Genomic DNA, 144179 nt, shown 5'->3' with positions numbered 1-144179 from the left:
TTCTAGGGGTTTTAGAAGTGAGAAATGCACCTCTTTCTCTTTTTTTTTTTTTCTTTTTCAAGGGGCTTTTTGTTGTTGTGTTGTTGTTGTTGCATCTGCTTATGCATGTGATTAACACAAATTTTCAGAATCTTTTTTTTACAGAAGACATCATTTAGCAGTTAGGCTAAAACTCTGTCAGGACCAGGACATATGTGGTGATGTAGAACTGGGCTTTTTGATTTGTTTTCTCCTTATTGCAGGCCAAATTGTAATCATGAACCTGAGACTTCCCAATGCCTAGAAAACTGTTCTGAGGGTTGAGGTCACTGTCAGAGAAAGCTCTTTGTAACCAACAGCCAAATTCATCCCTGCTGTAACTTGGATAGAGTCACTCAGTCATGGCTTATTGTTTATATGAAGCAGATAATGTAGCTGAATGAGATTTAGGGGTATAGAGAACAGTTGGAGAAGGTTAACATGAGAAGCTCTTTTTTTTATTTTTTCCTGGATGCTAGTTTCTCCTGCTCAAAAATACTATTATAACAGTATATATTTGAGATGATGCTGTCAAGTATTTTACTTCATTTCAACACAAAATTAAATCTATTGGCTAAAAGGGAAGAATTACAGAGCAAACAGATTCTGTGTCTAATGTTGCCTGTAGCCTGCTTGCTTATCATCCCTCTATCTATCTTTTTAGAGTTGTTTATGTTCATGATCATCAGAAGAACATTATGAAAAGTAGTAGATGAATGGTTTTCCAGGATAATAACAAAACTGGCCTATTAGAAGTTATTATTTTCTATTCTGGAAAAAAAAAAAAAAGCCAAACCAGTATTTCTTTAGTCTTCAGAGGATCTAATTGATGTCTTCACAAATGGTACTTCAACCACTGTACATTGCAGAGGGAAATTCTGGCCTCACTGGGTAAACTCCAAAGAAGTCTGTGGGGTCATGAATTCATGTGTGGTGGCTATCCTAAGGCTCTCTGCAATATACAAAGCTAGTAGAGTAAGGCTGCCTGACTTGGAACTTCTTGTTACAAACAAATCCATACAAACCCAGTCATGTTATTGTAGAAACTACCTTGTCTCTTTGCTGTGGAAGGATGCTCTTTGCTTATTCACTGACATGTCCAAGTGTGAACAGGAGCTAAATTCAGATGATCTGTGCGTGAAGCCAGCCAATGTAGAAAGAAGCTAATAATCTATCTGCCTATCTATCTATCTATCTATCTATCTATCTATCTATCTATCTATCTATCTATCTATTATCAGTGGTAGCAAATGTTTAATGATTATAGCTTTTTATAATGTGCCATGGAATATAGCATATATTACTCAATTGCAGTGCAGTACTATGTAGCTGCTGCTCCTCAACAACATTCTGCTTTGAAAAATCAGTCCTTTGATTAGGAAGAGGTCTCAAGAAGAGGTGAAATTGCAGGCAGAGGAAAATAATTTATGCTGGTATGAAGCAGTATTTCATTTTGCCATGGCAAGTATTGTGCAGTTCATGCTAACAGGAAGTATGTTAAGAGAGAGACCAACAATAAAAATGCTTCTAATGCATTTATTATAGTAAACATACATGCATTATATTCAAACACTCAGCATAACTTACTTAATGCCACAGGCCAATTAGATCATCTCAAATCACATGTGGAAAGAGCTCAAGCTAATCTAATTTGCCCAAGAATGCTCCATTTATTTCTGTGTCTCTAACGTTTTTATACCATTACAAAATGATCACTAAACATGCCCTCCAGTATGGAGCCTCTGTGCAATCAGAAATGTAAGTTCAGAGGGCCATTCTTCCAGCAAAACAGTGATAACTGACTGTACTTCTAAATTATGTTGCTTAATGGTCAATGGACCAATGGACGCCAAAATAAGGAACACTTGGTTCTAGCACCTGAAAAGACTGCTAATAGCCAATTGCAAGTGCAGTCAATTGCTTAGTTTATCAGAGGAAGAAAAAAAGAGCAAAACATTGAAAAACTAGTACAGCCTCTAATTTTCTTAGTTCTGTGGCTTTTGCCCTGTGGCAGTGCTGATTGGATGTAGTGGATTGGATGATTCAGGAATTTTAGTTCTCAGGATCCTTTGTTTCTAAATTATTTTTTTCCTGAATTCAATGTCCTAACTTTATGAAACATAATCTGAGGCTATAATATTGTAAAACTGTGCCAAAAACCAGCAACAACAATAACGAAAACTCAACAGCAACCAAAAAAACTCCCAAAACCAAACACCCTCTCTCCATTAAAAAAATCCCAACCAAACAAGAAAATTCTGCATGAAGAAAAGTCTGAAGTGATATTTGGTATTTTTGCATATTTTGTTACAATGTCTCCACATTAAATAGGACAATGGAGAAGACACTGGTGCCATTTTGCTATACTGTCCTTGAATGAATGGAAATTTTACAGTTGAGAATTCTGTTATGCTTTATGTAAAATCTGAAGAGTGATCATTGTTTGACAGACACATCTAATTTATAGGCAAGGGGTACACATCACTGCATAACAAGTTGAAGGCTGAGGTCGTATGACAGGAAACATTTTGTTTCTCCATGTTTCACATGGGTTACATTATCACATTATTTCTATCTACTGGCATCAAGGTTTATCATATGGATCAAGTTAGCCCTAATAATCTGTTTTACCCTCCTTGTCATCTTCACTCAGAGCATTCAATCTGTACACTCACACAGTCTGAACCACTAACTCAAACTTTTGTCCTTTCCATTTCATTTCTCATAACTTTAATGCATGTAATACATTGTATTTCACTGACATTGGGGAGTGTCATAAACATCCAAGAGACTCCTACCCAAATTTCTCTAAATATTTTCTTGGTAAAACCAAGACGGGGACTGTATCCATCAAAACCCAGAAATATTCACTGCCATGTGAGGCTCATTCAAGTGTTCTGCAGCTGTAGTTGTAACTGCATTAAATGTCTTCAATAAAACTATACTTTTCCCTGGAGTGATTGAAGTAAAACATAATATTTTAGTTATATACTGTATCGCACATGAAATGTAATGATCTGAACTTACAGTATGTTGAAACCCTTCGTCACAGCACAAATTGAAGAGTAGGCAAGGTCTAGTGTATGTTACAGGACATTAAAATGAGCATTCAACCAAAAGAAAATCATAAGCTGACTCTGCCATAAATCTTGTGCACCCCTGGTGGCTATTAAAATACCACCAAAATTCACATGCTAACGATGTGATTCCAATCAATCCAATTTATCAACCTTGCGGGCTGATTAAAGCTATCACACGATTATGATTAACTCATTGCTGCTGCAAGCAGGATTTTGCAAAATGCAAAACAAAGTGGAAGGTTTGGCTTCCTCAACACTGAGAAGTTAATAGGAAACTGTAAACCCTAAGAAAAATGTTATGCCAGTTCATAAAAATATCTGTGTTCAGGAAGGACTGACCACTTTTCCCTCTACATTTTCAAGCACTCTGTTGCTCAAGCAGCCAAATCATTTATACTGTAACCATTTTCAAACACCATTAATTTATACCCTTAAAAGCCGGGAGTTTCTTCTTCATCCCACTCCCACTGCTGGTATGGGCTTCAATCTCCTCTTTAACAAATCAGGGAGGTGTCCATTTACAGACGGGAGGAAATAACTCCATTAATCACAGAAAAGGATTCTTTATGTAGAAATAAAAGCATGCACCACACTTTTTCCACATAAAGACATGATATTCATGTGGAAAGGGCCTGAATTAGTTTTTATGAATAGGGCCCTTGGTGAGTAATTCTTTTCTGGGGAGGGTAACAGGCAAATGTTATCCAGATGCATTCCTCTGGAATTATTCCCAGTTTCTGGAAGTGAAAACTACTGTACCTGTAGTACAATACAGGGTAGTCAGTGAAACTTGATATCAGCATCAATAGTGCAATAGTTCTCCCTTCGCTTCTCGTCATTGCTATAAAAATCGGATCTGTTGTAAACACCTATCAAATCACCTTCCAGTTATTCAGTAATGCCTGTGCCTATTCACACACTGATCTGTCTATGTGAGGGGAAAGTAACTCTGTGAGGTTGTAATCCACCTCAACAGCTTACTCAAACAGCTTTGAAAACTTTCGAACTCTGGCCAACAAATGGAAATCTATTTAAAATGATTTTTGGAATTGAAATGCTACACCCATCCTCTTTAGACAATGTTAGTGTGGGGATTTAGGAGTCCAATGCTAGAAATAATCACAATGATGCTAACAAAAATACTCCTGCAACATTCTTTTTACAGTTTACTCATGGTGTACTACCTTTCAGACATAAAGATCAAAACATTTGAAAGAAATAGCAACTGCTGCTACACTCAAGGCATGGACATGGGGCAAGCGGATGTGAAGGGACTTGCACAAGCCATTCAACAAACATCTCCAGTGGCAGCGTCAAGGATTACAAAAGTATAAGAAAGTCCTTAAACAAAGAGTTCTAAGTAAAGAACAGACTTTCAGTTATCCTTCAGTGTGGTGATAAGTGGCTTCTTGAAAGTGCTGGAACAGTTTGAAAATACTCCTTCAGAACTGAGAACAAACAGTGTTGTCGTAACGCACTGTCCAGCTATTTGCCAAACTAAATAAGAAAAATCTCACTTTCTTGATATTAAAACCCCCCATTTTTAACCCTACAAGGTTAATTTACTCATGCATTTTAATATTTCTTTGTAACTATAAAGCAAGAGGAGTCAAGTGTATGTATTCTACACCTTGTCAGTGCCCCTACTTTTTTTTAACAGGTTGTAATTACTTCTAGTAATTTATGAGATATTATACTGAAATTTTAAATATTTTAAAATATATCAGTTGCTCTCTTGATTTCGGGTAGTGAAAACTCTTGTCTACCTCCACAATTAGTAGACAGATATAGGGATTTCCGGGGGCTGTTTCACCAAATTTAAGACAGGCATCTAAGATAAATATTCTTTTTGAGCTATGGTTTTTCCCACTTCCCATAAAAAGAATGTTGACAACAATCTGGTAATGAAGGCTTATCTTTTAGATTGCTGAAGTAGGGGAAACTCACCACTAGGGTACACCTTGTCCTCTCTGAGACTTCTTGGTGAGTCATACAGAAGACTAGATACCTTCAGCTGACTCACCATCAGGAAAAAAGGCATTCATAAGTATTTTAAGACTTCTATTTACAATTGGTTAATTCCAGAGGAAGTTCTGTTGTTATTTTCTCAATAGGAAATATATAAGAAGTGCCATATTTGCGGTAGCATGAGTGGGTACAGAGTTTATTGTCACTCTGAGAAAAGCTAGGTCACCCTGTCTCCTTATTACACCAGACCAGCACTCAACAGCACATGGCCATCAGACCTTTGTAGCAGAAAACCATTCTCAGAGCATTGAATGTTCCAAAGTTTAACTGCGAAGGTTTTGATTCTGATTTGCAAAAATGCTCTACCCTTTCCACACACAGGTATCTGCTCTATGTAGTTCAGATAAAAATGTACATATTTGTGATATAAAAAATAAATCAAAGCCAACCACCTCTTCTCCTTCTCTGCCAGGTAATCCTTGACTGGAAATTACCTTCATGATTTCAATGTTCTTTTCTAATACAAGGATAGCTGTTTCTTGAACAAAGGGCAATCCAGGGTAATGGTCAGAGCTCCTGCAATATTATCTGAGATGATGATTTAAAAGCTTCATGTTGTAATATTTTCTCTAGAAACTAATTTATCTAATTATTTTAACCACAAAGCAACTTATTAGGCAGGCTCCAAAAGCTTCTTTTTTTAGCAAGGCAAAGAGTTGATCCTCTGTTACTACTCAAACTGAAGATATTTCATAGCCTATGCAAGAAACAAGTCTTGTATTCAGACACTGTTAAATGGCCCTTTTGTTTAGTGCAATATAAAAGGTGGAGATTGATCTGTATATCATTATTTTTTTCACTAAAACTAATAGATATTTTGCAGGGATAGCAAATATAAATAATAATGTATGTATGTTGAAAATAATGTATGGTGAAATGCATGTGAAAATAGTTTTTGTACAAAGATGGTTAATCCTGAAAAACCCTAAGAGGTGTGTGTTTACTAATGAAATCACTGTTCATCGAGTGCTTAAGTATTTGCAAAAGCTAGATCTTAAGATAGCAAAGGTTGGACTTCTGGTATTAAGAAATGTGTAGCTCAGTTCCCACAAATACTGTTTGCTACCACTAGAACAGAACACTAAGGCAGGAGATTTTTCCTAATGTTCTTATTTGCTGGAATACTGAACAAAATCCCAATGCTAAAGGCCACACTAGCTATCTTGAAAGAATGTCACAACTTTTTAATAGCAACAGAAATAAAAACATAACATATTCTGCTGACTAGAGGAAAATCTGCTGATGTTTTCTTCAGTTCTCTTTCCTTTTTGCCTTGTTCATTTGTTTTATTCTGTTTCTAGGAATAAGAAAGCTATAGACTAATTTCCCTGAGAAGATGATACTCCAGCAGCCGTAGTCATTTGGGCTGGAGAAAATCAGCTGTCATACATGCTGTGAAATGAAGCAAGGGTTTAAAAAGGCCTTATAAATAGATCCACTCCTCACTAGCATTGAAATGGATTCCTCCCCTTCTCTGACTTAATATAACCTGAATTTGACCTGCAGGGCATATTGCAAGGCTCATCTTTTTTCACTCTGTTTGAAAATGGGGGTATACAATGGCCATTGTAAAAGCAGAGCATTGATCGAGCAGGGAGGGAGGATCAGTATGGGAAGAGATGCTTCTTAAATTGCTCTATCAGGAGGTATTTTCAGATTACATCAATGGCATTTAGGCCATATGGAGAATCTAAACATTTGCAGGAATCTAAATAAATAAATAATCCTGTTGCAATGAGCTATGAGCTGTGAGTATTAATTTTTCAGGCTGCCTGTTACTAGCCTCTACAGTCCTCCTCCTTCAGCTGAGATTTTTGGGGTCAGGCAGTCATCCTGACAGGGTGGGTAAAGTGCTCAGTTTGCCAAGGAATATAAATAGGACTAATTTACCAGTATACCATCCTTGCTTACAACTAAATCTCTTTCTCTTTTTTCTTTCTGAGCTGTCAGAGAGCATATCCATCTACAACAGCACGCTTCTCTTCAGTGTGTGATGCAGACCTCTCATGACTGCTATTTGCAGGGCTCTGCCTGTTGAGTGGGTCAGGCAGAGCTCTCACACACCACTCTGGTACTGGCAGTGGCAGCCCAGTAGCATCCTAGTTATTCTAACTTGTAACACTGCCCCAGTACTTTATTCTTGCAAAACAATCACAATAAGCTGCTAATTAATGAGGGGTGACATTAATCCCATAGACAGCAGGAATCAGAGTTCCATGCACAAGGTTCAGTAATGCCTGGACTATAAGTCACTGTGAGGAAATCTGGCAGCTCTTTCCCCTCAAAAATCAGGATGCTCTATTAGCTGCATTGAACTGAGCTATGAATGCTCAGGTGCTGCGTGTGCCAACAACAGCACTAATCACTCTCATTTCAGAGATGGTCTTAAAGACTCTATTCATGCCCCAAGGAGTGCTGTGCAGCTGTTCAGTGCTTTCTTTTAGAACATGTGTGTGGGAGGTAGGTTGCATAATGAGACATAGCCCTATATTATGTCCTCATCTGTATGTGGGAGGGTTTGAGCAAGCAGAAGCATATCTCGGTTTAAAAAAGCCTTGAAGAAACACCTCTTTTGGCTTGTAGAACAGATCACATGATCATTTCAAGATGTTTCTGCAGCACCTCAAGAACAGCAAAACCCTTGATTTTCTTTCTTAGGGAAATGGAAGAAAGTTGCTTCCAGGAGACCTGTGCTGCCAAAGCAGAGGTCTTACTGGCCACACACACAGACACTGCTTAGAAATAGAGGCTTGCCATCTGGGCTTGTGCCGATAACTGGCCAATGATGTTGGTGAGATCAGTTCATCTAAGGGAAAAACAGCCTAGTTTCTGTAGGAGTGTTAGTGCTGAATACAAATCATAGGACTACTCTTTCTAGACCAAATATGTATCCTCCAATATCTCCTTAATATGTCAGAGTGAAGCAAAGCGAGGTATCAGTAGGTATCAGAATTGAGGTTTTGAACAGAAATAAATTCTTACAGTGAACAAAATGAACAAAACCTGCCTTTTGTTTGTCTGTGCCTTTTTGGGTGACTTGTTCTTAAAAATCTCTTGGGCAATACCTGTGCCTGAATCCCATGGTTTCAGTGCATTTTATTTCTCTATTTTATTTTTTTTTCCCTTGGATGACTCAGAAACCTAAGAGCTCTCTACTACACCTCTTTCAACTTCCCTCTAAGTACCAAGCATCATGCTTGAAGGAGCTCTTGCAGGGTGATCACCTCATAAATCAGGAATTACCACAGATCTATATTCACTATTTTTGCTCACCATCACTGGTATGCTGGCTCCTGTCTAGTTCTCAAAAACTGCCCCAAAAATTTCATAGTAATAGAAGAGAACTTTTTAAAGCATCTGAAGAAACTTATACTAACGTTTTAATACTTATTTTCTCAGTTTGCTGTCTTCGTGAGATATGCTCTTGATATGTATAGAGTGTTATAAGAGGATTTTTTTTGAAATGTAAAGAGCTAAGTTTCTTAACATCAAAATCACCAAATAGGCTAATTTAAAAAACCACAAACAACTAACATGAGAAGATGAAAAAGGCCCAAATCATTCCTGATTTTGATAAAGAGATTTCCAGTAAGTTCAATATGCAATCTTTTAACTACTTTGAGATAGGATTCATATCTTGACTTTTCTGAGAGCTTTTCTTAACAGTGTTGCAGAGGTCTGTGTATTGCAAAGGGATCTTTCAGAAAAATTGAAGTTTCTGAAGGCAAATATTTATTTCTCTTAAATTTACCATTTTAATCTTTGGAAAAAAACAAGCTTTTTCACATTAGAAATCTGATGAAATTTGTGACCAAAGAATAGAGAACTAAGTGATCAGGTTAAAAACATTCATACTCAATATTTTAATGACTTATCCCTTCTTCCCTTGGCCAAATATATTTAGGGATTCTAGAAAAAGGTGCTTCTCAGAATGAGGAAGAAAAGGAGGAACTAATGATGTTTAAGAGGTTTCAAAGCCTTCTTTATTCCTCTCAGAGCCATACTAAGCACAGGAGTTGGACACAAAAAACACACCACCTTCATGATTTTGGGAGATAATTTCTGGAACTTCCTTCACATTAGTTTCTCCCAGACTATCATTCTGTCTCAAGAAATACCTTTCCCTATGGACTGAACATCTCTCTCATGTTTCCTCATCCAAAATATTCTGCTATATGCCCATCACCTAGGCAATGGGCACAAAGCTATTTCTTCAAGGTTCTGTGATGAAGATTTTGATTCATGTCTACAAAATATGGCTTCCAGGGACAGGGCAGAGCCATGGGGGTATGAAGCTTTAGAGTTAATACATGGAAAGCATATGAAGAAATGTTCTCTGGATATGTAGCTCTATTATCTGTTTTTATAACCTATTGTGTCAATTTACAAAGTAGTAAAAATATCCTCATAATTAATGTATTTTTCATGCTGATATTTTACATATAGTTGTCATAGGATGACTAGAAAATTTTAGTTACTGCTATTGAATTTCTAACCAGGCTGTTGATCCAATATACATATGCCATTAGTATAAGCTTCTTTAGATAACATTGTCTTGTTCCACAGGCATTCATAAAATGATCTACATTGAACAGCACAACCTCTCAGCTGTCACCTTATCAATATATTGATTTATTTATGAATAATTTTCTATTTATCTCTTCTAGAAGTAATCAGAAAGGAGTCACTTTAAATAAACTTCTCTTCACAGATGATTGATTGATTATAGAAAATGTAATTTCCTATCCTTTCCAAAGATCTAGTTTCACATACAACAAAACATTTAACTATATTAGAAGCAAGTTGATTTTACTTTTCTCATGACAGAAGGGTTAAATCAATGACTTATAGCTGGACATTGAATCCCCTCTTAATTCAAGTATACCTCCCTTTGCAAGGAATAAGCAGAAAAGAAACCGTCTGAAAACGTGGATATTTCAGTCAAAAATATTTGAGTGGAAAATCGTGCAAGTGCATGTATGTGTCTCTATGTAAAAGGATTCATGATGCCATTTCTAGCCCAAAGTCCTGAAAAGTTGCATAACAATAAAATATACTTATATTGGATATGACATGCTTTCAGCTACCCTGGTGCAACCCACAGAAAACAGTGAGGCAGCATCTAAACAAATAAGCAAAAGATGTCCCATTACCACTTATTCCTCAAGAAGAAAACATATGGATATTCAGCAGTTTTCAATTTGTGAAATAAAGGGGGAAGTTGCAGAGGTCCCCCTGGGCTGAATGGGCTGACCAGCAGGTGAGGCTCCAGGGGTGAAGCCAGCAACTCTTCCTTGTCCCTGCTCCCTGAACCATCCTTAAAGTAGGACGTGTGGGCCCCAGGAAGCCAGAACAGGCAGCCTGCAGATGGTGGGCTGGACACCCACTGCAGCCACAGGGACAACACATCTTGTCCAGGCTCATCAGGCCTTGTTATGGTTTTCCAGCTGGGCAGCAGAGAGCTCACCCTGCATCCCTTTTACTGACCCATATGCAGTGTTCTCTTCTGGTCTTTTCTGAACGTTTCTTGGCTTGATGAGCATTCAAAACATTTTAAAAACTATTTAGCAATATTAATATCATGTCTTGATTGTTGTCAAGCGTGTTGAGGCATAATTTCATCTCAGCGCCTAAAATGTTTATGATTTCAGGTTCCTAACCACAGAAGTTTTCCTGCCAAAACAGAGTAGACTGTAGCTCGGGCCTTTAGAGAAGGGAGGGATAAGCCATGCCATGTGATGAAATAGCGTTTCTTTGTCAAACATTGTTGGTTTCAGTTATGACTCAATATGAAAAGACAGGTTCCTAAAGAAAGTTTCCACATTTCAGTGCCATTCATAAATATTTTAACTTGCTTTTACTTAATGTACAAATGAAAAAACCATAAAGAGGATTTGACCTTAAACCCTTAATTGACAAAGACTAGTTTAAATCCTCTGCAATAGCCGACTAATGCAGTACCATTATGAATCATAAGGAATCTTAGCATGATGCATTCCCATTGTCACTGAACTAGTTAAAGCCAGTGAAGCATGACTAAATTGTTGTGACATTTTCCCAGCCCTACTATTACCTGTCAGATGGGAAAAAATCAAGGCGTCAGGACAAGCTTCCATATTGATGTGCTTGCTGTTGATATTAATTGATGTAAATGGATAAGCTTGTCCATCAACAGTAACAAGCACATCTGCTCATTGTAAAAAGAAATCTTCTTAACCTTCTGTTCTTTTCAGACTCTTCTGATACGAAAAAATACTCACTTCTATACTCAGCAAATATGATGTCTATTGTGTTTGTTTTTATATATTTTTTCGTTCTAATTTGCTGACAAAATGAAATATGAACTATTCTGGTATTTCATGTTTTTGCTCACAATGGATTGAGTCATATAAAGTAGGACATGGACAAATTACAAAAGCCAGAACAAGCAGGGTACCTAATAGTCTTATATAACCGCAAACAGTCTGCATCTGCTTTAATCCATCATCTTCCTTAGTGCTCTTTGGAAAAAAAAAAAATCTTTCTTTCTCATTATTCATTTTAAGCACAAAGAAGTTCTCCATGGACTAAAATAGCAAGACTTTTCCTGAGAAGTACTACAGACATCTGTAGCAAAAAAATCTTTTGGGTTTTTTCCTTGATGAATTTACTAATTCCTGATGAATAGTACATGTTGTGATACAAACAGAATTCTCCTAAAGATCTTATTGGCAGAATAGCACTTGTGACAGTGAAGACAGCTCATAGAGAAAATATATTTTTTCAAGTGTCATCCTCTGTCCTATGATTTTTTTTTCTTCTGCCTGGTAAAAAAAAGTAATAATGATGAAGAGTACAATATAAATAATAATTCTGAATTCCATGTATTTTCATTCAGTTATGATTTGAGTTTAATTAGAAATGTGATGTCTCCTAGCAGAAATAAAGTATGCACTGAGCATCATGTTTGTTTTGAAATCATATTAATGAAGGCAGCCACTGCTGCAGACTATATTTAGCATTTCTGTTGATAGAAACACAGAATAATTCAGAAATATCTTCATGTTATGAAATATTTACTGGAAAATAAATCCAAATATTGAGAGAAAGGTAAATGTAAATGTAATCAAGTTAAACAGAAATATTTTCAATACAGTACATAAGCAAATGGATATGCCTTGAAGAGAAGCAAACTGTAGTGTTTTTAAAAACCTAAATATTGCCGTTGTCTAATAGAAACCTTTTATTTATTTTTTTAATGTTCTACCTAACATAGCTGTACTCTGAAGTTCAAGTAATCTGGAAGTAATGCTGAGATCTGAAAGAGACATGAAGGCTAAAAGAATGCCAAATTAAACCTCAACTCATTATCATCTTTGCTTTAAACTCTGTTGGCATATGTCTTTTTCCAGAAATGTCTTCCAGTCCTTCTGAAGCTGTGCTTAGAAATCCAGACTGTTTGCACTTCCTGGGAATAGTTTAAACAACGGGGACCAGTTAGGCTGTTGTTAAATTGTCCTAGGTTTTTTTTGCACCTTTGTATGAACAACACTCCCACACTAAGTCCCTAGGAAATGAAACCTTGTTCATAAGTCTGCAAGTTGCGGTTTGCCACTATTTATAACACTCACACTCAAGGGAAAGTGTAGAGATTTCAGTACTGTCCAGATTACAGCCTGGAAGCTTTTGTCTTCCCAGCACATCAGATACAGGCGAGTTACTGGGAGGCTCTTTTCGGTTGTTTAAGAGCAATTTGAAATAGCTAGGAAAATGTCAGCTAATGCAAAAACATCACAATGCTTGATGTGATACTTCTTTTGAATCATTCTTCCATTTCAGAACAGAAAAACAAAAAACATGGTGAAATTTCATTTCAGTGTGATATGCCTTTTGATCATTCATTTCAGCTGGATCCTATGGTGTATTTATTTGTGAGCCCCAAATTTTCTGCTGATGTAAACAAATGAAAGAACATTGAGGAGGAGCCTCACTTACTTGTAGCTATTTACCAGAGCAGAGATCATATCCCAAAGACTTCACAAGGTAGAAAGTTCATTTCCTACTATTAAACAGCTGTGTTTTCAGCAATTATGCTTGAAAAAAAAATTATCTTTATATCAGATGCAAAGAGACAGAAAATTCACTGCACAGGTATAATTCACATTGAATGCAAATAAATAATGAATTGTGGCTTCTATTTTCTCTTTCTAATGCTTTTAAAGAATGGAAAGATTTCCTTATAATTTAAAACTACATCAGTCAGTAACACTTCATAACATTTTATCTAAACCAATTTTGGTAACAATTCAAATAAATACCATTGATAGGCAATAATGGAAAAAGATGTATTAAATAAAGTGGATTAAAAAATAAATACTTTTTATAAACAAAAGAGGGTATAACATTTTTTAAGTCTTTGTATTTACATTTTGTACAGAGACAATGGAAGGTATTTTGTTCGGACGCATCTGTAGGATGTTAACTACCACTTGGCCAAATTTCAAGAATTAGCAGCAATTACATTAAGTCCTCCACAGATACTAAATAACAGCTATGATCTAATCAGAAATCATTCCTCTCAGGATTTGATTTTACTCAAATACAAATCAGATAAATTAAGAAATACAGGAGGAAATAACAGGCTCAATCTGAGTAATGATTTTTAATAATCACTGATCTCAATTGTATTTTAACTTAAAACCTAAAATTGAATGCTACCTCATTTCCCTAGCAGCCCAAACAACTCTTTGAAAACAGATATAATATTATGACAGTATTTAATTTCTATCATAGAAACTATATCATGTAATACCATACAGAGAGCATTGCAACAATCATTGCAGTAATTATTCTGATGTTGTTGAGCACTCAATAGCTCATGCCATGATTTATCACAGCTTTCTCAATAACTACAATTTCCAATAAGCACAATGATCTAAGTGTCTTATAGTTTGGATTCTGAAATAACTCCATCTAATTTAGAGTAATTATTCAGTTCTAAGCTATTGTAACTTAGAGCAGAAATTGTCCCTCTCTTTGGGTGTGTTCATGTGTATTAAAGTGTCTATGACTGTAAGTACTTCTTTTCAGTGAAGTCAGATATACTCCTACCACATCCACATGGTTCAAGTCTTTGAGATTTATGATCATTAAATATGTTAAATTTCAAACAAATTAAAATCCAAAAACTGGGAAAAAATACTTGATTTCTTAGGCCAGAGACATGATGTTAAAAAAACCCTAACACTATGAAGGGAGCTGTAACTTTCTTTTAACTAAAAAGCATATTTGAGATGATGAAACAATTCAAAAATTCATGTATAATTTATCATTTTTCAGCAAAAACATTTTAAGAAGTCAAAACACTTCACTCTGACATTTTCAAGTGAAATGTTTTGATTTTTTTCATTTCAAAACAACTTTTCATTTAGAAAAATTTAGCACCTTTTTAGATGTTCCCCTGAATATTTAATATTTTGGTCAATCTGAAAGTAAAGTCTCAGATCTCTTTACTTTGGGAATATTAAAAATGTAGAAATTATTTTCCCAGTTGATTATTTTTTATCCAACTGATCAAAAAATTCAGTTAGTCACACAGCTTTCCTCCAACACTCCTGTAAGCCTCAATACCCTTTCAGCTCCATTAGATACACATGAGAGACATGTCTAAGTTTCCAGCATTGGTGTTACTGCTCTGTAAATGTTAATGCAGATTTGGACCAGAAAATATGTCTTATCTGAGGAGGAATGATATATCAGCAATAGCAGTAGATGGAGGCAGCAGATTAGTCCTGATAAATCTCATGCTTCTGACATCCCTCCTTTTGCCAAAAGTTAAATAGCAGGGAAAAAAAAAAAGAAAATAAGTAACTATATAAGAGGAAAAAAATGGATATGGTCTATATGGATATACTGAATATGATCAATACAGTAAGGCACCGTGGGATTACACTGCTATCACAACATGACTGGCACCCACCAGTTTGTATTGCACGGGTCATGCTCTTCTCTCTTTGCTATCATGCAAACTTCTTGGCACAACATTCTCAGATAAAGTTGAAGAATGAATCAGAACATGAATTTTAAATATAGAGAAAGTGGATTTTGACTTATTCATTTCTGTTAATGAGGTCCTGACTGTTATCCTGTTTGTTTGGTTCCACATCCACCATAAGAGGTCAGTTTTGTACTCTAAGGATGATATGGAAGTGAAGCTGAATTTGCTCGGGGAGCAAGCATGCTGAAACTTCCATGAGGGTTCAGATGGACCTTGGCTTTAGAGCTTTTTTCAAGGGTGAATTTAGCCTCTCTGGGGTAGATAGGTAGCAGCACTGAAAATGTGGAAGTAGGCACTGAAAGACTGAATTTTTTGGTCTTACTTTTAGAGTACATACCTGAAGAAGTTGGCAAAGCAGGTCCCACACATTTCAGTTACCTGTAACTGCATGTCCCTAATATTGGTAACTCTGTTATAATTCTTCAAGGTGTTGAAAGACTTAACACCAAATAAAGCAAGAGTCTTCCTTTTGTTATGTTTGAGCCTGAAGCACCCTGTGTGTCATTGTAGGAACTGAGAGGATTCTCTGCTTTAGAAGAGCCCTGGGGAGAAGAGCCTTCCTCCTGAGCTTGGGGCTGCAGCCAAAAAGCTAAGAAGCAGCTTTGTGTGTACCAATATCCCTGCGTCTCAAACACTGTCCAGATTTTTACCCAATTTTCTTGTTTTTTTTTTTTAAATACTTATAAAGTAATAAAAGCATAAGGCAAAGACTTTTGCATAAGGGAGAGCTGCAAGAGACAATGGGTTAAATCTTGACCAAGTGAATCAAATGTACAGGGAAGCATCCACCTGCACAGGCTAGAAATAAGATCATTTCAAAGCTTATAACTGAACTTGATGCTGTCCTTTAATGTGCAACTAAACAATTCATAAAGTTCATGGTTGGACTTGACCCCTGTTATGTGCTCCTTCCAGGCAGTGTTTCTTGGAAAAAGCTATTGCACAGCTCAGTACAGGAGAACAGAGGTTTATTTGAAGCAAACCAAGGATTATCCTGATCAGATCCCTACAGACATGCTGACTGTGGACTAAAAAATATGTTAGGCATCAAACTGTACAGACCTGAGATATTTTAGACTGGGAGATCTTCAGACTTATTTTTCCCCTGTAATTAGATTTTTCACATGATTACTCCTTTAATTTCTTATATAAAGGTTTTTAAAATTACATTAAATAATACTCATAGCAATTGAAACAATGTGTTTGTATCCTAGTATTTTGAAACCAGGTATATTTTGTGTCAGGGAACATAATATCAAATACATGTGATAAAGGAGTTAGGAGTTACCAGATTTAGTGATCAATCTTTTTTGTGTTTTCTATGCAGGTCCAGCTTACTTATAATTTTTTCTTTATTTGATAACTGGTGGAGGTGGGGGAGGGGGCTTTCAGCTGTTGTGGAAAACATGTAAGACTTTCATGATGCACAGAATACTCCAAGCTACAACAGCTAGAAGAGCTTCTGAAGTTTTAGATGTCTAAAACATACTGAAAAACAAAAAGATCTGTCACCAGAATACTGTTACACTCATTGAAGTAGTCATGGTATGCAAATTAATGAACATCAGTCATTTTGGTGGCAATTTATGACCTTTATGGTTCAGATGATGCAGATGTTTGTCTTATGTACTTGGCCAGGGTAAGATCTGCCAACACAAAAACTGAAATCAGATTTGAAACCAAAGAAGTTGCATACATATATGTAGCAAAAACTTTGCTCTTAACCTGGTCCTTCAGTCTGGGAGAAATTGGCTAGTTGGAAGGGACAAAAAGCATGAACAATCTGACTCTGTCAAGGTTTGCTTTTCAGACTGCCTAGCTTTGAACTAATGTGAGTCTTTAAAATAAGCTAAATGTTTAGTGTGTCTCTAGTGCAGCTGAGAGAGGTGGTTTTCTATGAGATGTGGTTCATCTAAGAGGGTTGAGACACTAGAGTCATATAAAGTTACTGTGTATATACTCCAAAGGAAATGGACCAATGATACGGGGTACCCAGATCTTTAAAAAATACTTATTTAAAGTGGCAAATATCCTGTTCTCCCCTGTACTTTGAAACATGGACTCATATTCACATCCTTTCTTTTTAAGAGTTTTTATACTTTATAATGTAGAATTCTTTCACAATTATAAGAATCAAATAGTAAACAACTAGAGACATCACTGAGGTCAGCATCAGGACCAAGAAAAATAGTAAAATGCAAACTAGCAATTTATTAATGCGAAAAGCACATGGTATCTGAAACTTTTCTCATCACTTCTTTGTGAGGCAGAATTATCTGTTTTAAATTAACTTGACTCTGTAGCCATGAAAAGGCATTTCTTTTTTGTCATCTAGACACAATAATCTCTTCAGGACAGAAATAACTGAACTTACCAGAGGCCAATATCTACATATAAAGTTTATTTTTCAATATAGCCATATGTAGCAGTGCACTGTACCCATGGTGATTGGTAGTATTGTCTGATACAGTTCAGAGTGGAATGATATGCTGGAGGAAAAAATCAATCTAGAAGCTTTCCTAAGATGTATTTCAACTTGTCCATTTCACTTGAGGAAGAACAGAACCCACTGGGTATTAATAAGGACAGGTAAAGCTGCGTTTGTTGTGCCAGCAGCTCTGTTTGTGACCTGTCCTGCAGTGAGTGGCTGCTGCTGGGTTGCCGCATGGCAGGTGCCTGCTGGAGGTTATGGATCCCAGAGCTGGGTCTGGGCTGGGAGTGCTGCTGCAGCTACAGCCCTACCAGTCTCTCCTGGCACAGTCAGCATTGCTTCAGAGTCAGATCAGGAGGCAAAAAATGTCATAGTACAGCTAACAGGAACATTGCTATTTCTCTTCTTCCTGCTAGGTGACCTGATTTTTCCTTCTCATTTTCCTCTTTCTCTTGCCTTTATTCCGACAGAAGGAGTGGTGTAGCAGCAATATCAATGGTGATGCTGCTGCTGTGACAAAATGTGCTGCAAGCCTGTGCATTTTTAGACTGACTTAAAATATTTGATCTGTTCTTTTCTGGATATGAGGCAACTTCTGCTTCTGCAGAAACTTCTCCACTCAGTTTTAAGCACTACCTGAACTCAGCTGACAGCTCCCTGTATGGTCAAAGGGAAAAATAAGAACCTCCAAGATATCATTTAGATTTTAGGTGGCTGATTCTTTCTCTACGTGAGCTTCCCTCATCTCATTGAATACTGAAGAAGCCTAGGAGAGGTATTCTCTCAGTTTAGTTGCCTTGAGAAGATTGGATCAATTCAGGATTATGGGACAATATAATTACTTGTTTGAGAAGGGAGAAGCAAATTATCCAGTACATAAGCTCCACTGAATGCATGGCAATAATACAGGACAGAAAACTACTTGAGCAATGGAATATCCCTGTCAAATTTACTTTAGACATAATAATCTTTGCATATATTTGTTTAATTTTATATAAATAAAATTCACCGTCTTGTAGAGAAAAATACAAGTCATAGGTAACCACTAAAGGTCTGTACCCTAAACTACAAAGATATTGTATTAGGTGATGGTAGAGGTGAATGAATTTGAAATGAATTGTAATGAAAATAGTTAGAATGTGGTGATATACATCGTCTGTCCTCTGTCCTCTCACATCAAATGTATTTTCATGCTAGACATTTCAGCTGCTAACTGATCTTTTTTTGTTTTGCTTCAAATGGAGTTTCAGACTAGGTTAGTATTATCCAGCTAAAGTGTTTTCTGATGTCTGGACTAAAGAGAATTGCAACTCCAGCTGTCAGCTTCCAGCAGCCAATAACAGCCCTATTTACTTGGAAATTTTGCCAATTTTAATTAGCTGTTATGTCTACTAGAATAAGCAAGCACTGCACTTAACTAGCACTTTGTCTGTGTTCTTTACCTTAGAATACCGGTAAAGTCCTATGTTCTTATAGTAGAATAAAGAAAGTAAAGCTATTTGTGTATTCCTACCACCCCCCTAGTTTTTCAGTATATAAAGATTTGCTGGTTTGCTTGCTTTTTTACCAGGCATGCTTCTACTCTGGAAGATAGCTAATTAAGACTGAAAAAGCATTTTGCAGACTTACCTGCAATGTTAATAAACTATTTTTATTTTATGTGTGCATCTATGTGAGTATACATATGTACTCACACATATGGCTGAACATATGCTTAGGACAATTAAACGACAATATCAAGCAAAACCAAAAACCAAGACACCTCTCCTTTTTTATGCTTATTTTAACATGTACCTTTGATTTCAAAAGGGAATATTTTAGTAGCATTTTGCAGATAGGATAGATAAGTAACTTTCCAGTGAGGCAGTGGTCTCAGTCATGCCATTTTAATTACCCAAGTTGGTTCATTTCCAACATGATTAACACTTGAAAAACCATAAAGGTCATGGACTGCAAGTTTGTAAAACACTTGCAGTGTTTTACAAACACTTCTTTTAGAGTCAAAACTAACTCAGGTTATTTTTCCTATCCTGTCATTGCCTGTTATTTTTTTTTACATCTACAAACAACAAACTGGCAGTAAGAAACAACTTCCATAAGTATGTCTGACCCTGACCCATGTGAAACATATCAGAACAGTGGTGGGTATTTCTAACCACACTATAGAAAACAGCTCTGTGAAAGTGGCTGCCACAGCATGTCACTTTGTCATATTTACAGGCATGCAGGTATTTGAAGCACCCCAAGGTATCTGTAAGTAATTGGCATGATGATTCCAATCCATAGCTAGCTATGAATTAAATATCTAAACAGTTTTGGTTAACGAACTAATTATCCTAGTGGAAAATTGTATCTTGGCTTTATTCAGTGAGCTGGAAATAGAACAGGAGGTAGACATTGCTGTTCCCAGTGTAACTATGATTTTTGATGTGAAAGGAGAAGGCAAACAAGATATATCTTACTGATGTACATCGTAGACCGTTTAAGACCCCTCACCTAATCTGAGTCTGTCAAAAGAATCTCTGCATTCAATAAGCAGTTTGTAGCAAGAGGGGCGTAGTACTGAATAAAGAGGATAGTAAGAAGAGTCTGACACTTGAAAGGTCTTTGACAGCCTGTGGCTGACTGCTGATAGTGTTTAGAATAGACTTATTATCAGCCCTGGTGTATCTTATCAGTATGAACACGGTTGTTTGAAAATTAAACAGCGTGGAAAGAAAGGTCTCACAGTCAGTATTTTTAATACCTTTGCATTTAAATATGGATTTCCAAAAGCTTAAAAACCCCAACCATTCTTCTAGTGTATTTTTTATATAATTTTCTTTAAATAACAGGCACAGTTGGGCCACAGCCTTATTTAAATGCATTGTCATACTACTATTTAAGCTTATATTTATAAGACCAGAATGAAGAATTTTTATTTAAAATAAGGAGTTTTGTAAACGGAAAGAAAAATACAAACATCTCTTTTTTTAACCTCCTTTTGTTTGTTCCTTTGTTAATATCTTGCTCTGCTAGGTTTACAAATCCTAAATAAATAGAAATTAGTGCTCCTTACTTTGCAGTCCATTTGCTTTAGATGTTTGCCTTGAGGGACATTTGTGTATTCTACTAATGGCTGCAGCAGAGTGCTGTCTCATTTTCATTCTGGCAAAAAAAGGCCGTTTCCATGGTTACAGTTTCATTTGCTAGAGAGAAACTGATGGCTGTTAGTGATCCCATCATAAGCAACTTCTGTCAGATTTCTTATCAAGTAGACATATTTTGACAAAGTGAAAGATAACACCATAATAAGAGAACTAAGTTGCTACTCTATGTAATGAACCATTTAACATTAAATGAAATGTGAAACCACATTCTTAAGGCTGAAGGTGGAGAGAAAAAAAGTAATATTTATAATTTACGAAAATAAAAAATATTCAGTGCTGGAATAATGGCACTACTTGCTTTCTGTTGTCAAGGTAAATCTAGTAGCATAACATTGATTTATATTTTAGGGTCATATACAAACCTTCACCATCATCTCTGTCACAGAGAGACTGCATGGAGTTGTAATTACTTTTAGATTTTCTTGTGGTACTTTATTTGGCTAGGTATGGTCCAAGACTGACATAGAGGCTAAATGTGATGGCTGGTAGGCCACACCCCACACACACATCTCCCCCCGGACCCAGCTCAGACTAAGTCTAGCATTTTGCCCCACAAAATACATGCCATATCGATCCAGAAGGAATATTGTGGACTTAGAAACCTGGAAGAACATGCCCCTACCCTTTGTTTCTGAGAGCTGGGCAAGATGCCAGAAAACAGACAAGATTTGCCCCAAAATATTCTGTTGTGCAGAAAATGTTTATTGGAGCCCTACGTAACCTGAAAACTGAAGTTAAATATGGTTATTGAAGGGAAAAGAAGACAGTATATTGTTTAATTTTAGATGTTTATGTTTTAGATCTTTAAGTATCATATAAGGATAGCATCACCAGGTCCCCAGGCTTTCTTGGTTCACTGTCACAGGAAAGCCTAAAAAGCCCTCCAAAAGCTAACCACAGAGGAGGAGTAGAATACAGGGAAATAAAGGAAACACATCATTGACATATTAGGATAAGAACAAAATGCCATGAAAATATATATTACAGGAGGTTGTGGAAGAGGAGTGAAATAACAAAGAAAGTAATACTGATACACTTAAATACTAATATACTTTACCTGAGGTATATGGTCTGGGGTTAAGCAGAAGATTTGAAAAGTATATTTGTATTAATTCATATTAAGGTTTTTCTCCTTAGACTCCTCTATAAATCTCCACCTATATACAGATATTTGTTTAAAATTTAATCTCAGCTGAAGCAGAGTATCAGTTCATTATTACCCTTCACTTCTCTAGTCGTTCAGCTCTACAAGTGATGTGAAATGCTATCAGACTGAAATGATAGTGCCTGATTCTTATCTAAATTGATTTTTTTTTTAGATTTCTTCAGCACATTTAGAAATGGGATGTAACTGTTTAATCAGTTTTAAGTAATTTGTTATCACCCAGAAAGGTACTTTATAATAGCTAAGAGAGGCCAGTAAAATGGTGTAGACCTACTTTGCACTCAAAATGCACTCTGATATCAGGGCTACATGTGAATTTGAATTACTTCCAAAAAAGCTTACAATCTCCCAAAGGTTTTTCTGAGATACAAAAGCAGTTGATGTCCTGTAGATTCACATTTAATTTTTTGTTATTATAAATCCTGTGTAGTCCATGGAGGTTTGAAAGAGTTCACTTGCCTGCCCTGACTTTTGTTATGCTTGAGCAGAATCTTAGCTTTTAGGTACATATTGAGCACTTCTGGTTGCTTTTGACATTTTAAACATTACTTACAAGCACAGTGTGGGGTATCTTGAAGCGTGGGCATCAGAACTCAAAATGAATTGCACTGAGCTCATTCTTACAACATACAACCACAGAATCACAGAATCATAGGATGGTTTGAGTTGGAAGGGACATTAAAGGTCACCTGCCAGGGGCAGGATACCTTTTACTAGACCAGCTTTCTCAGAGCCTACCCCATCCTTCAGAACTGAATCCTGCAGTAAGACTGTCAAGGAGACAGCACATGTGTGTCTGGAAATTGAATTAAGAAGCCTATGTCAGCATCTATGAATGCATGGCTGAAACCAAAGGACTTCTGTGAAGTCCAGTTGATGAGGTCCTGTTCTTTACACAAGAGCCAGCCATGAGTTTCTTTCATACTCAGGATTCCATTGACTTGGATCTAGAATGAGTTCCTCTTTTATAGCTCTTTCAATAAGCTTAAAGGATTGGATCTTCTACAGAAACTGGCACTGACCTACTTCAGCTTCCACTGAAGTTAATGATAAAACTCTCTGATTTGAACTCGAGCAGAGTTAGGTCCATGGTAAAGTTCTTTGAAAAATCCCACTCCATATGGTTTCTAAAGAGTTAGTGATGAACAAAATGCACTGAAGTAATCTATACTTCTCAGATGGGATTTCTAACATATATATAATAACATCAGTGATACAGGAATTGAATGCATGGGACTCTATTAAATTCCATAAGCTATAATACCATATTTCTAAAGCTGTGGGAATGTTAATATCTGTGTTTGCTCAGCGACTGTGCCTCACCACAACCTCAGGAATCCATCATTTATGAATTAGAGGCAGGGTGAATGCCTCCATATCATGAATAGGAGCTGGATGAGAATAGATGCAGGGTCTGAACAGCTCAAGAGCTATCACTTCTCCTCAAAAGACATACAGCTTCCTCAATGACTCTAATAAATCTAAATCAGAGAGACAACAGATAGGTTTGCATAAGTACTCCAGAAAGGCCTCCTTAGAACATAAAATGTTGGATTGGAACACATTTCTTTACTTTTTTCCTTAAGCACAAACATAAGATAATCACGATTCTTCATTTTCTGGCGGTGTGAGGAGCACAGATGAATCCTTCCTTTTTATTTTCATTACATACCTGATGTTCACCACAATACCCCCAAGGATTGAAATAACTCTTTTTTATTCAGAAAGAGTGGCAAAGGTGACTTGACTGCATTGCCAATATTACCAGAAACGTAAATTTAAGATGAGCTTTTTTAGTATTATGATTAAAATATCTAAGTGTTTTAGAGTCAGAGTTGCCACTGCAGTTCAGTCCTTCTCTGAATTCCTAAATAAGAACACTAATTTTCAGCAATGCTTCACTTTTACAGTTTGTAATTTGAAAAACAGTTGTTATGCTGTCAAGTCTGGGAACAGTCAGTCCTAACATTAAAGTGCCTGAGAGTTTTATATGTTTGACTTTTAGTGTGATTTGAGAACTTAATTCCCATAGCTCTTCCTAAAAAATCACAGATGAGGAATTTGTAACCATTACTGATTTTTTTCAAGAAGAAAAATTCTTGTGTAGATGTATGTATTTGCTATTGCCTCAGTGAAAAATGCCATGTCACCTCCTGGTGCCAAGGTTCTGCTTGGGCAAACTGACAACTGTGAGCAACAACGAAAACTGACAACTTCATAACCTTGCCAAGCATTAGGAGAAAACGGCTGTTCATTCTGCCCATGGTCCATAAAGGGCTTTTCATGGCCCAATATCTAAGCTGCTGCTCTGTAGGAAGAGGAAAGGTCCTGACTCAAGCTGTTTCCTGTTCAAATAAGAAATAGTAAAAGCAAATCTAGTAGCATTAGCAATATACTAACACACCCTGGGTCTGACATGTGAGTCAAGAAAGAGAAGCAGACAAGCTCCTCCAAGATTGCATTGTAAATACCAAGGTGCAATTTGGTGGCAGGGTGTATCATTCAGGTATCTCTTAAGAGAGAGGCCTCATCCTACAGAAAAGAGGAGAACAAAATTTTTGAAATTTATTTTTAAGTCACTCTAGGTGTATTGATGTATTTTCAAAGCAATTTGCCGTTAAATTGATGTCATCAGTTTTCCCAGTACATATCTCAGCATTTCACGTGACAAATTGAAGGGAGAGCAAATGTAGCAGAATTTACCATTCCCAAAAGAGTTGAGCTCACATAGAAACTATGTAAGGTATTCTAACTATAAGATACTCTTGATTTAGGGATATCACATGAATTTACAAGGCATAAATTTCATTTTTCACTTTCCAGCTGATCTCAGAACTGATGCCTTGAGAAATGTTGAGAATGGAAAACATGAAAAAACAGACAAATAGACATATTCTGTGTTTTAACAATGTTAAAAGCCAAGACAACATGTATTTTATCTACAAGAATGCTCAGAAGATCTGTTCATGCTAAACGTACCAAAAGTGGGAAATGTTTCCCAGCAGCAGAAAGCAGATTGGGCCAAAGCATGAAAGATTTCAAAAGGTTCCTGCAAAGTTTGGCATGTAAGGTGTGTTTCCTTTTTATTTAGTAGAAAGAAACCAAACTTTTGGAGTGAAAAGACTTTCCAAAATCTTTCTTATTGAAAGCACCATATGTAACATTTTCCCATTGTACAAAGAAATCACCTTTTTTAATCTTTTCTATTCAGGATCTTCAGCAAGACAGACTTTTTCCTATAAGTAAACAATGAGCTTAGAATTTTCCAATAAGAAAATGAAATTTCCCAAGCAGATTTAATGGTTTTTGATTTTTTTTTCTAATATTTCAACCATTCCTGGAGTGGAAAGAAACCATTTAGCAATGTAAAGCAATACTACAAAATAGTTCAGTGACAGGAAGTGAAAAATAATGTATCTTGTGGGGAAATTACACAGTCATCTAATTAGACAGGATATTGTGACATGTAATTAGTTTATGTTTGCTGAGTACTTAAAAAAAATGCAAAGCTCTTTATAAATGCTAACGATTAATATTTAACCTAGGCATATATAATTAACAAAAGCCTGTTCTAGGTAAAGCATGAGGGCTAATTAACAACCCTATCTTCATATCATATTCTACATTTCCCTAAGGTGCTAGAACCTTCCTTCAAATAATGAAATACTGAATCTGTGGAGTGTTCTTAAATATCAAAACAGGAATTCAAATTTTGGTTTAGGTTTGGGGGTTTGGTTTTTCTTTTGATAAAAATGCATCCAACGTAATATCATATAGTTACTCTTTTCCAAAGTATTTGTGTGGTTGTTTTTGGAAGGATGCCACCTAACCAAGTCTTACTTGCCTTCTGAAAATTAATGAGATTAAATTACAGAAAGTTTGGCAGCTGCCTGAGCAGCTATCATTCCTATTTCACTATCATAGATAAAAGTTGGAAATAATTCCACAACATCAATGTACTCACAACAGCATGAGCCATGGCACATAAACATTGAACCAGGCCTATCATAGCCAAGGGAGAAGTCAAATTTGGGATCCAGATTAGGTAGTGTGATGGAAGCAAGTAATACTCTTTGCTGATTGTAACAAAAGTCCAGTTTTTGCATTCAAACAACCAAAGTTCAATTCAAAAGACAGGAAAAAAATCAATCTTGAGTATCAAAAATGAAGTGGCAGAGGTCTGATACATAGCAACCGTATATTTAAGCCAAAAAAAGTCTTTTCTGATATAAGATGTTTATACGAAGAATAATGGTTTCTGCTATTTCCATCCAGCTTCTCTGTGTAGGTTTGCACAACTGTAAATTTTGTTTGCTACATGCTTGAAGTTTAGAACCACATTTTAACAATAAATTGTTGCACACTGACATTTTTGTTTTGCTTTGGTTCTTCGAGCAAAGTTTAAAGTTCTTGTTTTTTTGTGAAGGAAATAGAATCTGATGTTCAAATAAAAAAAAAAGACCTAAACAACCAGCCATAGCCAAACTTTGATTTTGTGGTCTGTACAGTATGAATTTTCCTCAAATAGAAATTAGGAATTTCTATTTGAGGAAAATCTGCTGGTCAATATGTACCTTAATTCATGTAAGATGAGCAATACCCATATAATTATTAAATACTTAACTGATGAAAAATTGAGTTAGAAAAGTCTTCCTAATCAGTAGGATTAAAATAGAGACAGTCTCCAAGGATATATTTGCAGGCTGTTTTACTGAGAAATTGAACAGAACAAACTCTAAGTGGGACAGAAACAGAAGGAAAAACATGGGGTAAGTAGCAAAAAAAATCCAGTCATGACACATATTAGTGCAATGTGAGAAAATAAAAAAGCAATAAACAAAAATAGATATTGTATAAAATCAGTGCCTAGAAAGCTGAGGGAACAAAATGTGCCTAATGACTGTCCTGCAAACCTTTACTGCGGCAAATGTTCTGTGCTCTTGCAAACAGCTCTATTTTTGTTGGCTGGACTGTCCATGTAAGGATAAAATTCTTCAGCTGAGTTCCTTAAAGACTTGAGCATACTTATTTGCTTGTTCATGTCTTATTAATATAATGTAATCTGCTATCTCCAGTTACTTATGCTGGAGACTCAAATCTTAACATTAATTTCTAAGATACAAAATCAGCAAAATATATTTACTATATATACACTGAGACAGAATTCTCAGCTTATTTTGAATGAGTACTTATCTAGTTGTCTTTTTTCTTCCTCTGAAGCTAGTAATTGAGGACATGACCCTTTAAATTTCTCTCCATTGGGTCTAAGAATAAAAGCAATATTTTAAATTATTTCACAAAGAGAATCCTGCTAATATCAAAGAAACCCCGAATACATTCAAACTTCCAGTTTGATCTTTACAAGTTTTCCTCTCCAAGCCCTGAGGATTACATACCAATGTTATTTTTCAAATTACTGTTTCCTGGACTCATGGTAACTTTAGATAAATGCATACTTTCATTCCGGCTGATACATGATCTTCTTTTAGACTGTAGCTGAATTAATTTAAAATTACAGAAATACACAGAAAGTGGAGACACAAACCAAGTGGTCTTAACAGATGTGATCTCATCAGGGTTCCATTTGTTAAAGGAAATCATTGAATAATAACTAAAAGTTAATTAGATCTAATTGCCAATTAGAAAGGAAAAGTAATTTGAAACTATCCACTGCCGGTGTCTTATTATTTCCTTTGAGAAGCTTAAATCTTGAAGAGGGTATGTTACCTGTTATTGTAGAGTATGCTACCTGCCCACATACTGGTTCTAGTGTGCTAAGTCCATTGCTAAATTCTGGTTAATTACAGGTGATCTCACAGATCTTGAAAGATGCAAAGGGAAAGACAAACAACTTGTCTTGAAACACCAAACATCCTGAAAGACTCACTAACTTGGTCTGCTTAGAAAAAACATATGCTTTTCTTTTAGTTTTGTTTTCCAAATTTCTTAGCCTTGAGAAGTAGGTAAAGTGAAACCAGTCTGTGTAGGGCCACAGAGGTAATTCTGAAAGTGAAGGGATTTGTGTCTGTCCAAATGAAGTATCCTTGGGAAGGAGACAGCGGGCCAAGACACGTAAGTGCCACTCACACCCTTGGCACCCAGGACCATCAGCTGGTCAGTGAAGGTGACTTATACCTATTGCTACAGAAACAACTCTGTGTACTTTTTCTAGTAACTACACTTAGTAAAACACACCCCTGGAGAGACAAGAAGTCAGATTTTCCATGGGTCATACATTTCTTACAGATATTTAGAGAAATAAAAGTGTACTATGACATACACCATAGCTGAGAAAGCAGGGTTGATCAAGAGTGCAAGGCCATATGGGGTGTTGAGGTCAATCACCTCTTCTGCCTTGAGCTATTTTGATCCCTCTTTGAAAACTAATGTGGGCAGTGGTATGAGCAGGCTGGAGAAATACTCCGTTATATCTCCTCAACTTCTCTCCAAACTCAAGAAAGCTCAGGGTATGGTGGAATTGACCCAGCAAGTCACAGGGAAAATAATGCAAAATGTCAAATTTAGGATTTAGTTCAGGGACTTGTTGTTTATTATTTCCTTGGCCCTTAATTTTTCAAATAAAATATTATTTTTTTATGAGAAGTAGCTCTTTAGATAGCACAAGAAACTGCAACTTATCTTTGAACCCACCTCATAGGGCCTACTTAATAAATCAAATTATTGAAGTGCCAACATTATTGTTAATTAGTCAAGTTGCTGCATCTGGCTTCTAAAATTCCAAACAGAAGAGCGAGTCAGCATATCCAAACAATTCAAGCACTTAGAAGGACAATGTCACAGTAGTCTGAAATCTCTGTGTAGCCTTCTTCAAGCAAGGTTCTGCTCTACAAAAAATACCCATAAGAATTCTAGTCTTGCTGCTTAACAAAAAAACCCAAACACATTCATATTCTGAGCCTTTCCATTTGAGATTTTCAACTGCCTTACAAGTATTTCTAGGTGGGATTAGTACAATGGCTCTTGGACTTTCTTGATTTGAAGGAATTTGCTCTGAGGAGATATGACCTGGGCTTTTTTTTGCAATTAAAGTATATATGTCAGCTTCTACTTGTGAGCATACTACATGAGTAGTCACTCAGCAGAATCTACTGATACCTTTGACTGCAAAATCCACATGATGGACTGGATCTTCTTTTCCAGAACCTTTCCCCATGCAGCAAATTTTTCATCACTTCAGCAAAACATTGTTGTCCCAACCCACTGGGCTGATTTTGAAGATCTTTAGATAAGATAATATTACATTGTCTGAAGTAAGAATTGATGGATATCTCCAGGCACCTTTCACTAAGTTTATGTTCCGGATTCACATTACAGAGCACACTTTTATTAAAAGAATTATTAGACCCAGCCTTAAGGCTACTATGGGAAAGTTTTGAAAGAAGGAATAGAAATTCATATCTCAGGTCTCACTATGAAATGTAAGACCTACTGAGATAAAAGTGACATGTAAATTCTTTCCCATACTTCTACGCATTAATAGTATTTCTGCCTTAAGGATTTAAGGAAGTTTTTTTTTGCTGTTTTCTATCATGACAAAAAAGTTATTTAAATCTCTTCTTAAACAAAATATCTATAATCTGGACATTTTCCAGTTCCAATATGACCTTTTGTAGCATAATGTTTATTCTTAACAAACAATTGTCAGCAGCCTGTGCAACTCCTTAGTAACCACAAAGACATTCTATGGCAAAGTATCTAACCACTTCTATGTTTTATAGTTTCTGAGCATAAATACAAATAAAACAGCAAAAAGTCAGTAAAAATGAAAGCAACAGCTGAAATAATATTGACCAAAATTGCAGGAGGAAAGTAGGGGCAGCAAAAATTCATCTATCAATACATTGCAGGAGATTGCCCTACTGAATCTGTCTGGTTTCATAAATACCAGAAATACAGAAACATATTTGGTTTCTTCTTTTCTACTTTTGCTTCATGCTCTATGCCCTCATTCAGCACATATTTACTTATCTTATGTTGAGCAGTTACATTGCCCTGTTGATCAAAAATAACTGAGGATATTACAAAGCATATTCTGATAAAATGTTTTCATATTCTGAAAGTATCTTCCAATTTGTTTTTATTTTTTAAAATTTTGTTTATTTGCACATGGCACATTCATTCACTAGAAGGTGGGATGGAAAATGAGGAGCCAGGGTGCATCTGCTTTATAACAGCAATTTTCACTATGGAAGAAAACGTAACTCCTTGCCTTTTGTCTTCAGGAAAACAAGTGAAAAGTTTTATTGCTTAACAGAAGATGCTATTTAGAGCACAGAATGTATTCCTAGTACTTATAAGAGTAATCCCAACAGATAGCTAGCAAAGTCACCTACCAAATGACCTTATGTGAAACTCTGTAGCTTGTCTATACTATCAATATTACATTCTTGTTTGTATTGTGCACAGTAAACTTCACAGATATTTTCTAATCTCAAAAACCATGAGGAAATTCTTAACCACATGAAATTCCACAAACACTGTTTTGTTGCACTCGATGGGAAAGGCTGACCTTTTTGTTGTCACAGTACAAACCTCTCCCTTGTCAGCAAACAAAAATCCATTATCTCTTAGTAATATAGGGCCTATGGCACAGATGCAGGACTGGTATTAACCCTTCTGTCTTGGTCCTGCATCCAGCCCAGGTCAAGCTTAAAATGTGACAAGTTCTTCTGCACAGAGACCACATCTTTTGTGTAAACAGCCATGACAAGTTGTTTAGGGTAAATGATACATAACAGTAGGAGAAGCAAAAGAAAGCAGACATGAAGTATTAATTAGGTGATTAAATTATTTTATTCATTCTGATTAAATTTCTACTATCAGTAATTGCATGTTCACCTGGAACTTGCTGCATTATTTAGCATGGAAGTCAGATTTCCCACCCCATCGGTTGATCAGATAAAGTTGAACAAGGCTCAAGAAATGCCCCTCTGATCAGCTATTCTGTTTTTTCAGCCTAGTGTTAATTCATAACTTAAATTATCACATTTGCATTTCTTATGCCAGGATTTCCAGTCCTTGAGGCCAAAACTGATCTCAAGTCACAGGCAAGCAGTTCTTGATCTTGCAGACCACCCAGGTGGTGTGCAGAGCAGGAGACCTCAGCCAGGCTGTGGTGCGGGTAGGGAAGCTGAGTCACCAATGAAAGATGTGGCAGATTCACACTGGTGCTGTCAGTGGCACAGGGACTGAGCTAGGAAGCTGAAAGGCATCACAGGACACCAGGCAGAGTTGTTGGTGTTAAGGCTCAGGCAGCAGCACCCTGAGTGCACATCTAGTTAAAGAAAATTTAAAGAAAATTTAAAGTCGGGAGTTTGTGGCCTGGTGCAAAATCCATTAAAGTCAATGGAAAGATGTCTGTGTAGAAGTATTTGAAAACCCTATATGACAGCAAGAAGCAGGAAGGCTCTAGGGCTCCTAAGAGTAAAAGAGCAACATCTGTAATTTAATGGACCTTACCAGTGGCAATAAATTTGAAGAGGTTCCACTGAGAAAGTTGATGTAGAAATTAATGTGAGACAATTGACAGGATCTTATCCAAGTCTGAGATGGAAGTCTTAGGACAGTCAAGAGAAAAAAAAAAATAATTTCACCAGAAGATGATTATGCATCTTGCCCTCTTACTTTGTCCCTATGTCTCATAAGACAGCAAGTTCAATAGGGGCAGAAATTTGATACAGGGTGAATGCTGAGTGATATTTTAGCTCTTTGGGATCTGACCCATTTTTTTTGTTTTCACTAACTGAGTAGCCTGTGGCTTTTGTTCTTTAAAGCTTGATATTTGCATTTGGTAGACAATTTCAAATTGCTACAGTTATTTGTATAGTGGGAAAATTTCTCTTTTGTTTAGTGGCTAGTTTTCAATTGTTTTTTAAATTTGGTTTCTTTTCCCTATGGTAATGGGTCTTGACAGCGTGATTCCTCCTTGGGGAAATTGGACATAAAAGGCTTTTAATTTCTTCTGGAGAAAGGAGCAGCTAAATTAAAAGTAGCAGTATGTTTCTCACAAAAGGACAAATTTTCTACCCAGCTTTGAGTAATTTTGTGGGAGAAATCCTACTCCCTGCTGGGGAACAATTACAGGGGCTCAGCATATTCTCAGTAGGCATGTCACTTTATCACAGTTTCCCTAAAATTCCCTTAATTCCACCCATAACAGAGTAACCATGGAATTACAGGAGGATTCATCTAGGATAGAAGGTCTCAGTCATTCCAATGAGGACATTTTGGGTATGAGGATGTTTGGGTGAACAGTTCATGGTTTGGCCTTCAAACAAGAATGATCTTTTCGGTAAGATATTAATGAAACTAGGTTTGATTGCAGGGTATCTCATAGCCTCTTGTGATTAAGACTCCTTATTTCTCTGTGCCTTGGTTATGTACTAGCAATGATTCCTTCTCTTGCAGAAGTGTTCTGAAGAGTTCATTAATATTTGTGAGGTATTTAAATGAAGAACTTACTGAAGAAGAAATAATTCAGGGCTGCGCGCCTGGGTGCACACTATTATTCCCAGCACAAAAGAAAACAAAACAAATCCCTAATTGATTCAGAGTGTTGAGGAAGTGTTCTTCCATGTTCCCCAGATGGCAAAAAATCTCAATGTATACAAAATATCAATAGGACAAGCAATTGTGCTTGAAGCAGCAACTTTGAGGCTGTGCCTCAACTTAACTAGAACCATCTGCTTGTGCATGAGCAGTAGTAAAAGACTTGAAAAAAACACAAAGCAGAGTTTGTCCACAAAACCAGGTGATGAGTAAGTATCAGGTGATGAGTAAGTTGTTAGAGTGCAGTTCATTGGAAAGTGGCAAGAACAAATTTATCAGATGTACTCAAGAACAGGCAAACAGATCCAATTAAAAAAAAAAAAAAACCACAAACTCCTCAGAAGGTTTGACCCTGCAATGAATCACCAGAGTTTAGTGATGTAACAATTAACTGCAGCCTAAGTGATAGACCAGCAAAAGGCTTTCTGTGAGATGAGGGCATAATCTGGAAAGCAAAACTTATGAATTTGATCACTGGTTTCTGCAGCTGGTATTTCAGAAAATAATGTTTGTAGTGTGTTGCAGAACCAACATGGCTAGCTCAGTTATCGGGTTAGACAGAGGTTCCTTTGAAATTCTGGTTTACAGTCAGTTTGAAAAGATGCACAGTACATAACCAGAGGGGAAAGAAAGAGATGTGAATGTAAATATAGTGCTCAAAATTTTGATGTGTTTATTACTGTATTCCCTTAGATTGTCTTCAATGTTTTAAATCTCCAGCCTTGAATTTACAGAAAAAAGTATTTGTTAGAGTGGAGGTAAGGGAGCAGTCAACATGTATTACAAAATAAAAGTATTTTAAGTTTTAGGTGGATCCTCATGAGATGCAAGTAGCAAGCAAGCTCAAATGAAATGAATACAGAATCTGAATCACATACAATTTACTTCAAGATTCCAGCAATATTGTCAATGTTCTCTGGTACATTTGATTTCAAGTAATATGTTTTATACTTCATTATTCTATTAAATTAAACAGTTACTCTACAATTAGTAAGAACTGATTACTTTCTCTAATGAGTCATTGTTTACCATTGTAGACTATTAGTTTAGCTTAAGGTTTTGACCCTAAAAGTACAATTTTTGCAAAACACTTAAGGCAATCATAAGTCCATAGAAGCCTTCCATATAACCTATTTTACTGACAAACAATTACATTTTAGATTGAAGAGGTGAAATGATTAAGAATATTTGACTTAGTTGCCATGACAGCATGCATTTTTCATCAGGCAGAGTGTAATTACTACAATTTCAATGATGTAAAATCAAGAAAGATGATAACAAACAGCAGAACCATGGAGATATTGCCATTGCAACCAGGTTACCATGGCAACAGTGATAATAATCTCAGTGATAGATGTTTTCTCTTGCTCTTTCCATTTTGTACGGTTATAACATTCAGAGCCAGTTTTTACCACAGCTTTTTATAGTTTATTAGACTGTCAAAATAGTTTATGAGATGTTGTTGCAAAGGAAATGACTGAGTTCCGCAGCCTAATAAAAATGCCAAATACTCTGTTTACATACTGCTCCAGCATTTAACAAACATTAAAAAATTGTATGAAAAATGATTTGATATTGTATCTGTATTAATCAATTTGCAAGGCATAAGCTCTGTCACTGAAGGTCAAATGAATACCTTCCAAGCATTACTTTTAGAGAGTCCTTTTAAAGTTTATTCTTGACACCATGCTGCCAAGTCATTTTACCTGAGCAGTGCAAACCAAGCAGCTCACAGGAAATGCTTCATAATACTAGTAGATAGTTAGCTAGAAAAATCACATTAATGATTTAAATAATTTAGAAACATTTATTTACTTGACATTGAAGAAGTGGTCAATGCAGATTAAATAATACTTTATTTACTGAACCTATATCATAGGAAATATGCAAAAAAAGTAAGATAATGTGTTCACATTTTTTGTAGGTGTGTAAAAGTATACATAAACACAAACAATTGTGTGCATGTGCTATTTTATGCAATATGTTTGAAGTGTATATAGAAAGACAGAGGATAAATAACATCTCACTCTGTTACCTCCTACGCTATGGAGATATCAGAAGCCATTGATTAGTAGAGGAAGCCTTGAGATTTACCTCTGGAAAAAAAAAACAACCCCCCTTTTTATAATTTTAAAGACTGACTTTTTAAATCCGAAACATTAACTCTTAAAGAGAAATGTAATTTTTAATGGGAATTTTTAGAACTGTTCACAAAAAATAGTTAAATATCTGTTTTTATTTTCCCTATCTTTTTATCCCAAAGCTTAGCAACAGTCAGTATCCATCTTAAAAAATAATTACATACATATTCTGAGAAACAAACACAATCAAAATCTGAATAATATCTACAAAAAATTATTGTTCTTCATTAAAGTTGCCCGAGATTTATATCCATAACTAAAGTAATTGCTAGGACTGTAGCTTTTCCTACCACCCAGTTTGACCAGCTGCCTTATTCATTTGCTCAGCAGTCAGACCTTCAGTACAGAACAAAACCCAGAGAGAGGAAGGGAGGGACTCTTGAAATGTTGTGGTTAAGCAGGTGGATAATGGGACAGGAATATAAGAAAGGACATGAATGATTATGAACTGCTTTGAGGTGTTAATGTGAATTTGGAGACGAACATGGAAGACTCTTGCCATAGTAACAAGACACCAGTGACTGATGGCATCATTTCACTCATCATTTTCAGTCATCATTTTCCCCAAAACTCTTGTGTTAAACAGCACAGCTCCTTCATCATTTGGACCGGATTCTGCTCATCCCATAATATGTAGGGGCAAATGTGCATACTGTATTTCCGCAATGAAAATGGATATATTTTCTGTTTAGAGAACTTTTCACAGCTTCTAAAGTTTTTATTTAGTGTTTGAGACAGCTATCAGTCCCTCAATCTTGGTTATCTCTTTTGAAAGGAAATTAAAAAAGCAAAAGTACTGAAAAAAGCCAAATAGTTTGTTGATAGAACACTATTAAGTTCTACTGACCACTTATTCTTTTGGTACTTATACTTTTGATAAACTATAGGGTTTTTAAATTTTAAGTCTTTCTTGGGGGAAAAAATTCATAGATATTGATCTATCCCAAGCCAAATATTAATTTAAATGCATACACGTCATTATTTTCAATGGATAACATATGTTCACATTTGCTATATTGCTTGGAAACTTTGCTGCAGATGTTAAATGTGTAACAACATGCACGTGTGGGTGAGAGCATGAGAAGGAAGTCTGGTCTCCAAGAAGTAAATAACCAAGATTCAAAAATCGTAGACAAACTGAGAGATATTTTAAGACATACTAACTTTGTTGAGACTAGAGGATCAATCCTAACAGCACATTTCATATAATTTCTTCAGTTCAGTTTTATCAGATTCTGAGACTGCAGCACTTTTTTTTATATCAAAAGCTTTTGCAGTGAGAATGGGGTCCTGGTATACAAATATAATTCCCTTCTCTCAGTTTCATATTATTACCCTTAATTATGCTTCCTTGCAATTAGATAATTTGGGTTTAAGTCTTGTGTTGATGATAAAATATTTGTTTTCTTTTTATTTATGATTTAATTTTATTTCGATTTTCTTTTTATTTATGATTTAATTAAACTATATACTCTAGAAGACAAAGTTGTCTTAAGAGAAACTTTTCGCTGAATGTCCTGCCACATATGTACTTATTAATACTAAATATAAATTCTACCCCAAAAATTCCCCAAAAATAATTAAATAAAAACAAAATATAATTGATAGGGTGAATCTAGAGAAAGAGTAAGAATACTTTAAGCTACTTTAATTCTTTTTTTGAAACTAAGCAGTTTTCAGGCTGTTGGCATCTCTTTAAGTAAGCTTCTCTAGCCAAAGATGCCCATTCCTCCAACCAATTTACCATGTCTGGTGCTGTTGTTTACAGCTCTTTCCAGATTCATGGTATCTTTTCTTGATAATGTGCAGCCAAAAAAATCCCATTACCATGCAGGAGTTTAACTGGGATGACACAGAAGCTGCAAAGATACTGTTACTTGCCTCCTCTACCATATGATGTCTTTGTACATGCAGCCTAAAATTGCACTGCCCTTTTTCTGGCAGCTGTTACACATTGCAAACTGATGAATACTTTGCTGCCCACAGTTCATCTCTTTTGTTTCTTGCACCACTATTACTTCCCAGGTTTGTCTCCTTCATCAAATGAACATGCTTGCATTACGTCTGCCAAATGTTATTATACATTAGGCCAAATTTAATTTTTCTCTTTTTTTGTTTATACAGTTACAGAACACAGTGCTTCTCATATATTCTTTCTTGGCCACTGAGGTGTTTAAACTTCTTCCAGTCTTTGAATTTCACTAATAGACCTGACTACTAACAACTTAACAAAAATTATAAATAACTTCCAGTGGTCATCAATCCTGCTTGTGCCTTGCTAAACTTTCTTCAACTCAGTGCATTCCATTTATCATTGCTTTGGATTTATTGTTTTTTTGGTCACTTTTCAGATCTCAGAACAGTCTTTCTTTTCGAGCTTAACTACATTTTCAAGTCTTATTTGTGTCAAGTGCTAGGTGCAAATGCGAGCTATCACCCATCCGCCAATTTTGCAGTTTGAAGGAAGCAAAGAAAGAATGAAAGAAAAAAAAAATTCATCTGGAAAACCATATGCTTGAGACTTGTCTCATTTTTAAAGTTAAATTTCTTATGAATTGGGATTATATTGGAGATTCTCAGATCTTCTGTTTGGAATACACCTAAAATTTCCACTAAGAACATTAACTATGGCCTTTAAGGGTCTGCCTCTGTTTTCTGACATGGCAGAAAATTCAGCACATTCCATAGACAGTCTCTTGTAAGGCATGTCCCAGGAGATTTTACATGGTGAGAGGGCCTTTTCCTGATTTTCCAGACAACGTATGAATTGCACTAACATGAATAAACAGAAGGAAATTTAAACAGAAATTACAGCTTTGACATCTTATGTTTTGCACCTAATTGAAAATTCTGAAACCTTCTGTGAGCTTTAAGCATTCCTGAGTGAGCAGATAGTAAATTGGAAGAAATCTGGAAGAATCTGGAATAAATTTCCCAAGAATGAACTGCATGCCAGGGAATGGGATAACCCTCTTCCCCTCAGGTTTTGGTGAGGATTGTCAGTTTTGGAGTAGAGGTGAAACAATTCCTTTTGCTAGGTGTCTAAGCCATTGCTGCTTTTGAATGGAATTGCATTATAGAATATGGGATTATCACTCCCAGTTTCCCTTGAAAAGGGAAGGAATTGAAAGCACTGAGTCTCAAGAAGCAGTACCCTTCTTCAAATAGAGGAAATGAAAGCACTGAAAAAAAAGTGTATCCACACCAAAATAGTGATAACAAATGGCAAAGTCCGCAGGCTGCTCTGAATTGCTCCCACTGTGGCAGTTTCCATCCTTGCCTGTGAGAGCCCATCAGAAATGCTGATGATGTTTTGCAGAATAACATCTAACCACCTGCATGACACAGTGAAGGAGAGGTGCTGTTTGTCCAGAGCAGCATGTGATCCTTTGGACTTGGGCACCATGCTGACAACTGATACACCTTGGGGCATTTTAATCTTCTGGCCATGTGCCAACACCTTGCTCTGTCTAAATGCAGGACCCATCTGCTTATGGTGGGTATGTGACAAAACCTGAGTGGCAGTAATGGAGTAAGATAGTGTTGCTAAAGAGCTTATAATGGAATTTCCTTTTAGACAGAATTTCATCTGTAATTAAAGTTCCCACCTGTCCACTGTCCTCTCTTTTAATAATACCTGATGCCTCTTGTCTCATAAAATGGTGATATATGGAACCACTTTTTGTCCCTTAATTCAAAGATTAATTAATTGTTGCCTTTTTGTGCTATCTCATTACAAACATTGCAGGAAAAAAATTCACAACTAAGTGTGAATAGAAACCCTAAAATGTTATAGATGAAGGTCTGTGTTGTATTGAGTTCAGCATTATTGAGCAAAGCATCACTAATGTCATCTACAATAATTTATTTGGAAAAACATACAGCCATTCAGAAAGAAGGAACCATTATGTTGCAATGTGTTTCAAAGCCTTAGTAGATGCTTTGCTATAATTTTCCTGAATGAAATTCTTCTTCCTGCCTGTCTTTTCCTACACCACTTAAAACACGACGGGTAGATGTTGGCATGAATGATAGAAAGACTTTGTGATGACCCTCTGCACCTGAGAGAATTCTCCTCCAAACAATATTTGGATGATTTTTAAAACAGATGTGCAAATCTTAAAACCCTCATCCCAATTGCCCAAGATATAGAAGAAAAACGAATTAAAATATAGATTGAAAATGTCTTTTGATATTAAAAATAATTTTCTGAGGAACATTTTAGAGCAATTTTCTGTCTTATGCATTTTATCTTGCCACTTTTCCAATTGACTATTATTTCCCTCGCTCTCATGTGGATATATCCTGAATAACATTCTGGAGGATATTAAGCTATGTAACAGTAAGAAAGAGCTCAAGGAAACTATTGCAGCTTAGTCTGCCTCTCACTCTACTTTGGATTTAAATGACCATGGTATTTAATTTTCAGGGATCCCAGCTCAACTTTCTTCTTCCAGCATATAGAAACTTTCCATGCTTTCTGTCTGGTATATATGTCTTCCATCCTCTATAAAATCATGCATACTGCTGCTAGTTGCCAGTGTATTTTCCAGGCACTTTGTCTTTACTTGTTAAGGTTTCTGGATTTTTTTCTCTTTGTCTTTCTATCAGAAAAAATGGAAATGTATTTATTGCACAGCCCACAGAAAGTATTTTGCATTGGGATTAAATGCAGTCTGTTCCCTTTTGTGATCCTCAACCCCGGAATACTTGATCAGATCTATCAGTTATGCAATATGCACTTTTTAAAAAAAAAAGTTAAAGCCTCTGAATTCAAACATATTTAGCTGAATTGTTCTTTTAAAAGACCCCAAATTAATAAAATTGCTTGCTGTGTATTTTTATATGAAGGTTTTAAATTTTCCATTACTGGTTTTGCAGATGATATATCTCTAAACTCTTTTATGTAGCATGAAAGCTTTGTTATGATTTGATGTGTTTTCACTACCAAAGGTTACCTAGGACAACGTACACATTGCAAAGTCTAAATTACTTTCTTTTGAAATTATGTAAAACAACAAATAAAGAAAAAAATGGACAGCATACAGGACAGGGAAATCAGCCTTTTAGTAGCACTGCATGAGTCACATTTGAATTCCTGTTGTTTCTATACATATATTTGGAGATTATTTGTGCTGTGTGTCAGTAGACCATGGATACAAGTATGCCAAGGGCACCTAGGGAGCAATTTTCAGTGATCATATATCCTTTGCTCTATCCCAGCAATCTGGGATGTCTATGATGTCTTCTATTCTCATGCTGGATGTTTCTGTGGGGAAGAGTAAGCACCTCAATACTTCTACATTTTCTGTAGAAATCTTCCAAGCAGTTACACTGAGAAAAAGGAAAAAAGAAATAGCAGATGAGAAGAAAGAAAAGAAAATGGGTGTGAACCTTTCTGATAGCAAAATTTGCAACATAGAACATACTACAGAAAAACTGTAGTAATAATCAGGTGGCCATGCAACCTCTGAATTACATGATGCAAATTATGGTGATGATTGTCAGTCCCTGGCTATGTGTAGAAGACAAAACATTTCTGAAATGATTCTGAACATTTCTTCTACTTCTGAGACACTCAAAAGCCTGTTCTCATCCACTTAAATTGTACAAACAAATTAGTATTTTCCTACCTTTAGGTTTCTACTAGAAAAATGGAATGAGGTGGATACACCCAGTAAGTGACCCAGGTCACCTCAGACTTAAACCATCATTTTAAAAGTCTAGATCTTTCTTTATGTGGGAGATTGGGTTGGGCTCATTGCTTCTGGTTGGGTGTTTTGTTGTTTTTTTTTTTTTTTGCCAGCTGTCTGCAGTCTGGATAAGCACTGTTACTGAGGGAACACTTGGATGCATATTTGCTTCCAGATTTTTTTGTAACTTAAAGTTCTACACACCCTGTAGACACAGAGAAGTTAAAATACCAGTGCTGCCTAAGAAGGAAATCACTGCAAAATAAAAGAATAAGGCTAAAAGGGGGATGTTTGTCCCAAGAACTTCGATTAACAGCAAATGTTGCAAAAACTACCACATTCAAACATTTTGCCTGTTATCTCCTTACCCAAGCTTCTCCTTATCATGGTCATGGCTTTTTTCTCTTCTCACAACCTCTTCCTTTGTCATGTGAACTTCATAGAAGAGTAAGCTCTTTCTTAAACTGTTCTTAGGACTTTCCCCACAATGATCCTAAATTATTTAACCTGGAGAAGGGTAAGCTGTCTTAAAAACTGCTAATGGTTTTGTAAACACTTCTATGCCATTTGCTCAAAAGCAGAACTATCTGACTTCAGCTTTAAAGCCATTTGCTCACAATAAATTAAAATAATGCACTTAAAGAGCCTCTTCATTAAAGCACTGGAGAGCAAAAGTTTTATTTAAGTGACAAGTTTAACTTTGCCTCTCTTTTAAATCTTCTATTTGTTGCTGATCTCTTCCCAACTCCCACTGTTTATTGCACTAAATATGGTACAGAGATAAAACCATATTCCACTCTATAGTCTTTTTCTAAGATTTCTACATGCAGCAGGAGGTAAACAGAAGAATTGGATAAAAAGAATTACAATGGGATGTTATTTATGTATTAAAATATGAGGAAGAACAGGGGTGCAAGAAGAATACACTTTAAAGAAATGAAAATTGAGCTTGACAAGAAATACATGATTCTTTAAATGCTTTTGCCAATCTAAATGTTGGAGATAAACTCCCATTTCAAAGAAAAATGATACTTAGAAACATTTTTCTTTCACAATAAAATAAAAATAGCCTGTGGGAGGTGAAAAGTTATGGTGGAAAAGCATAACTCAGAGTTTGTAAGACACTATCCCACTCAGACAAGGAAGAGGGAAGCTGTTTATCAGATACTAAGTGGAGGGGAAGCATGGAGAAGCTTCACCTCAAAAATAACATAGAGTCATAGAATACTTTGGGTTGGAAGACACATTTAAAGGTCATGTAGTCCAAATATTGCATCTTCCATAAGAATATTTCACAGCATTCAGGATTTCATGTAAAATGTTACTATCCTGTACCCCAAAGGCCTATATCTCTACATGCCCTTACATTCTAGTTTGCCAACATAAGACACTAGAAGCTATAAACCAGCATATTTAAAAGCAGCAACGAGAAAGAAAAGCTTCATTTTATGTGGTCTTAGTTTTATTTTATGTTATTTTATTTATTTTATTTTATTTTAACACTCAGAGTGATTAAAAAACAGAGTCCCCATTAGCCCAATTCTCTCCATGAGTTCAAGGAGGAATTTTCACTGCCTTTCCAAGTAATTTATTACTATTTTCATCTTTTCTAAATCACTCACGACCAAGAGAGAATGAAATAAAAACCACTCAATATTGTCTCTTTTTTTGTAGTTTTGTTTTTATTTGATTTTGTATGTTTGTTTTTTTGCAAGACTGTGATCATAAAGTCCTATACAAAGAAACAGTGTCTGAAATTGAACTTTGCAGATTTTTTCTAAATATTATCAGTTAATCCATTTACAGCAAGAAAGTTCTGAGATCCTAGGAGAAGGGGTATTGAACTCAGTAAAATCCAGTCTGACAAAACCAGAACTGTTTTTCAAACAGCACTAAATAACATCCAATAGGTACGGGTATGCACATCTAGAAAAGTTTCAAGCAAAAAAAAAAATCCATCTATTTGCATCTCTAAATGAGTTTGAAAACACATTAACAATCAAAGTTTCTTATTTTATGAAACTTCTAGGGAATATTTTTTTATAAATATAAGACTTCTCTGCTCCCTTCTCTGCTTTTTTTTTTGTTTGTTTTATTTAGCAGTGATGAGATTTTTCAAATAAATATCTTAGACATATCTCTGATTTTGATACTTTCATGTCTTTCTTAAATCTCAAATTTTGTTGTGGGAAGCCTGGTCTCTGTGAGGCCAGTAGGGGAACGCTCTTCATTTTGCTTGGGGTTCAGATTTCTGTCTTCTGCCATGATACAGCTTTTTAATATAAACAAGTAAATGCCTTGTTAAGTAAATGAAGGACAAGTTAACCAATTATAAAGACTGCATTGCCAGCATTAACGATTTTTTAAAATTTTATTTTGGTATTAGATTACATATGAGAAGCTTATTAAAAGAACATTACATTTGCAAAGTCAATTTCTGGAAAGTTGCTCAGCGCCAGGATGAGGGCTGCATAAAGAGATTCAGTCATAAGCAATGCTATGTTTTAATGCTGCATTAACTGAGAAATGTTTATAAGTCTCAGAATTCAAAGTCCAGCACAATCTTGTTTTTTGCAGGTCTATTACCCTATGCAGACAAATTAAAAGTCTCAAGAATTATTCAAGTAGGCACTATTTCAAGCCTGAATATAAATACTTTTCTCAAGTGATGGCTATGTCTCAGTTCCTTGACAAAAAAAAAAAAAAAGACAATGCAATTTTTAACTGTAATTTTCCTTTCCCTTGTATGTGGTTTATTGAAATTGCAGACTCTGTGGCAAGGACTGTATTTTATTGGGTAGGTCTATTAAAGCAGTACCCATAATTTAGGTAGTCCTTTAATATAGATGAACGAATAAAGAGCAAGTTGTTACAGCAACACAATTTTTCAAGATAAGAAAAATACAACTTAGACCTCAAGAACTATGTCCTGATTCATGCAGTATATGGTACATTTTTAAAGATCTTATGACTTTTTAATGATTTTCCTAGAAGTCACTAGGTACACAACAAACCTGAAGGTCTGCTTACTGCATTAATGACCAAGGGCTCCATCAGCATTTGCTGTTAACTGTTATAAAGTCTGCTTCTGTGTGAAACCTCATAAACCAGACACTTAATCAAAGCAAGCATATTAAACAACTATTCATTATTTTAATTTAGTTGGAAATTTCTGAAAAGCTGGTAATGATAGCATACATGCCTATTTATGCTAAAATAAATCGCTGGATATTTCACAGTGTTTCTCTGTGTCTAGTTTTGTTAAAAATAGGATTTTAATGCTAAACTTCAAAAACTAATTAAAATCCAGGACCGATTCAATGAGCAATTTAATTATCAATGTTCTGTTCAACTAATTGTCTCATGGAGACAGTGTCCTTAGTAAGAGGAGACTGCAAACAGATGAGTACACAGATAGCAGAGAAAATACATTCTACTGGCTTAGCACCTTGGCTGGATTTTTGGCAGTTGACTCAGGTTTTACTTTAAGTGCATCCCTTTGCAAGTTCTAAGAACCACAATCATGCCTGACACACATCTGAAAATTCAGCAATTCTGAGAAAATTCTGAGAATTATTTTTTTAATGGACATTTTTGAAATATTGTAAAGGTACTTTTTCTAGAACAATCCAGAGACAGAATATAATTACCTGGGACCTGGACTAGAAATAGGTACTTTCAAGCTTTTTTCTCTTTGCATTATGTCTGAATGGGGATATGAAACACCTGAATGGGTCAAGTGGTTCTGGTCCTTTTTGGACACTTTTCTGTGGACCTAGCTCTTGGCTGTTCTGAGCAAATAAATAAGCATGCAAGGAGACTGATAAAGGGTTATAGTATCTTTCCTGAGCCACTGTGTCTGACAAAATGCAAAGTTTGATGAAACCTGATTGAGGGCATCAGCATTTGGGCATGTACAAGCCATCAGAGGAACTGTTCAACCTAATTCTGCCAACAGATGACAGAACCAAACAAAAGAACAAATACTTCCTAAACACTTCCTTCCCCCAGCCTGTAGTTCTGTCTGGGGTTGTTGTGACCCAAGTTCAGAGCCTGGCACTTGTTGCCTTGCTGGGTCTCACGCAGCTGGCCTTGGCCCATTGATCCAGCCTGTCCAGATCCCTCTGCAGAGCCTTCCTGCCCTCCATCAGGTCGACACTCCCACCCAACTTGGTGTGTCCGCGACCTCACGAGGGTGCCCTCTATTGGAATAAGTATTGGAATAAATTCCAATATAGCCGGACGGGATGTGCCTGGGCTTATCTGGCCCTTGCTGCTTGACCAAAAGGCGGCAACTGTGGTGGTTTCACCTCAGAGACACCTTTGGCCAGCTGGTTGTTGCAGCTGGGCACTTGGAACAAGTCCAGGCATGCAGGAGCTCAGGTTTACCTCAGGCGGAGAAGCTTTAAGGCGAGGATGAAGGAAAGGAGTCGGTTCTGATGGAGGGTTTGATCCAGAGCTTTATTCCTGGCCCACAGGCCTCTGAATGCAGCAACAGCTCTAACAGAACTCACCGAACCACATGGTTGCTGTTCCTTTTAACTCCAGGGAGAGGGGGAGGGAAGGGGCACGGAGGGCTACCAACCAGGTAGGGGGGGAAATCTTAAGGGACAAATGACACCTGGATGGCCCAATGTCCCCCAGGGGTGTAAGGCATCTTTTGAATTCTGCCAATCACTCAATGCCCTTCTGGAATGCCAGGACTGACAGACAGTACTCATCAGGGGTCAGGGTGTGTAAAGGAGAGGTGATTGACATACCTGGGGAAGAAATCTACAGGGAGAAACCCGGGGTATCTGGGGCAAACCATGACATCACACCGCAACAGCCCTCGATCCCCTTTTCTAAATCCTCAATAAAGATGTTAAACAGGCCCCAGTACTGAGCCCTGGGGACACCACTTGTGACAGACTGCCAGCTGGATCTGACTCCATTCACCACCACTCCCTAGGCGTGGACATCCAGTCAATTTTTCATCCAGTGAACAGTGCACCCTGTCCAATTCATCGGCAGCCTGTCTGTCTAGAAGAATTCTGTAAGAGTCAGTGTCAGAGGTTTACTACAGTCCAGGTGTACATCCACAGTCTTTCCCTAATCCACTAAGTGGGTCACCTTCCCCTTAGATTGCTCCATGGAAAGCAGAAGTGAGATATAATGGATGTATTTTGTGGGGAGAATATGTGGCCTTAAGGCTAGGAGGACCTGTGTGGCAGAGCAGAATCCTTCAGCATTTTTGCAACATGAGAAGTGTTGTTTTCTTGAAAGTAGTATCTCCTGAGAAAGAGTTGTCAGTAGCCAATTTTCTGCTTGGTAAAAAGAACAGGGAATGTTTGAAATTGTCAAAATATCCCATCTGAATTATTTATAAAGATTTTTTTTCTTGTTAAATCGCAAGCTTAAACTGTCACTTTTGAAAACTCATAGGAGAAGGAAAAAAAATATAAATTCAAATTATTTTTTAAACTAACCAGGAAAACATTTTCATTCATATGAATCAATAGGGTGGGGTTTCTTTTGTTGTGATTCCCCAGAAATATGGAATGTTATTCTTTTTTTTTTTAATCTCTAATGAGCTTGGAAGAGCATTTGCCTTCATGAATTTTCACAGGATCAGAAAATTCCTTGTCCTAGAAATCTGCAGATTAGAAGACAGACAGGCTGAGGATGCTCTGTGAGAGGAGGCAGTGATATTTTTCAGTGTCAGAGTTTATTTGTAACAAGGAGGTAGATATGATAACAGTTACATTTATTGGGCTTTCAGGCAGAGAGATAGATGTAGATGGATACAGGTAGTTATCACATTATTTTCCAACTTCTGCAAAATGGGAATGTATTTTATACATCTTACTTTAGAAACAGCACAAAGAAAATATGGTTCATACCCTGAAGAACTGGGACATTCATTTCCAAATACACTAAACAAAAAATTTTACATGAAGTAGCTCCAAGAGTTCAATCTCAAAACAGCTTTGAGTGGCTTTGTTTGCTTGTTTGCACGTATTATTGGGATGGAGATTTTCATCATCTTCTTTCTTAGGCTGGCAGTCACTGACAAAGCTTCACAGAAGGGTTTGCTAGGGGGGATTTACCTCACAGGGAGGCGTGCTGGTAGGAAAGCAAGGGAATGAGCAATTATAGGGCTTCATGGCCCTAATCCTTCAATCCTTAAATTGAAAAAATTAAAAAAAAAAGACTGAAATAAGTTATTTTTCTAGGAAAGAGAGAGAAGGAAAAAAGAAGGACGTGGGGTATGCTGCATAGGTGATAATGGAGAATATTTATGACCCAGAAAGCTATTTTTATTCTTCAGCTCCTCTCCCACCCTTTACTGTAGATGCTTTTCTTACAACTGTTTTCTTGATCTATAAAATCCCATACTCTTCTTATCCACAAAAACATTATTTAATCAACTCTTTACAGCAACAAACACATACATTCTTTCAGCATAATTCAAACAGACATTTTGTAATCCAAAACACACCAGAAATAATGTTGCCCATTCCCTTGTATTCAGCAGTCATCTTTTGTGTAATTATGAAGAAAAACTGCTGGAAAGAAATTGAAAAATGCAATAATCAGTTTGCTTTCCATGATTTACATGCAGGGTACCCTGACAGCACAACAGCATTACTAATTATGATGATCCAAATCAAATTCCCTTTGAGGCTGGTCTCCATCTCACTGCAGCCAACTGTGAGAGAGATATCTAAGAAAATCACCTATTGTCATTTCAGTGCAACCACAGCCAGCATCCTGCACTGGACCAGTGGCCTCTCTGACCAGTTCCCAGACTGTACAAACTGCTGGTCAGCACCATGCTGATTCAGCCTGTCATCAGCTCGCCGTCCTACCACTGTAATTCAAAAAGATGGAGTAGCTGTGATATCCCACAGGAAAACACTGCTCAGGGCAGACATCTCTCCAGGAAGATGTTACAAACTACCTTGCAGTCCCCCTTCTAGATCTGCTGTAATTGACAGGTGTTGTGACTGCCACAGTAAAACAAACGAGCGTCCTGGCTGATCGCAAGTTAAATATGAGTCAGCAGTGCCCTGGCAATCAGGAGGGCCAAGTGTGCCCTGGGGGGAATCAGGCACAGCATCACCTGCCAGGCAAGGGAGAGGATTGTCCCTCTCTGCTGTGCACTCACTTTGAGTTCTATGAGCATTTTTGGGCACCACAATATTAAAAATACATTAAGCTGTTAGAGAGTGTCCAAAGGAGGGCCATGAGAATGGTGAAGCATCTGAAAGGCAAATCTTATGAAGACTGTCTGAGATTTGTTCAGCATGGAGATGAGGAGATGAAGGGGTTGTGGTCTTCAGCATCCTCATGAGGGGAAGTAGAGAGGAAGGTCCCGATGTCTCCACTCTTGTGACCAGTGACAGAACTGGAGAAAATGGCATAAAGCTGAGTCAGTTGAGATTTAGGTTGGATATCAGGAAAAGACTCTTCACTCAGAGGGCTTTTGGGCACTGGAACAGACTTCTCAGGGAAGTGGTCACAGCACCAAACCTGACAGAGGTCAAGAACTTTTTGGGCAATGCTCTCAGGCACCTGGTGTGACTCTTGGGCTGTCCTGTGTGGGGCCAGGAGTTGCACTTGATGATCCTGGTGGGTCCCTTCCAACACAGCATATTTTATGATTCTGTGAAAATTGAGCCTCTGTACCCAGGCACAGACCCAAAACGTGTCAGCAAAAGCTTGGGCTGGCACAGGAATGCAAATGAAAACCACATCAGGTCTGTTATCTAGGCAGAGAAAGCAGACACTGCACACCACAGCTCCCAGATCTGACATTGTCTGGCAAGAGCATTTGTTCCTCAGATTTTTTACTCCAGCTCATCCTCTCTGGAGTGCTGCAGAGCATCTACTATATCCATTGTTCCTCCACATGCAAAATTGAGGTTCAATTCTCAGGCTTTTATTTAGGAATATAATTCACAGAAGACTTTCCTTTTAAAGAATAAATGTTGCAAGATTTGGCTCAGGATGTTTGTTTCTGATCTACAGGTTTGCTAAGCACACACAGCACTGGGAATACATTTTCCAGGAGACCATCATGGACTAAGGGTGTGCTCATGCCAAAGTGGCACATCATTACCCTTGTTCTAGAAGACTTTTTTCCAGATTATTTCTTATCCATATATGTGTTCATATCTATGCAGTGCAAAGTAACAGGATGACTAGCATTTGAGGAAAAAGACACTATTTTTGGATCAGATACCAGCTGTCAAGTTAGATAGAGACTACTGCATCAGAAATTTTACAGCCCAGTTCACAAAAATTTTATGTGTCTGTAATTGATGTTTTTGTGTGAAATAGTTGTTCGAATATGCCATGCACAGTGTGCCAAATAACTACATGCACAAAGACCAGTCAAGGATTGTCTTAGGTCAAAGAATGGTGAAATAAATCCTAAAAAGAAGAAATACATAAAGTTAAAATGCTCTTTATTTCACTGTTGAAAAATCTGTATGTAAATTCTTAAATTGAGTTTAACTAGATTTCCCTTATTTATTAAAAAAAAAAACCAACCCCAAGGCACACAGACATAAACATACTTTTTCATTTAATTGAGTGTCCCAGAGAGAAGTGAAATAGAACAACCAACAGAGAATATAATCAATTTTAAGAATCTCAGATTTTAGGACCTGATCTTTTGTTTATCCCATGTTGTCTCTGGAACTCTCCAGATCAAAGGCCCCTGCTGAACAAGCTTCTCTATGAAGCCCTAAATGAAGTCTAAACTCTGGCATATTTCAGGAAAAAAAAAGTTGTTTAAGGTAGTTATTCCTTGGGCAAACTGATAAAGAAGTGTCTGGCTCAAAAACAAAGATATCAACCTCAGAAAACCTCAGCCACTTTCTGTTTTATTTTTTGTGAAAAAGACATTCATATTATATATAGAAGCATGCAACAGGTTCTGATTAGGAAATTATATATTACTTCTGCTGACCTCAAAGGTTAGACCAGTCTTTGAATTCAAATCACAAATACTTTGAACTTAATAACACAAAGATATTTGGAATGCAGTGGACAAGGAATAAATTAATAATAGGGGGCTTGTGCTGAGTGTGATTTTTTTACTATAACCAGAGCATACATTTAGAGCTACAATAAAAGTGCTGTACCAAACTTTTTTTTTTCCATTTGCAACTGAATAATATTAATCTCATCTGAAAAGTAATGGTTATAACAAAACTAACTGTAGTGCAAGCAGTCAGCATTTTCTAGTCCAGCAGTTCCCAGAAGCACAGTATTTTGGCGGCAGTCTTTGTAGAATGAGATCAGAAATGCAGAGACATCTTCCAAGTTCTGATAAAGAAAAGGTAACAGATTTTGTGGGTGTTGATCACCTACAAGCTCAGCTCTAATGAAAATAAACCTGTAAACTTACATCCAAACAAACTTGAAATTGGCATCAATGTGCCCACATTGGCACACATTGGCATTTTAATTTCAGCTCTCCAGCATGCAAGTAATGGTTTACTCCACTTGTTCAACTCTCTCTGTTACTGCCATGAGTCAGCCTTTGTTCCCCAGGTCCTTGCTCTTTGCCCAGCACTCTTGAATTTTCAGTCAGCTGCTCAGAAGAATTAACCTGCCATTTAACCCTCAGTTATGCAACTAAGAGACATCAGCATGATTACAAAATATTGTAAAAAGATTGAAAGAAACATATTTCTAGGAAAAAAAAAGGGTTTTATTGTAATAGCGTTGTACTCCAATAATGTTATTTTTCCTTTTCTAATTGTCATGGTTTGACACATGGCACAATGCCAGTGCCTCCATGAAGATACCTTCTCCCTGGTTTCTGCTGTGAGATGTGACCAGGAATAAGCAAAGCAGGCTCCTACTTAGGAAAGAAAAGAAAACAGAACTTTATTAACTACTCTACAACTATAGATAAAAGGAACACACACAGGGAAAATGAAAACCTTACAAATACATTTCCTCCTCCCCCCACCAAATTTCCAATACAATGCATCTATTCCCCAAATCATCAACTCTCGGTCCAGCACCACCCTTCAAACAATCAATCCTCAGTCCATCAAGAGGAGAGGAGTCCTTCTTGTACCATGGGCTTCCCCTGGAAACACAGCTGAAGCCTCGTGTGTTTCCGTGTCACTCGTGGCACTGCCCGGAGTACATCTGCTGTCGTGACCTCTTCCTTTCATGTCCAGTGCTCTCACCACCGAACACGGACCAGAGCTGCTTCTAGGGTTGTCTTTTTAAGGATGCTCTGTCCCGATCCAAAAAAGGCACAGTCTCTCCTTTGGGATGCCTGTCCCCCCCATATTTTTCACCCCCTGGGGCCGAGGGGCACCAACACTGAACCCTCTTGGTTCTGTGGCCATTGCCTCCCCCTAGAATGCAGTCTCTGTATCACAAGGAACATGGGTCTGTCCATGGCTGTACAGAAAGAGTCCAGCAAAAGCCACTCCATCATCTCTTCCCACTAGGATTCTTCTCTACTCTTCCACTATTTCTCACTCACCCAGACCTTTCTCACACTTGCACATTTCCTTCCTCATCTTCCACTCTGTCTTCTAGGAGAGGTCAATGATCTGTAAAGTTCTCATTCTCCCCCCTTCTTCTCCGTCCCAGCCGTGCTGCCGGCACAGGCCCATGTTTATCCAGTCTCAAGGTTACAGTCCCAGGCAGCGGCGCTCTCTCTCTCTCTCTCTCTCTCTCTCTCTCTCTGTCTCTCTCTCTCTCTCTCTCTCTCTCTCTGTGTCTCTCAGGAGGGGCTGCCCGATGGCTCCCAGTGTCTCTCTTTCTCTCTTCCACCCTTCCACCCCCGGGCTCAGGCCTACCTCTCCTACCTCTCCCGGCCACATGGCTTTTCCCCTCCCCCTGCCCAGCCAGCAGCTGGGCCGGGGCAGAGACCCGAACTCTTTCCCGCCGGAAACCCAAAAGGACCCTCCCAGGGGAGAGCCCTGCTTTTAACCCCGTGTTCTCAGAGGCATGTCCAATGTCCTAATGGCCAGGTTAAATGCCAATATTAAAGTCTGAATATCCATTGGCCCAAAACACAGCATCCCAAAAAACACATTTCCTGTCAAACCACCACACTAATGTATTTGAACAAGACAAAGTGAGAGAACTGGCAATTTATTAATTTATTCTCAATAGAGAGAGCTCACATAGCTACAATCTGTAATGGATGCAGCCACATGTTCAAACCTGCTGAGCAGTAAGAATTGTAGGTCAAATCCAGTAACACACACTGGTCTACACTGGAAGATGAGGTCTACTGACAACTGTGAGAGCATGCATGTGTTTAAAGTGCTTTTCTGGACACCAGCCACCAGTACAGGAGTAGCATGCTCTTCCTTTCAGGAAGAGAATAACAGACAAAAGTTTCTAAATATGAATCTTAATGTTAGATGGTGTCAAATCAGAGCAGCCCCACTTATAGGAACAGAGATGTCCTGATTTCTATGTTTTCAGCTGAGGGACTAGCTCACTGCATCCGTCCACTTGATGCTAAAAAACCTACTAGTCTGTAAGCTCAGTTAATTGGATGCAGAACACTCTATGCATTTCATTTTCTCTCTCCTTTTTCCTTATTTGAAATTCTTTTTATTTCCCTTCTCTTTTTGGCAAAGTGCCCTTATTATTTTGTATCCTAAAGCATTGGAGGTTAATAAAGAGAGTAAATGGAGAAGAAGATGGAAAAGGAGTTTGTTTGTACTTCACTCTCCATTGGGCCATTATGTCTAAATCCATTATGTAGTTTACCTGATGCTGTGTTCAGAGCAACTGAATGCTGTAGTTCTTTTTAATACTGGTATTTTCTTAACACAATTTAAATTAAACCCTTTATTAGTCCAGAGAAGGCTGAACATGAAACAATAGTAGCTCTGGGAGACTAATTATTTCTGTTCCATTGTCTGAGATGCTAGGGCTTTTGATTAGTTACACTATACAGTACTTAACAGCTAACCAGCCTCACCATGGTTAACAATACATAAGATTTTCCCTGTCCCAGCAGCACTCCAAGTGCTTCTGAAATGTTGGCTCTGTCTTTAATCTTGTTATTCACAAATACCTCTAATTTTCTGGAGTGTGTTTGAAAACTACTGTAGTGCCAGCAGCATAGAACATCATGCGTCAGGCTCTGTTGGGAAGGGATCTCTGTAAAATGGATGCATGAAGCTGTGGGTTGTAAGCCATTAAGCTTTCTCAGTATGCTTCTAATGAGCTTATGATAGCCTCACAAAATGACTGCTTTTACTGCAGCCTGGTAAATTACAGTATGTACAAATTAAATCAGTGGGACCCAAAGCAAGCTGTTCCTCATCAGGTTCAACACTTCTTTTAAGAAGTGAAAAATTATGACATACTAGAACAGCTATATGTTTCAGTCATGTCATGTGCTCAAAGTGTGTAGTGTACTCAGCTAATTTCTACAATTATCTGTATAACACTCACTCTGTCCCACAGAAACCAAGTACTTCCTCTCTTACACTGTTCCTTCATGTTTCAAAATTGGTGTTGTAATGCACGTGAATAATAAATTTGTCTCGCCTGTTAAAAGTTAAAAGCCAACAAAGTAGCTCTCTGAGGCCTTGATCCCTCTCCCATGGAGGCCAGTGGCAAAATCTCAACTGATTTTTTTTGAACACTTACAACTTTCTGCATTACATTAAAACCACTTTTCTATATTACCTCTTTGGCAGTCACAGGGCACCATTAAAAATGCTAATAGAAGTTATTTCTACATCTTCACATATTGCCTCGATTCTTTCTCCTGTCAGTTTTGTTTTGGTGTGACCTGAGTGGATTAGCTCCTGGTGTTCAGCACTCCAAGCAACACCCCTATGAAAGAAACCTTTTGGGGCACTGGTGTATATATTAATGGAAACATGTCTCTCTCTTTCTCCAGATTTTTCTCTACTTTTCTTTTAGTACCATGGCATCTGAACAATATGAATTATAGTTTGCTAAACAGTCTGAACAGTTTTAAAATTACTGCTTAAGCACCTCTGGAAGTTGAACTGATGGCCCTGCTGAACCAATTTACCATACCTGAAGACAGCTTTGTGTATATTTTTTACAGAGCAGTTCATGGCATCAAGGCGTAAATTCCTCAGAAAGTATCCTAAGGTCAATGGTGACACTAATACTCTATAAACATGATGTACATTTGTTAAGACTGTGCAGAAAGCAAGATGGCTTTTACTACATGGGCTTGAGTCTGGACAATAACCACCAGACATCCTTCAGGAGGTGATGCAGTGCAAACAAGCTGGTGATTCAGAAAAGTTTTCCAAGAGTCACTCTCAGAAGCATTTCCCAGGCCCTGGGGCACGTGCTTCAGCTCTGTCCAAGTGTACACAGGGAGGAACACTGGCTCTTCCTCCCTTCAACACCACTCTCTGGTTTCAGAGGGGTTTTCCATCTGGTCACTTCTCGGTGCTCCTAACTCTTCTGCAGTTTAGCTAAGTGACTGTGTCTGGACAAAGCAAAGAGAAGCGTGGTGAGTTTCTAATAGAAGTCTCATCCTCAGAAAGTCCTGTGTGTGTTTCTGGACTCCTACTGATGATAAAAATCAGCATATTATCCCCAAAGAAATTTTATGGGTATTGATGGCCGTTTTAATAACAGCATAAACTGATGAAGTTGCAGAACAAGGGCATCATTAGCAACTTCCAGCATCTGAGAAACGGTAACAGACCCCTTTTCCCATATGAAGTAATGAAATTTAACTACTCATAAAGAGAATAATGGGTTTTGCCTTCCATGTTTTTAAGTCTTCTGCTCTTCATTCTCGTGCTTTTTCTAAAAGCTCCAGAGCTAGAACTCACCTTAAAAAAGCTGGCAATATGCTGTCTTCCTATTCAAGAATCAAGAAAAACAAACACCACAAGTAACACATTATCCATAAATTTTCTGAAATAAAAACCAAAGTTGGAAAAAAAGAGCAACACGACTGTGAATACTTCATTAAAGCAATACTGACTGCAATGAAAGGGAAATGAAATATTGTTGCTACATTGAAATGAATGTTGAAATGAATATTGTTGCTACATTGCCATATCCTCACCACACTCAAAATTAACACATACACACCAAACTGGTAACCTGTTTAGAAAACCATTTAAGATTGGTTTTCTAAACAAAAATATCAACCAGCCAACTAACCAACCAACCATCAGTACTATTAATAATATCTATCTGTTAAATTAACTAGTAAAAAGAAAACTAATGTCAAATGATTTTGTGAACATCTAGGAAAACTTGGCATTATATCAATTTCTCCTCCTATTGAAATGACAGCACTTTTCAGCAACTGCATTGCAGATGGCAGCGTATTTGTGGCAGCTTTCTAGCATCCACAGCTTTAAGCCAGAAGGATAGATTAGGTTTGTTCATTTTTCATTTACATATTGATCTGAATACAAGTAAAAATATTGGAATATTGACTACTGTGTGATTATTTTATACATTTTTGAAAATACACACGCATATATACTTATATGCAACAAATAAGGGGAGGTTTCCTCTTTTTTTTTGTTTATATGTCCATCTCTCAGCTACTAGCCTGTGTCTGGCTATAATTGACTTGTGAGGGATCCTGTCCTCCACCAGATATAATCGGATGTTATATAGTTATAAACAGATAATTCAGCCTTCCTGCTTGCCTTCCTTTCTTTTCCTCCTTCCTTTCTTCTTGCCTTTTTTCCTTTCCTCCTTCCCTATTCCCTTCCTCAGCTATGTTTTAAAACCTGGCATCATATACCATGCATATGCGAAACATCAGAGATGATTAGTACAGACAGGAGATCGGAAAATCATGAAGCACTTCTGAAACCCTGATAGGAAGTGACTCTTCCTGTTTGTTGATTTATTGATGCTGACAACATTAGTTTTTTCCTCATTTTTAAAAAACCGAGACTACCTTGGTACTTGGAAAAATACTGAAGCCAAGTAAATAATGGAAAAAAACTCACAAACCTCTGTAGGATTGAATGTCCCTGCTCCTGAAAGAACCTGCCTGTGTAGCTTTAAAAAAAAACCAACAAAACCCAAACAAGCAAACAAACAAACAACTAGAAAAAAAACTACCAAAAAACCCCCCCTAGAAAAACAGAAAAGGTTAAAAATGAAAGGCTTTCAGAGATCCTTCTTTACAAGTATCCAGTATAATTTTCAGATGCTTACAAAGATCCAGCCCAGAAGCTATTTTGTTTCTTTAGAACCAGAGCCAGTATTTTTCAACTTCTATCAAGTCAAGGCCTGGGAATAACACCACCTTTTCAAAAGCTGTCGTCCAATAGCCATACACTGATAAACTGACTAATGAGGATATTTGACTTTAAAGAGTCTGGAGAGAGCTGAACACATGAAGTGGTAATTTTAAAGGTGAAAATTTTGTAGATTTTTTTAAAGGGTGTAAGATAATTGCCCTTTTTTAACTAGCCTTTTTAAAAATCACATGTAAACCTGTTTTAAGTCCTGTTAACAAACAGAAAGAGAATGAATGTGTCATAGGATTGTGAAATCTACCAAGAAACTAGAAGATTTCCACACCCTGTTTACTCTGGTAAACACCCTGTTTGCTCTGGTAATTAGGTCCATTCATAAGAACAACACAGAAATGAAAAGTATGAGATTTTACCCTATTAAAAAAGACTAGGAATGAATGTTGTGGAGTAAAGGATTAAGGGGAAAAAAATCAAGTCATATGGACAACTAAAGCTTTTATAGTATTTAAGCAAAGAATATTATTTTTGAGCACTTAAAGATGTTCACAGACAGAAAAGCACAGAACCATAGATGTTTGAGAAGGGTCTTGCTCTGGCTTCAGTGGTGATGACCATACACGCCTTCCCCAAACTTCATCTCTGGTGGGCTTTGAGCCTTAGGCTCTGATTATACCAGCAATTTAAGGAGTTCCTGACCACCAAACTGCAGTAAATATTGCTGCATTTTTAGAGTCCTGGCATAGTACTGGTCCTGGTCAACTGAGTAGTCCCCAGTCAATCTTCTCAGGCATATCCTGTGAGTTAGGGTGCTCAGGGCAGCTTGCATGCACCCTGCTCTGGATAGCAAGAGATTTGTAGTGTGGAAGTAAACCTCTGAATAGGCAGGCCTTTGAGCATTATAGAGGCAGCCAGCTGGCCTCCTTAAGAAAAAAAATATTTGACTTGGTAGCACAGACAGACACTGTAAATAGCTGTCACATATTCAGGCTTGAATGCAGCACCAGTTCATTAACCATTTGTCTTATTATACACAGATATCTCATCTGTCTTATGAGTAGAAGAATTGCAAGAAACAATCATAAAATATATTTTCTAGGTTTCTATTATATTCTCCATGAGATATTTCTAACAATAATAACAATTTCACCTTTTTTCTATTCAGGCGTCTGGAGACCATGTTTAGATTTTTAGAACCCAAAGGACCCAGCTAAAGCCAAGTTTGCTCAAACACATGCATATTCTTTAGTTGTTACACTATAGCTTAATTCTGCAGATAGCTACAGCAGCAAAACTATATGGCTTTCCTGAGCTCTTCCAAAATGTTTACCCTAAAGGTGAAAGCCAAGGGGAATTTCTGGTGTGTTCTCTACCTTGCTGATAAAGAATCCAGAAAAAAATTCCACTGAAATCAATGCCTGAATTCATTATCTCCACTGGGTCGATGAATTTGCACATGCAGCCAAAGCTGCTGAGAGAGCCAAATTCTCAGCTGGTGTCCATTGACTTTCATGGAGATAGGCCAGGTTGCATTGGCTGGGGAATTTGCCAGAGCTGTTGACAAAAAGACACAGATGAAGAGTCAGCTCTGCAAGGCTTATAGTTAACTTGGCAAATTTAGGAATAGCCAAAGCACCACTACAAGGGATATATTTACTGCAAAGTACAACAGGGAAAAAAAAGTATATTCAGAAGATGAATATTTCTAATCCTCTTAGAAACCATAATGATATGTTAGAATGAGATTTTCCCATGTGGGAACCACAGTAATGATGCCTTAGTTTTCTCCTAAATGACGGTCTTTCAATTGCCCCCTTTCTTTGTGCTCTAAGATTAATAACCATAGCAGTAACTCAAGCAAATCACATGCTTTTTTGGGAAAAATCACACTCAACAGCACAGTAGACCAGTCATATGAACTTCATGCCTCAAACTATGGCATATGACCTCTTGTAGGCTGCTGGAAAGCAGGGCAGGGCCCTGGGGCTCCCTTCCTACCCCTGTGCTGAGAGCTTCATATGAAGAACTCCTGCAGAAGCCATTTCTCTGTGTTCAACCCAACAAGGGAAAATTACAGATTTCATACAGAATCTACATATTAACTTGACTACAGTATCAAATTTCCCAAACCACAAGCACACATGTATCTTCTGATTTTGCATTAATTTTTTTCAAATGAAAACAAACAAAATTGCAGAGGATAAAACCAGTCATACTATAGAGATACACAGCCTATGTGTTGGCAGTGGGAGCTTCTCTGAACCTAAATACTGACTGCTGCATAATTTCTGGACATTTCTAAGGAGACAGTTGATACTGACATCTATTGGAAACATAAGACTGAAGGGAATGAATATCGGTCTCATCTAACATGTTACACACATTGGTCTTGAGAAGCTTAATGTAAAGAAAAAATAAATGCTTGCACTGATTTGTCTTTTATCAGTGAAATAATCTAACCATTTCATGTACTTCTATATTTATTAGTGAACATTTACTAATGTACATCATTAAAATTATCCTTCAGTGCAAACAGAGAAGAGGGACTTGAAAGTGCTGTGCCATGTGATCCATGGTAATAGGCCAAAGCATTTACTCCCCTCTCCTCACTAGGTGTCTGATACTGCTATATTGAGTTCCTGCTATAAACAAAAAGTAGCCATAAATAAAGGTCATTGTGTCTCTGCTACAAATGACATTAGGAGATAGGCAAGTCACAGTAAAATTACAAGAAGTGTTTTATCATGTTGAATTTTCAACATCCTGAAAGAATTAATAAATAGAAAATAATTACTAAATTTATTAAAACCCCTCATTCTCCCTTAATGTCCTATGTACATACTGCTCAGGCTTTAATGCAGGTCTTTCACTAATATTTTCCCCCTTTTGTGTGGTCTTCTCAGACTTGCATTAAAGTCGCATCCCTATGAACTACATGAAACTTCATGATACAAAAATTTTATCTGCAGCTTCTGCCTTCCAGACAGCCACAGAAGAAATCAGGAGCCACAAGCATGTATTTGGAGTGTATACTTGTATAATGGTTCTGGACCATTCTTGAAATGAATATCCTTTAAATATTCAACACTTTCAAAAGTCTGAATTCATCATTTTCAGCAGCCAAAATATAGTTTCATGTGCTCAGTTTAAGGATGTGTTTTGTTCAAGATCACATCATCAATCGGTTGTAGAATGAATCAGAAACTCAAAACAGCAGTGAACTTGACTTTGCAGATTTTAATATGTGCTATATAGATTTTTTGTGTGTGTGTATTTGTTCTCCAAAGATACTTGTTTAAATCTCCGCAGAGGTTTGGACAGATGAGATAGTGTCTGTGTATAATATTTTTGATGGATTCACTCCCCCTTGTAGTTCAACTTGACTTAGAACCTATCACCATTGTGTTAGCGACTTTATCTAAAAACCAGTTTTGTTTTTTTTTTAAATGACTATCAAAGATCACCAGAAGAGAATTTCAGTCCTCAAAATACATCAGTCTTCAGTACCATCAACAGTCTTTAGAAAATATGCTGTTTTGACTTCTCTCAATTTGACAGTAATCATTTAGCAGCTACCTTCAGTCAAAGCTTAGAGATTAAACAGAAATATCAATCCTTCCAACATTCTTTTCTTTGAGGTTTTTTTTTTTAATTATTATATAAAATGGATTAGGGATAATGGTTTTAAACTAACAAGGGTAGATTGACACTGGGACAAGTTGCCCAGAGAGGTGGTGGATGCCCCATCCCTGGAAACATTCAGGGTCAGATTGGAAGATGCTCTGAGCAACCTGATCTACTTAAAAGTGTCCCTGTTCATTGTGGGGGGGGTTGAACTACACAACCTTTAAAGGTTCCTTCCAACCCAACCTTTTCTTTGAATACCACTCATAAAGAATTTACCCTGTAGTTTAAATACACTGTGAAACAACCCAGCCACCCATAGTCCTTGATACAGATAATGCTCATAAGCATTCTTAGTAATGCTTTTCCTAGAAATATATAAGTAAAAGCATCTGCTGAACTCCTAAACTCATAAAATTATTGCAGAATAACTATCACTCTTACTTGCAATTAAGTATCTTGTTACTAATCTCAAAGATCACTTTTTTTTTTTTTTGGACTGACAGACAGTGCTTTCTAATGGTCAAAGTATCAGACTAAAAAGTGGGAATCACTAACATTTCTGAATAGCTTTGAAGCTGAGTCATTCTTTTAGGAAAGCACTTAGTCCCTTTATAACATTTTTCCCTATATCTGATACCAATTTCTTGTTGATTTCCCAGCAGTGCAATTCCATCTACTTGAGTAGAAAGCTTTATGATTTATGCTAACATAAATGAAAATACAATCAGGTTCCTCATTTTAAAGATGAAAATCACAGTTATCATTCTCCCTTTGGGCAATGTAAGAATTAATTAGTATTACTCTGAGCTCATGAGATGTTTTAAAAATATACAGTGGTAACAATGATAATTATTATTCCTTTTGTGCTGAAAGTTCATGCTGACTTGCAAAAATGTTTCTAAGTTAGGTCAATGTAGCAGTAATTTGAGAAGGTGAAGGTCTAACTTCTTGATAATGGAGATTTACAGCCTTGTAGGGTTTCTCTACCTTGAAATAATATCAATTATAATAATTCATTCATTAAATCATACTTATCCCTTCTTCCTATTTAAGAAGTTAATAATAAATCTATTTTAAACATTTTAAATACATCTGAATAAGAAATAACCATATAACTTAAGGTAACCTTCTCTTCCTGAATTCAAAGGCAGTTTTTATTCCATTCTGGAAAAGAGGCCTAAAATTGTGAATTATTAATGCCTGCATCCATTTTAAAGTCTCTTTAGAAAAGAGATAAAAGAAGCCTTGCTGTAAATGACAATTAGATCTACCACCTATGCAAGATCATAACCTCAGTGGTAGTAATCTTCAAGAGGAAAAAGAAAATGAAAAATTTTGAAAATAAATTGTTAAAATACACACAGATTTTATCAATGAATTTTCTAATTACTTTAAAGACCAAAATGTCCCTGGACATAAATTTGGAGCTGGGGTGAGTTGAAAATATAAAAACCTATCAGGATAGCATAGAAAATACTGAAAATAGTGGTTTTTACTTGAGGAGTCCTTACAAGGATTTTAAACCTGACTATCTGTGGTTAAGAGAAATCCTCCATACTGCAAGTGAATATTCAAAGTCATGAAGAACAAGACACAACAAACATGGTGGCCTTCAAACAAGTGCTCACAACTAAACTTATCCCTGGACACATCATTCATTTTCACACTTTAATTAACTTTATCTTAAGTTAAACCAATCACAGAAACCATATGCAATTGTGCCTGGAAAATATGCAAAACCAGTATTCCATTGTAAAGCCTTGTAGTAGTCATTGAAACAGAAGTGACAGTTTTGTATAAAGACATCCCAAAGAAATAAAGTGAACTTTGATATTGTTTGTACCATGGGATACAGGAGGTTTGTAGTCAATTGCCTGGCTTTTCTCCATCAATGTGTCAACTGATGATCAGGTAGGTGCTACTCTTTCAATTTTGCCCTTTTGAAACGGGAACCTCACATACCAACAAAGCTTTATATTAGGGTTTTGCATTAGTCTCATGAAGATGAATACCAAGTCAGGAGTCATGCTCTACATTCTGCACAGCTCCCAGGTTAGGAGCATTTAATTTCAAGTAATGGAGAGCTGTAAAGGAATCCTATCCCTGTTTCTGAGTCACTGAAAGAAGCTAGAGCACACTTGTATAATTTTCTTTTTCTCAGCTCCACGATGTTAAAAAGCTGGACCTGGAATTTATATTATTTAAAGTTCTTTACTTATCAATCATCTCATTCATGTCAAATTCATATTTTTGCAACATTTTTTTTTGGTTTAAAAGGCCCTGCAGATTTTTATATGCTTCATTAACTAAGGTGTTTTAAACTTTTAAAATGTAGTAGACATGCCTACAAAAATTTTATATTGATGCATAAACACACTTCATATATCTATCTATCTATCTATCTATCTATATATATATATGTATGAAATCCTTTCTCTCAAGCAACAGGCATATGTCCATCACAACTGACTGAGATTAAAGTTGCATAAGGATAGATTTCTTTCACATACACTGAAAATCTTGGGCACTAATGCAGCCTGAACATTTAACAGAACGCACAGACAAGGAAAAGATGTGCGAAATCAGTTACTGTGTGATGTCTGAACCTTGGTCTAGTTAATCTAAGAAATTCCTCCTCTGTTTACATCCTGCCAATAAGAAATAAACAAATAAAAATACAGTACAGCATCATGAGAAAACCAAATATCCTCCCCTTGGGAACAGATGTATACAAGACAGAGTCGTGAAAGAAAAAATAAAAATTCTTCCAAAACTCAGAAAGTGTGGCTTATGACACCACTGAGGATAGGTACAGACTGAATTTTTAATTTCAATTTCATAGAGTATTTTTGTTACAGAACTGGTTTTTCCCCCTCAAAATATATATATATATATATGAAAAAATAACACTGACATGTTTACATTTTATTATCTGCACATTTTCTCCTAGCAAATGTTAGCTGGAAAAACATAAAAGCTACAAAATACAATTATAGAGGCTCATGAGAAGGGTATTAACATGTTGAATGCTTTAGTTTTCTTCCATGGCCAAGTTCATGAGCTGGACTTTAGCTTCCATGAGCTAATTATTAAGGCTGGGCAAGAAATAGTGTAGGCATCAGAACCTCTGCCTACATGTTACCCACAGCCACTTAGAATCAAGTACCATAGCAGAAATAAATCTTAAATCTAGTGTCACAGAGTGTCACAACTGCATGTCAGCAGGGCGTTCCAACCATTAGAGTCTAGGTTTTCACAGCTGTAATAGCAAACTACATGGATATTGGCAAGCCATTGACAGAGCCTGTGCTGCTCTGCACTGCCCTGTTGCCAGGGCTCTGCCTCTTGCTGGGAAGGCACTTACACGGTTAGGTATCTGTACATTCCTCTTTCAGGACTATCAAACATGGGTCTCATGATACAAAAGAGAAAATTGACCTCCAGCTATGGATGATAGAGTAGGTAAGAGAGTAAATAAGCAAGAGAAAATGACAGATCTATGAAATAAAACTTTAACCGTATATAGTGTTAAATCATTGAGAATATACATGCATGCATCTTCAAGGAAGACCCATAAACCTCTCCTGAGTTGCTGAATGTCATTATTAACTATTGTTATTAATATTCTCTATTCTGTTCTTAAAAGTTTATTAAATGGTATTTCAATCCTTATTTGTAGGTATTTAATTAAGTGAATAGATTTATTGCATACATTTTTATTAATTGACCAGCGTCAGGTACCCATAAGGAAAAGGCAGGCCTAACATACAGCTCTTCAGTTTTTAAATGTCAGCAGTAGAATGATACATCATTACAACACTTAGCAATTTTCTTATTAATTTCTATACTCTATCTTAGCCCATAAATAAAACAGGAGTTACCCTAATACATAAGAGAATGAAATTTAACAGTATTATGAAACAAGTAAGAATATAAGCTAAGAATAAGGAAAGAAAAAGAAGAAAAAGAAAACAAATTAAAATAACATGATACACTGATTTATATGACATGTTAATCATCTATTATTTATCCTAAGTGCTTTTTGAGTTCTCATCTAATTTCACTGTAGCATCACAGATAGACTTTAGTCACCTTTTCCTGAATGTTAATAATTGATAAGCGATATTTAGCTTGCAAAGCTGATGCATACTCTTTGGAAAGCCATGCATTGCACTGGCTTCTCCCCTTGGGTGAAATCTGCTCCATCTGCATAAAATCATTGTATAAAGCTTTGAGGGCTTTGGGAAGCAGAATCCTTCCAACCAATATCTACAGCCCACACAGCTGATCCTTACATTTTGTTCTTGGCTTACCTTCTTTGTGGCTTCCAACATCCACTCACAGAAAAAGAATATTTTTTTTCTTTGCATGTTACTGTTTTGTCTAATCCTTTTTGCTTCCAAGGGCCTAGAAAGACTCTGAACACTGCAAAGAACTGTGTGCTGCATGTTTACACTAGTATAAATTCCACTTCAAGTGCTTGTAAAATGGATGCCTATAGCACTGCTTATTATTCTGGGAATCACACTGGAAATTAGTGATGAGGATTATGAAGGCTCTAATGAGTAGAAGCTGGAGTTAACAAAGAGCTATCCAGATTCATATCAGCTGAGAATGTACCCAGGAGGTTAGGGAAGGCAGGGTGACTATTCAGTGTAGATGCAAGCAGGACATTTTATGCTTACATTTGCCTTTTCAAACTCACAGTATTCTGATAGAACAACAAGGATGTTCAATAAACAACATTATAACTTCAGTATTTCCCATAAGGCAAATTTTCACACTTTGACAAAGTGGATTTCATTAATTTTCACCTTTTTCAGAGGTGGTTTTGTTTTCTTTGTTATCTCATTCTGGGTATCAAGGAGAATATAATTACAGAAGTCTTTACAGTGGTTTATTGTGGTTACCTGCTGCTAAAGTTCTAGATAATTATATGGCTAGGTCTCTCCTGGCAATATTTCAATAACTATATGGACAAAAATCACCTCCAGGAATAAAATTTGTAATGCACCAAAATGTTCTGACTTTCTAGCTGAGCTATAACAATTTACGCTACAGAACTCCATTTATGATATATGCATACTAATAAAATTTTGTGCTTGAATTCCATTTTCCATATATGACAGTAACTACTTAGCTTTATATTTTTGCTCTTACCTAAGCCTTTTTAATTCAAATGACTTCTTGTCAAGAATGTATACAGCTTTTTTATAACTCAGTGAAGAACAAACTCTTCATTATAAATATATTTTTTCCTCTCTGTCTCTCTGTGGATTTACCTTTAAAACTCTCCACATTGCCTAAGTTTTACTTGAGTCATACATTCACTGACATTTACTGGCACATTGGCAATACGTATATTAGCTGGCAAGCATATTGATACTACATTTTTTTTTTTGCAAAGAGGAGGAATGGTTCACTAATTCTGAAGTAATTGTCTCAATTTGTGAAGCTTATTTTGATATTTTACTGACATGATTAGAATGCCTATCAATTAGTCTTTTATCACCATTCCTCCTACTATATATATATATATTTAGTAACAATATGCCCAAATAATTTGATTCAAAACATTCATTGTTGACTCTAAATATGAAAATAACTTAATTTCTCAACATGAACTACTATCATAATGGACCAAACCCAGCTTAATTTAGTTGTATAAGTATTCCCATTCAAATAATTTCATCAGTAATGGCTGCAAATGAACCATGAAATTTAGCTGTTTTCCAGTCAAGTATAATCTAGTGGAATATCTCATGTAGTTTTAGATCTTGATATAGATTTTTCTGATCCAGTTTATTGAGCTGTTTCAGAGTGTATGTGCCAACCCGACAGAAGGATTTGGAGATAATTCCTATTAATACAGATTAAAATTGGGACAGGAAATGTCATCCAACTCTGTGGAGACTGAGAATGGTTCCCAGAAGAGTTAAATGCTTCCCTTTTGTATACAAACTCTTAAAAAGTTATTTGAGTATTACAAAATAATTAATTTCAAAAGTTGAAAGGTAATGGTGAGAAATAATAGAGTATCCCAAGCCCCATAAATAGTTTAATGACTATTTCTAAACAAGCAGTTAGTAAAAATAGTTCGTTCTTTCTTAAATTTTATGGAGCTTAGTAAGGATGAATATGTGGATCATGTATTTTAGGTCTCATCAAGATGCAATATCTGCTGTTTATAAGTTTATATATGTCAGCAATTACTGCACATAATAACAACCAAAATGCCATAATATGTACAATTTGTTATACAAATAGATTAGTTCCCATAAACTGATGAAAGGTAGAACAGGAAAGCCAAAACCAGTCACTGTCAAAATGATAATAGAGATTGAATTGATTTCTTCAAGAGGTATTAACTTCAGTTGTAATATTATGAGAAGTTACTTCAACATTGTTTTTATAGTTGGCCATAGGATGAGTTTTTTTAGTGTCATCATGGATTATTAACAGACTAACTCCACATGAGGAAAACCAGCCCTCTTCATGCCACTTATGCATTTCTGATATTTTACACAAAACCTGTGTTAAAAGAACTTTACCAAAGTTTTAAGTCATTCCTCTTCACATTAGGTAATGCCACAGTTACAGTGGCCTGGACAACCTCCGTTCAGTTCCCAGTGTATTAGTTGTAATTATTAACACAACATACTCACATTTAACATGTTGGAAATAACATATTTACTTACTTGACCACTACCTATCTGAGCTTTCCACAAGATTCTTGCCCCCTTCTCTACATAAGCTGGACAGTGTTCATTTAATAAGTATTCAATATTTGTTTATTTGTTTGTTTTTCTCTTTTCACCTATGGCCCAAATCTATGTATGTAATGAATAAACCAAGCACTAAGAAATGGGGTTTTTTTTCCCTTGGAACATTACTATAGGAAAACTTCCTGCATCATCAAAATATCTCTCAAATAGGAATCCACTTGTGTGCACAAAACCAGAAGAGTTCAGATGAGTTCATTATGCAACAAGAAGCTTACAGATGGGAATTTGAGGTATGTAAGTTTAAAGTCAACAATGTGACTTAAATTTAGACTAATTTTTAAATTAACTGTTTTTCATATTACGTAACAATGCATAGAGCTGTTCGTATCTGGTCTCATCTTCTGTCAACTTCTTTCATGGGTGTGAGTGTAACATAGATCTTGAAGCAAATATTTGCATTATAGAAGTTCAGATTTCTGGCACCCACATGCAGCTCCTGGGATTTCAAAAAGGCAGGTCAAAAGTGAAGTTCATACAGGGGGCAGATGATTCTCAGGTTTTGGGTGGGCAGAAGAATCATAACTCTGGTGGAAGGTCCCCAAATGGCAGGGAGAGCTCAGCTCACTGAGAGAGTGAAGACCACATGACAGTGTGAAGAACAGGATGACATCAATGAAAGCCAGAAAAGGAATGGAGGGACAGTGAGAACAAGTGACAGTACACAAAGCCCTAAAAACCAGACAAAAAAAACATGAGATGAGTGAGAATCAGAACAGCAATCACAATATTGCAGCTACTCAAGACAGAAAAGGAACAAACATGCATGTGTGTGTAGGAGAGCTTTCCAGGAAGGAGGAAAGAAGCTAAAGAAAAAGGTGTGACCTTGAGTGATACAGACTCTCAAGATAGAAATTTCAGACAGTGTCAGGAAATTATTTCAATTTAATTCAATCATTTTACATTGTACCAGATGCTGTCTGATTTATATTGTGTAAAAAGGTTGTGCAGAGGACTAGGAAAGTGTTCTGTTTACCTTGTCTGAGTCAATGCACTTCCTGAAGCATTTTCTTCTGAAAAGCAGGATGAAGAGAAAGATTACTTCCACAGTAGCCCAAATGAGCTTGATGGGTTCTGGAAAACTTTCTGGAGTGTTGGTACTGGCAGAGAGAAAATGGGATATTCAAAAAAAGTGTCCTGTCTAAAAAGGGAAGCAGTCCCAAATCCAGTCATGGGAGTTCCAGGTGAGAGACTTTCCTGAAAAGTCAAAAGGATGATCTGTAGTGAGAAAAACTGGAGTTTTACTTGAACTGAAAATTACTGATTATGGGAAAAAGGTATACACTTCAAGGACATAATGGTTAGGAGGTTGATTTGTTTCCAAACATCTTTAATCTGTCTCACTCAGTTCTTCTGGGGCTTCCCCTATTTAGTGAGTAATTTTTGCTGTAGTTTGTTTTTGTTGTTTAAATAAAACACTAGCTTTGGAAATTGCATGTCATTACTGTTTTTTTGGCAAGCTCACATCAAAAATGAGAAGAGAGGAAAGTGTTTTCACTTGGCCAAAGATGTTCGCCTGAAGCCAGCCACAATGTGACCCTCCCCTGCTGCTGTCTCTCCATCATCTTCACAATCCTGTAGGAACGTCTGCTTATCTTCATAGTATATTCTATAAAAGAAAAGAAAAATGAGAAGTAGTGGGTTAGGAAACTCTAATGAAGTGCACAGTAAAGCAGTGGCAAATCCACCTTTCAAATACAAAAGTCCCAAAACAACATAGTTCAGTTTACCCTTCAGGGCAGCTGAAACCTGGGAGGTCTGGTCATGACTGCAGTGCACAGTGTAGTATTGGAAATCTATTTTTCATTGGATGTCATATCCTAGTATAGTATTCTAACAGTTTAGTGCCATATAAGGAGGTAGGCTAAGGAAAGGTAAAAGTGGTTTATCTTTTGATAGAGTTGATTAGGCACAAACCAGATTCCCACACATTAAGTCAGTGACTATGGGGAAAGTACAAAATTGTGATGATTCCTTTGCATCAGTAGGATTGCAAACAGGTGAACTTTAAAGAGAGGTTTTTGCCTATTGAGTACTTGAGGATTTTAGATGGTCTACAGCCAGACATAGAAATTGAAGACGAGTAAAGAAATACCAAGACCATGAAGGAGTCTAACAGTTTCTAGTAGAGGTTAACTATCTTATCAAATACGTAGTCATTAGAAATTTGAAAAAACAGTTGATGAGACTTGAGGAAAGAGGAAATTCTAGGAATGGGCTTTGGACAAGGAGAGATAATAATAAGCAAGGCAACAAGTCAAGCCTGGAGAGAGCCAAACAGAGCTGTGTTGCAGAAGACCCAAGGGGACACTGATGTAGGCACTGAGGAGACTGTATTCAGGTAGGTTGTACTGAGCACATAAGGGGGTCTGAAAGGTTGTCCTTTACTGCTGCACACCTGCATAGACAATTTGTTTTCAGGCCATGCTCTGTGAGACAGCAAATACTTCCCAAGTAAATGACTCGTCTTTATTTCCAAGTCTTTATTTGACTCTCCTACCACCTGAGTAGTTGACAATGCTGGGATCTTACAGAGAAGATTCCCACCAGAGGATAAATCAGAACTGCAGGACCATTGTTTCCTTCATATACCTTGCTTTCTTTTAGTTCCATGAAACAGTTATTAAACCAAGTTAAACAGCAACATGACACAAGATAGTATTACTATCATTTCAGAATGATAATGCCAGGTGTCTAAAAAGCAACTTTTTTTCAAGAAATGTCTCTATAAAGAGAACTGTCTGCAAAAATATATTTTTTTCCAAAATTCTTTCTCAGACATTACCTTAAATCCTGCCCCTCCCCCAACTCAGCCCTCAAACCTGTGAGCAGTGAAGTACTTTTTCAAAGGCAATATGCTATTCACAGCAAGAAAAAACAAACCAACAAACAGTCGAAACTAAACAAAAACCAAAACCAAAACAACAAATAAACAAAATGAATGAGGAGGGTATCTATAATTATGTCAACCAGTAATGCTTGCTTTAAAAAAATATTTTCAGCAGATACACAACTCCTAAAAAAGAGAAAATTTAATCACCTATCTCAATATACTTTGAGATATACATTGAATATACAACTTTTTTTTTAAACACTGTCCTAAATTTCAGGGTTTATTTGGAAGGCACCAAACTGATTTAGAAATCTGAAAGAGATTAATATTCTGCAGAATTTCAAAAATTTTGAAAAGAATTGGAAGACCTTCTTTGGCGTTTGAGTAGTTTAATACCTCTCTGCATGCTCTAGCCTTCTTCCTACCAATGAAACTCTAAAAGAGTTTTATTCTTTCTGTGTTTATTGGATTTTGATACTCTGATTCAGATACAGAGCAACTGCTTATCTTGATTGCCAGAGATTCTTGCCCCATGTCAGTATTTCCTGATTTGACTAATAAAGTCTTTATCTTGGAATCTCAACACTATAGTCAGGTCTCAGAAGAGCTCAGATTTGGTCCTTTAGACTATGTGATGAGGCTTTTTTATTATGCTCAAAAAGGTAATTGAACAAGATTTGAACACAGAGCATCACATTGTCCAATTCTATACTTTCAATTTCAGCAAGAGTACAATGGCTTCTGTTTTCTAATTTTCCTGCTTTGTTCAACATTAAAAATCAACACTCTGTCTCAGTTCATAGATCTCTTTGTTTCATCTTCCCTTTCTTCAGTGTTGCTTATTCCTTCCCCTGTTGCATGCACACGTTTGGTTAATTTATCCAATTTAGCATCCATTGCATCTCCCTTTCATTTAAGTCTCTCCCATGCTGTGAAGAATGACTGTCCAGGTCCATTTTATTTCTCTAAATATTGCTGTAATATTTGTAGGAGCTTCCTTTTCCCCAAAGAGCACTAAGACAGATGCTGTGTTTTCCATAGTGCCTGTGAATTCTTTTGAGCAGCGTAGATTTCTGTGGACTACGTGACACTTCTAAATTGCAGCTGTTCTTAAGGATCTGTTCCTCTACAGTGATAGTTTGCTCACCTCTCTTCAATGCAGGCAAAAAGTTAAGATACAGAAAGAAAGGACTAAGAATATGAATATTTGACTGGTTTGCGTTTGACCCAAAGCAATGGGAGACAAGCTCATAAAGTACTTTGGCACCCACCTCCAGTGCAATTCACAGCCAAGCCTACAAGGGTAGATGTTTGAATTCTGTGGGCACCTAGCCCTTGAGAGGCCATTATAAATAGGTCACATTTTTCAGAAGCAGAGTAAATAGTCATTTTTTTGGTCAAGTTTTGTTGAGCAGAAAGCGTTGTTAGGCTTATTCTTTTTGCCCAGGCAGACAAGCACTGCATGCCATATGTACAGCTGACTAGATGAGGGGGCAGGCGAATAGCTCCAAAATTCCTTAAGAGAAGCAGGCTAGGACAATGAGAAAGTTCAGATCAAATTTCATAGTAATGCATGTCTGGATTGGAATTTACCATTTAAGTACCCTTCCATTAAAGCATCCTTGTTGTGTTCCTATACCTAATATTGACACTGACAGAACAGATAGCAGTAACTTCTTTCTGTTTTATTATAAGCTGATAAAATCCAAACCAGAAAGAATTGGTTTTCATAATTAGGATTTTTTTTTTCCATCAGCAGCTTAAATTAAAAATACTTTAAAAGTATTTATTCCAGGCAATGGTACTCATATCTTTTTGTCACCTTAATTTTGAGAAGTTTCTGGTCCAGTTCCCAGTGGGTGAGTTTCTACTTCAAATGTGATACCTTTGCTACAATTGCACAAGAAAAATAGAAGATGATTATATATGCAGAGCTGAAAATATTAATGATCAAAGCTGAGTCTTCAAAAGAGAGGAAAATGTGAAATAGTTAATCATATCCCAAATTTGTTTTTATTACAGATGATGTAGGATTTTAGGTCATTTTCCTGTCATCTTTCAAGCACCAGATTCACTTCAGGAAAAGTGTATCTTTTACTTTCTGTACTCATCTTTCTTAAAATATTTTATTGTTTATTTCTTTTACTTGTGGCTTGACCATGAACTGAGACTTCAGCAAAATATATAGATTATTACCAGGATTAAAAACAAATGGCACACTATGATGGCCATACGCATTTCAGGATGCCCATTCTAAGATTTCTGCAAGATGTTTTGAATAGACTAAATATTTATCCTGTGAAATGGGGTCCATTTTTAGGGTCTTTTAAAAGCTGAGACAGACAAAATCATTGAACACTGTTGTAAATTGCGGTCATACGTACACGTTTATCAGCATGTAAAAGTATGTTATTGCAAGAGTTTTGATCTTCTCTGATTTGTCCTAAATAATTTTCTGAAACATCTTTTCTTATCACACGTAGTAATCTGGACTTACCAAGTAATTAAACATATGGTGATGTATTTAGTTATACAAAATATTGTTTGTCAAATTACATGTCCACTGGGTTTCACTGAATGTTTACTGTATGTCTAGGTACCTAATTAAGTAGCTGATGAATTTCAATAGAGACATTCTGGAAACAATTTGTTTTTTCTAAAACCTGATCACTTTTAAAACTTTTAAATTAAATTCCTATTTCAGTGGCTATATTTAAAGTGTGACTTGAATTCCCTGTTGTTCACCTCAGAGGTTTTTTATTTTTACTCCTGGCTAATAAACTAAGAGGCATACCACTCATACCAGTAAAACCCCAAGCAAGCTGCCCTGTATCATACTTCACACTTCATCAAGATTCTTCCCTGTGTAGTAATACTATTCATAGGGTTTTATATTTGTTTGCTTTGTTTCTATGGTTATTTTTCCACTTACATTAGGATGTGTGATTGGTTTTTCTCAGCTTCCAATCTGCACTAGAACATTTTGAGTTGTCCAGAAAATCACTTAAAGCTCTTAGTGGTCAAATACAGCTGAGTGAACAGACAAAAGATTTATTTACATCTGCCTGAAAGAGGTGAAAACAGTCTTTCAGACTCAGAGAGAAAAATACAGAAATTTTTCACCTCCTAAAAATTTTTAGAATTATTTTGTTATTTCCTTTATAAATTGCATACATCTACCATTGTAGGAACCTGTACTTAAAATACATATCTTGCATCATTTTCTAGAAAATACTTACATAGGAAATCTCAAATTGAAGAAGCCACTTATTCTCTCTCACCCATGCCATGTTCCAGTTCAAGCTGTTATGTCTATGTGTTATGCCTACAAAGCCAGAGGACTCTCACAGCACTGTAGGACTCTGACAATTGAGCAGCAAATTGAGTTCCAAAGGCATGAACTCAGCACAATAGTTGAGAAAATGCCATTGCAACTGCATCCCTTTCATATCTTCATTGAAGGACTGGAAACTTTAACTACTCCAATCACCACAGCACGACCTCTTGTCACACTAGGATTATGACTCAAGTAACAAGGATGCATAAAGGACAAAACAACCGGATCACACCTCTTAGAGTTTAATGAGAAATTAATGTGCCTCACAAGCAAAATGGGATTTTCCTCTGCCGTGTACCACTAAATAAGGCCAATGTCCATAGTTAAGGCATGATGAAGGCTGTTCAGTCACAGAGAAGCGGACACTGTTTTAGCCACAGTTTCTGAAGCATTTAATCATTAGCATACCTCCTCACATCCCTTGAACTGTGCCAGCTCCTTTTTCTCAAAATAGTACAATGTCTCAGATCTGCAAATGGCTGTGCAGAGTCTTTGTATGAGGCTGTCCCTGTTTAGGAAGGAGGAGAAGTAAGTAAGTAAGCATGAGGAAGCATGTGGTGCCACACCACACAGCTGTGGAGCAAGGGAGTGGACATTATCTACACTACTGAGCAACAGCAGTGAAGTCACACACAACAAAGTATTCTCTTGGTTTTACCAGGAGTCACGTCTTTTCACAGTGGGTTATTTTGCCCATTCCTAAATTGATAAGGAATCAAATACCTATTAAAGAATTAATTAAAATTCTCCTGCCAAGAGGAGATGAAATATACTTTGAGGCTGCCACCACATGGACAGTCAGAAAGACACAGAGATGTTACATTGCAGGAAGTAAAAAGGATGCAGATAGACAAGCTTCTTCAAATCATGTGAGAGAGATATCCTCTAATTTCACTACCATCTTATCAAGCTCATCTTAGACATGTGTAGAATATAATAGAATTATAGAATCATAGAATGATTTAGATTGGGGGACATTAAAACTCACCTCATTCCAAACCCCTGTCATGGGCAGGGATTCCTTCCACTAGACCAGGTTGCTCAAAGGCCCATTCAACCTGGTCTTGAGCACTTCCAGGGGTGGGGCGGCATTCACAACTTCTCTGGGCAACCTGTTCCAGTGTCTCACCACCCTCTGAGTAAAGAATTCATTCCTAACATCTAATGTAAATCTCTTCTCTAAAGCCATTCCCCCTTTCCTTATCTGCCTGTGTAAAAAGTCTCTTTTTTTTATAAGCCCACTTAAGTTATTGGAAGGCCACAATGAGATCTCTCCAGAGCTACCTGTTTCCCAGACTGAACAGCCCAGCTTTCTCAGTCTTTCTTCACAGGTTAGGTTCTTCCAGACCTCTGAACATCTACATGGCCCTCCTCTGGATTATTCTAACAGGTCTAATCTTTCCTGTGCTGAAGACCCCAGGCCTAGATGCAGTATACCAGGGGATGCCATATGAGGGCAGAGTAGAGGGGTAGAATCACTCCCTTGACCTGCTGGTCACACTTGTTTTGGTGCAGCCTGGCACACCACTCCTCTCCATGATGCCCAGTGACAGGACCCGAGGGAATGGCCTGAAGTTGGGTCAGAGGAGGCTTAGGTTGGGTATTAGAAAAATGTTCTTCACCCAGAGGGTTGTTGGGCACTGGAACAGGCTCCCCGGGGAAGGGGTCACAGCCCCAAGCCTGACAGAGCTCAAGAAGCATTTGGACAATGCTCTCAGGCACACAGTGTGACTCTTGGGGCGTCCTGTGCATGGCCAGGAGTCGGACTTGATGACCTTGTAGGCCTTTCCAACTCAGCTTAACCTGTGATTTTGTGATTCTGAGTACTTCTCCCAATAGGTATTTGTCTTGGTTTAAGACAATTTAAAGAGGTAGACATGTTAAAACAATTTACCTCCCCTTAGTTTCAACCAATCATTTTCCACCAATAAAGAGAAATGAAATGTGGCTATGAGTGAAAAAAAATCCCAGTTTTCTGACAAGTGAAAGAGCAACAGCCAAAAAATAACCCTTAATAATCCCATGTACCCCCTGAAATGCCATTTCTGGTCATGGGGCTGGGTCTTAAAGAGACAGTAACAATTTTTGGGGCAGAGGTAAATGTGGAACACAGTAACCTTTCGTGTTACCCATGACGGTATTCATGCTTGGGATTGCCCAGACCTAGGTGCAGCATCTTGTACTTGGACTTATCCAGCTTCATGAGGTTATCATGGGCCCACATGTCAAGTTTGTCCAGATGCCCCTGGAGGGCATCCTGCCCCTCTGTTGTGTCAGCTGCACTGCTCAGCTTCATATCATCTGCAAACTTGCTAAGGGTGCACTTGCTCTTGTTGTCTATGTCATCAGTAAAGATATTAAAGAGCACCAGTCCCAGAACAGAGCCTTGAGAGACACCACTCTTTTCAGATAGTTCACCTAAATCCAAATCTTCCACTATTCTCACTCAGGGTGAAAGTAAATCCAGCAGGAAATAATTGTAGAAGTGGTTGCATTCAGCACTACAGATCCTAGAATTGTCTCCGCTCCGTCTTCTCTTGTGGCTTCCTCTATATCCTGAACAGGTAAATAACAGCTGCAGGAAGTTAAGTGTCACTAACAGCTCAGTCCTGTGTTTGATATTAAATTACTCAAGCCCACAGAGACTTATTTTTGTTCTTATTTTCAATGTGTTGGCTAAATAAATCTCATGTTGACAAGAACGAGACCAAATGGGAAGCTAATTTATTGCTATCTGACATCAGGAAAAATATAACTTACCCATTGATGCCACACAAAGAACTTCATTCTGAAATAAAACACTTTGATAAAAAGCCATCCTCCTTGTGTAATTAGGAAATACAAAGGGCAAAGTGAGATTTTGAGTTTAAATGGTGAAATGGAATAAATCCTGTTTACAACCCTTATGACAAAAGGTTTACTGTAACACAAAAGAAATTGAGAATTCTGTTTTGGAAGAAATCTGAAAGCATGCCATCTCAGAGCTATAAATAATGAATCATTTCTATATGCTAAAGAAGTAAAAAAATGTCAACATAGTTTGGCAATTTCAAACAATGTGTAAGACTTTATCCTTCACACAAAATGCATAATTAATAATACCCCAAAACATGGTCTACAACCAGATCATATATCAACTACAGAAAATCCCAGACTGATGTGTTTAAAGAAAAGAATAATTTTTCTTTGATTAAAATCTTTAGGGATGTAATAGGCTGTCCTTGGCCTCAGCACAGAAAAGCACTTAAATTTCTACCTGCCTGAAAGTGTGGATGTCACGCTTTTTGTGTTGAGTTGAATAACAATTGGCACTATGACCTACATGGAATATCTTAAGTACTAGAACAGGTATCAGATCAGGTATTAATTATTGAAAAACAATTACTCAAATATTGATCAATGCCTCATTAGGAGGAAATGTAGAGATAATGTTTTTTAATGAAGTGAGTGGCTACTCACAAGAAAATTAAGTCTTAGGATCCCGGAAAAGATGCAGTTATGAATTTTGTAGTTGTAGTAGTAGTAGTGCACACAACGCCTCAAAAACTGCCAGTGGGATAGTGCCAGCTTTAGCACTATGTAGAAAAGTATGCTCAATACACTATGTGGCTCTGCAATGTCAAGAAAAAAATATTATATAAAAAAAAGGAAAAAAACCAAAAAGAACATAAGTAAGAAACAAACAACAACCAAAAAAAAAAAAAATCCAAAAAGAAAGAGTAGACCCCAAAATACAAAAGGGAACATTCCAAAGAGTAAGACACTTTAAAGTGCCTGGAGTCTGTAAGAAATAGTTTATTGGGAGAAGGGTGAAATACACACCACCATTTAAAGAGAAAAAAACGCACCACAGAAAAAGCTGCCATGGGATCAGTGGGAAAGCTTCAAAGGCAATCACAGGGAAAAGTATTTAAGAAAACGAGAGCTTGCCAAAATGAGGAGAAACCATAAGAAAATTATAGGTTAAACATAAGCAGGAAATTGAGAGCTCTAAAAATAATTTCAAGTATACCTTATAAAGGATTTTCAAACTGATAACAAAAGTTCTTTAAATACTTCAGAGTAGAACTGGTGGGAATGCTGATGACAAGTGTGTAAAAGCAGCACTCATCTGACAGAGGCCACAGCAGAAAAGCTCAGTGAATTCCTTTTGAAGGCAACACTTTGTGGGAAATGGTCTTTGCTGCAGAGAAGTGAAAGAAGATAGATATATTTGAAATAATTCTAACTCAAGTACAAGACCAAATGGATTAGCTGGAAGTCAGTAAGCCACCCAGTCCAGGTAGCATCATCCAAGGCTGAACTTTATGGAAAACTGCAGAATTGTCACCCAGGCATGTGGCCATGAGGCTACAACAGCCCCTCTTATGGTGGCAGATGGATTGCCACCATGAGTTCCTTATAGAATGAGGGCCCAGAAAGGTATCCTGAATTGCAATGCTATCTGTACCAGCAAAGGTGGTGGAGTATATGTCAAAGAATGGGATCAAGGATTTTCAGTCTATATTGAAGAACAGGAGCACTGATATGGTGCCAGTTATGGTTACCTGAGCAAGAACCAGTGTAGCTTCTGTGAAGGAAAATCCCATCTCCCTGATGTATCAGAGATCCATATGGATCTTTCTTAATTTCTCCCAAGGGACCTAAAAGAAAAGGGGTGTGAATATGACAAGTTTCCAGATGAGTTTAAATTCTTCTGGGAAGTAAGGTGCTGTGGCAATGACAAGAAATTCCAGGACTTCATAAGACTGAGTGAGATAAAACATGAGAGATGAAATTCAATACAGATAAAAATAGTTAAGAAAAGTACTCCAAACTATTTCTAGCACAATGTAGTAGGACTGCAAACTGGGAAGGAGATCTTATAGTCATTCAGGACATTCACTGGCTGAAATCATTGGCTAAATGGGCAGGAGTAGCCAGAGGAGACAAGAGGTTTTGCATCATCCAGAAGACTTTTGAGAAGAAAGAACATAATTTTACTACTGCATAAAAATCTGATGAACTCATATCTTGAGTTCAATGTGCACTTCAGGTTCTTACTCTTGCATCTTGGGAAGGAAGATGACTAAGAAGGTAGAGAAGGTGTCAGATAAAATGACCAAGGATGAAGAGCAGCTCCCCTTGCTCAAAAGGCCAGACTCTTCAGTTTGAAGACAAGAGGGACTTGTCTTCAAACTGATAGATAAGAGGTTTCCAAAATCCTGAAAGCAGGGATTAAGATGAACGTGGAACTAATCTTGCAGACCCTCAATATGAGAACAAGAGAAGATGATTAAACCATCAGAACATCTATTTAAATAATTTTATAAAAGAGCTTCCTTACACAGGCAGCTTGAAATTTACTACTAGAGAACAATTTGGAAACAAGAGAGTGTCATTGGGATCAAAAGTGAAGTAGGAAAAGTAATAGACCAGAGATTCAGGGCTTGGAGTCTGATGTGGTATGGGGACAGGGAGAAGGGAGCCATGCTGTGCAACTAAATTTCATTTCAACATGAAATCAAAATACTGTCAAAGTCCACAATCCCATGCATATATGCACACCTGTGAACAAGAAAAAACTCCCAGCTTCCCTCTCCCACAGGGAGCTTAAGTAACTTTCTCTTAAATGTTCCAGAGCAGCAGATTTAATCAAAAAATCTCCTGTATGTGAACATATGAAGGTTTGCTTAAATCAGTTATCCACAGGGGACTTTTAAGCTTGTGTCATACCTACATTTTATCTGTCTTGAGAAAGGAATAAGGTTCATTCTGAAAGTAACTCTTTACCATAGCTGTTTCTATACAAGTGACAGTCAGTATAATGTTAAGTATAAATATTATTGCATGGACTATGTTTCCATTACTCTTGAACACTACTTTCACTGATAATTATTCATCATTACTAATAGCATTTCCAACATGCCAGGCATTGCATCAAAGGGACATTTTTAATAAACTTTCCATTCTGTCCCTATAAACAAATTTTAGGAGTTGTAATAAATGAAGAATTATGGCTACTTTGGTGTTTATAATGTGAAGCTCAGAATTTCCATAGTTCTTTGATGGTGCCCAAAATAAAACCAAATTATAATGCCCACAGGGGAGACGGAGATTAGTCTGTAACTCTGATAACTGTATGCCATGTACCTATTTCAAACTCCTTTCAAGGGCCTCTAAAACTAGCCTGTTATGAAACTATCCCTATCTCTGCCTTATTGCTATCTTCACACAAAATGGAAATGGCCTCTATGCCTAGTACTATTTTCAAGACTTTCAGCCAAAACCCATGTTTTGCTAGAGGTAAAATAAAGTAGTAAATTAAGCATCACAGACAGGACTTGTGAGGCTGATGTTCACTTTGAGCTTGCAGTCATGTTTGTGTTCTGATTAGATGCTACCCAGTTAATTAGCACTGTTGCCTCTTTCCAGTGGACGACCTTGGAATGAAGGGACAGAGCATGAACTTTGGAGTAGGGTGTTTCAAATTCATCTAAAGTTTCCTTGTTGCACAGTTGTTGAGGGTTTTTTTGTGTGTGTTTGGATTTCTTTTTTTTTCTTTTGTTTGTTTGGGTTTTCATGTCAGGGAGGGGTGGTGGTGCTGTGTGTGATTTTTTTTGTTGTTGTTGTTGTTGTTTGGGGTTTGGTTGCTTTTTTTTTCCCTGATGAGCTTATGTTTGTTAGAATGACTTTCAAACACTCTTTATAATGATCAATGACAATTATTATTGTTGTCTAACAAATTTACAGAGGGACCAAGGGAGGGCTTTGCTAAACTCAGTGATGTGCAACAAACACAGTACAATCCATGCCTTGCAGAATTACATTGTACTGAACATGTGGATGAAATAATTTATGCTACACAAAATTACCAGAAACAGAGAAAGAATATGGATAAGCACATGCAGTAAAGTTCAATGTTCCTTGCATATAATTACACTCATTGGCAGAACAGCACTGGCTTGTAGATGCTCCAGAGTATCCTTGATATCAAGTTGACATTAATGAATTTGTCAGTGGACCTTCATGGATGTACAACAGGAGTTTGCCTTGAACTTCTTACATTGGAAAAGTAGGATATAAGTAGTTACATAAAAGTAAAGGCAATCAGCAGCTGTTCTTTGTTTGCTGCTTAGCCCAGGCTGCTGCAGGTCTGCTGTAAATCATCCCAGTTTCAGCAGAGCATCTGTTAGTGTTACAGTAATGCAAAGTGGAAAAGGGCCAGCCCCAGTGTGTGCCACCTTCCAGACAACAACATATTTGGTGGTGGACATTTTCTATCTTGTTTGACTGATCTGGACTGAACTGTGCTGCAAAAGTGTAAATGAAGTTGTATCCTGAGAAAGACTATTAAGCAAAACCTAACTTTTTGCTATTCAGAGTTGGAGGTATGGCAAGAAACTATGAGAAACGCAAGAGAAGATCTTGGTACAGCTACTCTTGCTTCCCACACAGTGTAAACTCAGAAAATAGCTTTTTATATTTTTTATAAAGCATTCCAATAGATTTATTGCTTACTCACAGGGCATTAACAGTGGGCAGTGCTGAGTTAAGCTATAGAGAAGTGTGCTTATGCTCTAAGCATACTTCATCAGGTATAATCCATTTCCTGCAAACATGAAAACTTTTTAAAATTATGCCTCCCTTACAACTTTACTACATGTGCTTTAGTGAGACAGGGAGAACCACAGCAAAGTCTCTTGCCCTGCCTCTGATTGCACTGCCATTTCTTCATCTACCTGTTCACAAGTGTATGGTTCTTGGAAGAAAGCTCCCTCTCTAAGGAATAACTTGGAGCAATATCTGTCAATACATTGTAGTTGATGACACTGTTAAACCCTGCTGTTATATGTCTCCATTATAATTTCACTTTCTCTAACCTATCTGGTTACAGAACCCCACCTGAGAGAGAGGAATTTGCCTTTTGATTATGATGTTACACATCATGTGTCAGGCACACTCTGAACCAGGAAACATGGCAGGTAGGTAATCCTTGAAGCTTTGTGCAGGTCAGCTCCATCTGCTCCCTTGGGATTATTTAATTCACTTGTGAAATGAACAGCCATATGTGGCCTTTTGTCAGAGGATATTACTATATTTGATGGCCAATACAGTGATGAGAATAAAGGTGTTTTGTTATCATGTAGTTTAAAGGCTAGATATTTTCCCAGCATGCTCTTTGCTTTAGAACTGTGGCAAGACCACCAAACATGGAATATAACCAGCAATGTAATTCACAATATTCTTGAGTAACTAATATTTCATAGCTGCACTCTTATTTTTGTCTTCAGAAAAACCTTTTCTAATATAGGATTTTCCACTGGAACATCAGAAATGCCAGCTAAGAAAAATAATTTTCTGGAGCTAATTAATTCTGCATATGAAGCAGTGCAACTAGACTGAAAAGTGCCGTCCTTCCTGGTGAGCATTCATTTCACAAACTTGAGCAAACAGGGGTAGTTTTCTTTCTACCTCATTTTTGGCACAATGTCCTCACTTAACTAAACTGCACTAGACTAGCAGGCTTAAAAATCTTGACTACCTCTCAAACTACACACAAGCTTATTGTACATGTATTTCAGAGACTGTGCCTCCAAGCAGCTCATAATTGGAGTTATTTTCTAAGATCTTTTCTTCTATTATATCTGATAAATGAAAGATTAGATATTTTGCACATTCCTGGGGAAAAACTTTTTACTTTGAACTGAAAATCTTTAGAAAGTTGAGGAACAATGAAGGAAAAATAATAACAGCTAACCAAGATGAGGGAAATAATTGAAATGCTAAACATCTGGTTTTGTCAGAAAATAGAGAAGTTACAACTAGAAAAAACTTCAGATATCTTATGATAATTACTATGAAAATCTGAACAGAAAAAGTCAGCAGAGTCAACTTTTCTGGGAACTTCAAACACACTTTGAAGAAAGTCTGTTTTCATCCTTGATCTGAGCGAGAGGAAAATCTAGTAATTGAGTTTAAGATTAGAAGTGAGCATTACATTTAGAAATGTTTAAGTGTGTAAACTGTCTCTAGGTGATGAAACTTCTTTGGTTATATAAAATGAGACTTTTTTCTTTAATATGGTATTTTCCTTTAACCTAGTCCATAATGATTACTGTTTAGTCTGCCCACATGGAATTATTATATCATTACTCATGCTTTAGAAAAATAAAAATGAAGATAAAACAATTCCAGATTTTTTTTTTTTCTGAGAGGCAAGGAATCACATTTGCAGCTCAGAGGTTCTTCCCTCCCCCATTTCTGTTTCTCTTCTTTTCCCAACATGAAGCTTATAAGCTGTATCTAGTTTAAATGCTTCAGGAAGTATCATCTCACCAACTAAGAAAAAAAGATTTCCTCATTACTCATCCTTCTATAGCATAAACTGTATTTCTTTCCTGAGAATTGCAGGTGTGAAATCTTTTTTTTTTAAATTAAATATAAAAACCCAAAAATATGGAACTAGCTTGTTGATGTAAAAATGCTGCTTGATATAAAGTTTTAATCTAAAACTAGGATGCATTCTCCATATACCAAACATACACATATGTCTTGGCGAGGCCAACTGCACATCAGGAAGAACATGTGGAAGCAAATAGAATTAATGCATAGGTAGTAAACTGCTAAAGTCATGAAAAAAACAAACCAAACCAAAGCAAAACAATCAACCAACCAACCAAACAGCACACACACAGCCAAAACAGAAGAAGCTGAGAGCAAGCATCAAACAGCATTTCACATTTCCAATGAACAGGCAGTCATTTGCTTCATTTGGCAGAGTCACCAGGAAATTTGGTGGGGTGGGATGGTTTCAAGAATGCACCCACACCACCCAGGGATATTACTGAGAATGTGTTTACTTAGCAGGACAGGTAGAGCAGAGGAGTGGCAATTTTTTATCCTACAACATATCCTACATGCCCACAATAAACCAGCCCCTCCCTCTGCCCAGTTCAGACAAGCACAGGAGCAGAACCATCTCCCCTCCTGCTGACATGCCCATGACCTCCTGTTTGCCTTGTACATGTGCCAGTGACTCCTCAACTCCATTTTCCATATGATCTCAGGCATCTGTGTATGTCATTCCTCCAACAATGGACATATTTTAAACTGGTTTATTCTCTTCATGTTGAAAAAAGAAGAGAAACAGAAATGGGTGAGGGAAGAACAGTTGTTTATTCCCTTCTAATTTAGATTGTTTTCATATGTCATCAGTGGCCTTGCTGAGCATGTAGCCTTGCACCAGACTCTTTGACTTTCTCTGTACCTAAGCCCAAGCAGCAGTTGCCACTCTCTGTTCTCTCACCCTCTGGCCTCCTTCCTCAAATGTGGTGCAAAAGCTGTGAACTCAGCAATAGCTGCCAAGGCAAACTTTGTCTACTGCTACTGTATTTCTTTTCTACCCCATCTGAAATTCATCCAGTTGACTGAAGCTGGGCAAGAGCAGTAGAGATCTGTATTTGAGGACATCATTTTCCAGGTAGGCTTCACCACACGCCAGGTTGGTTCAGTGAGCTGATTCCTAAACCACCACAAGGCACCTACAATTGCTCTATGTGTGCTCTATGTTTAGATGTAGAAAAGGCTCAGTTTCCTTGCCTCCAACCTCCACAGTCATTTTGAACTCTCACAATAAAATTATTTCTGTTGCAACTGGAATGAGCTCTTCAGTGTGGGAGAACCTTTTACGCTGGAAGGAAACTCTTAGGGTAGTCTAGATTTATGGGAATTGCATGTTTGAATAGTCCTTCAAAATGCTGGTGATAATGTGCAAAGGGAGAAATTACACAGCAGGGAGTAACAGCACCTGCTGACTAAATTCAGAGCTGGGTTTGTTTTGTTTTGGGGTTTTTTTTTGTATATTGCATTTAATGATATTTTGCTAATGTTAACATACTTTATAATTTGTTCAGATACCTTCTGCATTGCACTATCTTGATCCTAAAAAGGTGATGTATATGGTGGTAGCAAGGTGCAAATATACCATATTACATACTCTTTTCCTTCATACCTGCACTATAAATTTATTTAGAATTTAGAAAGCCTGAAGATTTCTCAATGATTTGTAGAGAATGAAGGAAACTGAGGTCAATATTTGGGTTTACAACTACTAATCTATTATGATTCTTTCTCCTTCTTTCTCATTTCTTCTCTTTGGGTAGCCAATATGGTAGATTTTTAGGAAAAAAATCCTTTTTTACTTACAAATATTTTTATGTACACAAATACTTCTATGACCATGCTGCCCTCATATTTCATTACTCATTCCTCTAAAGCTTTTTCTTGCTTTGCATCTCAACAATTTGGTGTAGCAAGGAAAGTAAAACGAACAGTGTTTCTGTGGTCTATAAAGCTAGTGGGCCATTGGAGATCAGAAGATGATCTAAATACATATGGGATGGGTCAGAGTAGATCAGGTCACCAGTACATTTAGTCCCACATCCTGTTCCAATTTAGGAAAGAGAATGAGATTGGTGTATAATAGATATAATTCATTAACACATTTCATTCTTAAACTTAGGGCTTTCAAAGCTTGATGTTACTTATAAAATATGACCAATATCCCTAAATTCATCCATTCTCTTCTTGAAGCTATGTAAGCTTCTAAATCAAATCAACTGAGAGAATTTTTATATGCTCCAATGTCCAAGTGTACAAAGAAGCAAGCAACCAAGTGGGAAAAATACACTATAAATAAATATTTAATTTCACTTTTAAAATATACAATACATAGTCATATACAATTTAAAAATAAGTCATAGCATTTTTATAAAATCAATTTACAAAATACTGACAAATGTTACCAGTGAATTTGTTTTATACAATGTTCTTTTGGCTCTGATACCTCCACAAAAATCGTCCTGTAGTCTGAAATTAGCACCACTTACTACTTAGGGTTAACAAATAAAACCCAAAACACGCCTTGTCCTAGCATTTTCAGAGATTTATAGCTCAGAAACATTTACAGAGGAAGTATATAGAATTGCAAGCACAATGCATCAGAGCCTGTGCTGTATGGAGCTGGCATCAATGAGAAACAAGGTAAGAGCCAGTGCCTGCTCTACATGAATAGGATGTTAGAGATTCAATAATGCTTATTATGACATGAGAAAATATCTGATTATAAGGGTGCCAATGAACAATTCATGTTGAAATCTTAAAGGGTCGATTCACAGGAACTGAAAATCTCAGCTCCTTAAAAACTCTTGTTTCTCTCCAGTTATAAAACTTTTGAACTCCTCACAGCTGTCACAGTCATTTGGTTCAATTAATGTGTCCACCTTTGGGACAGCACATAAAACAGTGCCACACAACCCAGCGTTCAGGAACACAAGGGGCTCTTCACAAATAAATTTTACTGTACCTTTTTATCAGCTTCATAAAGTGGCAGCAACTATTTTATTGTTGTTTAAAGTACACTATCAGCTTGAAAATAAATTTATGTACTTATATGCAAGTACAAATGGTAGTTGTTCTTGTATTTGCAAATTACTGAGGCCTGGTTTCACCATGATTCCAGTTTTCCACATGACATTATTTATCATTCCATAATATAATGGAATGATAAATAATGTCATGTGGAAAACTGGAATCATGGTGAAACTACTACTTTATCCTTATTCCACAAGTTTTCAAAGCAAGTAGCATTAACACTTCAGTTTAAAAACAAAAACCTGAAGTTATGGATAAAAAATTTGCGCGAGTGAGTTGACTCGAAATTACAGTAGTAGCCAAAAATATCTGAATGTGATGTTAGGAAACAGAAAACTCCTTTTAGCACATGCCAGTCATCAAATCACTGGTAATAATAAATGACAGGACCCATAAACTGTAAGAAATACAGAAAAAAATATCAGTTAAAGTGTCTTTCAGCTCTTTTAAGAATTTTTCTTGGTACAAAGAGGGTAAAAAATTGTTAGACTTCAATAAATTGCATCTCAGTACTACTGGATAGTCCATAACTAAGTTAAGGGCAGGAAATATTGGCAAGCAGTTTTCTTACACTAGCCTTCAAAGGACTAAAGAACCTCCTCAAAAGCCCCTTCCAGAGATGACTTCTGTGTGTCCCCTTCCCATCCTCCTTGTTCCATGGTGCACCAGACACTCTTGTCCTACATGTAGGAAAAGAGTCCCTTTCCTAGAAACCTTGGAATTTTGCTTTTTGAGGCAGAACTGATTTGTTTGTCCCTTTGTTTTCTGTCTCAGTCCACATCAAACTCATCTCTACAGGGGGAAAAAGGAGACAGTCAAAGAAGTGAATTGTGTTGTCTGGGCATTGAGCTTCACATTCCTCTTCTGGTCCATTCAAGCTGTCTGTTTCAGGCAAGAATTTTAAGTGGTCCACATGTGCCAAACCTATTCAGAATGCAACTGCAACACAGCCTGATCTCTTTCTCAGTATTATCTCTTGATCTCAGCCCCTGTATTGTCTCCAACTTCAGAAGAGTGTAATTTTTCTGCTAACATTTTCATAGAAACTTGAGAGATTTTTAGATTCTGAGTGTTCATTGCCAGTACACAAAAAAGGAGAATGTTGACCTTGCAATGGGGAACATGACAAAGAGGCAAGCTATTTGTGAGTTTGTTGGGGGTTTCTGGTCAGAAAATTGTGTATTTTGGGCAAACAGCTCTCTTTGTAAGCTTTAAACTCAGAACATAGAAGGTGAGGCACTTGAAACAGAGTGCATGCAGAGTTTTTTAGTATAAAAATGGTGGGATTTTTACTGTTTGGTCAGGTATTATTTCTGAAAGATTTTTTTAATTGAAAAAAAGGAAATCTCTCTCTTGTGAAAATTTTTATGCTTATTTAGATTATTATAGGGTGCTGAATATATAAGGACTCTGTGCAAGAGAGTATTGGATTGATTTATGTTGTGTGGGATAAACACACATTAGAAAATGCAGTAAAATTATGTGAGATTTTGTGGTAAAATTGCCTCATGTACACATATAGTAAGGGTATCTTAAATGAAAATTTGCTAGAAATTGATTATGGTAAAAAATAAAAGAAGTAAATATGATAGTATATATGTCATATTATGCAAAATGAAGTAAAAACAAATTAAATTTCTATCTTTTGGCGCAGTAATTTGCCATATGTTGTCTGAAACCTGTTGAGATTTGAGATTTGACTGTTATAAGTAATATGAAGAGAAAATTAGTTCACCAGAGACACTAACAAAGAGTTTGGCCCTGTATTGCTTACCTACTGTATCTAGCTCTCCCAAACTTTCTATGAAACTGCAGGTGATTCAAATCATTACATTAGGAAAGAGTAAACTCATTGATTTCAGTGAATTAATATTTTTTTCAGAAAACCAAGAATAAAATGATTGTGTTAAGTATACTCTATCTGTTAGAAAATCCTGCCTTATTCATTTTGAACACACAAAAAAGGTTTTTCTAAGGACATGCATTAATATTTTATGCTCTCTCTGCATATCTGTTCAAGATTCAAGGCATTTAGAAAATCTCATCTAGCTTTTTCATTTACTAACCTGAAGATATAATAAAACTCTATGTAATGAATTCTGAAAGCACGGCTAGTATACAACTTTTGAAGTCCAGTATACAGAAACAATAAGCTGCAAACTAAGATGTTCATAAATTTTTTAAGGAGACAAATCCAGAATATATGGCCTGGCTGAAGCCCATCCTCTTTGCTTTAACCAGTCATTATTTCTCAGTAGCAATTACTCAACATGTCATTCTATACTGAGTGAATTCCAATCAATTACAAGTGATTGCATATTACTGTGCATCAATCAGAGGATAATTCTTGATTCAATGAGATGCAATGGGTGATGTCAATTATGTTTTGTTGATGTTCTTTGATTGCATATTCTTTTGCAAATACTGTAGCACCTGAATTGTAACATGCTGACTAACCTTGCTATTCTGCATTTCAGGTTATGTCTGAAGTTATGAACATGAACAGAAATAGTAAAAACATCACCTGTACAGTGGATAAAAATTAGCAATAATACCAGAACATACTACAACAGATTGCATTAAGACAGAGAGGGATGAAAGGATCCACTGGCATATAGTCTGAGGAAAAAGGAAGGAAATATAATTTCTGCTTTTCTTTTCCTTATTTTTCCTTTAAACAAACTAAAAGTCAAGTCTTTTGCTTCTTTTTGGGCATCGTCTGGTTCCATAAGCCTGTGAAGGCATTGTTTATACAAGCTTTTCCCAAAGGAGTGTGTTGCTCATTGAAGCCTTACATGTGCACTTCATATCTACATTTTATATACTTAATCCTATGACGTTCACCAGTCTAGTGCCAATGGAGGGTAGGCTTAAGCTATGCCAGTCTTATGGGAACAGCCCAAGTGTATTAGCCACAGCTCCTGAAAAGGCAAGCCCTAGGTGAGGGAGGTGCTGCAGTCTTCTCTCACTCAACAACAGACTTAAGGGTGCTTGAGCTAAGCAAAGGCTCCTTCTCAGGCCAGGGAGAAGTACTACTGTGTGTACGTGCAGAGATCTTTCCTCATTATTTATTTTCTCCTACAAATTCATTATTTTGAGGACATGGAATTACTAGCTTAACCTAGAGAATTTCTCTGGGTTTTCTCTAGGTACCTTCCTTTGGCTGGATGAAATGAAGCCACAGACATGTTTTTACTGTTTCAGTATGACATGTGGGCAACAGAGCTGCAGTCCAGAAGCACAGAGAGAAGAGCCATTATGTACATTGATCCAGAGGGAAGTGAAGATAATCTGTGTGCTTGAATAGCAGTCACAGCAGAGTAAATTACTACTGCCTTTCTAATCATAACTGAAGGGTAGAAGCAATGCATAGAACCAGTGAGATCTACTTCAGTGCTTATTCAAAGAAAAACAACCTTGAATTGGTGTTGTACACTGAGAGAGTGCTTTTACAACCAAACTGATGGCTATCACCAAGTAATGCTCAAATGAATATAACTTCCTTCTCACAGCAGGATTTATTCAGAAATTAGCCTTTTTAGTGGGTTAATTTTTCTATTTGTGAAAAAATATTCACTTATACAGAGAAAAGCCAAATCAAGTAGATTTTAGGCTGAGAGAAAAGCAGAGGCATACATAAAAGACTGACATGTCAAATGCTGGCATAAAATCTGTGTCTTTATATAGATTAAACATTCTGTAAAGAGACAGTAAATTACAAAATGAAATGGGAGATGAGGATGATCAGCAGATGTAAAGGCTCAAGTCCAGAGTGTTCCTAAAAACACAAAAATGACACCTTCTTGCCAGTACAGTTGGTACAGTTTGTACTTCTGTCATTCTGGGATAGAGGAACATCACCATAGGCCTTTCCAGATGACTGAAACACAAACATATTATATAACATAGTGCTGTTAATATGATGTAAAGGTTAATGCAGGCAAAAAGAAGACCTCTTCAGATGACTGGTTTCCAAAAATTAATTTCTTACTGAATATTGAGAAAGTTTGGCAGTCACACTAATATTCTTACTTTTGTTTCCATTGTGAAGAGATCCAATCCAACTTCAGGACTGAGAAGGAAATTTGGGACAGGTCCCACAGAACCCATGAGCATAAAATATTCCCAGCAAAGAGTAGAACCCCCAATATTTCAGTCTCTAATCAACCTCCTCTATGATGCACAAAAAGTAGGAAATAAAAATAGTAAAAACATACTGAAATTTCTCACACAAGAAGCTTGGTATCAACATCAACAACTGTGGTTCACTGCCCTGAAGCCCTGAAATAGGCCAGAGTGGGAGACCACTGTAGCACAGGCAAGAGCAGAGTGAGCTAAGCAACAATAAACCAGGCCTCTTCTTAACTACATTTTTGTAGCTGCCACTTCTAGCATCTACAGAAGTTAATTTATTTCTCCCAAAAATATCCATTCAGCAGATTAAAATCTCTTTGTGGGAGGACAATCAGAATTGAGTTTCTGAGAGTCAGTGAGGAACCTGTACTGAAACCAATGACTTGACACTCTCTCAATCTGTTGCTCTTTCCACCAGTGAATTTTACAACATCAAAAAGCAAGAGTAAAAACTGAGACCTGCAAACAATGACAGAAGTCTTTTGTGCTTGTAGGCAACCAGTCTCAAGCTTTTGACTCAGACCAAGCAAGTCTTGTCCTGCATGTCTAGTAAATTACAGGATAGCTTGGTACAGCTAATCTCCTTCCCCTTCATTTGGCATTTTGGGAAGTATCTTCAGGTATTTTTTTTCTCGTTTCAAGTTTTATGATAGATCTTTGACCAGGCAACAGGTATGAAAGATGATTTTACAGCCATCTAAACACTGTCATGTATCCTCTTTGGCCATGGAGTGTGTCTGCAGGCTAAGCTGATTATGGCCTCCACAAAAGGTCCAAGGAATACGATCTGGGAAAAATGTAATTAATCTTTCTGTTCTCTAACAGAGTTCTTATCAGATTGGAGTAGTTTTCTTTTTTGGCATTGCATGGATGGAGAGTCCCTAGATAGAAGTGAAAGTTACTGTTACAAAATGAATTAGAAAAAATCCAACAAACACTAGGTTCGCCTCCATATTATTAAAAGACAAAAACAGCAGGGCAGGAAAGTTTTCCTCATTTGCCAGCAGCCAAACTGTGGCCAATTTGGATCCTCTTCTTCTCTGATGGAATCTCTGCAGTCACAATTCAGGCTTGAAAATCACTTAATTTTTGTTTTGTAAATGCTTGTTTGTGCCTTAAATGTGCTAAATGAAGCACTTTCAAAACAGAAGAAGATTTACAAGCCTTAGAGATAATCACAATGACTGGTGCCTTGCCCAGGAGAGCTGGAAATTCAAATGAGTTGTTGGACACATCAGTTATTGGTCATGACCAAAGAGAGCACAGCCGCCGGAGAGACTCCAAATCCTCTTGCATAATGGAAAATATTTTATAGCCAGTTCCAAATGTGAAAGGGTAAAAGTCACACTAGGCTCACAAGCATGTGAAAACTTGCTCATTTTGAGTTTTGTGTTTCTGAAATGAAGCACTATAATAACAACCAAAGGATAAAAATCCCCACATTCCTTTGAAAATACTTTGAAAATAGCTCCAATTTTTTATGTGTACTTGATATAGGATGAAACTCTGTGTTTGTGTGAAGACGTGAGTACTATTTTCTCTGAAAAACAGAGGGCAAATTCAAAATACATTTTCCCTGGGAGAAGATGTCTCACTTTTAAAAGACAAAGTAGGATTTCCAACTTTTGATGCCTGTCATTCATATAAAAAACTAAATACATCAAAATAACTAAACATGTCAAATTTTGTATATTCAAGGCAATAGGATTTTCAGCAGATCTCTTAACAGTACGTTAAATGTATCATTTGTCCCTACCAGCCTCCAGAATACATAGTAGCTGGTACCAAGAATCTTGAACATTTTACATTTAAAAGTATGAGCAGCATATAATTAAACAAGTGCCTCTGTCAGCAGGGAAATCTCCATTGAAGTGAGGATCTGATCACACTAGCAGTTAATTTTGCAACTGTTTTCATGAATAGAAATGCTTCTGGTTATGCAAGCCTCAAAGCTGCTTCTATTCAAGTCACTGGGACTATTGGAATCAATGAAACTTCAGCAGAAATAGTATCTAAGTCATTATTTGAGCCTCCCGCAATTCTTGAAATGCTAGTGTCTTTTTTGTTTCAATAAAATGAAATTTTTGGAAGAGTGAAAAGTCAATAATTTGGGCACACAAACTGGACAAAGACTTTTATATTACAAGGAGCTGTCCAAGTGGAATTTCACACACTTGCTGACCCACATGGATACAGCAGACAGTGTATTTACTTGTTCAAAAAGAATGTTGATTTTAAGAAGGCAATACATGCATTTAATAAACATCCACATTAGAAATTCTCTTTGCTTTATAAGGATCAGTTTTCCTGAGATTGTAATGCAAACTGTAAATGTTGATCTGAAATGGAAAACATCAATATTTAAAAATGGCTGAAGTAGTTTGTTTTTGATGGGACATCACTGAGTTGAAAAAGCAGAATAGTGTTGCTCCCCCCATAATTTCATCTTAGGCAAGTGAGCTAAATTCAGCAAATAAACTGGATACAAGGTTCTCCATGCTTGTCAAAATATGGTGGCAATTAAACTGGCATCTATTCTGTGCCTCATTTTTTTTTAGGAATATATTTTTCAAGGCTTTGACAGTTAAAAACTATTTCGATTATTTATGGCATTTCCAATGAGTTAGTAACATTTTTTTATTGCATTGCATTTTGCATAATATAATTTGTCACTACTTCTTTATTAAGCTTGTTTTATATTCATAGTTGTCCCACAACACTATATTTTCCTCTTTGTCAGCTCAGAACTTCATTATGAAGGATGAGGTTTTATCGTTTCCAAGTGATGCAAATGTCTACAGTGAATAAGTGTCATTATGCAGGAACAGAAATTTAGTTTTCCTCCATTAAGCAGCCAGGCTAATGACTCAACAAGTTTATAGCCCACCACAAAATTTGATAGCTTGGTGTGAGTTAAACAAATGATGGTTACATATTTATATGAAAATGAAAGTGGCTTTTTGGAGCCTGATGTTATATTTTTCTCATTTACAGCCTAGACTTCCCTTTTTAATTTAAAGAAGGGACATTCTCAGTTACAACTTAAGATAAACATGCCTTCTGTTTCTTATGCCTGACATGACTCCAGTACAACAACATAGGGAAACAAAAAAATATCTATTTCAGGGGCAACTTTCGAATCCCATTGACATCCACAGAAACATCTCCATTTAATGGCTTTGAATTCTCATTATTTCTCATTATATGCAGGGGAAAAAAAAGCTATTCATAATAAATATTGCATCCAGCTGAAGATGATAAATACTATATCCTAAGCAATGGAATGTTTCCATCTGGATATGACACTCACTGAACACTTTCTCAGGGCCAGTGGACAACTATACCAGCAAAAAAACTGCCAAGCTCTTTCTTTTCTTTATACAATCAGTTTTAAGTAATTAATAGAATGTGTGAAAATTACCTATTGGCTGTCTAATTCATCTCCTCTCCAGTACCAATTTGTCCCCACAGTACATTTTTTCAATGCTTTGCCTAGTCTAATTCCAAATATTCAGCATTTCCCATTGGAGACTGTGTCTCAGTTAAAGGGATCGTGCTGTCAGGATTCTTATTCAGATATTTAGCTAAAGTTTAATTTTTTCCTAATTTCAGTCTGTTTCTCCTGGGGCCAGATTCCTGGCTGCCATAAACTGTCAGAGCTTCTCTAATTTCCTTTGGGTTTGGGCAATGTACACAAGCTGACAATCTGGCCAAGGTTTTCCCTTCCTACTATGCTAACAACTTTTTTCTCCTCTGCTACATTATACTATTAATCATCATGCTCATACTTACTCATTGCATTCTTTAATAATGCTTTCAAATACTGCTTTCTAATACCATATTACTTGCTGTGTCAATCATTCCATTCCATAATTCACTTATTAATCCATACTTCATGTTGAGATTAAAATCAGCTGCTAAACTAGATGAGACTTCTCCATAGAGATGGTAAAACAGCTGCCATGATCATATGAGAGGACTTATAGCAACGAGGTAAGATGCTAGTTTTGATTAACTATGTATTTGTTTTCAGATAGAAGCAAACAGAACCAATAGTATGATAAGTTGTTTTTGAAGTTTTTTTTTAAAGTACAAAATTTCCTCTGCTTTGCATCTGAGTATTTGTAAATGAAAATGCGTTGCTGCAGAACAACTCTGTTCTTCTGGTGGTGCTTCCTACCTCTGATCTGCTGTGTGCACTGACATAGACTCATATAAAATGACCACCTCTCCACTAGTTCGTAAATCCAACAGTTCCACAACAGATGGAAAAAATTAAAATAGTATTGTAGAATCAGGATTGGAATACATTGGCACAAACAGGTATAATTAGGGAACTGACCCTAGATTGTCATTCACATTTTCTTCTTTTGTAGGTACTAACCAAAGAATCATCAAGTTTGGAAGAGAGCTTCAAGATCATTTAGTCCAACCAGTGTCAACATTAGCACCCCTAAACCATATCCCCAAGTGCAACATCTAGACAGCTCTTGAACGCTTCCAGAAATGGTGAGCCCACAACCTTCCCCGGAGGTAGAGAAATTAACTTTTGTTAACTTCTGGACTACTCTATCACTGCAGCAACCCAGAAGGCCAAAACAAAACAAGGCAAAACAATCTTTTCCATTGGCAGAGTTCTGTGGTAATGAGGTGGTGCTTAAGAGATATTTTAAAACTAACCAATGTTTCCTATTCTAAATGAATCATAGTGCCTCTAGACATGACAAACTGATTTCCCTGAAACCAACAGTCCTTGACATTTCCAAATCCAACTCAAAATAGCTAAGTTGTGCTCTACTACTTCTCAGCTCGTTTGGACAAGTAGACACAGGCTTTTTTCTTTCCAACAATTCTTAGAAAGTGACAAAACAAGAAAGCTTCTGAGTATTGTTGAGCACACATTTACTCTTAGCTGTATCCCTTGTTCAAGTCACTTGACATGCTGCCATGGCCCAGGCCTGCTTGATCTATTATTGCTCATGCCATCTATCATGTTTTATAGTCAGGGCTTGAGAAGATGACACCTATTGATCTAGGAGAGTCTAGGAGACTGTCTCATTGAAGACTTCCCACTGTGTTTTTAAGAGCCCATTGTCAAACTGACACATTAAAGAAACTTGAGCCCAGTAGTCAGTCACTAGTAACATACTGAAGCCTGGCGAAATGGCCAGACATCACTGTTGTGATGTGGCCAATCTATTTTGAAAGTCAGGGGTAGATTGAATTTTTTAACAGAGCACTGATGCATCATCCAACAACATGTTATGAATTTTCTGTATGTGATAAGTATCACTAGCAGGAGCTTGGAGTTTACATTACTTATTAGAAATACTCCACAAGCAATGTCTATAAATGATAACTCTGTACAATTCAATTGTTCTTGAATGCCCTGACAATACTTACCTCTAAACTAATGTTTACAGAGGTTCATCCATAACAGGAGTTGCTGTGATGGTATCAAGGCAAACCACAATTTTGAGTGATGTTCACAATGAGACCACGTACAACTACTCTTTGGTTCTATGAACATCTTCAGCCATTGTGCCATTAGTGCTGGGATCCCAAATAGTATTTCAAGGGCTTGAACAATGTGCCTTTTTTGGATATCCATGGCATTGAAAAGTACATTAGATAAAATTTCAAACTATTGGTTCAGTAGCTTCTTGTAGCAGTAGACCATTTGATCATGTTCCAGATTGTAGGCTTAGCTCAGTGACATTCTTTTTTACAAGAGTGGAAATAAAGCTCCCAGGTAGAACACATAATGTTAGTTTTTATGGAACAAGAATAAAAGCATGCACTAGCTCACAAGTTCACTTTCAGTTAGTTCTACATATTAACAGTCATGAAAATGAGGTTTGTGGCCTCAGGCACCGAATTCAATCACTTCATCTTTCCATGTAGCAACCCTATTTTTACTTCCCTCCAGGCACACACTCACAGGGCAATCATGCTGAATTCTCAATTCAAGTATGAATGGTTGGCTAAGCTTTTCTCTCAACAAACCATATTATAGAAAATTTAGGAAAAATAAGGCAGTGACAGAAAAGCACAAAAGCTAGATTTTGTTAATATAATAGCTCTAGGGTTTGAAATAGGAAAATCAAAGGGCTGATTAAACCTAATCCATGATACAGAAGGCATGCTTGATGTCATCTTCTAACAGATGTGAAGTGAGGAATGGTTCCACTGCTACAACTTAAAGTCAGGGGTCCAATAATGAAGTTGAAAATGCAATTAGATTTTTTTCTTATAAGTTTTAGAAGGTAGATGACAGATATGCTAGAACCAATGAACTGGAGAAGGTAATTCCAATTCAGGTTGAAATATTAGTGAAACATTCCCACTGATGATACTGTCCTGGGCTGGCAAAGATTTCTGTTTCTTTTTTCAGAGTTGGATTTGGGTTTTTTTTATGAGTAAAAGGACATTTATCTTATCACAGAGATTTGTCATTCACTGTTGATGACAAATAGATGCTAAACAATACTGTCATGTTTAGTGCCAAAAAGGTAGGAAAGGAAAGTATGATTTGAGGCCCTAGAAAACTCCAGGAAGTTTTCAGGAAACCTGAAAAAATTCCTCATTGACCTTTGGAAGTGTGCCAGATTCACTTCAGCAGTAACATAATTCTTTTGGTTTTCTAGTATTTCTTTAAACCATAGTATATTGTAAGGTGAGAATAGTTGTAAAATAAATTCTTGTTGTAATAATGTGAGAACAAAATGTAACCTTAATAACACATTTTTATGTGCTATAACAACATTAAAAACCTTCTACATGTGCTATTACTTACCTTCAGTGTTTTTTTTTTTTATGTTGCAGAATTATGGTGTCCATTTCATTGATTGAGAAATCAAGGTCTAGAGAGACAATCTGATGCTTTTCAGACATGCAGAGCTTCTCCACCCAAGTGAATTGTTTTCAGTTCTCTTCCTATAGGTCAAGTGTTCAGCTCATTAAAATGTTCCACCATCACAATTCACTGACCTTGTGTGCAATCTTTGAAGAGGCTAATAACTTATTTAACACTAGCATTGATCTGCCAGGTATGATCTCTTTGAGTTAGAAGATCTATAAATACGTTTTAATTGTTCAAAGGGCTTAATTAGCTAGTGATTACTGCAGTTTTATATTGATGTAATATTATTTGGTTTAGATGAGATTACTGAAAATCACACAGTGATTTAGTATTTACTAGCTAATCTGTCAAGAACCTCAGAATCATCAGACTCTCTTTCCAAAGGTGCTTCTATCTAGTGCCAATGGGCTGCATGAACATCATCTAGGGCTCATGGCTAGTCAGCATTTCAGTATCTTAGCAGGCTGTTGCGAAGACTGCATGCACAACAGGTCTAGATCAGCATACGTGTACAAAAATACCAAGGTGCAAAAATAAATCCACACTAGGAACTTGATACTGGTACACACACATTCTCACATTCCTGGAAACCTGACCTACTAAGATGGTCTCTCTTTTTAAAATCTTTAGGAAAATGTAAGTTAGGGAGGTCGCTGTTCTTTTCCTGCTGCCTCTTTTCCTGCTGCCTCCTGTGTGAATAGTCAGAAAAACAGTATCTAATTTACCTTTGACAAAACTAAAAATATGTGATTGTGTTCATAATTCTCATACTTCAATTAATTTTCATGGGAATATTTGCTACTTAAATATTATGCAAGCTCTTCATAGTTTAATGACTGTTTGCTCCTGCTCACAAAATTTCAAGGTTAGTGCAAGGTCAAGCTGCACTTTACTGAAGAAGCCAGTTATAAATTTTACTAATGTATTTCATCATGTGATATTTCTCTGTACTTATTGGTGATTGTTCTGAAGTAGAAAATGGTTTGCTGAACACATATGATACGTTGATTTCTCCTGAATTTATTATTTTCTTAGATAAAATATATATTTTTTTATTTCTCTACATCCCTTTCCTATTGCTATATTTGAACTAAGTTCTTAGACGTAATGAAATTGATTTAGCCTGATGGCAATTAATAAAATAGATTTCCTTCTGAGAACTTTGGTTTCTTCTGGTGTATCTGTGGTGAGCAGTTTTTGTTACCTCTTTGCTAACAGATAGGTTTTTGATTATTCTATTTGATTATTATATTATTATTATTATAACTTTTTCCTGCTAACCTGATCCTTGATTAAAAGAATACATCTTTAGTCCTATCTGCCTGCTGAGTAGAGGGTAGCTGAGTGGGAGACACTTGTTTACTTTGTAAGTGGGGGCATACAGCAAACTGAGGTTTTGGGAGTTTGTGTGGAGGGCATCAGAAATGCTTCAAGAAATGTGGGAGCAGCAATGGTGGTTATGGGCCAAAGTGCTCAGTCCCCAGCCTTGAACAACAAAATCAGCCCTGGAAAACCAGAAACCTGATGCAGGTTTAGCCCTGGAGGGAGGCTACTGCTGCACAGGTCTCAGACAGCATCAGTCTCAAGTGTCTTTAGATCTTTGTTATGAAAGCCAAAAAATATAAATTTTTTTCCATTTCATTGAATGGAAGATATCCCAAAAAAACCCAAAAACCCAGCCCCTAAAACGATCAAAGGATGAGCAGGCAATGATTAATTTGTTAACTCTATCTTCAAATCCAGAGATGTGTTTGTATGAAATATTATTCTTTCCCATGGATGTGACAAGCCAAAAGATGTACAGTACAAATATGTTGCCATGCCTGCATCTTGCAAAGCTAATTCCAAATTAAAGTGTGCTCATGCCATCACCTGGACATGATGAGGACACAATAGACAGACGTAGCCAAAATGAAAAATGTCCCTGAGGCAGATCTCTCTTAGTGATGAAGCATGGACAAACTGACTTTTCTGCTAGATTCTTCACGTGAACTAGATTTCAGGGAGTTAAATCCTGAAGAGAAGCAGGAAACATTAATTTGCTAAATGGCCTTTGGTTTGCCTGTTTTCCATCTCTGATTGTTGTTCAATGGTTCAGGACCAAGTTAATTATTTTAGAATAATAGTTACTTTATACGCATGGTAAAATACTTTAAAACTTGATCATTTATTTTCCCACTAGCAATGTTGATTCTAATGACCATTGTGATTATAAAGAGTCAAAATTTTTGATTGAGTCAATAATACAGAAGTTGAAGTATTTCTCAATACTATTCACTAAATAATCAAGGTCACATTATGACCTGTCTGGTCAATTGTCCACGAATTATGGAGAATTAAAATATGCCCTCATAGGGTAGACTGTAAACACCAACACAAGCTGCAATGTGACAAGATCATATCCATAGCACAAGAAATTACTCAAGTGTGAATAGAAATGTCTGAAGTTTTTCATTATATTTCTGTTTTTTAAATATTTACCTGGAATGCTGCCATCATTTTCACCAAAGGATTTGCAGGATCTTTGCTTTTATAATTTGTATTAGATGTTCCAGCTCTAGGAAAAAAACGTTGACTAAACTTGTTTAGGAGGAAGAAAGAAGCATGTAAAGTTTAAAACAGTGCCAGTGTCTTCCATGAAGACACATGCTAGAAGCAGCCAGGTATGGGGCCAGATCAGAGATTCCCCTAGAAGAGATGCTGGAATAGCAGCATATGCCTACAATGCTCACTGCCACAGCTCTGTGCAGCAGGTGCCTATTTATGTAATAAAAGTTCTGACCCAAATGTTCACTGAAAGAGCTGTTTAAATTTCTTCCCCAGTCACATGAACTGTATGCTCATGATCAAATGGTGTGGAGTTGGCCTTGCGCCTGTGAGAGCCTGTGAACCAGTGGAGTCAGGTTGTGAAAAGGTCCCCTTAGAACATTTCACTGACAAGTGCTTGCACTGCCTCAAGCAGAAAATCACTAGCCTAACTACTGGCTTTCTGTCATCATTGCTAAGCAAACCCTGAGAGACCATTTTAGGTTTGTGTTTAAGGTAAAAAAGGTGTTAGCCTTGATGTGAAATGTTGAGCTGTGTTCTCTAAAACACAGCACCCTTCATGCACTGCAAATAAAGACTCTCAGATTCTTAAAATCAAATAGATTACAATTAGATGTTGTAATCTAAATAATTTCTTCTGGAAATCACTATATGAAAGTCCAAAAGGACCTGAGGTATTTCTTATAAGCAGGTTGTAACCCATGATAGTTCTTCTCATATTAATAGCACCTCATCTCTGAAAGAATATTCAGCATCATCAATGGATTGGGTTCCAGGCTTCAGCCATCATTGCATTTCTGATTATTGAGGACTCATAAAGATGCATGTGCTGTGAATAATGAACCTAACTAGTCTTCAGCCAAATTTACAAAGATTGGAAGTTGCAGATTAGGGTAGTCTGCACAAATCTCAGTTATCTCAGATATGAATATATTATTGAATCTTTTAATATTCTTTAATTTAACTGAAAATTGAAACCACTGCACAGTAAAATGTATATAAAAATATGTATGTTATGAAGTTTATATATTTTAATTAACTATTTGGTAAGACTTCAAGTGTGGTTTATCATGCAGTACAAGGCCTTTTGTATCTGGACAACTAGATGTGGAGAAGACCACAAGTTGTATTTCTCTGGGCCTCGCAATAACTTTAGCTAAATAAATAGCTTTTTGCACTGAGATTTTGTTTAACCAATTCCATGGGCGATTCAGTTGTGAAATTTAGATTAGGCTTCAAAGCAAACTTTAACTCATCTCCAGGCAGAGTAATTTCCTCTAGTGCTCTAGGCTAGTCAGAAGCATCCAATAACTATGGCATTTCTTATCCATGTAAACATAGCTTTTTTAATAGAAAACAAGAAAAGCTGATGGGCATTGACTGTTCATCTTTCCTATTAACTGAGAAATACAAGCCTTTAGTGGCTTTTAAAACCAGGCTAGTAAGTTTTGCCAAGCCTAAACTAAATATTTAATTTTCTTCAGTATATCCATTTTACAGAATTAATGATGATTTATTAAATTAATTGCATGTGTCATTCACTGAAGATGTACTACACACAACTATATTTAAAAAATAGTTTTTCAAAGTAAGGTAAATTACAGCTCTAAGTTAGCTGACTACAAAGCTTTCAATTAGTTCCTTTGTGTCTATGACATAGTATTTAATTACAAGATCACCTGTGATATTTCTCACAGAATAGATGCTGTCTGACTAAGGAGCTATTCAACTCTCTTTGCCTTTTTTTCAATGTGTGGCTCTGTTGCCATCTCCAGCACTGTCCCAGGCTCTCAATCACCAGAGAAAGCCTTGACAGCAGTGAAAAGCAATGTCTTTTCCCCAGTCACAGCTTTGGGGATGAAACAGTAGTTTTGGCTGTAGATTAAGAGTAGCATATAAGGGGCTGATACCTGTCATGAAGAATATTAACCAGAATTCATAGAAGTTGTCAAATAAATAAGCAACAATGTCTTATGACTGTATGGAGTGATTTAATAACAAAGAGGACTATGAGTACTTACTGCTGCCTATTCTCTGTTACACAATATTTCGGTGCAGAACTAGCAGGGCCTGCAGTGAGGATGTGGTTTTCTGACTTCCGAGCAGGAAGCCAGGTCATGGCTGAGATAATTAAGGGAAGCCTTTGAATGAGGCATAGACCAAGCTAAAGGACAGGGGTCTTTACCTTACTTATTATTAGTATCTTTACTGGTAGAGGAAAAGTCTGAACCCCAGGTTTTGCCACAGAACATTCACTGGTTGATGTTTAAATAGGATCCAGAGTGTAAAGCGTCTTTGGAAGCCAGTTGGAAATCGCATCTGCCACCATCTACTAGGGGAATCTTTGTTTGCCTTCAAGGCTATCTCTACTCAAGTGGAATGGTAAGTGTGCAGATCAAAATGCTCACCAAATGAAAGACCTTACTGTTGTAGCTCAGTCAATCAGAAATCTGTTTCCTGGAGGACAAGTATGTTTTTTTCTGATACATCCTTATTACAAAGGAACTAGGAGTAATGATGATATCACAAAGACTAGGAAGCTATAATTAGAATGAACTCATGTGTCAAAGATGTATCTACATATAAAAAAGACAAATAAAAGTATTTTTGTGTCCCAAATACAACACAAATGGGCTTGTGGGTGCTATTGGTCATCATAGCAGTAACATCTTGTTGGATGAAAAGACATATAAGCTATGTATTTCTCAATCAAAAAGCATGATGATTGCATTTCTTTGAAGTTTTGGGGAAAAAAAAATAGATGTGGGAAAATTAACCAGGCAATCACTAAAACCTATAGACAGAATTAAGCAGGAAGTTAGGCCACTGCTGTTGAATATTACCAGCATATCCGCTTGGTTTTTTAAATGATATATGAGGGTTGTGAGCCATGGAAACAACAATTTGCAGGCATTGCATGAGGAAGAGCATGCCTGATACCTCCCAGCCCCAGATCTGAGATGCCCGCTGAGATGCACAGGTTTTACACCATGTGCATGCAGGTTGGCCAAGACATCTTTAAGTATTCCACAGATGGAAGTAGGCTCAGGTCAGATGAAATGTCCAGAAGACTTGAACCTAGTCCAGAGACCAAAGTATCGAAATAAGCCAGTTAAAAAGTAAAATTGTTGAAAAACACATGATGAGAGGTAAAAAGAAATAGTGCAAAAAAGAAGGAATCAAAAAGTACTTAGAATCCTAATTTCAGGAACTAAAAAAAAAAAGTAGACAAACATCTTGATTTATATTTCCAAGCTCTTTAACTTTTCTGGGATGGCAGAGCCATCCTCATGCATTTTCACCATTTTATATGCACAAAAAACTTCCCTTCTCTTCCTTGTCAACATTCTGGCTCCCCACTAACAAAAACTAGCAAAAATGATTTATTTCCTGTGTAGAAGAACCAACTTCTTCTCTTTTCTTTATGACAATCTTTTGTAGATTTTTGAGGACAGGGCCATGTTTGGGCCCATCTATGTTTGTAATTTGTCTCAAAGTTTCAACATTACAGACCCTAAGTTCACCTAGTAATATCAGATTTAGCATGATAAAACCCAAATGATCCCATCTGCCTTTGTGCTCTACCATCACCATCACTTTTTTGTTCTCCATGGCTGCCAGAGAAAAGGAAATGTTAAGGCCCTATATTTGATCTTTTACTTCAGTCTTATGTCACTCTTCAGGAAAAATGTTTCATTAGTATAATGCAATCTGTCCTGAACTAACTTGCAAGTGTAAGAGCTTTTGATGATGAATTTGCTCAGTGACGGTAAAGAGATGCAGCTGTGGCTGTCAATGTATGAAAAAATAACTGGTATCTGTATCAATTATTTTTTAAAATCCCACACAGTCTAATTATGTGAAAATACATGATAACACACTCCAAAATTGACTTTGTTTGCCTTAAGGCAAAAAATTTCCTGACTCAGCTCAAACATATACAGATTGTTCTGGAGAAGCAAAATTTCAATACAGGCCATAAATACATAGTCTTGAAAACCACAAAAGGTTTCCACAAACAGCTGAAAAGTTGGGTGACTGTCTTAGAAGGACTGAAATAAACTGTGTACTAATTGAAAAACTGTGTGATTATATGTGTAAATGAAATAAACTGTGGCTCCTCTGTCAGTTATAGTGTTAATCTGAAACTTATTTCTTCTTCTTTTTGGTTGATTGTAGCTCAGAATACCCCCACAGAACTGTTGCTTATGATTTCCAGTTCACATATCAAGTTTTGCAGACTTTCCACTTCTGCATCATAAGTATTTCTTGAATCATTCAGTTCCTTCAGTTAATGGCTACCAGCATGCTGTATATGCAAGAGTATTGTTTTATAGCTTCATCTACTTCCTTCCATGTCCTAGTCATTTTTAATTTTAGATTTTTCTAAATGCTTTTCTAAATTTGTGTTGATGCCTGGAAAACGAGCTGTGAAGGATCAGTCACCATTAACACAATCTGTCTATCCTGCACCAGAGAGCCCTTGCAGGGAGTTTCCAGTGTGACTCTGCAGGGTGTCTTGGCTTTTTGGAATGTTACAAAGCAAACTGTAAACAGTCTTCACTATGCCAGCACAAGCAACAGCTTTGGTACCATTTTCGGCTGAATTTGCTTCACAAAGATTCATTGAATGACAGTTGTTTAGGAAAAGTAGGCGCTGTTTACCATCTTGCTCTAACACACTGTATTTTCCCCAAAAAAACTTATATACCAAATTAGTTGTCTTAATCATATTATTCTGGTTTTCAGCCTTATGATAAGAATCATTCAAAAAATAATCAAGTCTGTTTAAACTCTTGTCTTTCCATTTCTACTTCAATAGTTCTGAGAATGGTCCTCAGCAGCATACCTTTTCTAGATACAATAGATTCATCATCACCCTCAAAGGCAACAAGCCTGTCTGATCTGCTTTCAAGTAAATATGGCATAACATATTTCTGGTGAATTCTCTCTTGGCACACTTTCTACTCAGGACTCACACTGATGACTCAACCTCACAGTCACTTCTTGGCTTCACAGATAATCATCTTAACCCTCTTCAAGGAAATTGTATGAACATCAGCATATCTGATTTTGTATTGTTCTCCATCCCTGCACATGGTATGCCTCTGTTGCATGACTGTCAAGGATCAGGTGAGTCATTTTCTGAAGACATACTTCTTTCTCCAGATTTTTTCATCAGCCTAAGGTCTAGTTGGAACTCCCTAAATAAAATTGCCATAGTCATAAGAGAGCCGTACAACTCAAGGAGGAGGTTTCTTCACATACATTTTATATGGGACAACATGGGAATGTGACCATCTTATTTCTTCACCACCTTATCACCACCTGAAGAGGATGATTCAATAACTGAAATCTGTTCTTTTTTTGCTTGTCATGTTTAAATACATAATGCACATATGTTAGCTGAAGGACCCAGAACTGCTTCCTGCCTTTTGGGTCTCTACATATTGAAGCTTCAGCTCCAATCCCTCTCCATTTAGTGGTGGGGTCCCATACATCACCCTTTCCCTGAGCTCTGATTGTCTGGATAGGGAAGATGGGTATGCAGACAGTAGAAGTGTTTTGATAGAGTCCAGTCAAATTCTCAGTCTAGATGATCCTGCAAGTCCAGCTCCTGAACGATCGAGATGTGCATATCAAGCCACCCATTATCTGTACAGGTTAAACAAAAGAGGAAGGCCATCTGCCTTCTTCTTTTGTAGTCCTGAAATATGTCCCAATTCAGATATTAAAACTGTAGTGGCAGGAATGCAACATAAGCCCTCTTGCCTTTCAGAGTATTTAAATATTTCTTGCTGAGTTACAAAAACAAGTTCAAAATTTAACAAATGACCCTAGAATTCAAGCTGCCCTTTTAAATTTTTTTTACACCACCCTGTCTAGTATATTTTCCACCAAAAATCATTGTCACTTATAGGTTGTAGAAACCTCTACTTGATTTGGAGAAGTATACCAATGGCAAAGCTGAGCTGGGACCATTTTGCCCTCAATCCTCTGTTCTAACTGTGCAATATATATAAACTCTGACATTATGAAGTATGAGCAGCTTTAGAGAACAAGCAGAATGCATTTTTGGAAGAGTGAACTCCTCTCCTTCCACTGTGTGTGTATTTGGCTAACAATATTTTAACTACAGAACAGTGAATACTAAACTAGTGATCATATTTTATTGTTTGCATTGCAGTTGCATAGGCTTTATGGTACTATTATTCAACATATTCAACTAATAGAAGTTTCAGATGCATAGCCTACCTGTGATTTTGCTTTAAATTAAATTTAGTAACTCAAATTTTTTTCTAGCTTCTCATTTTTCATTAAATCCATACAATTCTTTAAAATTTAATAATGGAAGCTTTTTGCAACCATTTGAGAATTTCGTTTATGTTGTTAAAATACAATGCAAGTAATTTATATGATCAGACTAATATATAACGTTAGTGTTATAGGCACTTTTAAAATTATGAGATTGCAATTCAGCTACCAGAAATCCATAACCAATTGTCTGCAAATGGTTCTGGGTGACTGCTCCTTATATAATGAATTACTCAGGAAATCTCTTGTTCTCAGAATACATTGTAGTACACAAAATAAATATTTTCCTGAAAACTTCATTACTACATTTTCTGCTGGAATGTGAAGGGTAGGTTATATTTGCAATACAGTATGTTTTGTCTACAATGCAGGGAGAGGGCTCAATAGCTCAGTTATATATGAAATATCTTCCTGAAAGATATGACAATACGTGGAATTCATTTCATTGACATAGGAGCTACCCCATCACTCTTGAGCTGCACCCAGTGATAATGGGACCATTGTTATCAGGTGAAGATTTACCCTGAGGGCAATATGCTGCCTTTGCTTTTCAGGAACCATTTATTGATATCAGAGGATATTTTCTGAAATATCTGATAGTCTTATGCAGTTTCTTCTTTAAAGTACAATTGGCAACATGGTGGTATTGAGCAAACTGGTTGTCCTGTGAAAAAAACAGGCACAGTACGTTCAGTCTCGGCTATCAGCTTTCATATGAAATTATACCTTATGCTATTTAAAATACTCTTACATTTTGCCCATATATACATTATAAACAGACAGAAAGAACCCATGGGATGAACTTGCTTTTTAAATACTTTTCTAAATAAATACACATGCAGCTGTTGTCACGTGTGCTGTGATGACCTGCTCATCTTGATTGAGTAAGACTAAGAGAAGGAAAGACAAAAAAGAGAGGGAAAAAAAAGAAGAGTAGGAGGAGATGTGGCTGTGAAGATGAAGGAAATATTGTGGGCTGGCTGGGTAACACTCACTGCTTTCTGAGTGAGTCAGGAGCTCTCTGAAGAGCCACTTGAAATTGGGAAATCTTTTGATAAAATGGCAGCCACATCACTGTGATAGCATGCAACCAAGGACAAGGAGATCAGAACTCTTGTGACAGGTCTGCCAGCCAATTGCCCCAAATTTCCCATTATTAGTAAATATTGGATGGCTTAGGCTTTGAGGACAGATCTTAAGCTCCATCCTTTAAAGAAAGTAGATTTCAGAGAGAGTTAACACTCAGATACAGTAATAATTGATGTTTTGGCTCACCCTTGAAAATCTTCACTGTAACATGTCTGTCTCCTTTACTTCTGTAAAACAAAACCATCATTTATTTGATCAGCTTATTCTGAAGATTGCCTAATGCCTTGAAGGTTCTAAAAATCTCATAAACAAGAAGCAACCCTGCATGACAAGTGATAGGCAGTGCACCCACATTTTATACCTGTAACTTATTGTTTACAAGTCTGATGATTGTAGGGTTTTCTGAAATGCTTTCTGCTGTGGATTAACTCTGTAGGCAGCCAAACACCACTCAGCTTTTATCTCTCTCCCTCTGCAGTGAGATGTAAGAGAATAGGAGGGGCAAAAGTGAGAAAACTCATGTGTTATGTTAAGATGTTTTAATACTCAAAAAAGACAAAACAAAACAGAAAGAAACAAGGGGCACAAAAATCTGTTGCTCACTACTGGTAGATGAACATCCATTCTGAGCAACAGCAATCTGGCAAAACTCCTCCTCATAGTAGGAGCTAAAATAAAGAAAATTATCTCCACTACAGCCAAATCTAGTATACTTATCCAAAAAGAATTAAATCCCACATACTTGTACAGTTATCTGAGTACAAATCCATGCAGTATTTGCAAATAAACACAATGAATTTTAACTTAGAGTTGACTATGCAAATTATTTTGTTATTAAATTATTATTTTAAAAATGTCTGCTAGTTAAAATGTAGACTTCTAAGCATGACTTAGATTTTTAATGAAAACAAAAATTAGTTAATTAGGCAAGTTTTGCTTTGGCTAAAGGATGAACCACAAAAGTTAGCATAAATAATATATTTGGAAGATTTTAAATAGATTTTTGAGTGAAAAGAGAAAGAGAAAGGAAAAAAAAAAGCTGGGCTCACAGTCCATAAATAAACACATAAAACTTCAGAAAAAATATAACATTGGGGCAGTGAGTATTAATTCATGCAAATTGTGAGAAATGGCAAATAATGTTTAGTGGAAGGAATTCTTTACCTTATTTGTACTCACTGATGGATTCAAAAATATCCTGAAGGAGATGGTGAAGCTTAATGACAATTACACCTTACCCTCTCAAAGGAATAGAAGCCTCAGGGAAGAGACAAAAGTAAGTATTAGAAGATGTTTTAACATCAATAGTGTCTCTTATTTGTACCACTGGCAAAAATCTGGCCTTAAAAATGAAGTGTCAAGAACTTATATTGGGATAATGGTACCAGAATCTCGGTCATTGTGTTATGGTTCTAGAAGAAATAAATCGTATTCAAAGGCAGATGATGAAAATGGTTACAGACCACATGCAATTTCTAAGTAACTGAAGAAATCAAGGTTGTTTGATCTGCTTAATTAAAAAAAAAAAAAAAAAAAAAAAACAACAGAAAAAACCTCCCAAACAAACAAATCAGAGGAAATATATTTGATTCAGCTAAAACAACAAATGTTGTTAAGAAGGTCAATAAGAAGCTTCTATTCATCCTCTAGCAATGCAAGAACAAAAAGTTCTGATGAACTAGAAAAGCAGTACACTTTTGCACCATCTGCAATTAACCTGTGGAACTGGCTGTCATGAAATATCAGTGCACTCAGGAGTTTAAGAGCTTTTGAAAAAGAGATGACATTTTATCTGAGTAATGAGAACGTCCACAGTTACTCTGGTAAAAAAATATTAATTTGAACAAGATGCTAGCTTTCAGCATATTAACCAATTTTCATCTAAGGGATTGAAATAATTTTTGTCTGGAAAGATCTTTTAAAGAGTCTCTCTGCATTTCACAGATAATTTTGTAGTGCCCACAGCCAGTCAGACACTGTGACCACCATTGTGCAGTGTTTCATAGTAGTGACTAGATGCTCCACTGGCCATGTCTTGCACTCATTGTATCCAGAGATCAAAGAGTTCCACACTGTGTAACATTATTTTTTTTTGTCATTATTATTATTGTAAAGCACACAGATCCCTTCTGGAAGACTTTCCAGGCTCTAATTCGCTACTGGTTTTAACTTTCTAGTATTTTATGGATTTCAGAATTTAATTAGACTAGTACATTAGGTAGAATTGGTCTCCAAAAGCTGGAAATATCTATTCCAGAGTCTTAATACATGCAAGATTTTGGTCTCAGACTCGCTTCCTGCTTACTACAAGAAAAATAATATTTCATTTTTTCTTATCAGTACAATTCACTATTTTACCTATTGTGTCCCTTATATTCTTTGACATGACTTTCTACTGTAACTATTCTTACTCTAAACTTTTTGTTATTGAACACAATGGCAGCTTTATTCAGTCCACTCTCTCTTTCCATGGTATTTCATTGTCTGGTTGTTTTGTGAGGAATGGTAAATGTGAGAAACTGTTCATTAAAATAATCTTTTCAGTTCCTACATGCTTCAGCTCTACAGATACACACATATACATAAATACAGAGACATGCATTGTACTTGCAGTTATCAAGCTAAAAAAACCCAAAACTTTCATAAATCTGCTCTATCTCTACATAGAGGCGTTAAGGTTTTTTTTCTTAGTGAAAACTAAAGGTAGGGAAGAGAAGTGAGAAAGGGAACAGAAAAGGATTTTCTACAAATTTTAATATTTTCCTATTGAGCAGAAAAAAAAAAGGGGTTTCAGAAGTCATTTCAGGAGGTGAGAGGCTCAAACAACCAGCCAAAATTACTGATGTCACGCTGTTTTTCCTTGTTGAAACTAAAGTCTTGATCTTTAGCCTTTCATTTCACAAATACCTGACTTAACTGTAACCTTTTGAACTGTTCTGGAAATGGTTGTCTACCAATTGAATCCAGTGAAATAATTTGAATAGCTAACTAGCTAACAGAATGGAACCAAGCCCATAAGCAGGGTTAGGATACTTGCCTGTTGCACAGGATGACTGGAGGTTTCTGACTGATTCCATCTTTGCCTTGTTCTCTATTTTATTGATTATTGTGTCCATGGGAAAAAGATGCTGAGGTCTTTAAAGCACACGTGTTGAGCTGTTGCTCTGACTTACCCTTTATAAAAGTCCATTTCTAATGACATTTTATGGAAAGCAGGCTCCTAGGACTAAATTATTATCTTTGTTGCTGTTTCTTAACATCATATTCATTTTTAATCTAAATGAGAGTATCTATTTGATGAAATTATCATTGAAACAGCATGTTCCTTAACACCATTAAATCTGCATTTGCAGATAAAAATATTCCATTAAAAATTCCCAAATGACTTTTATTGTCAATACATCCTGTTTTCCTGGGTTTTTTTAGAACACCTAAAAAAAGAACACATTGCAGTCTGTATTTTGCACAATCAAGAGCTCTATCCCAGTGTTCGTGAGCCAATATTTTCATGTCTTTTTATCTGTAGTACAGGCATTTTAGTAACTATTATATAGAATAGCCTTCAAATAGAGCATCCAGATTGAACATACTGTGGTGAAATTCTGCAAGAAATTTTATTGCAGCAATGGTCCTAATACAATTTGGATGTAATGACTTGATTGAAAAAACTGAATATGTGTTCATGCAAGTGATTTTTAAGGACTCAAACTCATATCATGACCAGGCAGATGCTGAGTCATGTGGAAACTAGACAGGGGCACAAAGGCATGAGCTGTCTGTGCCATAACACCTCCCCTGTGTAGGATTTTCTCAACCTTCAGTCACACTTTGGACAGTAAGGGAGATACATTAGGGTAGGGTGATGGCAGAAATGCCTCTTTCAGTAAAAGCTAGTTTCCTATTTTGCAATCTTTCAACTATTATCTCACCTAACACAAAATTCCACTGGTTTCCAGGAGTTAGGTGCTACTGGACTTGAATAAAGTGGTAAGATTGTGTCTGCTATGAATTTTGAAAAAAAAATTCTACGGTCAGCCATTTACTTCAGAATAAATCTGAGTCCTTATAGTCATATGTAGAGTTAATATTACATAATTGGTCAAAAGCACCCTTCTTTAGCTTATCATCAAGCCATCATCATGTAAACCCAACTGGATATAGGGAGATGGACAGAGATTCTCCCCATCCCTGCTGCTGCCTTTATGGAGAGTCTCTCTAGAACAAGCTCCCTGGGGTGCTCCATTAGCTTAAAACATACTGCATGGCTCTCTTTTTCCCTGTTCCTGCTTTTCTTTTGTTTTCCAGCCAAAAATGTTCAAAAGCTTTTAAACAGCAATGAGGCCAGAAGAGATTGTTGTCTGAATTTAAAGAGAATAAAAGTCAACAGAGAGCCTCCTGCACACATGATTTCTTTCATTCTCTGTTTGTTGCATTAAGCCAATTACTTAATGGACAGAAAGTTATTTTACAATCCTTCAGAGTGTGAGGCAGATTACAGGAAAATCTCCCTAAGCAATGGAAAACAATGTATAAATAATAAGAACCTAATAATTTCCTTTAATGAAAAACTGCTCACAAGGGAGGAAAGATACTCTTGCATATGCACTAAAATTAAGTCATCCTACTTACATGCTCATGTCCCTGTGAAGCATGCTCTTCAAGCACCATTCTGAAGCTCAAATGCTGCTATGCCTCATGACCCAAGACATATGTAGGGAGAAGACAGTGCTGTACTTGTGTCAGCTCATTTTGGCAGCTCTCCTGACTACAGAAAACAAGAGGAAACTTTACCATGCTATTTCTGTTTTGACAAATGCTACAGAGGCCAGACATTTCTCCCACCACCAACACCCCCCCCCCCCAAAAAAAATCCAAAAAAACCAACCAACCATCCAAAAATATAAACAACCAAAAAATGCACTAAAAACTACCAAAAAACAACAACAATAACAAAAAAAAAAACAAACCTCTAAAAAAACAGAAAAAAAGGAATACAAGCAAACATCAAGCAAAAAATCAACCCAAATCCAAAAAAAAAGAAGACCCAAAACAGCTGAGGAAACCTGACACATACTTAGGTACAGGTGTAGAGAAGACTACAAGAGTTTAAAATCTTCTGATATTTAGCCCATTGTACCATTGTACAGTTAAGGCAGCTTACTGCCACTCAGCTGGAGTTTTCAGCAGTCCAATTTTAAAGTCTCTCCATATCAGATAGGGTAGCTATTCAGCAGCTTTTCCCTGTGCAGTATTAATAATCAGTTTCTGGCTGTAGAGAAGCAAGAATCAAGAGATGACACAAACACTTTATATACTTACCCAATAGCACTACTATTTATCTACCTATCTTCCAGCTAATAAACACAGTAATAATTCCTACTGTTATGAAAAATCATTTAATGAAAAATATTCCAGTACTAGCAGAGACAAAAAGCTTGGAAGGACATGTTAGATGTTAGCTGGCTATATATATATTTCTAGCCATAAAATCTGCATGCCAGTTTCAGAGTAGTTTTGTAGTTTGAATTATTTCCTAAAACAGTATGAGAGGGCAAAAAGTTACCATTATGGAGAAACACTGATTTAAACCCTCACAAATACTCAGAAAGTAGTGCTTGACCTCCTCTCTTCCCTGTACAGTCAAATTATGTCTTTAATTTACATACAATTTATACTGAATTTCAGAATATTTCAGTCAACTGGATTTCACCCACAGCTCTGCTTTATGCTTTCTTGGTGTCCAACAGCAGCAGCTATTTTGTTGGCAGACTTGCTTTTCCCTAACATCTTTTTGAGCTGCAGTTCCTTCCAGCCCAGAATGGGCAGATACTTTCCAAAGTAATTTTATGCAGATCTATCAAACTCTGTCCACATTTTTGTAGAGGAAGTGAATTCTTGACAGAAATGCCTTTTCAATAATGATATTTTGAGCCATTCCAACCTCTTTCAGGAGTTGCATCAGTGGATTCACCCCAACAGTATAAAAAGCATGACTGGTGAGCCATGGAGTGCAACTAGGGCATTTTGGTTCTGACAGCTTTAAACACATTTCAGAATATATTGGTCTAAACAATTGATCATTTTAGTACAAAAAATTGAAGGTGGCAGGTGGAGGTAAGGGGGTGGAGAAGACAAAACTAAGATGAAAGACTGTGATGTTTTTCAAAAGCATGTTGTCCACAAAGGAGTGAAGGTGTGTGGGAGCTGCAGTTCACACTTTTAAAATGTTAAGTATCCAATTGTCTTGAGTCCTTTCAAACAAATAGGGGAGCTCCCACTCACATCAGCAAGTTTTTACTACTACCTTCCTTTGGTATTTCTAAAATGTCTAATTATTTAGTGCTGAATATCAAGAGGAAGTAATATTTGACTCAAAATCTTTTTCATTAGGCTATTTTGGGACTATTAAATAAGTATTTGGGCTGATGTAGTATTTGGTAGAGATAATTCATGCTATTTATGTATAAAATATTGTAAAATCCAAGCTATGTCTTTTGACCACCCCGGCTGGGAGCAGAGTCTTATTTTCATTCAATTAGTTCCCGATAACATTAAGATAATAACAAGCCTGTTAACGTGTGAATGGAACCTTCCTGGGCCATGACTTCCCTGGAATGTCGGTGCCACTCAACAGTGATCTGCTCATTGGACATTGCATCTACTACCAGGGCCACCCTTTAGCCACCCTTTACATGTGAATACCAACTTCTCCAGAGTGCTCTGACATCATCTAGACACCTGGAACCCGATTTTGTCTAACCCTGCACACGTATGGCCCCAGTTCTGCATGTGAAGGGACACATTATGGCCCCAGTTCTGCATGTGAAGGGACACAAAGGAACATTTGGTCATTTCTGCCCCAGGCAGAATAAACTGTGTATAAGCTCCCTTCAAGAAGCAGTCGGGGTGAACAGGGGGAGACTCTGACATTCGGGAGGTCAGGTCCATTTGTTCACCCAGCGCCGAAACCCAGGCTCGACGCTGACTCTTGGCTGTGGTGGTTGTTTTTCTAAATTTTATTTTGCCGACGATCTAATAAATCTTTGCTAAATTTTCTTATAAATTTGGCTTCCGATTTGATCATTTATAACAGCTGACAAAAATACCCAGTTATGCAGTGAAATTAATTCTGTGTTCAAAAGACCTATTGAACACACCAGTCCACCAGTGTATTTATTTTGCATGGAATGTCTGGAGGTGATTTTCTATCAATATATTTGTGCTATATAAGTATTTTGCATTCACTACCACCCTCTTTTAGTAACGTGAACACAGCATATGACAATGAAGTTTGCAACTCTCAGAAATTACTCTTCATGGAAGATGGGAAAAGGACCCCCACCTAATTAACCAATGTGCTATTTTGTTCCCTAAATTCTTTTTTAATGGTTAGTGTGCATTTATGAAAAGGAGTTAAAGCTGCCATAAGGTTTAGTACATTTCATTTGTAGACCCTCTGTGAATTTATCACGTGATAAATAACACTTTTCCAATCTGAACACAGCTGTAAAAATCCCCTCAGCTGCCACTGTTGCCCAAAACACTGTTTAGCCTCATTTCCCTACATCTGGAATGGTTCCTTGTGTTATTCTCATGTCTGATTGTTTTTCTAGCCGGCATCCCACTTTTTGGATCATATTTCCTATTTGCTCATTTGATCATGTACAGTGTGTATAACATACTGTATACTGTATTTGGTTAAGGAAACTTTTTTGCAATTAGAAAAAGCACAATTTCTTGTATCATTCTCTTTGAAATGTATTGATTATACAGTCATCTAAACCCATGTTTGCAATATATATCATGAACATTCATGGAGCTTAGATAAGAAAACTGTTCTTTTTTATTTTTCTTTTCTGGTATTGCATCTACTTTACAGAATGATATTAAGCTAAACAAAAACTCAAAGACAGCCCTAACATATTTCTAATTGTTATTTGATTCTCTTGAAGCATTCTCATATAAGATTAATTTAGAAGATTTCTTCACAGCCCTTTTCAGATAGCTCTAAAAGACAGTTAAGCAGCTGTTTTTACTAAAGAACAAAGGCAAATCCAATGTCACTCAGAAATTCAGGTGCCCTGTGAAGGTTTTTTGCCTGAGTACTGCTTTGGCTATAAGAACTAAGGTGGAGAGACAGGCAGAGAAGAAAGCCTTTTTCAAGGGTCATTTCTATTAGCATCAACACCTGCTCAGTGGATTCTGGCTCTCTCCCCACTTTCAGCTGTTTTTTCCTCCTCCCAGATGCCTCCTCTGTTCATTGAATCATAGAATTACTTGGGTTGGAAAAGACCTGTAAGATGATAGAGTCCAAGCATTAACCTAACACTGCCAGGTCCATCACTAAACCATGTTTCTAATTGCCATATCTACGTGTCTTTTAAATACCTGTGGGGACAGTGACTCAGCACTTTCCCTGTGAAGCCTGTTGCAATGATTAAAATCCTTTTGGGGGAGAAAATTTTACTATTATGCAATCTAAGTCTCCCCTGGAGCAACTTGAAGCCTTTTCCTATTGTCCTATTGCTTGTACTTGGGAGAAGACACAGACCTCCATCTCAAGAGTTTCCACAGTGAACCAGACCAGAGAATTGGTGCCTGTTAAAATTACCAGGTTATTTTCACCTTTTTCCCCATGTGATCATCTTGCTAAGTGGCCTTCCAGCTCTGCTCCCCTTCGAGAGGGGTCAGGGCAGGAACAGAAGATGAGGGGCAAACGTGGAGGACAAACGTGGACAGAAAGAGCTTAAGCTGGTGCTGCTGCTGAAGTCTGTGGAAGTTTGGCCAGCCCCAAGGTAGATGGGGCTGAACTTCCAACACTGAACTTCCAACAAAAAGAAGGTATTGGCCAAAAGAAGCCTGCATACAAAACCTGGAAAAGGAGTTTTTCTTTGTCAAAAGAGTCATGTCTTCAGCTTTTTTGCAAAGGAGCAGACCTCCATTGGAGATATTTCCCTCTGCTATCAGTTTCTGGTGATTTTAATAAATGAAAACTCAAATAGATGAAAATGGATGGAAAATAGTTGAAATAAGTACAAAATTTAGAAGCCTGAAGATCACTTTGTCCCTTCTGCTTTTCTTCATAAAGAAGCATGAATCAAAAAACGAGATCAGCAAATTATGCAATTGAAAACAGTGCTCCTTACCCGTCTTGCTTAGTAGGCCAGGACACCATCACACTTGTTTACAAGAAATCTTCCAGGAGATTAATTTAATTATACAGCATATTGGGTAGTTCTTTTGGCCAGTCTTTCAATATTACATTTTCCAGTAGCCCAACTGATGTAATAGGTGACAACTGCAAGTGGCAAGAGTGTGCTTACGTCATAAACCTGAATGCTTTGCTAGGTAGTTTCTCCTTTGAGAACTCTACTTCCTTCAAAACCCAAGAGCTGTGTTTCAGGCATTAGACACACAAAGACAGTACTGCAGCTGAACACAGGGCTGTGCAGCAGCTGAGTGTTTTTAACTGTTAGATCAGTTTTAACAAAAAACCAAAAGCAAACTAATGTAACGCATCTTTGCACTCCTTAATTATTTGCAAAATAATGTTAAAATCATTTTTCATGTCCTACCAAGAACTGAAACCTGATTTCAATGGGAATCTGAAACCTCTGCATTGATTTTTTCATTATTCTTGCCTAGTAAACTCTTCCTCTTCTGTCAAAATATTGCTTGATTCTTTTTCTTTTACACAGCTGTTATATCTATGATACATCTTAAACAAAGGCATGCTTTTGTTCTATAAACAGTAAAGCACATACTTAACTTTAAGTTTTTAAGCTGGCCACAGAATTCCAAGTTGTTTCAGTCTAAGAACCCACATAACTATCCCAAGGATTGGGTCCATAACCATCTAAAGATAAATATCAGAAACACACATGAAAATACTTGAGCATATGCACAGCTTACTGTGGCATTACTAAGTCATTAAGGGTGATTGCTTGTGCCAGCAACCTAATATAAACATTAGATGATTTTGCATCTCCCTGATTGATCATACATTTGTTAGAGATGATGAGATGAATTTCATATTTCTGTACAGCCTGAAAAAAACCTAATAAAATGGAATAGGGAGCTATGAAACAGAGAAGACCTTCTTCCAAATCCTGAAGGTCATTTCTTCATGAATACAGAAATATACCGTCTCTTGGTAAAAAGGACAAATATATTCTGTAGCATAATGCTCTGTATTTATATTTTAAACAATTTAATGAAATATTAAAGAGATTCAGTTTGAGATCCTGTTATTAAGCTATAGGAAAGGTCATGACAGTAGAAAGACTGTAATAGCTACTCTGAACAAAGTATCTTGTTATTCAATAATAACATGAAGTTTTAACCTAGAGCTGATATGCAGTAACTAAAAAACATAAAATCATAACTTTCTTCTTTTTTATTTTCTGTCAGTGATGTTTTTCTCAGTGGGGGAATGTGTGTGGGGGTGCTGTTTCTTTAAAATATCATTTTATCAAACTCATCTCTTTCTTATATTTTCCTTTATTCTTCCTTTCTAGCCCCTGTTTTTTCCTCTGCATTCTCCCCTCCCCCCAGTTCTCTTCAATTTGATCTCATCCATATGGTCTTAGACAAATTGGCTGCAAAAGATCTGGGTAAGGTGAGCAGATGTCCTGTGAAAAAAAGTCATCAGGGTGTCCATTTTTTCCCATTTCTTCATATTACACTACTCAGTTGCACAGTAGGGGAAAAATAATAGGCAATTTACATAAGAAATCCTTGGACAAACCTGTGTTAAAATACTGGAAAATAAACTTTTGCAAGAGTTTGTCAAAATTAAAAAAGAAAAAACAAAAAACATTGTTCATTCTTTACAGTTATGCCAGCAGGTTGTCTAAAACATCTGCTCTGGTAATATGTCACAAGAAATAGCCTGTGCAGGTTAGGCCAGTACATAATAGAGGTAAATGTATTTTTAAATGCCAGGTTTTAAAAGAAGACAGATCTGCTTGGTATCTCATTATAAGGGAAATGGCTTTTCATGTCACCCCATCAGTAGTTGTGCAGCTTTGGGGAAACTTTCAAAGGTTACGATCCATGCTTTTTAACTCTTAACTAGCTTACCATTTTTGTAGCGAAAAAAATCTGGATGGTTTTATTTCTCAAGTAATAAAATTGACTCTTTGTTTTTCTTTAAAAAATGAAAGGGAATTTGCATTATATCTGCATATGGAAAATATTCTTCCTATTTCTGGACAGGAAATATTCCCCTTAAGGGAATATCTTGTGGGGTTCCTACTTCAAGTATTTGCTTCTCTGCATGTTCATGTGCTGATACATAAATGGCTTCCAAAAATCTTTTTGGGCTGATTCTGACTTAATGGCAGCATATCACTGAAGTAAAATTACTGACTTCCCTAGGAGTGCCTAGTCACATAAATGAACCATAAATTCAGCTTTCATAAAGCTCTGGCTTTCTCTGAAGGTTGCAGCACAGATTTGTCACAAGTCAATAATTCTTGCATAAACCTGCAAATTCTGGGCCTAAATTCAGTAAGTCACTAATATGTGTTCGGAAATTAAGTATGCTTGCATAAAAAGAAATATTTATGGGCACACTCATATAATTTACTAAATCATGGATTATGTAGCAGAATACAAAGAACTTTTAGGTGATACAAGGTTTCTGACTGAATTCAACATTTGTATACTCAATTCCCTTGGAAATACTTGGGATCTTGCAGTTAGGAAAGTAATTAGAGATTTTGTGGAATCAGATGCATATCCTTATGTCTACAATACCAATAGACACAAATTTCCTTTTGCTTACACTGGTTGTAAGGATATAATGAAAAATAAAATACAAATTACACTGACCCAAGTAAGAAGGTAATATCTTCATGGGTGGAGTATGGTTATCTCTGAGGTTAAAGTGTTGTTAACCAATTGCTCATGGGGAAACACACAAGTTCTCACCAGTTTTGACTAAATTTTTAGTGGGAAGTCAAGAATATATTTCTCATTAAGCACTTAGAGAAGGCTGGCTCAAAGCAGAATTAACCTGCACAAATTTTAATTTACTACCAAAAAGTCCTTGCTCTGCCCATTTTGGAAAAGATTTTTAAAGATATCCCAGTGCACTCTTATTGACTGTTGTGGAGGGGTTCCAACTCTAGCTTTCCATAGGAAAAAAATCCTATGTTGTAAAATCTTTTTCTCTTGTAGGTATATACAAAATAGTAAAACTCAAAACATTTTGCAGAATAGGATGACTATTTCTTTCTTACTTGATTGAAACTGAAGAGAAAAATCTTCTCTATCTTTCATTTATATAGGTTAACTCCAACATCTCTTTTTTTTCTATAAAGCACCATTTCCTATGTTCAAAAAGTTGAACATATTTTAAAAACCACAAATAAGATGTGTGAGAAGTAAGGGAAATGAATCATGAAGTATAAAAATGTGTCAGAAAAATAGGACCTGATTATCTGGGGAGGCTTCTGCTTTGCATTGATATTACATAATAGTACTCTGGTCTGAACTACTCTCAATTTCTTAACCAAATTACCCTTTAAATTACCAAGCAAGGGCCATATGCTTTCCTCATTTATGCTGCGCATATCTCAGATTTTCACTTAATTTGAACAAGAGAGACATGATAATTGTCTCTTTAGCTTAAAGGAAAACCATGTGCTCTTCTTTTAGTGCAATTTTCTCAAAGTTACCATGGTGAGAAACACTATTTCACAGAGTCCTCCTGATCTCTGACTCAGTCCAGAAGTTGTTCCTTTTTAACTTCTTTTCACCATCATCTTTCTAGTTAAGGACTAGTAAAGAGTCTTTTTCAGTACTTGACAATGGCTACTTTATCTTTCTAAGGACAGTTATGGTTGGATGAGCATTTGAGAGAAGAAAAAAAACCAAGTTTTAAAAATCAACTTTAATTTGTTCCTCAATTCAAATTCATTCATAACTCAGCAAGACCACAAAGGTTAATAATGTGCCTAAAATTATGCCTAATATTTAGATAACTCACTGAATCTGGGCTCATTTCCTTGAAAATGTTGTAACTGGACAGGTGTCACAATGCACAATTTAAGACTGCTTATGTCCATATGTCTATAATTTGATCAAATGAATTTTTTTTTCTCAGTGTGTTTTCACGTGATTTGTGGTACTGAAACATTTGGTCCACTGTTTCATAGGGTGCCACAATTGTTTTTCTAGTGGTGCTGTTTTATGTGAGAGAACCAAAATGGTGAAACCTCTAACAGGAACTGAGGTTAGCCACTTGCATAAATAATATTAAACTGTTGGGCAGTATTAGGTTTGTTATGCTCCATTTCTTGCCTCTACAATATAACTTCCTACTTTAATTTCCAAAACATTAATAGATGTAGTGTAAAAGGAGCATGAATAAGTTGAATTAGGATTTAGCTGCAATGGTTTATGGACAGAGAGAAGTTTGTCACAAATAAGCAGATTGGATAAAATAATTACTACGGGTGTAGGGAGAGGGAAACAACAGCATCTACTTCTTGACTTCCAAAATTTCTCACAGGACAATATATGAATCCTATTAAATTCAACCAAAATGGTGACATGGAGCACACGTCTTTCCATGCCTGTACCTCCCTTATGCCAGGTCAGAGAAAACAGAAGGCCACTGTATCATGAGAGTTTCTGTTTGAGTGTGAATGTGGGATGCTCATGCTGGAGGTAAGACCAAATTCTCCAAATATTTCTGTGGAGAACTGAAAATTCTCTTATCAGGAAAACTAGATTAACATGTACTAATAAATTAAGGTTTTATAAGATGGAGCTAGTCCTCACATTTTCCTCTCCAGTATCCAGATCAGTCATTCATCTATAGCACTATAACAGCAATCTCTTTTGCTCTACAGTACCACATGCCACCATGGTCTGGGGTCTGGCATCCAGCTGGACCTAGTGCTTTGGTGCAATTGCTTTGCTGTTAGGAACGTGCTCCCTGGCAGAAACTCACTGAAATGTGGGTTTGTTTCCATCCATTCCTTCCCTTCTGCTGCAGCCAAGCATGGCAGCTCCTCCATGGGCAGCACTGACCTGCTCTTTGAGTTATGAAGGGATCCAACTCTTGGCTTCTCACATACTGGAAAGGAGAACATGTCTCTCAGGGACAGACAGCGAGAGGAGAGATAGAAACAGATGATTTTTGACCTCAATATCTCATTTAAATTTGAAGACTAGCCAAACAAAATGGAAACTGTAAGACCAAGAGAAAGACTAAGAAGTAGAGAAAAAAAAAGGCACTCAGGTTGGATTTGCAGGTTTTTTGTTTTTCTGCCTCAGTATAACTTTTCAGTTAGCTAAAACAGAAGGATATTTTTCAATGATACTTTTAAAGCTTCAGTGCCCCTGAGTTTTAGTTATCATTGAGCAACAGAGTGTATATCTGCATGGGATTGACAATAACCTTGATGTCATGAATGATGTTTTTAGGTTTGTGTACTTTTTTTGGTGGGGGGTGGAATAGGTTTTAAACTCTGGTCCATCAGCACTGCTCTGTGGGCCTGAAGCAGCTGTGTCCCCCATTTTATTACAGACTTCAGGAGGACAATCTGTGCTCATAAATGTGTGGCAGAGGTCAAAGGATGCCAGTGTTGCATCCTATTGAGCAAAACTCTAAGTAAATCTTAAGACTACACACAGCAATTTGTTGGCCCCCAAACTGAATCCACACGAGGAAGGGGATAAGGGACAGTACCCTATCTGTGTGATGAGCAACTTAAATTGTATTAGAGCTATGGCTATGAGGGCAAATCAGTAGCAAATCTGAATTTAAACAGAGCCAACAACAGGGTTTTGCATTAAATTTTTCTCTGTCTCTTTCACAAACTACCTATAATTTCCTACTTTTCTGTCCATTCACAGTATCCTTTGTGCCCACTCTGAAAATCTGATGACAAAGGGCCAGTTCAGTGTAACACCATAAAAATATCCTCAACAGTAATTTATATTTTATCTTAATTTTTTATCTTGCTCTGGGTTTACTAAATTCAGTTGCCTTAAGCAGCACTTTGGTAGATAGCAGAGATCTCCATGCCAAATCTAGAGAAACTATCAGACTGCCATTCTCATATCCAACCTCAACAAACCTTCAGCTTTCCTCTTTCATCATGTGTGTTCAGTCCATACATGAGGATAACATGGTGGCACTGTTTGTGTAGTGATGTGTGTGTTTATGCTGTTCATGTGACAGTTGAACATGTCTGCCATAGTTACTAAACACAATGAAAAAAAACCCCATTAATTCAGTTTTGGAATTTGAGTGTCAATGGCTGGTGGGGAATAATGACACTGAAAGGGTTCAAAGAGTGTGAAAGGCAGCAAAAAGGATTTATATGCTTCATTTGATGTAACATACTAGTTTCAACAATCAGCAGGTTCATTCAGTGTGGATCTGTGTCATGGCTGCAGCACCTGTGCAATTTACTTGGTCTGTCTTTGGTGCTTCTCACTTTCTACCATGACACAGCAACCTTCACCTTGTGTACAACAGGCCCTAATTTCTCTTTTGGCATGTGGTCAACAGGAGAGATAAACTCCTTTCACTCTTTGTGAAAATCAATATTATGCCAAGTAAAATGACATTCTATGGCTATTATGTATAATACTCCTATAGTAATTATTTTGTCTTCCAATTACCTCAAGTGCAGTAGGACATAGACAAACCACAGGATGGTGGATCTCCAGCACATCCGTGTCACACACACACACAGATGACAGGATTATCAAACTGATGGTAGAATTAATTTTGTTAACTTTACCTGTGGTGGAGGTGGAAAATATGCAGCTGGTGAATAAATAGTATGAAGAGATAATAGAATTACTCAGCCTCATTAAATGGCTACATATTGTGCTATTTAGTAATTCATTCAATAGCAAGGTGTCTTGAAGAGCAGGTACAATAGATTATTAACTGCAGGGGGACTGCACACATAAAGACATAACTGTTAAGGGGAATCAATGCATTCTGCTCTGCACCATATGCATAGAGACATAGAACAGTTATTATTACAACATCATCTCAGCTTGTTTAACACAGCTATCCCTGTCCTTTCACTCTGTCCTCTTTTCTCTGCTTTCCTCTTTTTTCTTTTTACAGAATCTGACTCTATAAAGGAACATAACAAAATCTTTCAAATTGAAATCTCACACCTCTCCACCCTCCTTAAGGAAGGAATGCATGCTATCAACAATACACATTAATCAGTTACAAATGAAAGTAATAATAATCTGCCATGCTCTTCTGCCTATTATCATAAGTAGCATGAAATGATAATTTAATAGTATGCAGTACTTCACTTCATCAATAAAAGTATCCAAGCAGCAAAGCACAAACACTAACAAGTGTGCAGCACAGACAATTCTCATCACATCCCCAGGATCTGGTTCATTTTTCATCAGCTGTAATGCCAGCTTGCCAAGTCACAGAGGGAGGAATGAAAGCTGCTACTTCAGCCTCACTAATGTGTGAGAGGGAAGAAGGCTGCCACTTCCTTAGCACTGCCTACCCGAAAAAATGGAATGGCCCCATGGTGTCACCAGCAGGAACTCTGCTTTCCCCTTCTGCTGCTTCTATAGTGTTTTTTTTTCCAGACCTGTTTAGAGAACAACTGGCTCTCCCTTTTCTCATAATCTTACCTCACCTTGAAAATGAAGATTCTTATGTCTGTCTCTCACTGCATGGAGGAGCAGTGCACCAGTCACCAGCAGGCTGACACACCAGCACTGCCTTGCTGGGGCCCCATTATCAGCTTGGGGGTCCCTCTGTGGAATCGCCACCCCTGGAAGTGGTCAAAAGGTTTGTGGATGTGGCCTTTGGGGACATGGTGCAGTGGTGAACATAGTGGTGCTGGGTTAGCAGTTGGAATTTATGATCTTGGAAGTCTTTTCCATCTTAATGATTCTGTGATTCTATGAATGGTTGGGTTATTACTAAGTGGCTCCCACTCAGACTGACTGCTGTCCTTAGGCATACTGGTTCACCAGGTGAAAACTTTCATCAGGGTGGAAATCCTCTCTCAAAGTGTTCTGTGGAAATTGGAATTTCCACAACAAAAATATTTGCCACAATAAAAGATGTATTTTGCCCAAAGTAAAACCAAATTAAAGTGTTTTCTTACAGGGAAATTGTGACTTGTATCTTACCCACCTGTCTCCTTGGGGAAGACTCTATCCCTCAAGGGTTATTGCTGTCTCTCATCAGCTTGTACTGATGGTGCCCTTACTGTAGGTACAGCCCAGGCCACAGAACCACAAAGGGGAAGGCAGTTTTTGTCACACAGCTGCTATGTAGTGCCCTGGCAGCTGCATTAACTCTGAATCAACTGAAAATATTTCCACATTCCAAAACTGATAATTATTTTTATGCTGACAGCCCTGCAAATGATTTTTCAGCACATTTTCATTTTTTTAGGGTTATCAATACACTCCAAATAATAATATAGGAAGATGAAAAAAATTTAAAAATTGACACCAGAGTCCTGTGTTTATTTTAATTTTGAGAAATAAAACCATGTCAACTTGTCCACTCCTGTAGCAGTTTCTAAATATGACACATACAGTTCCTACATACACAGTAACATTGTGGTGACCAGCTCAGAAGAACAATACTTTATTTAATTGTTGGGATTTTGGCCGCCTATAATCTTTTTCAAATAAGGCTACCTAACACTCAAGGGTGAGTTCATGTGTCTCCTGCCATTTACATGTGCTTGTAATTGAGCCATCTAGGAAATTCCAGTCAAAGATCTTCCCTGTAGTCCTACAAAAAGGTTGAATGTCAGATGTAATAATAAAAGTAAGTTAGGAACACACACTCATAATCCAATAAAAGTTACAGGAAAGTGGATGAAAAAATTAAAGAATATTTCCTTCAGAATTCAAGGCTCTTCCTTTCAACAGACCTATAAAAGACCCATGTAAGCTATCAATCCTATTGTTAGTTAAAATTTATGTTGCAGTAGTTAGAAGAAGCTTTTTCCTCACCTGTTTTTAGTGACAAGAAACCTGGAAAAATTATTAAAATTTAAAAAATTTTGTCAGATTTTGCCAGATTTTGTCCATTATTAATTTCTAGTAAAAAAGGCTTTTTAAATGCAAAATACCTAATTGTGTATATATGTGTGTATATATATATACATATACATATATATATATATTAAAACAAAACAAAACAAAACAATATATCTATAAATATATATATAAATGCCTTAGTCCAGATCTGGTAAGACTACTGAAAAATAACATTAGCCTCCACACAAGTGCTAACAACACTATATATTCTCAAGTTATACTGTGAGTGAGACAAACTACTGCAGCTCACATATTCCGTTAAAAGTTGTTGTGTAGACAATTAAATACAGCCTGTGCTATGTTCACATCATGCCTGTGACATGATTTTTGGGTGCCTTCCAACTTGAGATATTCTATGATTATATGATTTCTAGTTGTGTTCAGTTCCACGTTTGGTGCTTGATTCTGATGCTCAGCACAGATTTGCAAGGCCTGGAGCTCAATGACACTTTTTCAAAAACTCCATTCTCCTCTTCCTGTATCAGTACTAATAGCTGCAAAGAATCAAATCACCACGCTGCTTAGCCATTTGGCCAGTAAGAAGAGCATATTTTGTATTTGCTGCTTGAAAGGAAATTCTCAGAGGATTTTAGTCTGTGAAAGGCTGGGCACCAGTGCTCAAAAATATACGAATTGGTTTAATATGCTTGGAAAAGGGCAGATGTGATTATATTACTCCATTACACATGGAGGAAAACTAAGGCATAAAGATATAGAATGACTTCATAAACCGAGAAATAAGTACTGTGAACATTTCAGTTCTTTTTGTTTATCACTTCAGCCACCTGGTACTCCCGGCAGCAAACCCAAACTTCTGGCTAGATGAGGAAAAAGTGTTTCTTCTGGAAAGCCATGTTGGATTAAATGCCCAATATGTAACCAAGTGGTTGTGTCAAGTGGAAAATAACAATTTTATGACAACTGTTTCTGTACCATTCTCTCATAGTGCTCACCAATATATTATATGTAATGACATAATATTGAAACACCAAACGTCTTTTCAGTAGCCACTACAATTACTTTTTTACTTTCCATCTCCATCATTTGGCTTTGATTTTAAAGTGAGAACTTATAACAGACAGTTCTTGTTTTCACAATGTTGGTTTAACACATCATGGCTTGGTGACTTTCAAATTAAATAATCTTAGTTAATTCTATTACTATAATCATAGCTAATACTTAATATTATAGGTTTTCAATATTTTTAGGTTTCTTTAAAAAATTTAGTTCATACTGATATAGTAGCAATTTGCCAGATTCCCCTGGGAAGAACAACTCAGCATTTAGTGCAGATTTCAATGCCTGGGCTCTGGATGAAGCCCATCTGTGGTTTGCTGAAGAAGTACCCTGCCAACATCACTTATGTTTAATCAGAGTATTATGGGAAATTGCACACCAATGTCCTAACTCTACGCCATGTTGTTCTGTGACACAATTAGGATCATATAATGACTTAGGTTAAAAACACCAATGATTATTACAAATAACCCCTGTAAAGCTGTCTCTAATCCTGTTAATAACTTGATGATTAGCCTTAGCCAGTCATCTAAAGGAAATTTTCTGCCAAAGTTAAAGCAATCCTTTTACAAACAGATTTCAAGTGAGAAATCTACCACTGTAATATTGAACCCAATATATACCTGAGGATTTTCTGTGTTGAATGCATACATCGCCATAGCTAATTTGTGGAGATTTTGACACCAACCGAGGAAGTGGCACAGAAACATAAGTCTGAAATAGCATATCCATAACACATAGAAGAGAAAAAGTAAATCTAATGATGTTTTAGCATTCAGCTGGGATCCGCACATTTCCTGTGGAATATGTTAGTGATGTAAAAATGCCCCCTTAACATCACTTTTCCTCTCCAGTATGCAAAAAGAAAGCAAGAAATTGTATTTTGAAAACATTGCCAAGGTAATCTGAGCAAGCAGAATTGTAGCAGAGGTACTGTTATGTTTATCCTGACTCCTGCTTTTATAATAGCTGCAATGGGCCTGTGTGTGTTTGCACTGGTCTGTTCACAGCACAGACAAAGAACAGTTTCCAGGTACTCTGACAAAAGGAAAAACTACGGCATGCCTTCTTTACAGTCTCCTGCAATTGTCATTGTCATGAGTTAGAATAATAATCTAAAACAGGCCTAAGAATTTATAAAGGCTCTGTGTGGCTTCCAGTAGTCCTTCTGTATGAATGAGAGTCATTGGAAACCTCTGAGAATGTCAGAGTATATAAGCATATATGAGTGGCTGTTATCTCTTAATGTTTGATGGTGTTGGCATTAACCATCAAAGCTTTGCTGTTCTGCTTGTACTTCATCACCTCACTTTGCACAGAATATTTTTCTTCTTCCAAGATAATCAGTTTGTCTGTAAAGGTAAAGTCCCATTTTAAAAGTCCACAAGCTCATGAGCACAATTGCATGCTGCTTTCACAAAAGTGCTATTTAATGTTATTGCAAGCTTTTAGCTATTTAGTCCTTCTGATGGCTTTAATCCATTTGTACCCATGCTAGCTCTTCACAATGGATTGTACTTCTTCACATCTGTGGGGCTGCAACCATAGGAATAAGTTAATACAAGTACTGACGCAAGCGGAGTTTCCTACCATGAAATACAAAACTGGGTGTTTTGGCTTCACTGTTGAGTTTCTTATTGCACATAATGCTCACTCTTGCTAAGCTTTCAGTGTAAGTTTTTTTAATGCTGCCTTGAAAAACATCCTGCAATTTTCAGCTACACAAGAGTTTTCAGTAGAAAGGATTCCTCTGTGTCTTTCTGTGTTGCTTTTACTGGCTGCTTTGATTTTCTGCTTTTTTCCTTGTTTTCCTGGACTACCATCAGGGAATGGCATTGATAAATGTAATGCTTGGCTGTCTCATGACATTAACACCATTAAAAATAAGTTCTCATGAACAACTCATTGCTTTCTCCCAGGGAGTATTGTCACAATATGGATTTTCAGACTCTATGTCGAAAGCAGAACCAACAGAAAAAGAAATCAGGAACAAAATAAAAGCTTAAGGGAAATGCTGGAAGCAGACTCTTGTTTACACATTACATTCTAGTGTTTTAATGAAGCTCCATTACAAACAAAAACCCCAGTTCTATAAAAAAATTGAGGGGAGCCCTCTGTAGCACAATGCCTTTTTACCATTCCTAGCTATTCTTGGTGCACCAAAAAATTAGAGAATGAAGATTTTATGTTTGGCTAGAAAGTAAATGTAGGTTCAGTGATAAGGTCATAGCTTCTGCCCTGTCCTATTCTAGCTGACAGAGCAGCAAGAGAAAAAACTAGCCAGTCAGCGCTAGACTAATAGGAAGACTGACCATGTTAAAAATCTGTGAGAGTGAGAGCTCAAGTGAGAGAAGAAAAAGAGCTGTTAGTTTGATAAAATAAAGCCAGTACTTTATTATTTATTTTATCAGTCTTCCTTTTGACTGAACTATCAATAAAATGCTCTGAGCACTCTGAACAAAAGCTATTTCTTGAAGAATGTTAGTCAAACTATTTTTTTATATGATATCTCTAAAGAATAAAAGAAACAGTTTAAGTGATACAATAGCAGGCTGGCAAACAGTGTAAAGTTCATCATTCCCAAATAAGCTCTGAGCTGCTGTTCTTTAGTTTTGATGTCACATTTCTGTTTCTTCATTACAAGGACCCTTTTCTATCACATGTGGATGTACTGAACAGTAGGGTGGTATAAAGATTTTCAAACTGGTTTTTACCAAGGGCTAGTGCTGCCTTTCATTTTTAAATCTCACATTGAAAGCTAGTTACAGACCACCTGCCTAGCCCAAGTAATCAGCAGCTTTTCTAAGGAACATTGTCTCCAAAGGAGTTCAATCTACATTGTTGTACACTCCTTTTTACATTTTCTCATGTGTCTGGGGACATGTTTCTCAGCTCCTTACCCAGAGATGCTCAGGAATTCCTAATAATAAATTCACTCTGCAAAGCTGTTCCCCTACCATGAAAAACATAGTACTATTTTTGGGAGACTACAGACACCTAAGTAATTTTTTTACTGTGAGGATTGACACAGTCATGATTAGACTGTAGTTCAGCTATGTGAAAATAAAAACCATGCTTAAAACTACTCTAAGTACCTATAGCCATTTCTCTGTTTATGTAAAATGGGGCTGGACTGAAAATCCCATTCAATTTGGATTAACTGTGTAGTAAAGACTTACCCTTAAGTCACAGCTTGCTTTTAACTTGCTAGCTTGCATATGGGTGGCAGGCCAGCCACAATCTGACCACCTGGAACTTGGTATCATATGCAAAATCTTTCCAAGAAGATTTAAATACTTTGAAAAGCTGCCTCTGCTGAACACTGATTATCTCAACTAGATAGGAGCAAGAGTGTTAATTATCTGCAAAGCTGAAAGTGATAAGCTTCTATATTACACTTCGACCACCGCAACTTCTGCAGAAAGCATCTTGAGTCAGAACTTGCACAGTTCTGATATAATTTTACAAGATAAGTATATATAAGCAATATGGTAAGCATATATAAGCAATATAAGATAATTAAATTTTAGAATAAGAAGTAACTGGACTCATCAGTATCTGCGTATTTAGCAACATTCAAAAATCTGTACTGTTGCAGAATGCAAACTGAGTGCTCCACCCAATTCCTAAATTTCCATTTACATTAAAAGATTAAAAAAAAAAGAAATTACCTCAAAATATTTATATGTATTGTTAAACAATTATACTTTTTTTTCTGCAAATTCACACATTAAAGAAAAAAGCTCTGCATCTGGTATTGCAGTAGTTTGTTTTGGAACCTGTGACTTTGATAGTTTATTTCAGTGATTCTCAATCTCTGAACTATACATTTGCCATCATACTTTTAATTCTGAACAATACAAAGGTGGTATTCTTCTGCAAACCACTGAAGACTATTTATTGTTACAGACCATCATTTGAGAACTGATGGTTTAGTTTCCTGAAAATAACTTTGTTGTACTAATGTAGTCTGCTGGGATATGGAATTGATGGCTTTGTTAATGGCTGTCTCCAGATGTTTAGTCTCTGTATTTTCATACATTTTGTTTTGGAGCTAATTACCTACAAGCTAGTTCAGTTTTACAAGACTGCTGACAAGAAACAAAGAATAGAGTGCAAATGATGGTATGCCAAAAGATACTGTGCTGATTGGAGCTTGAAACCAAGCTTTTAGTGAATGCAACACCTGGACTCTTGGAGCATCAGCCTCTAACACCAAAAGCTCAATGATTCCAGAAGCACTTCAATTCAACAGAAACTACTCCTCAAAAGTTAAATTTACAGTGAAACTTATACTTTGTCCCAGGATATAATTAATGTGCATGTTAACAATTATTGAGTAAGAAGGTGGAGACTTTCTTTTAGTTACCAGTGTATTTTGTAATTTGAAAACTAAGTTTATGTTAAGATAAGAAGAAAATGAACTCTCTTATTTATTGCCTGACCAGATAGAATGAAATGTGTATATAGATGCACCTTTGATGTGCAACTTATTCTTGTATTTATTTTACGCTTTAAAAGGTTTCAAAATAAAGGACTGCACATTAATTTCTTTCATCTTTATTATTTATTTTTGTAAGCTGCTAAAGCTGTGCTTTATTTATTGCAATTCATCCATACATAATTCTCTGTAGTTTAGAAAACTGGATCTAACATTTTCACCCCAACTTTATAAATTGCATTGATTTATTTCTGTCTCTAAGGCCTGAGACCATTTATTACAACAACAAAACATCCTCCATTTCTGGTGATCAAGGAACAAAGTCTACTCATTTACTGTGTAGTGAGAATTGACAGATGGCCAAATGGGGTGATAGATTTGATTTTAATGTGTCTTAAGAGAGTAAATGAACCAAAGGCAATCTTCAACTCATGTGAAAAGTTGGATTTTTGTGTGGCTTTTCTGCAACAGTGAGGTACAATTCTCACAGCACTTCATTGATTTTCCAATCAACCATGAGCATTCAGTTGGCAAAAAGCAGGGTCAAAGAATTTTTATAAAGGGTTTTTTTTTAATTGTTTTTCTAGAACTGCACAAACAAGACAAAATGTACATAACATAAGATACCCTTCAGTGTTTGGTGGTGGGTTTTTTCTCCTGAAAAATCTTTGCGAGTTTCACAGGGTTATACATTTTTAATTTTGCATCAAATGAAAAGATTTTGTCAAGAGAATCATTTGCACCATAAAGTTAATGAGAATAAAGTTTTCTCATATCTCTCCACCTGTTGTTTTAGCATATATCATTGATAAGAAAGCACTTTTCAGTTTTGCCTTTTCATTTTGAGTAGGGAAAGATTCCCTATTTCAGAACATGAAGTAATACACAGAGCAATGCAATAAAGCCAAAATACAGTAGATTACAAGAGTTTGTAACTATGCTCAAGCAGCAATATATTTTTAAGTCCTTACACACAATTAGGGACACAAAAAGTAATTATACTATGTGTGTCAAATAGTGTGTTAGACAGACCTCAGTTGGGTTGGGGTCTGCTTGAAAGTTGTCATATGAGAGGCAGTTAAAATGAAATCCTCCCTTTCTTAGAGAGAAATTACGATTCTTTTACTAGCTGGACAAGCAGGCAAACTACTTGTTTCTTGGTCTGTGGAAGGAATTTAGACATTTTCTCATGTTTCATTCATGAAAACTTAGTTTTTAAAAATTGCATTCACATTTCAAAATTGAAGGTTGAAATTTGGACTTTAGAGATGAGAATTGATATAAAGAAATAATTTTTCTCTAATTATCCATCTACAAATGGGATTAAGAAACTAAAAGAACAGTCCATAACCTTTTCTGATTATCAATTGAAGGACCAGAGCTATCAAAGTGTACTCGCTGAATTAAAGTTGCTACATATTTTGTCATCTGATCCTCATTTTCCTTTTCACCCTTATGTAGGAAAATTCATTTTTATTTCTCAGAATTTTTAAAAGAAATTATGTATGCAAAAATAAAATTCTCTTTGCCTTGAACTCTTTAGAAACATAAACTTTAGAAGAGCTTTGGTTCAGGTTCTAAGTGGTTCCAGTGGGAGATGGAATGAAAGCGTGAAAAATTTGAGATTAAATTCCTAAATAATTTATTATCACTGAAAACAACAGAAGGAAGTCTGTTCATTTCCTTAAATACTAGTTTTGCTACTGTCCTGTACTGAAGAATTTGTAGGAGGTTCAAGTCTTCAAGAATAACATGGCAACTCCTCCTGCCCTGGCTGTGCCTGTTTTGTCACTGATGAATCAGAGTAAACTGCTCTTTAAAAGGAAAAAAAATGGGTGAGACTGGGTAAATTAGATGAAACAATAATGGCTAAATAAGTCAGCTGGACCATGAGAAAAAATACTTAGGATTGGATTTAGCTGACCAAATCATGGCATAACTATAGACATGGACAGTTTAGATAACTCCAGACATTTCAGATTCCTTTTGTCAACGATGTAGAAAAATAGGCTTGTCTACAGAGTAATTTATTTAATCTTCAACTCAGCATTTTGTATAGATGAAAGTAACCATGCCTCAAACTATCTTGTCTCTCTCTCTCACCTATGAAGATATTCTGGGTCCATAAGTTTCTATGTGGCGCTAGTGGGTTGACAAGATGGAAGCCTACTCAAATCCAGTGAGAACCTCTGGATTATGGGATCTCGGGCAATAAATTGCAGTTACTATGATTTTCTAAAATCAACTTTGCTTAGATTGTGAATTTTTATGGTAAAGGTCAAGTCTTACTGTGCTCTATACCCATCAAGAGGCAGAACTTTAGATCAGACAACTTATGAAATGTCAGTATTTTACTGTGTCTACTTGGTTACCTTCAATCCATCTTCCAGTTTAAAGATTATGCTGTAACCATGGTCATAATGGTTAGAATGCTGTTATAACTTGGTGAGACTGCCTTGGAGAAGAGATGATGTTACATCCTTAAGGAAATGTTTTTATTCTGTTGAACATGTATCCATGATCATGAGAGTTTTCTTGAAGAACTCTTACTTCATTATTATTACATGTATGAATATATGTACCAGGTTTTTGGCTAAAGTATGCAAAGTTCTCTTTCTCTGCTTCTCAAAAAAATTCTAGACTCTACCCATTCTTGAGGCACTGCCACAATGAAGACAAGATGCTATTTTGTTCTGTAGCATACTTTATAGTTACCTGCTTGTGCCTTTCCATTTGTCTTGGAGCAAGGTTTTGCTACTCATTTGGCAGAATTCACATGTAGTTTGGAACAATGCACACTAATGCCATGACATTCAGACTAAGCAAATGGCAATAATTTTCAACCTCACTAGTTATTTGGATATATCCAATTATTTGCATGGGCAAATGTGTCCATGTGTATGTGTAATAGTGACTAATAATCCCTATATTCTTATTGACCCATCATACACACTCCGATTGAACTGAATAGGAAATGTTCATGCAGAATAATTGTGAAATCAGAATAAGCATATAATTAAAAAATAATCTTCAGAAATTAGAAATTTAATTACAGAAACATGTGTGAGTTGTATTTCCTGAAGTAACTGTGTGTTGACAGGAAGAAAAATATTGGTTCCAGATCATTCATTTTGAAAACTCATGTATGTGTCCATCTTCCCTAGTCCTTTTTTTCTGTCTGTTGCTGCTTTGTGCCCTGAATATAAAAATAATTTTCAGATCATAGCCTAAGCAATCTTCCTAAGAATATAATTTATGTTGCAATGCATTTTTATCTCAGATAAACTTTCCCCAAATGCTTTGGAGGCATTGATGTGGTCGCTGTTAATTTTTATTTACCCAACAATAATCTCTACAAATCTTTAAAAGCTGGGTGTTACCAGTGTGTAACTTCCTATTTGTTATTTAATGCTATTTCTGTGGGCTAGATATTTTATCATCCTGATAAAATATCTAGCCCACAGAAGTTCTAATAAATGAATTATTAGCTACAGTAAATACTGGCTTAAAAGGAAACATCCTGATAATAAATGGAAAACCCCACCAATTTTACAATTAACAAATTGTAAAATCCCCAAAATATTTTTATTTTAAAAAGAGGGAAAGGAAAAAAAAAAAGGAGCCTCATAGATCTGTGATGCCTGTGTATTGTATCATCTGGTTCTCCTGTTACAGGTTTCAAGAGAGACAGACCTGCAAGGGGGGAGCTAAATCAGTCTTACAAACTCACTTTGGACTGGTGGAATGCTACATCCTTCTTTTGGTGGATTATAGCCTATACTTTCATATAAAGGATTTTGGCTTCACTTGACCCACATCTTCACCAAATCTCTTTGATTTCAAGGACAAAAGCCATCGAAGAGCTTGCTGCTGCCAGAGCTGGCAGAATTTGATGAGCCTTATTTAGAGAAGTGAAGATTCAAGAGAGTAAAATAGGCCTCAAATGACAATGAGATAACATTATGAACGAAGAAAACAACTCAAAAAAGAGCTAATGGTCTGGCAGTAGGAAAGAAGAATATTGAAGAGGAATTGAGAAAATGTTCTTGTTTAGGTAAGTTATTAGTAGTCTTACATTTTACGGGACTGTAAGACAGGCCTGCAAAATGCAGAGGACGAATCAAAGTCACACATATGCAAGTCTGTTTTTTTCTTCTTTAAGGTTATGACAATAATTCCCTACTATTTAACAGGAAAAGGAACAGAAAAAAAATTGTGTAAATGCTACTCCATCTACTTTTGTTACTTTTCAGCATGAGGTGGTATAAATGAAGTCTACTCACCCAAAAAATTCTCTCGGATGCATAAATTGAACCACATTAAAATATTGGACTCATTTTTATTGGGCCTTTTTGTGAGAAGGTGGCATTATATATTTCTTCATCTGCAAGTGTTTGCAAAATTGAAATTAGTATGGGTTAACATCATAAACTTTCTGTTTGCTTCTTCCACTCACAGTATCAAGTTTTCTGAAATACACAAACATATCTAGAAGGAAAAATGATGTGTTTAGTAGCTAAATCAAATGAAAATCATCTGAAAAATAGAGGAATGTATCAGGAACAGATCAGCTTATTTTTTTAATTTCTCCCACAAACACAAACATATGATACACTATGCATAAATTTGTAATAGGACAATTTTAAGTTTGCATGTTATTTACACAACATAACTACTCCATTGGAAACATTAGGATTTCTCAAGTATGTAAGTATTTGCATCATTTAAAAAATGTGTATTATTTACCCAATAGACCATAAAGGCTCCATGCAGAGCAGTTACAGAGATTCAGGACATAATAACATCTTGGATAAATCTGGTTTGGAGTCATCTGAGTGCATTAGATGATTAAAGAAAATATTTACACATGCGCATTGGTTTGGTTTTTAAACAGCAGTGGGGAAACCATTTTCCTTACTCTTCACAGCTACCTCAAAACAACAGAACAGACTATGCTAAATTACCCCACCACATGCTTAAGGGAGTTCTGCATGTAGTGTGGAGAAAATGTTGTTCTTCATTTACACTGTAGACTTATGTCCCCAAAATAAAAGACCATTTTGAGTCACAGAGACACAAAGTCTCCAGACTACTATCTTTATTTTGGCCCCTGCTATTGCTCACTAGCTTTAAGTATGAATTTCTGTGGAGTTTGCAGTGAGTGTTGAAAACTTGATGATTCATTAGGTACTGTTCAAAAGGTTCCATGAGATGCAGGGCTGTCTGTGCTTGACTCTCTTGGGGTAAAAAGTTCCTGCAGATAACTGTTAAGACAGCTGACTTAATATATTTCAGCTATTAAATATTCACACCAAACTACTTTCTAAAAATTAAAAGAAGTAGGAATTGTCTGCAGAGTTTGGTAAATAATATTTTAAAACAAATTTTGATTATTTTAAAATAATATTTTTGGCACAGTTAATTGCCAGAAAAATTGCAGTTAGCTCGTTTTTTAGCAAAGATGAAGAATAAAATGTATGAAAAAAACTAAGTCCAAATATGAAAATAAAAAATCAAGATTAATTTTCCCAATTATGATTAAAGTCACTGAGGTACCCCACTAGTAACTGTATCCAGTGCATGTTATCTTAAATGCAGAAAATGAATTATTTGTATTCCCACAAATGGATGTCTTCCACTTGGTTCCCATATGATGAATTCCTATGACTTCATGTTGGTTTTGGTAGGATTTTTTTAAGGCCTAATGCTATTAAGGTGTGCCTTCAGACAAATATTTTCTTTAAAATTTTGTTAGCTGTTAGCAAAAAACTATGCTTACTTGTCACTGCAAAACAAGAGTGTTGGCATCAGAGTGATGTGGGAGCAGTTTACCCCTTTCACAGTAAGAAAGAACAGATCAGAGCATTTTTATTAGAACACAGCTGAGATATGACTGCCTTTTTTGGTAATCTCTGCCACAGCACACGCAGGTCAACATTCAGAAAATGAATAATGATCGTTGTCTACTGGTAGAAAGATCTTCTCAGCAAATCAGAACAGAGCCCTTTGTGCCTCTTAAAAAAACTACAATAAAACCACAAAAAACCAGAAAAACATCAGACGCACAATATTTTGGCACCATACTCAGAGAATTGTGAGATTAGCCCTTAAGGGAATTCTTATTCTCAAGTGGATGTAAATGTATTCATCAATGCAAAGAAATGCATAGTGTGTTATATACACAATACATTAATAAATAGCCATGCATTAAAAAATAATGAGATTTTCTACAAAAAAACATCCTGTGGTGTTTAGGGTCATAAAAAAAGACAGTAAAGGAAGGTGGGGGGAAGATTATGTGGAAAATCTGATTAAAATACAGAAACCTCATCCTATACATAAGATAAAATAAATATTTTATTGGCTAACTGTAAACAAAAGAACAAGTGCAGTAAAATGTAATTAAAAATGTAAAAGTGTGGGGAGTGATTTATCTTACCACAGTGATATTAATATTAGAAATAGTATGTAAATAGATAACAAGATTCTGCTGCAGAAACAGTTGAAAATGGCTGTTCGTTTTCTGTAATAAGCTTTCATCTTTTTGATTTTCCCTTTAAGTACTTCCAATGATTTATTAGTAATGATGCTCTTAGCTGTTGGAAAGCTCTAGCAAAGCTTCAAATTCTGGTACCACCTAACAGGTATTATTCACAGCTTTTATGATTTTTTCAAGCCCAGTCAATATCTTTAACAGAACATATTTTGACAGAAATATAGACTTGTTTCACACTTCTGCCTTGTCATGTAAAGATCATGAGGCTTCTGTGTGGTTTGTGAGCCACAGGCCATGAGATCAGAAGGCAGAGAAGTGCTCTGGCTCAGCAGCAGCTGGCGCTCCACAGGCACAACAGCAGCTCCTAACATGCTGCCCCCACAGGCGTGGCTTCTCTGCTTTCATTTCACCATACTTGGGTCCATCAAACAATTTCCTAGTGAGGAATACTCTCCATGTGGCTGTACCTTTGAAACACACACTACCACTGGTGAGAGCATGTTCTGGTTTTGCATCTGGGCTGGCATTGTTGCTGCTGCAAAGTACCCCAGGCCTTTCCTGACAACTAATAACAAGCTGGCTTAATGAGTTAGAGAAAATCATAGGGAATTGTGGACCATGGTAAAATAATTGCATTTCTGCCAGCCCAAGTGTTAGGCCACTTATCCACAGCTTCAGACTTACATAAAGCTGCAGAAATTCAGCACCTGACTCCTGCTTTTTTTGAGATGGTGCAACAGAGATCCAGAAGGTGGTATGTGACTCCAACCAGTAAGTGTTGTCTGTTAGTTTAGATATTATAGTTGTACATTTGGAAATAGTTATACATTTATACTGGAAAGGATTCATAATTCCTATGACTGTGCACATTACATTTCAGTTAAAAAATGTATCACAATAAAGTCTAATTATAGAAATGCAATTTCAATATAACCACCACTGCTGATAACACAGGCAATTTAATACATCAAATTCCTTCTTTTTCCAATAACTTCTTATCCTTTCAGTTCCAACTCATTTTCAAACACCCAAGGGAAAAAAAGACTACACAGCATGACCTGGAAGGGTACAAATCTGGGCTATTTTAGAACAAAGTAAGGTGAGAGGAACTGTACTTTTCCTATGAAAATGTACTTTCATTGAAATCAAAGTACTGGAAGGAAAAAATGTCAATGGGAGACTGCTGAACTAGATAATTTAAGTTTTCTAACTTCATTATAATTCTTTGACACCACTGAAATAAAATATTTCAACACAGCAAATATGCAGTCTCTTGATTCCTCATTGAATTTAAAAAATATTTTTATTCCACAAGAGGGAACTTAGAAATAATCTTATTTCTTCTGTTCTAAATCTCTTCTTCAAGGTACTCCTACTTTATTTTAAAATACTAGTGAAATTTCTTCTCCATCTTCTTTCTTGATACCATCTACAAATTAGTTGCTGTTACCTTCTCAATCCCCAAATAAGCAGAACTAAACATGGTAATTTTCCTACCTGTTGTTAGGAAAGAATATAGAGTTTGACCCACAGACTTCAAGACATTTACTAGAACTCCTTGGAACTCAAAGGCAGAGAATTTTCAAGGCTTGTGAGGCTGTAGGTGAGGTCATTGGGTCACACTAAGAGGTCACATGATGAGACCAGGACTCTGGCAGTCCTAATGTCCTGAAAATGTATTCTGCTCTGGTTGAGTGAGAAAATATTGAAATATCAAATTCTTCATAACATGCTGATTACTAGAAGTCACTTTGACATTTTCTTTAAAAAATGGAAACAGCTTATAGGTTTAAAATATTTTACAGGCTTCATAGCAGAAGTTGGTAGAGAAACAAATTTCTATTAAAGAGATACTTTTTGTTTTGTTACCTTTTTGGTACCATAAGTATAAAACATGATAATTGCATTAAAGTTTTAAAAATCAAGAAAAGGGAGTGGCGGAAGTGGCGGAAGTGGCGGAAGTGGCGGAAGTGGCGGAAGTGGCGGAAGTGGCGGAAGTGGCGGAAGGAAGGAAGTGGCGGAAGGAAGGAAGGAAGGAAGTGGCGGAAGGAAGGAAGGAAGGAAGTGGCGGAAGGAAGGAAGGAAGGAAGGAAGGAAGGAAGGAAGGAAGGAAGGAAGGAAGGAAGGAAGGAAGTGGCGGAAGGAAGGAAGGAAGTGGCGGAAGGAAGGAAGGAAGTGGCGGAAGGAAGTGGCGGAAGGAAGGAAGTGGCGGAAGGAAGGAAGTGGCGGAAGTGGCGGAAGTGGCGGAAGTGGCGGAAGTGGCGGAAGTGGCGGAAGGAAGGAAGGAAGGAAGGAAGTGGCGGAAGTGGCGGAAGTGGCGGAAGTGGCGGAAGTGGCGGAAGTGGCGGAAGGAAGGAAGTGGCGGAAGGAAGGAAGGAAGGAAGGAAGGAAGGAAGGAAGGAAGGAAGGAAGGAAGGAAGGAAGGAAGGAAGGACCAAAAATACTAATAACATTCAAGATGCACAGCTTGCATTTTGTTTTGTTAGGCCAAAGAAAGAAAAGAAGTTTGTGCAAGAAATTTCCTATGACAATTTCTTTAAAGTAAGTAGTAGCAGATAAATATTTATCAATGCTTATAATTCTCCTGAAGACAATGCAGGGTATGTCTGTGACATGCTACCATGCTATAGAATGCAAAAATTATCTAGATGGTTTGTAAAAACATAATAGATTTTGTGCAAAATCTGTTGTTACAAAATGTTTGTCATATTTGGCTGTTAAAATCAGAAGACATTGGAATATTTTTCAGGAAATTAATGTCTCTCTTGTAATAAGAACAATGCCCAGTAAAGTCTATCAGCTTGTTTCAGTTGTACCACTTAAGGTAGTGGTTGAGCAAATGATGGTTACAATGAAAAACTCTGTGAAATCACTTTCTTCCATGTGTGTTTTCATATTATGGCCCTGAGATAAGCTCAGCTGATCAGAGCATGGTGGTAATAGCACCAAAGTTATGGATTCAATCCCTGTATGGGCCATTCACTTCAGAGTTGGATTCAATGATCCTTGTGAGTCCCCTCCAACTCAGAAAATTCTGATTATAATTCTTTATCACTTTGCAGGAGATGCATTCCAGGGCAGTACTGCCTGTGAGTGTCACTGTCCCTGTTGTTTCCTTGCCATGACAAAGAAAGGCATTCAGTTTGACATTCTGGTTTGGTAAGGTTCTTGTTCTTCTTGCTTTGTTTTCAATATGTACTTACTGCTGGATGTTCATAATAGGAAAAGTAAGATCTAACACAAGTTCCTGGCACTCATTGAGACTGATGATAATACTCAGCCTTGTGGACAGAAAACCCAGTGTCAAGGGTGAGCTCCCAAGACAGTTATAAGATGTCAGCCATTGTGTTCCTCTCTGCCTCTGAGTCACTTTTTGCAGATTTGTAAAGCTGAGGCAATTGAGTGTCTTTAAAGAAAAAGCCACAATCTCAAATAGAACAAGTTTTTTTTTTCCTAAGTTAGAAGCAATACAAGTTTGGTTTCATGGATTTAGACTGAACAGTATTGAGGGGAGATGTTCAAAATCACAAAAGATAGCTTCTTTAAATATGACTATTTAACTCCTCTGCATATTTATTTTTGATATCCTCCTAGAAAATCACATTTCAAGAATTGGAAAATATTTAGCTAATGTTTAGTTTTTCCAAAAGCGTGCAGAAAAGAGAATGGTATTCTAAATATCTAGATTGACATGTAGACCAGCTAAGAAGACTTTTTATGAGAGAAGATTATGCTTAGGTATTTCAATGTAATTAATTGCAAAAATAAATGGGTAGTATGTAAAACAATAAATTTACAATTGCATTTTGAGTTTTTTATTGCTTTATCTGACTCCCATCACTACCAAGGCAAATCTGTTGAATGTCACCAATGGTATTATGTTGTTGTGCTAATATGAAAAGAATTGGTTACTACATTATGATTGTATTACATAACAAAGATCTCCCTAGAGCAGAAAGTCAACATAAAAAAGGCTATATTGTAAACCAGATGTTTTGATATTATATTTCAGAGAAAGCATTTTGGTGGGGGAAAAAGGAAAGAAAGAAAGGTCATTCACGATATATTTGCATTAAATTAGACAGGGAAAACAACAGATAACCTCTTTACTAAAGAAAATGGTCCTCCAGGTACAATTTGTTGAGGCTTTGACTTTTTGGATGGGTATTTTGATTTGGTACATCGTATTTATTGCAGACTTTTTCCCAGTCATATTGTGGTGCTCTTCTCCATTTTGCAGTGTCACCTGAACCTAACTTATGCTACTGTTCTCTTTTTTCGTAAATTTTTGTTTATTTACAGTATTTTATAAAATGCCAATCTTTCTCATTTCTAGAGATTTATGTGGCAAAAAAATCTCTCAATTGAAGAATAAATACGTTTATAAAGAACGGGAACAGTGAATATGCTGACCAAATATTTTTAAGTTTTATATATATATTTTATATATATTTGTAGCTTTGTAGACTGCTAACACTTGGCTGTAGCTTCTAGTATTTTTCCTACCCTTTTTTCCTACATTTTAGAGCAATGTGCTAACCTTCTAACACATTCCTGAAATACTGCTTAGTTTTATTTTCAAGAAGAGAACCTACAACAGGGACATTTTGTTTTCCAGCCAGAATCCGAGATGACACAAAAATAAATGGGACAAAGAAGCCCCTGGACCAATTCCAATGGGGCAGTACATGGGGGAAAATTACCTAACCATCTGCTTGTCTAACTGGGCAATATTTGATAGGTATACTAATCAACTGGCCTTATAAAAATTGTAGAAATATTGCATCACGTGTGCATACCACTATACAGTGTACTTTGAAGGCTTTCAATTTAAGATTTGCTTTTATATTATTGTCTTAACAATGTTTGGAAAAGTTTTGTGTCAGACAACAAATGTTTGATCTTTCCCATATTTTTGGAATGACACTTTTTATGCTTGAAATGCTTATTCATGTAGAATCATAGAGTGTTTTGGGATGGAAGGGACCTTTAAAGGTCACCTAGTATATACATCACACGTATAACTTTGTCCTCTTAGAATCTGAACTCAGGTTTACTTACAAGCTTGCAGTAATGATCAGTCATAAGTATTTACAGCATAAGACCTTAGTGATAAGTGGCTGAATTGCTGAAAAATATAATTTTATTGTCTTTAAAGAGTGTTTCTAGCTTTTTTTTATCAGAAACTTACTTTTATTTTCTGAGGAGGCATAGGGTTTTCTTCCCTGAGAACTCATGCAATGAGGCTTTCATTGACTACAACCCTCCACTAGGACACAAAAAGAAAAGGTAAATTCTTAAGTTACTCCTGTCTGAAAGAACCTCCAGACACTTCCATCTCTTTAAAGGGGCAAGAGGTAAAGTAAATAATTGTTTCTATACTTCTGCAATGTGTAAATCAAATTTCATATATGGATACATTTTATAATTTCTAAGACATTCTGTTTGACAGAGTGGTCTATGATATCTGATCTAGCTGGAGCTTCCCAAGAGCCTGAAATGTGCGCTTCTTAAGAGTAAAAAATATATTTAGAAGTAGCAGTGCTGAGGTAATGCTCCTTGTAATTCCTCATGATTTCTAGTATGATATTCTGCAATGCTACAACTCCTTACAATTCCTACTGCAATACTCATTAAGCAACTGGGGGCTCGTTGCTCCTGCACAACTTTCTATTTGGAGTATATTCTAGAATTTTGAAATTAAGTATGTAAAGTCATGGATTATAAAGCCAAAAAAAACCCCCTCAGCCAAGACAATGGCCAAGCTACCCAATCACCATGAACTGAATTCAAAAGGCAACATTTGAGCAAAACAAGTCGGGAGGAAGAGAGTTCAAAAGTGTCAATTCTGGACCAGTGTCAAGGAGTCATGGAAAAGATTTTCAAAAATTTTACAAAGGCATAAATATGTGAGAGCACAGAGAAAAAGGCATTCATGAAGCTGTTGATATTACAAAGAGAAAAAAAAAAGAATATGTAGAAATAATATTTCAACATCTTTGCTGGACAGGTTCTACCCTGAAATATAGCATGAAGGAAGCATTGCTGAACTTACTCTATTAAAGGCAGACACTTTAAAGAGGTGCCTGGGGCTCATGATAATTTTCACTATTATCATTATAATCATAATTGTTCCAATATTTTCATGTCCTGATATGTTTTTAGCTCTGCAGCCTTTGCCTACATAGGCTGTAAATGTGAAAAGTCCCATACTTGCAGCAAAAGACTGGAATAAATTTCACTACCTTTGCCCTTTACTGTGCTTTGCCATTTGATTATCTGTCATTCTTTGATTCCCCTGTACAGGCCCAACAACTTTGGGGAAGGAGGAGGAATGCCTACTGGAATGACTCGTCAGTCACAACCCTAAGCCTATAAAAGGTTAAAGAAGACTGGCATTCAGATGTCTTCATGGGCATGGGTAGCTATTCATACTTTCATGTTTTTCTCTTGTGACAGCATCTGCAAAGAGAATATCAACTGCCACAACATGGTTCTGTTCTCATGACAGCAGCTATAACAAAAAAGAAAACTAATACCACTCATTCTAGGCTTGCCATTTTTAGAGGGTAATCATCTGTAGTCAAGAACTGCCTGGCCTGCTCTCTTACAGAGAATTCATGCCCTATCCTTAAAACAAAACAATCAGAGTTAAATCTGTTCTCTCAGGATTCGAGGTTTCATCAAATCTGCTCTATAAAAGATGACTGTTTTCTATAAGAAAAAGTAGTTGCACAAAACAGAAAGTAACCAAATTGACAATTCACATTATCTGTTACCATTACTGAGTAAGTATTGCTCTGGAGAAGACTAAGTGCTACATTTCAGTGCTACTATGCAGTAGAGTATACAGTATATAATAAAACAATACTTTTAATGACAAAGGAAAAAAATAATAGTTTTAAAGAATGCAGTGCTCATTTAAGCTGTGAAGCTTCTGTGCTTTTGGATTCTGTTAAGACAGACCCTGAATCTGCATGGCAAAGTTTCAGACAGCTTTATGTCTGAACAGTGCATGTTTCTTATTGATTTTCATTAATGGTATCCCTACATTCCCAGTAGTGCCTTTTGCAATGTGACTAATGTGGAAGTGACAATGTGACATTTGTGAAAGTTAGTTAATCTCTCTCTTGTATTATTCTGTAACAGTGTGTTTTACAGATGGATTTTAGGGATTGTGTTTTAGCAAGAGCAAGGGACTTTAATAGTCTGTTGTTAGTAAGACTCAAATTTTGACAAATTTGTTTTAAGGTTTGAAAGCAAAACAGAGAATTTAACTTAAATCTGATATTCAAACAGTCCATCTTTGGAAATCCAACGCCTAAAGTCTAGTCAAAGGTATAAAATATTATTTATTTATATATAAAATCAGGGTTATTGGGAATTATAAAGAGAGTACTGCCTGCAGGTACTTGGTGTAGCACAACTAATGGTACAAAGTACAAAGCAAGGGACAGCTACACCACAGGTAACCCAGTTATGCTGGTATACTGCCACAGGGAGCAGCACTGAGGAGCCAAGGAAAAATACACTTCCAAGGCTTTTTGTATATCCATTATGGTGACATGATAAGAAAGAACTAAAAAAAACTAAGAAACAAACAACAGAAATGAAATGGAACTGAGTAATGTCTAGATCAGATAAGTCAGTGCAACATTTACCAGCTTTGATTGGATAACAGTAATAGGATGTAGCCTTGAGAAAGTTGCAGTAAACAAGAGCATTGTAAATGAAGGAATACGTGGCCTGAAGTAATTTTATCAGTACTATTTTAAAGACTATTTTATTATTTGTCTTAATAGACCTAAATTTTTATCTGCATACAAATTCAAGCAGGCAACACAAACAAATATTTTCTCATATTAGTAGAAAAAGAAGAATGGGAAAACAGTTGTAGATATAACAAATCAACAAGCATTTTTGAGAGGAAATCATTATGACACAAATTGTTGGTGAATTTACAAAAAAAGCAAAGATGTATCATTAAATTCTTCATGTATACACAGGATTTAAGGCCAGGCAGTCAACTGTACCAGTAACTTGACCTCATATGTAACATGAGCAATCAAATTTCATACTTACATCAAAGTGAACTCAAAAGCTTGTGTTTGTGAAAACATTCCTCTCAGAGACACCTAGTTTTGATTTATAAAGGCTTCAGAAGTGGAAGTACTTAAAATATTCCTTGATAGTTTGTTCCAATATTTAGCTATTTTTCCTGTTAAAATAGAGTGAAATGGGTTTTTTTTTCCCTGAATTTGCATATGTTTAAGAACTACCAATTGGCTTTTATTATGCTGAGTCTTTTCTGTCCCAGATTGAAGAGCCTTTAGGATCAGTTATTCTTCATCATGTAGATACTTGCACACCAAAATCAAATCACTTCTTGATCTTCTTTCTGATAGTCTAAGCAAGTTGAACATCATAAATATTATACTGCAACACATTTTCAACTCGCAATCATTTTAGAATACCCTCTCAGCAGTTATAGGAACCTTATGTATCACTGGGTAAAAATTTCTGAGCTATTTTACTTCAAATAAGAGAAATAGGATTTGGGCAATTCAATCTGTTGACTTAGGACAATTTCAACTGAGCAATTTAAAATAGGATGAGAACATGTCATGCTGAATACATTGACCCAGAATTACATCTTTATTCTAAAAAATATTCTGCGCGTAT

At 36.6% G+C, this 144179-nt stretch overlaps 1 long non-coding RNA gene across 1 annotated transcript; it reads right to left on the bottom strand.

Moving 5' to 3' along the window:
- Nucleotides 1–46020: 46020 nt before the first annotated feature.
- On the bottom strand, nucleotides 46021–110513 carry LOC139586485 (uncharacterized). Its single transcript, XR_011677815.1, has 3 exons — nucleotides 110095–110513; nucleotides 66911–67543; nucleotides 46021–47700 (listed from the first exon to the last, which is right to left on the bottom strand). It is a non-coding gene; the product is annotated as an uncharacterized lncRNA (long non-coding RNA).
- Nucleotides 110514–144179: the final 33666 nt, after the last annotated feature.

Source organism: Agelaius tricolor, unplaced genomic scaffold (assembly GCF_023055355.1).
Source record: "Agelaius tricolor isolate 1412-34295 unplaced genomic scaffold, bAgeTri1.0.p SCAF_2, whole genome shotgun sequence".
Classification (NCBI taxonomy): domain Eukaryota; kingdom Metazoa; phylum Chordata; class Aves; order Passeriformes; family Icteridae; genus Agelaius; species Agelaius tricolor.
The sequence above is the reverse complement of the archived record's forward strand: the minus strand, read 5'-3'. Positions and strand labels throughout refer to the sequence as shown.